Raw genomic sequence first — 144,179 nt, forward strand, 5'->3', positions numbered from 1 at the left:
TTCAACAACGAAATGTGTGATCGAATATATACTGATGTGACCATGTTCATAAATTAGTTTCTTACTTTCAATCTCTTCCTTCTGAGATCTGAGCTTAAAAGTCTTTACGATGCTGAGTTGCAGAAAAGCCAATCTTCTGAATTAATCTGAATCTCTATACAAATAATGTCTTTTCTTACCAGTTAGGTTTCAAGCCCTCTTTTTATTCTTCCACGAGACTCCTTCCCTGCTCCTTCTGGTGCTCATAGGCACTGACTGTGGATTCAAGGGTACTGGGTGCTCCCTACTGTTTTGTGCCCACTCATTCTAGGTGTAACCCACAGAGTCGGCAACATTTTCGTGTACTCACGTGACCGGAGTAGCTGTGGAGAGGTCGCCAGGCTGCCTCACTGCCCCCCACTCTGCTCTTCACCTTCTGTGTATGTTTTCTAAATTCAGTTCTGGAGCCAGTGCCAAGAATGGAGATTGTTTTGGCATGCATGTTTGCAGGCTTAGAGAACGGGATCTACTGTCTCCCCACTTCTAAAGAAATGGCTCCCAGCTTTCCATGCTAGCCTTTAGGCTAGCTGCCAGCCTCCATTTTAAAGAGCTGTACTACAATCAGAATCAGGAACAGACACCAGCAAACACAAAAAACACAGAAAATTTCTAATCTTACAAAGGGACGCACGGAACTGGGCTAGAATTTCCAGCCTTTCACTTTCCAACTTGGCTTGGATTACCCAATAGAGTGTCATCCAGTTTTCTACTAAGGCTTGTATCTAATACAGAGAGAGAGAGAGAGAGAGAGAGAGAGAGAGAGAGAGAGAGAGAGAGAGAGAGAGAGAGAGAAAGTAGGTGCTCTCAGCTCCTACCCTTGGAAACCTCAGTCTGCCAGTCTCTGCACTGTCCATGGAACTGGTGGACAAAGAGCAGGCGCCTCAGTTCTATGACAATGACAATACTAAAATGATGGCCGGGCATGGCAGCACATATCTGTAATCCTAGAGTTTAGGAGGTAGACCCAGAGAATCAGGAGATTGAGGCCAACCTGGGTTATACAGTAAGACCCTATCTCCAGAAACAAACAGACAGCCTGAAGCTGGGCCTCAATTGCAGAACATTTGTTTGGCATGTGTAAGGTCCTGGGTTCAATTCCCAGTAGGAAAATAAAGAAATATGTCTTAAGAAGCAGATTTTCTTTTTCTTTTCTCTCTCTCTTTTTTTTTTTTTGTGTGTGTGTGTGTGTGTGGGTGGCAGGGGAAGTGTTCAAGACAGGGTTTCTCTGTGTAGCCCTGACAGTCCTGGAACTCACTCTGTAAGTCAGGCTAGCCTCAAACTCAGAGAGATCTGCCTGCTTCTGCCTCCCAAGTGCCAGGGTTAAAGACTGGCGCCACCACGGCCCAGAGGATTAGCTGCTTTTCTTGCTGCTGTAACTAAATGCTTGACAAGAACTACTTAAGGGTGTATTTTGACAGTAAAGGATACAGTCCCAAATGGCTGGGAGGGCATGGCAGCAGAGTAGGGGCAGCTCACCACATCACCTCCATAATCAGGATCCACAGAGCAGATAGGAAACAGTCTGGCTGCAAAACCTCAAGACACATGCAGTGACTTGTTTCCTCCAGCAAGGCTCCACCCCACAAAATTTCACACCCTTCCAAAACAGTCCAACAGACAGACCAGCAAGGCTCACATTTTACCTTCAAGCCACAATAGGCTGCTTTCCTCTCAATCACAATGTTTGATTTAACTTCCCATGGACATTAGGAATATCTCAAATAAAGGACGGGAAAGCAGGAGTCTCCTCAGTACAACTCACTGAATGGTATCTAGAATGTCTGGTGATGATGGGAATAACTGGTTCTTATTCATTTATGGAAACATTTCAAATTAGTGACTGAGTCTAAGAGTAAAGGGAAAATGGTTTGTCTTAGTCAGTGTTCTGTTGCTGTGATGGGACACCATGACTACAACAACTCCTGGAAAAGAAAACATTTAGTCCATTTTCATCACAGCAGGGAATATGGTAGCACTCAGGAAGAGATGGTGCTGGAGAAGTAGGTGAGAGCCACGGACAGCAGGAAGAAAGAGACACTGGGACTGGCTTGTGCTTTTGAAACCCCAAAGACCACTCCCAGTGGCTAACTTCCTACAACATGGTCACATCTCCTAATCCCTCTCAAGAAGTGCCACTTCCTGATGACCAAGCATTCAGATCTATGAGCATATAGTGACCATTCTTATGCAAAGTACCACATGGTTGGTCTCATTCTTTTGAATTCTCACAGTATCAGCACTTTCAGGACCCTTAAACTTCTCACCCTGCACCAAACGTCTCCCCTCTTCCCTTTCCCAACTGTTGATCTCTTCAGATCGTCTGCTTTTCCAGGCTTCTGCTTTTCTTAGGCTTATATCCAGAACCTAAGAATTAAAAGAACCCTCAAGAAACCACATTACTTCCTATATCCCTGAGTGGGTTTCTACTCCAGCCCCCATGAATTACTCAAGATTGACTTTCTTAAGAGACTATCTTAATTAGGGTTTCTATTGCTGTGAAGAGACACCATGTCCACGACAACACTGATAAAGGAAAACATTTAATTGGAGCTGGTTTACAGTTCAAAGGTTTAGTCCATTATCATCATGGTGAGACATGGCAGTGTGCAGGCAGACATAGTGGTGGAGAAGGAGCTGAGAGTTCTACATCTTGTTCTGAAGGCAACAGGAAGTGAGCTGAGATGCTGAACATCACTTGAGCATACACGAGACTCAAAGCCCACCCCCACAGTTGCACACTTCTTGCAACAAGGCCATACCTACTCCCATAAAGCCACCTCTCCTAATAGTGCCACTCCCCATTAGTTTATGGGGCTCACTTACTTTCAAACTACCACAGGGGCTTGGAGGAGAAGTTGTACTGTTGAGAGCAGGATGTGAATTTAAAGTTGGTGGGCTTTCGCGTTGGTGAACCTCCCATTCTTTGGACCTGATAATTCCACAATGTTCATGTACTGAAACATCATGCCTCACCCCTAAGTGTATACAATTATTATGTGCCAGTTAAAATTATATCTGTATATGTTTAAAATATTGATTGACAAGGCAGACTTAAAAAAACCTGAAAAATTTTCACATGTTATTAACATTCACATTCTCAGGAAGTTTTTACTAGCTTCTAGTCTCTTGGTCTCAGGTTTCCCTCCTTAAAGGCATAGGTACTGAACTGGATGACAAAACTTTTCCAGCCCTCTAACATGCTACAACTCAAGAGCATCCATACAAGTTTTCAAAGCTAAAAAAACCATAAAACTATGGTGTGGGACAATTCTGTGTTCTGTTAATTATGTTTTAAATAAATGCTGATTGGCCAGTAGCCAGGCAGAAAGTATAGATGGGACAACCAGACAGGAAGTAGAGGCAGGGCAAGGAGAACAGGAGAATTTTGGGACGAATGAAGCCCATTCCTCCACAGTCCATGTCCAGACACCAAAGAAGGAAGTTGTGACCTTCCCTGCTGAAAAAGGTACTGAACCATGTGGCTAACACAGAGAAGAATAGTGGGCTAATGTAAGTTATGAGTTAATACGAAGCCTGAGCCAATGGGCCAGTCAGTTTATGACTTAGGTAGACCTTCTGTGTGATTCTTTGGGACCTAATGACTGTGGCAACTGGGCAGGACAGAAACCCCAACAAACAGGCCCTCATGTTACAAAATTATGTCAGCTGGAACCACCATCAACAGAGGACACTGGCTGTTTTATTTGATTGTAGAACCAACACAAAACAAATATTTATTATTTTTTGATATTCTACTGTGTGTGTGTATATGTGTATATATATATATTTACAGTAGAATATATACATATATATGTTTATGCTATGTGTACCAGGTTTTCAGCTGCTTAGCAACAATCATTAATCCACAATACTCAATGAATGCAAAAGCAAGAAAGGTATTTAAGATGCAGTAAAAGGAATAAGATAATCATGCAAGCATGTAAACAGGGTAGGGATTATTTAAAAACTTACAGTACACTTGACTGCAAGAAGATCTCTGGACAAAGAACTGTTCCAGAAGCAGATGCAAGAACTTGTCTATACCTTTGCCATCAGCAGTATTCACCCAGAGCAGAGGAAACTTGGCTGGTGAGCCTGCAGGGCACTTGAGTCGGGGGTGTGTTCATTCAGGAGACTCTGCATTTGCTAAGGGTTGTGAGGGTGAAGCTTGGTGTTCTTGCAGGTGGAATGTGAGAAGTCCTATGTAATCTGTGGGTCTCAGGATCTAAGCAAAGAGACACTAAGTAAAGACACAGTACCAGCTACATTGTCTTTAGAGTGTGGGCAGAAATTGTCAAGAGAGAAAGTTGGCCTGTCTCCACAGTTTTCAACAATAACAGAGTGGGTTATTGTTGGATATATGTTACAGGATAGTAGCAAGGAAAAATGAATACTTGGTTTCAAAGCTTTGAAGATCACGTTGTATAAACTCACAGAGATCTGCCTGCCTCTGCATTCTGAATGCTGAGATTAAAGTTGTCTTCTACCGTGCCTGGTTAGACTAACACAATTCTAAGCAATGGAAATGTGGCTGTAGACAATAAGATCAAATCCCTCCTTATTTCTGTTACAGACAAAAAGCCCTGTGACTTATTTTGCAGAAAGTAGCCTGTTTCCTTGTTGAGAAGTGGAGGGGCTTCTGTGGAAGACGCTACACGGTAGGACTTATGCATCAACTGCCCTTAAAAATAAATGAACAAAAGCAAATTTAAAGAAACAAAGCACAAGAAAAGAAGGGCATCATATCTCAGATTGCAAGTGTGCTATCAAGCTGAAGATGGGTCTGTGTGTGTGAGTGTGTGTGCACGCATGTGTGTGAGTGTTTGCTTGTGTGCATGTGCATACACCTACGTGTGTGCTGGACCCTGCCCAGTGTCTCTTACATTGAGAAACTGCACCATCCTTATGATGTAGCTCACCCGTCTGTGTGGATAAAGAAGGTTTTGTCATCAGTTTCATTTTTGCAGAGGACTTGATCAGAGGTTGCAGAGAACCTGAGCAAAATCTTTACGTATCAGCTATCCGGATGCTATTGGATCCCTGATCTTCACTACTCCAGACACGTGGAATTTTGGGGGATGAGCACATAAGCTAAGCTGGACCTGTCACAGCTCCCTGTGATATCCTTCGAAAGGCTCTTTCCTTGGGGCCATAGTCTCTGGAGCCCATGCAAGGCTCTATCTCTTGGAAGGTATCTTACTGCTCCATGGATACAGAGCCAGTGAAGCAGCTGACATTCCTGTTTGCATACCTGGGTACCCAAGAGCAAAGTCACTACGTAAAATTTCCAGCTAAATGAGGCCATAGGCTTTTCCACTGACAACTTTTGTTTCAGTTGTTTATTTCAATTTGAGTTGTTGTTGATAATAATTTTCAGATAACATTTTTTAGAATTAAAAGGACCCTATCGCGGCTCTGGGTTTGAATGTTTCCTCTTCCATCATATTACAAATCTGTGTTCACTGAAGCGTTGACGACTCCTAAAAAATTACAGCACCCTGTTTCCCTTCCAAAGCCTTCCCATAAAGGGTCCACCTTTCCTAATCCAAACACATAAAAATGACAACTTATTTTTCATATAGACATCTGGTTTTGGTCCATTTGTCTTAAGTGTTTTCCATCTCTGAAAAATCTACCTGTGTTAGTACCATTCCTGTGGGAATTATTATCACTCTGCCAGCAAGGACTGTGTCTCACAGGCACTGATAAAACAACATCTACATCTTGTAGCTTACAACAGTTCAGTACATACCGTAATACAGGCCCCATAAAACACCGGACAAATGCCTGCTGAATTGCATTTCCACAGTGATATTTCTATGGTAAGTAAACTTTTAATTTTGAAAAGGTTACATTTTTTTCCTTTTGAGAGAGAAAATAAACTAAGTCAACAGTTTGAGGAGTGAATTTATTGCTTGCAAAAGGTGTTGATTGACCAAAGTCTTCTTGGAGTCCAGCAGTAAGGTCACTTTTTTCTTTATTTTGTTTTCAAGGGTGTTATAACTCAGGTAGCAACTCAGAGAGGTCTTCCCATAAGCCATATTTACCTGGAAGTTCCCAGTAACTGACCAAAGTGGTGATCTCATTTCCAAAGTCTTTACATATCAGCTATTTGGATGCTGTTGGATCCCTGTTCTTCCATATTACAGACACACAATCGTATGGAGTACTTGAGAAAGGAATACATGTTTCCTGTCTTCCATTAAGTTATTGCCTCCAGCTCATCAATTCTTGGATCACATTAAATATACCTGATAGGCCAGTGAGACACACAGAAAGAAGCCTGATGGCCTGATTCATTCCTGGAATCCAGATAAGCGTGGAAAGCAAGAATCAACTTCACGAAGTTGTCCCAGACCTTCACAGATGTGCTAATGGTGCACATACAAAGACACATGACACTTAGACACAGAACACAAACATGTGCACACATGGACATACAAAAACACACAAGCATACCTAGAAAGACAGACACACACACACTAATAAATAAACTTTCAAAACCAAAAGTTAAAAAAGACGCGGAATTAAAAACGCTGTCAATCTCTCATCCTTTTAAGTTTTGTATTATATTTTCCATCTTTTTCTATGTTTCCTACAATAACTCTGTAGCTAGGCAGGAAAGGTAATGCCCACTTTGCAGAGGAGAGTGAGACCCAAAGAAGCCAAGGAACTTCTAACTCATACAACCATCACATGGTAAAACCCGAGGTCTTTCCTCTAATGCAGTCCTATCCCCTCCCACGTGATCCATCCACTGTGTCATCAGACTCTAGAAGATGAGCAGGAGGGCAGTGCACATGGTGTGGTGGTGAAGATCACAGACCTCTACTTAAACAGAAGCCCAAGTTCAGGTCTGGCTCTTACTCTTTGGATAGAGTAGACTTACCTCTAAGAGCAGTGGACATCCTCCCTCAGATACAAGCATCAGGATGTCAGAGACGACCTAAGACAAGTCTGAGACATGGAGGAAAGAAGCAGCTTCATGCCTGGTGGGAGCCTGAGGTGTGAGAGGGGAGAATATCACCTGCAAAAAGCGGCCAGTATGGGGTGGGCGGGGCCGAGACACAGAGTCAGGTATTTTGCCTTCTGAGGTGGGGTTGTAACACAAAGTGAACTGGAAAAGTTACAGGCATCTCTTGGTCCCTAAATGATGCACAACTGGCATGTGGAAAGCATGCAACAGGTACTTAGCAAAAAAAAAATATATTTTGGCAGTAGAAAATCTCAGGTGACATAAGGACAATTAGACCAGCTTGATGCTAGAATCCCAGCGCTGCAGTTGTCTTCCTTGGGACCGTCAGGCAGGTCCCCTCACATAAGACGTAAGAGTAAGGTGGAAGATGGTAGGGTGACTCGTGTTCCTTGTTAGGATAGACTATCATACCTTCTTGGATCACACATTTGTTTTAAAAGGCCTTATTGTGCCACCATCTTCATCACAGCTGTCTCTCTATCTGCCCTTCTGAGATGTTCTCATAAGCATCCTCCAGGGCCTCTTCCTGTTCAGAGGTTGTTCTAGATTGCTTTCTATTGCTGGGATAAATACCATAACCAAAATCATTTTGGGGGGGGAAGATAAGGTTTTATTACACACACACACACACACACACACACACACACACACACACACACACACTCCTCAGGTCATAGTCCATCACTGAGAGGAGTCAAGGCAGGAACTCAATCAGGAACAAGTGCAAGAGAAACTTGGAGGAAAACAGTTTACTGGCTTGCTCTCCCTGGCTCGCTTATCCTTCTTTTTTTAGACTCTCTAGGTTGACCTGTTTGGGGATGGTACCACCCTCACTGGGCTGTGCACTCCCAAGCCAATCATTAATTAAGAAAATGACCCACAGTCTGCCCACAGCCAATGTGATATAGGCATTTTTTTCAACTGAGATTTTCTCTTCTCGGATGACTGCAGCATGGGTCAAGCTGACAAAGCAGCAACTAACACCTGTATCCTGATGTACAATGGCGTGGATGAACTCTGATCCGGAAATGTGGCCCCAGAAGTCTACAAACGAACAGGTTGCCTGTCTTACAAAATTGTAGTGGGGCTTAGCACTAAAATGGGATGGTGCCCAATTAATCTAAAGCATTGTGTAAATGTGAGGTAAGCTGATTACGAGCCTCGAGATGCACTCATCTTTGGAAGAGGATTGAAGAGCACCGCCATGAGACAAATGTGGAGCTTGTCCCGGAGGAAGTTGAACTCTGGCGGCCCCTTGAGTGCCCCGCATGCCTGTTAATGCTCACCCCTGGTGACAACCACTTATGTAATACCTCTGATCAATAGCATCATTTCTCCCCAGCCTCTCTTTTATTAACCTCTTTGATAGATTTAATTAAAGTAATGCATTTTATGGGGAGATATGAAGCCAGGCAATTGATGACATCACTTCCTGGTTGCGGCCTCAGCTTCCCTTCCATTCACTGAAAGCAGGATGGGAATGAGAAAGGGGGTGGTGAGGCTAGTTGCTTCTGTTCAATTCATGCTGCTGTAAATCTGAAAAACAAAACAAAACAAAACCACCTTTCTGGAAACTGTCTGACAGCTCTAATATTGTCATCTTATTTTTCAGTTACACCAAGCTCAAAGCCAGGCTCCTTGTTTTGAATGTCATAAAAACGTTGGGTCTCAATGAGAACTCATAACTGTTTCATTCCTTGTTTTGTCTCACATTTTGTGAGACAAAAGGATGATCGAGTTTAAGGCAAGCATGGCAAGAGCTGGTCACAGAGTAAGCAGAACTAGTCCATTTCTAACCATTTGCTAAGCAACAGCTATTCTGTGAAATTGCAGTGTGACATGAGGCATTGAGACAAGATTGTTGAGAAAGAATCTACAAAACAGAGTACTAGAAAATCATGGGTGTCTATGTGAGTTTTACCGAGATGAGGTTCCTGTATTTTCTCTGCACACAAATTCCCCTGAGCACAGCCATTTAATCATTGCACACATATTCTACACACTAAAATACAGAACACACCCCCTGTTGGCTGGTAAAAGCAGCAAGGTTTTAATTTTGTGGCACACAAATTATGGAACATCTTGTTTGAAGGATCAATAGCCCATTGTTTTCTGAATGTCAAGACCTCATCAATTTCTTCCCTTTATGAAAGGATCTTTTTTTTTTTCAAAGATAAAATGGGAGCTGGAGAGATAGCCCAGTGGTTAAGAGCATTTGTTGCTCTTACAGAAGACCTGGGTTTGATTCCCAGCACCTCCATGGTGGTTCAAAAGCATCAGTCACTCCAGTTCTAGCGGACCTAATACCTTCTTATGGAATGTCGCACACACACGTACATGTATGAAAGAACAAACCACTAATACACATAAAATAAAATTTAAAAGTCTAAAAACAGTAATAACAAAACAGAAGCCAGCTTGCTCCCTCCTCAGGGGTGGCAAAGCTCAACTTGAAAAGCCGCGAGGGAATTCTGTGTGAGGCACACCCTCAAGCACTTCCATGTGACTTTGGAATAATCCCGGGCTCTCTGTTTTATCCACAAATGTGCTGTTGCATTTGGAATGACTACTTGATTAATGATGGAGTAATCACTGGCTAAAGAAATGCAATTTTGATGAATGCTCTGTATTTCCAGACACACTGTGCCATTCAGTGTTCCTATATTCGCCACGCATTTCCCTGACTCCACACTTCTGCTTGTACCACCCGCTCCCCTTAGGAACACCAGCCACTCTCCTGTTTCCCTTGCTCTAATTTTACCCATTTTCAAGGCCAGGGTCGATGTGTGTGTGTGTGTGTGTGTGTGTGTGTGTGTGTGTGTGCATGTGCATGTTCAGCTTTTTCTTTTCTTCACCTGAAAGGATTGTACATTATTCCTAATCTGCAGAGAGCAGGTGTTCTCTCTGTTATGACTGCAGAGTCATGTGTTTCGGTAAATGACATAGGTCCACCTTTCCTTTAAGTGTCAGCGGGTGTGCATGAGCATCTCAGTGCTTGGTACGGGACAAATATTCAATAAATGTTCTTGAGTCAATGGTGTGATGGTAAATTTCCAGTACCAGCTTGACTAATCTTGACTCAGATATCTGGTCAAATATTAATCTAGGTGTTTGTTGCAAAAGCATTTTGTAAATATAGTTAAAATCTACAATAAATTGAGTTGAAGCCAATTATTCTAGAAGAAGGCTTCCTCAAACATTTCTACCACGATGCCATGTCACTCAAGACATTTTTACATGAGCTCAGGTATACATAAGTCAAAATGGGTATACAAGTCAAACATGTATTGATAATAAATTACCAAGAAATTTACTCTAAGGCAACGCTTTAGTATCCATATAATTTTACCATTTATGAAAAATGTGAGCAAATTTACATAGTAATGAGTTGGCTGTGATTGTTGATTTCTACATGAAGAATTAACTCCTGGCTGACTATTTGATCCTGCAGGTTCTTTATCAGGGTTGGCTGATATTTTGATTTGATACTCATCAATGCTGAGAATGCTGCTTTGCATAAATAAAAAAACATAGCAGAAGTGTGTTGAGGGATATTTCAGAGACTGTTGGAAATTGTGCCTTAATCCCAAGGCAAAATTCATTTCGATATTCTTTTTATGAAACTCAAGTCAGCAATTCGGACAGCAATTTTTAAAATTAAACATTTTAGTACAACCCAATCCAAAGATACACGAATTTGACATTTACTTGCTGAAAAAATATTTAAAAGTCCTTATTTTCTATAACAAAGCCATTGTGTTCCCACGAGAGCAAATAATTGAGTGCGCACTAAAAAACACCACAATTCATAATACATGATGGTTGCAAATCTGAGTCCAGGTGTTACAGCAAGGTCTGCCTATGTTCCTGCAACTTGCAGAGGCCTTTTTTTTTTTTTTTTTTTTTTTTTTTTTTTGCCTCTGGTAGTCTCTTGCAGCCCCCTTTCTAGTTTCACAGACTACACCCAACCCCCACACATTGCATCCGAACATATGAACACAATAAACTGTGATGTGCATATGAAAGAGCAGATGAGATTTTATCTTTCCAACACGTGATATGATACAACCCAGGTCTATCCATTTCCCTGCAAGTTTTATGGTTTAATATTTTTTAAGTCAAAGAAAATCCTGTCGTAACTATCACATAGCCGTTGTTTGTTCACTTGCTGATGGACACCTAGGCGACGGTCTTAAATGTGAGCCAGGGTGTCTCGAGTGGTTTGTGTTACTAGGGCAAGCTGAGTGTAAAGTGTTTCTGTGTGCTCAGAACCAAGGCTGAAACAAAGCTGCATGAAAATCCAGGCGAACGCGATCAAAAACACCTAGCATCCCGTATGTGTTTGATTTGAACTCATTTTTGCTTGCTGCGCACTCAGAAACATTTTATTGTCAACACTTCCATGACACCCTATTTAGTTATGCAACTCCACTCAAGAGTATGGCTCACAGTATGAGAGCCCACACAATGTAGATGGGTCAAATCCAGGCAGCAGAAATGTCCCGAGGACAAAGCCTGTGGCTTGCAGAAGGGTTCTCACAGCATCAAGACTGACTTGAGCTTCTAGCCTGCCTCTGCCCCAGTAGTTCCAGACTTGCCTGCACAGCAGGTTGGACCTGTCAGGCCTCACAACCGATGAACCAATTTCTTGAAGTAAACCTCCTCATGTAGATCTGCGTTATTGGTCTGGCTTTTCTAGAGAACTCTGTAACAGAGAGAAGCTCCTGGAAAAATATATCCAGGTGGTGATTGAAATGTAATTGAGCTGGCATTACATTTTGTAAATCTGGGAAGACAAGAATCTTTGTTTTGTTCACCTTTGGGTCCTCAGGGTCAAGGAAAGACCTTGTGAATGAAACAGGCTCTGTAAGCATTTGCTGCAATGAAGAACGAATAAAAAAGCTGGATTTAGTCAGACATGATAGCCTATGGCTTTAACTTAGTACTCAGGAGGCAGAGGCAGGTGGATTTCTATGAGTTCCAGGCCAGTCTGGTCTACATAGCAAGTTCCAGGCTAGCTATGCCTACATAGATTTTGCAATAGGGTACTTATAAATTTGAAGCGTGCATTGACTGAGTGACGGATATCTGGTGTATAGGATCTCACATTATTTGGTTCTCTTGTGTCGCTACTGCTTCCAAAAGAAAACATTTCTTCTGAAATGGAGAAGGAAGGCTCCTGAGATTTCAAGACGCTCTGAAAATGGCACCATTCAGAGGATTCCTTCCTAACATCACAAATGCAGGAAACAGGCTGGGGGACAGAACACCTTCAAGTTGACCAGGAATCTCTATGGATGATGTGTGATTTCCCTCTGGATGCTGTGCATACCACTGGTTAATAAAGAAGCTGCTTTGGGCCTATTGCAGTGCAGAGTAGGGCAAGGCGGGAATTCCAAGCAGATAAGAGGAGAGACTAGGCGGAGAGATGCCATGTAGCCACTGGAGGAGATAGACACTGGAACCTTGCCAGTAGGTCACAACTTTGTAGTGATACACAGATTAATAGAGATGGGTTGATTTAAGACCTACGAGTTAGCTAGAAATATGCATAAGCTAATAGGCCAAGTAGTGATTTAATTGGTCTGAGTGGCTAGGAATGAACGAGCAGCCTATGCCGACATATGGATGTAGTTTTCATAAGCCCACCTTATCAAAGTACATTTCCTGGCAATGTAGCTGCTTTTGAGACACTCATGGCTTTGTATGCAACCCCTCATTTATGTTCGAGTAATCCAAATAAACTCATTGGTTCACCAAGTTAGAGTTGGACAGTCAGTTGGTGGTGCCCTATCTATAGTGGAGAGCGATCTCTGCTCCCCACAACCCAAAAAGTTGTACAATAGGCTCTTATTGATGTGTGTAGCAGGGAAAACAAAAACCAAAATACATAAAGCCCACAGTCGGCTCCCCGTGTTCCCACAGGCAATTCTGCTGTCCTCACATCTGCATTGGTAAGATGACAGCCATGCTGTGACTGTTGAGGATGTCTTCCTCTCTTCCTTAATATGTGTCATTTTTGTTCAGAGCTGTAGCCTTAATTTTGCATCTATTTTTGATCGTTGACAAGCTGATCCATTCAGGTATTAATTACTGTACAATGGTTTTCCTTTCTTTAAAGAAAACCAGACAACTATCAATTAGTTCCTCAGATTATTTTTTCAATTGCTCTTCTCAAAATACACAAACCACAGCCGCAATTTGCAGGACCGAGTTTCTGCCCTATCCAGTTGGTGAAGAAATAAAATAGTCTTTTAAGCTTTACTCTTAAAGAAGTCATATTTCTTTGTGCTTTGGTTGCCCTGTATTTGGTCCCAAACCACTAACCTTTGCTCTGAAATTGAGGAGCAAACATTGACAATTGCTTTGCTGTTTTGTAGCTTCTTGTAAATACTCCCTGAGTTCTTTCTTTGAATACCTTCAGATTACTCTCATTTTATGGAGCTGAAGATGTCTGAGTCTGACACACCTGCTGTGCCTTGAAGGATCCTAAGGACCCGAGGCTGCAGAATCAAGTCCCAGGGTAGAGCTGCAGAGTGGCTATCAGCAATGTACTTCCCACCCCAGCAGGAGTAAGAGGCAATTGGCCAGGATATGCCAAGGTAGGGGCCTTAATGCACTTGTTGATTCTCTTTGCTTTGGTTTCAAGCTGATTCTTTTAGAGCAAAGATCTGGAGGGCGGTGCTGCAGGGAGAGGAGTCTAACTGGAGTGAAAAGCCCTGACAAGGATAGAGGGAGGGAAATAAACAGACGAAGTGTGTTAAAAGTGCGTAGGGGCACAATATTGCTTTATCGATCTTCACATGTTAGAGATACAGTCTCGTAGTGTCATGCCCGGATGACATCTTGTTCTTTTTCATTTACGGAAGGAAAGGGAGATGTGGGGGTTCCACTCATGGAGCTAATTAATGGGTAGCACCGTGCTGGAATAAGCATTCCCGACATGCAGATCACTCTTTGTTTGAATTTACTCACTCACTGCATGTCTCCTGCCTCCTTCTGTTTTACCCTACCTCTTAAAAAATTAAGGCAAGCTTCAGTAAAATGCACAAAATCACAGTTATGGCTTGCTTTCTTCTTTTCCATGTTTTCATTCCGTTTATTGTCTCCTATTAATGTTTTCTCTCTTTCTGCATTAGACTCTGCAAGAAACATGGAGAAATACAAAGCATTTGAGAGAAGGATTTTCATTTTGTTTGTTTGTTTCTGCTTAGACAGTGCTAGGGGAGAACGCAGAATCAGAAGGCATGGTCCAGGAACTGTATTTATGACTGTGTGCAATAATGTTGTCAGAGCTAAAGGGATATCAGCAGTTCCTCAAATGCTCTCACTCCAGGTTCTGTAACTTGAAATTGAAAATGAGCTTTGGACCATCATGCAACACACCAGGTCTCAGATGAGGTGAGACAACCCTTTCTATTCACAACTACCCTGGGCATTCATTTTTGGGGTAGGAGGAAGCCAAGGCTTACAAGAAACTTGTCACAGTGAGGGATTTAGAGACAAGGGCCAGAAAACAAAACAGGTATTGCTATGATTCCCTTGTCAATGGAAGAGATCTGTTCAGCGGACTGACCACTTCTGTCAGAAAGTGAGGAAGTTAATGCGCTGAGGGAAGAAACTTTTTCCTGAGATCCTTTCTGAATACAAAATGATGTGAGAGATGTGTGTGTGTTTGTGTGTGTGATGTCTATGGCATGTTTCTGTACTACAAAATTTCTTTGATTAAGGCGAAATGGAAGAACCTATTAGAAATGAGCATTAAGAAAGCCAAAAGGAAGGAAATGTGTTTGCACATGCAGCTGTGTGCATGTATTTGTCTGTGTCTGTTTTAAATTGTGTATGTGCTTATATGCCTATATGTGTGTCTATCTCTGTGTTGCTGTGTGTGTGTGTGTGTATATATATGTCTGTGTGTGTGCATGCATTTTTATGTGTATGTAAAACCAAAAAAAAAAAAAAAAAGAAAGAAAGAAAAGAAAAGAAACAAATGAGGTTTTAGCGAAAATGAGTATGTTGTGCCTCGTGGTGTCTAGTGCTGGGCATCGTCTGTGTGGGGTGTGTCCTCTCAGGAAGGTATTCCTCCATCCCCTGAGCCTGCTGGAGAGGTAGCATCGTTCTGAAGACATGTCACAGGGTGTTCACTATTCCATCAGGCAGCACACTGTGGCAAAGCGGTTCTTATGTTTATAAATCTCTCCATTCCCTGGGCTTTGTCTCTGAAGCACACTTCTGTACTCTCTGCTCATCTCTCCGGCTTCTGACCTCTATTTACACATACACACACACACACACACACACGCACACACACATGTGTGCACACACATATTCCAAATTAGTTTCCTCTTATTTTGTTAGTCATACATAGTAGAACAAGCCACACATCCCCACTCTTCTCATGGCAGGGTACCATGCTCCACTGAGGACGCATGAGCAAACACTTAAAGGAAGGAAGCCTTGGTTTGCCACAGAGGACCTAGAACTGGGTCTCTGGGTCCTCTCATGGGCTAGAAGAGGATGTATATAACAGTGCCAGGATTTGCTGGTCATGACGCCTCCCCGGTTTTCACAGGAAGGCTAGTGGGTTAGGGACATTTGTCAAGCTTTGTCTCTTAATTGTCCCCCCACCCCAAGCCCCATATAGGAAACACAGGTTGGGGAGAAGTTGCCTGCAAGCTGACTGGAAAGCTTTCATGAGTCACCCCCATACCAACACAGCCTTTGAGAGACCCATGGCTTGGTGGGCAACTCCTCATTCATGTTCCCTGTAAGTAAGCCCAATAAACTCGTTGGTTCGATAGTCATTCTCTGACTCGTGTTATTTGGGAAGTGGAGGAGGTAGGGAAATGATGATAAACCGGAGAATGGTTAAGAGGCAGGGTGTGAGTGATGAGCGCAGGCTAGATACCAAACCCGCTTCTAGCCTGCCTCCATATGATGACATGCCACTCCACCCTCCCACGGCTACAGGCAGAGATGCCCTTCAACCACGAGCCCAAATCCACTTTTCTTTCTGTAAGTTGTTCTGTCGGGCATTCTGAGACGGTGCACAGGGTTCGTGTGCAGAGGGTCTACCCAAAGTTATTGATATTTGCTGGCAATCAATCACCCTGCCTTTCTCACCTGATGTCTAGAAACAACGTCAAGCAGGTGCCTCTAGGAGAAGGAAGAAAGGAAACTTCAGACGTATTTTTTTTTTCCTGCGTTACTGTGCCATAAATTCATTGAGCAAAAGGCCTATGCTTAGATTTTAAAGTGTTGATGGTGGAGAAGAAAGCCACTTTCACAGCGACGCAAACTTCAGAGAAGTCTTGACCCAGGTGGTACGCGTCAAATGCTGAGTGAAGGGTTTGCCTGTTCCAAACTGTGAGAGCTGACTGGTGTTTTTCTCTATGCTCAGGAGCTGCCTCCAACAGAGCCAGTGAAATTTGAAGGAAAGAACACGTATTAGGGGGCCCAAGCAGGCCACTCATTCCTTTATTTATTTTTTAGAAATCTCTCAGCATTTACTGAACACCGACTGTCTTGCACTTGAGATTCAGTAGTAGAGACTGGGAATATATTGGCGATCATATATACACAGTTACCACGCATATAAAACAGATATTAAGGGAGACACAAAAGACATCAGGCAGCTTCCATGAAGCCTGAGCAACAAGGCTGTGGTAGAAAGTATAAAGGCAATGAGAGTTGATACAGGTCTCCAAGAATGAGCGCTGAGGGAGTGTGTGTGTGTGTGTACTGTCTGTGGAGGCCAGAAGAGGGCACAGTATCACCAGGAACTGGAGTTACAGGAGGTTGTGAGTCACCTGATGTGGGTGTTGGGACTGAAATCAGGTCTTCTGCAAGAGTAGTATGCACTTTTAAAAAATACATATTATTTTTATTTTATGTGCATTGGTGTTTTGCCTGGATTTATGTCTCTGTGAGGGTGTCAGAAACCCTAAAACTAGAGTCACAGACAGTTGTGAGCTGCTATGTGGGTGCTGGGAACTGAACCCAGGTCCTCTGGAAGACCTGTCAGTGCTCTTAACCACTGAGTCATCTCTCCAGTCCCACAGACAGTATATTCTTAACTTCTGGGCTATTTTACCAGTGCCTTCGATTTTTTTAATGGCGGAATGTAATTCCATTGTCTATGTGTAGCACATTTCTATTATCCAGTCATTAGCTAATGGGTAGACATCTATGCCGAGTCTATTTCCTACCTACTGTGACTAGAATAGCAATAAACATGGGTTCAGAGGTATCTCTGTGCTAGCATAAAGCATTCTTTGCATTTATACCCCAGACCGCTATTGACGCATCATACTGTAGTTCTTTCTTTAGGCTTTTAGGAAACCTTCGCACTGACTTCCACAGTGGCTACTCCAGCTTACTTTCCCACAATGAGCAAGGGTTCCTCTTCCTTACACCACTCATCAGCATTTCCTGTGACTTAGTTTCTTCACGATCGTCATCAAAGGAGTTTGGAAAATCAAGAGATTTCACTGTTGCTGGTGGCACAGTCTTGTAATCCCAAGTACTCTGGGGATGAGGCAGGAGGATCACAAGCCTGTCTTGGGACTGAGACTATTCCTACCTTTGGGTAAGGCACCAAGTACAACTCCTTATCACATATGAGAGAGAAAGAGATGAGGGGATTATGTCGGAGTTCCTTTTTGATTACTGCTACAAAATACATGACCGAGGGAATTTATAGAAGGAAGATTTCGCAAGCCAGATGGTGGTGGTGGCGCACGCCTTTAATCTTAGCACTCGGGAGGCAGAGGCAGGTGGATCTCTGTGAGTTCGAGGCCTAGTCTACAAGAGCTAGTTCCAGGACAGGCTCCAAAGCCACAGAGAAACCCTGTCTCAAAAAAAAAAAAAAAAAAAAGAAAAGAAAAGAAAAAGAAAAAGAAAGAAAGAAAGATTTTGCTTATGGTTCCAAAGGGATAAAATCCATAATGGCAGAGATGAAAGGGTAGTAGCCAACAGGCACAGACCAAGTGCAGGAAGCTGAGAGTTCCAATCTTTAATTGAAGACATGAAGCAGAAAGAAAGAATTAAAAGTATGGCAAAGTTATATACTCTCAAAGATGGTCCCTAGTGAAGCGTGTCTTCCAGCAACGCTGCACCACCCAAGCCTCTCCACACAGTGCCGTCACTTGGGAACCAAGTGTTCAAATACCTGAGTCTATGGGGGGACATCTTCCAATACAGACCTCACGGGTTGATTTAGCTCAAGTCCTAATTATGCATCTATGATATGAAAACATAAGACAGATGATTCCAAATGTCAGTAATTACTGGTTTATTAATATTTCAGTCTCAAGTGAAGTAAGTGCATTTTACCCAAAGGCTATTTCTTCTCCTTTCTTTTTTCTTTTCCTTCCTTCTTTCCTTCCTTCCTCCTTCCCTCCCTTCCTGCCTTCCGCACCCCCCTTAATCATGGTTATGTAATTTTATGGGGACATCTCTGCCCTCTGGCAATATGGAAATACAATAATTACTTACTAAATTCGAAGCTAGTATGAAGATAGGAACAGTGCTATTTCCACACCTCATGCGAGGTTCTTTTCCTCCTCCGTGCTCTGATTTTCCTATCTGCAATATAAAGCTGGTAGATGGCCTTTACCGCCCAAGTCCCTTCTGCCATCAACATGCTTGCGATATTTGCTTTTTGTTTTTCTGTGTATCTCTGGAAATCATAAGAAACCTAGGTCATTTCTGCTTGTTAGACTTTTACTGAACATCTGCCTGACCAAGAAGGCCACATCTTGTAGCCTAGACTGCTATTTAAATCCCTGTCAGGACAGACAAACTTTGGCTAAAATTATATTCTGTTCCTTCATCATGTGGATGTGGAGCCTGCTATTTTTAATATGCACTCCACACAGTCTAGCTATTCATGGCTTAGAGTTTGCCATGAACTTTCAGAGTTGTGTTTAAAAACAAACAGCTCTAGAGGGGCAAACATAGAGATCTCTTTCTCAAGGTTCTCGTGACACCAGGAAGAAGGACAAGGTCCCTTCCCCGGTGGGAAACATGCAGCTCTTCTGGTTGCTTTGCAGCTGGAGGAACACGTGAAGAAAGCCTGCTCGAGTGTTTACTTAGATGATGGATTCTTCAGTCATGTCCACATATGATGCTCGAACAGCAATGACTCTGGTAGAAGCCATACTGTCTCCACTGTCTCCAGCCCTGTTTCTTTTCTGACATCCGATAGTAAGCAGAGGAGGTGAAAATGGAAAGCATTTAATTTAATTGACTCAAAGAGAAATCTCTTCATTTATAGCAACTTTTCTTTATAATTATTTTTCTTTTTGGATTTTCTAGACAGGGTTTCTTTGTGACAGTCCTGGCTGTCCTGGATATTGCTTTGTAGCCCGGGCTGGCCTTGAACTTACAGAGATTGCCTTCCTCTGCCTCCTCTGCTGGGATTAATGGCCTGTGCCACCACTGCCCATTTCATTGATAACAGCTCGTAAGTGATGATGGAAAGCCATAGGTGGCTGACATTGTCCTGTGTGGTTGCTCTCACCTGAACAATGATCTCTGGGACTTTGAGATCACATTCATTAATTAAAACCACAACATGGTTAGGCATAGCGATACATGCCTGCAATCTCAGCATTCAGGCGGCAGAGGCAGGAGGGTTCTGAGTTCCAGGCTAGTTTAGCCTTCACAGGAAGTTCTATGTCAACCTCACTGCATAGTTCAGGGTTAGCCAGAACAGCATAGTGAGACTTGGTCTTTAAAAAAAAAAAAAATCAAGGAAAAAAAAATAGGACCTAAGACAGGGCAGGAACTATTAAATACAGTTGTCTGGGAAAGTAATAGAGAGCTGCAGTGTAGTAGGACACAGAGGGCAAGACATCTTCCAATAGTTGCTGAGGGGTATGTCTTTATCCTCTCTCTCTCTCTCTCTCTCTCTCTCTCTCAGCTCAGAGAGATAGATATGCCATCTTAACACAGACCTGTAAGTTATTTACAATTCAGTAACATTGTCAATATAAATAGTCTGTCAATGATTCATAGGATTCTGATCCGGCACGGCAAATGCACCCCAGGAACAAGGGCAGACCCGGGCCCTACATGTCCCCCTTTTATATAAAATATATGACTAGGCCTGTCTTGGGTGGCATTGGATGTCAGACAATACCCCTTACCCGTCATGGGAAAGCATCCAGGTCAAAACATATTTCCTGTCTTAGGTTGGGGCAGCCCCCCAAAAAACTTTTCCCGTCATTGGCTCACCAGTCATCCATCACCGAGTTCAGCCAGATTTGTGCTGCAAGGTTCTCTGGGGCAATACCCTGCCATTCAAAACTACCAAGTCCAGCACTAACTTAGAATCAGAGTAATTTCCGCTGGAAAACTGATGCAAATTTCCATGACGCAAATATCACAAGAAAAGGCAGAAACAAGTGCGGAGCAATGACTTTTGTAAAGATCCTGTGGAAGGGGCTGGAGAGATAGATAGCTCAACAATTAAGAGCACTTGGTCTTGTAGAGGATCAGGGTTCAGCTCCCAGCATCCACGTGGCATCCCACAGCTATCTGGAACTCCAGTTCCAGGGGATCTGATGCCCTCTTGTGATCTCTACAGGTACCAGGCAAGAATGCAGTGCCCGGGCATGCTAGAAAACTTGACAGACAGACAGACAGACAGACAGACAGACACACACACACACACACACACACACACTCACTCACTCAAAAAGTTTTATCAACAGCAGAAGCTGATGCAGCTAATCGCTACTGAACAAATCATTCCTTATACTAAGTCCTGGTCATCCAGTCTTATTTCCCTAATTCTTAAAGCAGCCTATGACGATGTCATTATTATTATCCTATTTCACACGGGAAAGTAGGGCAGAGCCCAGACGTCCTTTCCAGGTTTTACAAGATTGTGGAGTTTTCAGGGATGAGAACTCAGGTGGGGATCACAGGCCCGGATGGAGACAAGAGAACAATTCACCTTTGTTTCTAGGAGTCAACAGGCCTCCTGAGTGTGTGAATCACATGAACACTAAAGCCACATCTGCCATCCTGTCTAGAGGACTAGGACCGGACTGCACCAGCCTTGTCGTGACAGCCCTAAGTTCCAGGGGTGTGGGGTGGGGGCGCAAGTCCTCTGGTTGATCCCTGTCCACCCACTTCCTGTCATTCCGGTCTGGCTAGCAGAGAGTGCTCAAATTCTAATAGCCAAAAGGGAGAGTTTCTCCCTTTCCAATCTTCTTTATACCCTGGGGCAGTTCATTGTTTTCCCTCTCCCCCTCCCCCCACCCCTGCATTTGGATCCCCTTCTATTTGCTCGAGCAGGTTGGCTCTCATTAAGGCACTATATGTTAAGTTGAATGAGTTGTTACCCAGGAAAACTAATTACCTAGGGCAAAGGTAAAGAGATACTTCAGTGGTTAATTGGAAGTGTCTATACGCGGCGGGATGGGCACTCTTTTCTGATTCGCTAATTTTATCATTCTCGGCAATCTAGGCGAAAAAGGACAGAGATACATTTTACATTTCCCCACCATCTAAAGGTATTAAAGTTCGTGGGCTGGAGATTAGAAACGCGCCCACAGAAACGTTCTCGCCCGGGACACCGCCCTAAGATCAGAGTAGGAAGACTCCTTTCTCCTTGGCTGCGCTGGGCAAGCCCTGCCCCTAAAGGGGGGTGGTGGTGGTGGAGAAAGAAAAGCGTCCACACCACGCGCGTCAGCTGGAGTACAGACTGGCAAGTGATCCGGGCGCGCGAACCTCTGCCATTTATTTATTATTTTTTCTTCCCACCGGGTGCGCTGTCCCTTTAAATGGGAATGCTGGTGCTGGCTCCGTAACACGGGAGCCGGCAGCTTGTTGATTTCGGCGCTGGTGAATTTCACATTGTTTCCACTTCACTTTCCTTGCCCCGGGGGAGGCTCGGCTCGGCTCTTTGGACGCCGCCGCCGCCACCGCCTTCAGCACGGCTCGGGGAGGGTAGGGGCCCCGCAGCGGCGCAGCGGGCGGGGACCGGAGACCGGGTGCCGGGGCCACACGCGCACCTCGCCGCAGTCGGGGCTCCTCCCGCGAAGGAGCGCGGCCGCCCGGAGCGCGGCGCGACGCGGGGCCCGCCCAGAAGCCAACCCTCCCGCCCACGGGCCGGGCTGCCCAGCCGCGCCGGGAGGCCGGGGCGGGGTGGGGGGCGGGGGTGGGTGCCGCGGCCGCCGCCAAGCCACCGCTCGCGCGTTTTGCATGAAGATGGCGGCTCCCACCGCCAGCAAGGCAGCCTCCTTGGGCTGCAACAACAAGCCTGCCTTCCCGGAGCTGGATTTCAGGTCTGGAGCTCGGGTGGAGGAACTGAACAAACTCATCCAGGAATTCACCAGGCACGACCAGCGGGAATACGACGACCAGAGAGCGCTGGAGATCCACACTGCCAAGGATTTCATCTTTTCCATGCTGGGTAAGGAGAGGGATGAGGCGGGCGGGGGGGTGGGGAGGAGAGGTGTGTGACTGTGCGTGTGTGCGCGCAGGTGTGATGGAGCGGGTGGGAGCCCTGATCCCCGCTCCGGCGCTTGCCCGGGATGTCACCCCTGGCTCCGCGAGGTTCTCTTTCCTTTCCACCGCCAGCCCAGCCGCCCCCCCTCCGTTCCTGCCTGCGCTCGGCGCGGGGTGCCCCTCTCCTTCTCGATTGTCCTCTCTTTTGTTGATTCCTCGACTGCGGGGCCGCCAGGCAGGTGAGGCGGCGACGGGAGACACTTCCCGGCTGAGGAAGCCCCTGAAACAGCACGGGCCGGCTGACACCGGGTCCTCTGCAAGCCTGGGCGGCCCTAGCAGCGTGAGGAGGCCGACCCGCGCCTGAGCGACAAGTTGCTTCTGTCGTGGTTGCGGCGCGGCGCTATCACGCGGAGCCCTGGGTGGCCAAACTTGTTGGGTGTTCCCAGAGTAACCCGCGGAAGTAGTCCGGGTGCCCGGAGTTGCCGCAACTTTGATTTGCAAATCGACTTCCCTTTGAAGGGGTCCGAAGTATTTCCGGTGCTTCTCCGGGTTGTTACTGAGCTTGGAATTCCTAATTCCTTGCTCGAAAATGTCCGGGCTCAGAGCTCTGGCCTCAGAGGAGCGTTGTGCCCCCTGGTCTTTGTGTATTGTCCTAATGCTGGGCAGGAGGTGCACAGACTTTCCCACTCGGAGCAGCCTTGTGTTAGAAAATTTCCCCCCACTGCATCCCTCAGTCCCTCACCTACCGGCCCTTAAAGGTAAAGAAAAATTATGGGTTCCGGGGGTACCAACCCCATCCCTGGCGTCCTGCGGTGGGATTATTGCTTTTGAGTTGTAGAATGAGCATCCGCTGCTGGGAACCTCGAGTGTAGCGCTGTCATGCAGCAGTGGTGGCCCCGTGGTTTACATTCAGCAGAACTGGACTGGAGGAGCCGTGCTCTATGAACGTTTCCACGGTCAATTTTTCAGATAGTGGTAAATGTGATTGGCAAAAGCCTTTTGGCCATAGGACGAAGTCTTTGCATTCCCTTGCGATCTAATGAGATACCAGCCTGCCTACTGTTGCTGTTTCTCTCCCGAGGAGGTCCTTTATTCCCTCCAGATTCTCTTCCTCCCTTGCCCAAGTCGAAGAGATACAGAATGAATGTGACCCACCGGTACTATGAAGAATTAGGCAAGTTGGATGGGCCATGCTAAACACGGGACTATGTTTTCCTGTTGCTGCTCACCGCGCAAGTGTATTCTAGGTATTCTGGAAGGTGAATGTGGTTGAAAAGATCTTTATTGAGGTGTTTTGACTGTTCAACTATTTAATTGAATTGTTATTTCAATTCACATGTGGTGGGAGCCAGCGTTCACAAAGGAGGTTAAACCCTTTACAAAGCTGGGGCATCCAAAACGCAAACCAGTGCTTGTCTGGAAGGCTTGGGCGCCGGGTGGGGCTGGGAGGGGACGACACACAGGATGGAACACCGAATGCCCTGGGCAGTTATTTAAGTTGCTTGATCATGGCCTTTCTCTTTGTCATTACTAACCACCGCCTGTCATTATAGCCCCCATTCCCACCCCTTCCCTAGGACCTTCACTGGAAAGAGGTGAGGGTGAATAGTCATGGATCTAGAAGAGGGAGGTGATGGGGAGGGTAAGATTAAATGCCTGGCTCAGTAGGAACTTCTGTGCAGTTCCTTCATCCGACACAGTGACTTCATAAGGTCTAAAGCCTTGTACAAAGGGTAAGTTATTCCAGCCAGGGTGCTTAATTTATGCACGTGTTTAATGTCACCAGTGGCGTCGTGCTGCAAGGGAAACAAGATTACCTTCTCTTCCTTTTCAGCCTGTTGACCTTGGAAGTGATGCGTTCTTCCCCCTGGGACTTTGGCATTTCCACCTGCAGGAGAGAGAATTCAGGAGTGTCATTTAAGCCCTGTGCCCCTCTGGATACTACCAGGCAGATGGCGGAATGAGCTCGCCTGTGTGTGGTGCTGCATTCATTTTCCAATCCCCTGGTTTCCTTTAATGAGGCTGTTCTAGACAAGTGAAGGTTTGGCGACAGCAAGGGTCCCCATGTGGATTCGCTTTTTCTAAAGCAGGTTTTCTTTTTTCCTTCTGGACTTAAGAAAGAGAAATCTCCTTTTGTACACCTTATTTCACTTGCTGAGTCCTTTATGAATATGCGGATGAGGTGTCTTAATGCCCCCAGCTTGTTAAGGTGTCACTGGGTGGGTAGCATCAGGCGTTCATTTCAGGGAGTTGTTGGGAAGGTTAGTTCTGGGCTCTGTTCTGCCTCTATCTGAGCTGCACCTGAGGATTGTTTGCAGCTTAAAAAATGTTATCTTCTCAGGATGAAACGGAAAGGTATTTGTCTAAACCCCTTTAGTGGAAATGTGGGTAATGCGTCCTCTGTAGCAGGCAGTTGTGGGCCCTGAGATGATGGCCAGGCAAGCCCCTATCTGTTACAAGCTTGTTAGCTTGGACTGAGGTCCCGGGAGCTTCCCATCTTTCCATCTAACTTGGAGGGGATTTCCTTCAGTCCAGTGAAGGAGGTGGACAGACGGCTGTAATCAGTGACCCTTCAGCAGTAGGACGCCCGGTGTCCCTCAAAGCAAGGATCTGCACAGGCTCAGCCACCCTCTGCGGGGTCACGGGAGAGTCTGGAATCTGTCCTTTGTGGAGACATTCTGGTTTCTTTGGAGGCAGGTGTTAGCTGGTATCATCAAGAGTGACTTCCATTTCTCTACACCTTCTTTTCGGAGAATGATTGCTGTTATTATCTAGTTCATGTTTGGGAGCCCACATTGTGTGAGGGGGTTGGCAGTACATTATAAACACCGTTTATGAAAATTCAGAGAAACGGCCAGAGTTCATTAATGTTTTAATAATATTTGGTATTTGCATACGGTCTCTGCTGGATCTTTGTTGCCTTCATCCTCTGGTGAGGTTGGATGGAGACTGATGGTGTTTCTGTGGAACATAACGTGCAAGGGAAGGTGTGCGGGAGAGGGAAGAGGCAGTGGTCACCCCCAGACAAGGGTTTGGTGTCTGGGTCTGGTCAAGAGAGTAGCTCTCATTTGCTGGCCACACCTTCTCAAGGCAGGAACTCCATGGGGCTTTTGAGCAGGGGCCTCGTTCCCATTTCACAGGTGAGGAAACTGACAATTTGTGGGATAAAAGGAACAAAGAAGAGCGGGTAGTAGACTTTAGTGACCGAAGACACGGGCCTCTCCTCCTAGAGTCCATTAAAACTAGGAGCATGAGATCCAGGGAGGAGGGCTTGCTTTTTGACAAATCACTTGTTTCGGGACTTCGCATCTGTGCTGAGCCGAGAGTCTTCACGTCCCGCAAGCAGCACAGGCAGCCTCTGTGAGTGGTTGCCGAAGCCCCTGGAGTTCAAGTGCTCTATTCTGCGGCAAGATCACCTATTTGAATTCTTGATTGGGAAAATCACAGGGAAGCCGTCATATTGTCTGTAGTTCCAGCCTCCTTCTGCTGTTGGCTGGCTGTGTGCTCTTCGTTTTTATGAGCTGTTATACACGGATAGCAGTAGTGCACCCTTTCTGCATGATGCTTACACGGAAAATTACTTTGGTACCTGGAAAAGAAACAGACAAGATTTTATTATCTAAAACGTGCTGTATTAGAAAAACTCAGTGAACCTCAGCTGGAATGACTCCCGCAGCCTCGCTCCAGAAAGAACCATGGAGCACAGTTTGCAGTAGCCCCGAGGATACAGGCTGTGGCCGAAGGGAGCACGGTTAACTGCATATTTGTTAAGCGTGTAGTGTGTACCTGCTCTGAAGTTAGCTCCATTGCCTAAGTCTGTCAGTTCCTGTAATCCGACAACCTTAAGGACATGTCCCGTCCGTCTGTTTTCAAGATAAAGCAGATGTCATCTTAGAGATGGAGCACAGAGGTGCAGAGAGGTCGAGTTCTTCTAAGACCATCACATACAGCTTGAGTTTAAACCGGCTGCTGTTTGCTGATCCACCCCTTAGACTCCGGTGTCTCAGTTGTAAAGGCTTTCATCCCTTTCATGTTTTGCTCAGACAACTGGACCTATATCCTGGGGAATATTCCGCTTACTGGCTTGCTCTGCGTGTAAGAGCAGGGATGAGTCTCTGCCCATTCATTGCTATCTGCTTCTTTCTGAACCTCTTTTTTTTTAAAAAAAAAAAATAATAATTTATTTTTATTTTATTTGCATTGGTATTTAACCTGTATATATGTCTTCGTGAAGGTGATCCCTTGGAATTGGAGTTACAGACAGTTGTGAGCTGCCATGGGGGTGCTGGGAATTGAACCTGGGTCTCTTGGAAGAATAGTCACAGTGCTCTTAATCACTAAGCCATCTCTCAAGCCCCCTTGTTTGTTTGTGTTTTCTTTAAAACCTACCAACACCAGCACTCGGGAGGCAGAGGCAGGCGGATCTCTGTGAGTTCGAGACCAACCTGGTCTACAAGAGCTAGTTCCAGGACAGGCTCCAAAACCACAGAGAAACCCTGTCTCGAAAAACCAAAAAAAAAAAAAAAAAAAAACCCTACCAACAGTTTCTTAAAAACCCTTAGCAGGAATCTGAGACTAAAATAGGGAGTAAAAGCTGAGAAATTCACCTGGGTCTTTCGTGACCTCCTGCCACCCCCACCCCGGCACTGTGCTCTGGCTTGTACACTCACTCTAAGAATAGGTTGCTGGCTGACCCCGGCTAGCCCAGTCAGCACCATCTGACCCCTTCAAAGTACTTCTGAGTGAGTGCTCCTGGATCTACCATATTTCCAGGCAATCTTCATACCTCCTGAGGAGGCCATTTGGAACTGGTGACTTCTGATCTATGAATGCCAATTCACCCAGCCACATCATTGCGAATGTGACTGTGTCTCACCCTCCCCCATCGCTTGGTAGCTTCCTTAGAGTTGCACTTACTACTGTATTTTTCTCTTCCAAATTCCAAGAGGATTTCTAGTTTGCTCTGTCTCTGATGACACTATATATGGTGGGCAATAGGGTCCCCATACACATTTTTCCTTGTGCTAAGTTCATTTGATTCTCAGCGGTTGGGCCCTTCATCCTCTGTGGAGGCCTGTTGGAGCCGCAGTGAGTCCTGGGTCTTGTGGCTCTAGTGTTGTTCTTGGACACTGAGCCTCTTCCTTGTTCTCACAGCCTGTTGAGCCCCTCTTGTCTAACGAAGAACTTGCCATTGAATGTTAAGTCCTTTCAATTCTCCTGGGGAGCGTTAGGAAAATTCAGACTTTCTGGTCCCATTTCAGAGCTATTGATTGAGAATCCCCAGAGATCTCCAATCTGAGGCTTCAGCACTTCTGTCTGCCTGCCTGCCTTACAGCCTGAGGCTGTGCGTTCTCCTTCTGCTAGAGCCCTTCCTAAGGGCAGTGAGTGTCATCCCACTGTCTTTGGAGACTAGATCCACGCTGCTGAGTTCAGTGAGTGGAAGACCTCAGAAAATTTTCCAAGTTTATTACCAGCATAGCTGAAATCTAACCAAGGTCAGGCCAGTACAAACCTTTGATTTCAGCCAGAACCGTATTCTCCACTCTACTGGCCTAGGACACCCAGATTCTACCTCAAGACTTCCTGCTATGTGATTTTTGGCAAGTCATTTTTGGAAAATGAGTCTCAGTTTCCGGCTACGTAAAAACATGCCAGTTGGGGTTAATAACTGTACCTACTTCCTGTACCTTCCATTTTCCTGTGTTTGATTACATCTGGTTCTGAATCCGAACTCTTTTGTGCAGCCCCAAAGAAGGGCCTTGTGGAGATCTGTTTTGTAGTCTGTGGTGTCCATGTGACCCCGTGTCTCCACACCGCTGTCGGACTTCTTTTCTGTGCATTTTCCATGGCTGAAAACACAGAGAAGTCAAAGCATTCTGCATGCCAATCACTAATAATTCCTCCCTGCACATTTTCCTAGACATCTGTGTTTATGTTTCTACCGTGCTCACACCTGTAGGTACTTAAAGGCATATGCTTTTGGATAACAGAGATCCGAATGGAATTGATGCTGTCTTTACAGGTTCGCCAACGTGGGGTCATCTACCTCACGAGGAGCCTGTGGGACGATGGTCTTGTCCCCTCTTTCACTCATTCATTTTTAGTCCAAGAGAAGATGCCGTTCTTCAACTCAGAGCTCATTCTGTGATTAGGGGTTACAGACCCCTGACATGCATGACTTTGGTGCCTCTCCTCTCCCATTTTGCACTTCTAAACATAAGACTTATGCTTCTGACTTTCCTCCTTTTCCTTGGATTGCTCTCTTTATTGGCTTCCTATCCCCGCTCCCTATCCCCGCTCCATGGAAACAGTTAATGGGGAGTCTGTGAACTTGAATGAGATGAAGGGATGTCTTCACTTTTATTAACCTCCGAGACAAAGCGTTTCCTCCCACTATAAATATAGGTGGCAGACTCTATAGTAGTATCAGTAAGTAATAGCTCGGTTTTTGTTCCTAGCAAAAATCACAGGCATTTTCATTTGCTTTCTACTCTTTTCAGTTTATTTTTATGTGCATTGGTATTTTGCGTGCATATATGTCTGTGTGAGGGTGCCAAATGCCTAGGGACTGGAGTTACAGACAGCTGTTAGCTGCCATGTGAGTGCTGGGAATTGAACCCTGGTCTTTTGAAAGAGCAGCCAGTGCTTAACCACTGAGCCATCTTTCCAACCTTTCACTTCGTAACACAATGTCGCATGTATTGCAAAAGACACCGGGCCAGTGAGATGAGTTAGTGGCTGAAGGTACTTGCCCACGAACCTGATGACCCTGGCACTCACATAGTTGAAGCCGAAAAGCAACGCCCCAAAGGTGTGCTCTGACTTCCACATCAATGCTGGGCACATGCGTGTGCGCATATACACAAAATAGATACTTGCCATAAAAATTCAAAAGACACCACTGTTGTTTCACGTAGAGGCGGCCACCTGACCTTCCATTTCGGTATGTGACCTACTCAGATTTACAAACAAAACGTGTATTTTTTTTTTTAATGCTGACTGTCTTTGAAAAACCTACATAATGTTGTTCTCTTCATTCCAATGTCCTTATCTTGCCAGGCATGAAGGGGTACACCCCTCACCCGGAACTTGGGAAGTAGGAGAACCTTGAGTTTAAGGCCAGCCTGAGTCATTGTACAGTGATTTTAAGCTGGCCTGGCCTAAACTAAGACCCTGTCTCAAACCCCACTGAACAAGCAATACTGTTCCTGTCAGGAGTTCTAGAATAGACTGGGCTGGACAAAGGATCTAGGCCACAGACCACAGACGTGGTGAAGGGTCCTAACTGGACATATTGTCTGCTCAAAGGCCACTTTAACCATGTGTCTTTCCCGTATCTCTGAGGAGAAAGAATGCCCCTCCCTGGCGTTCTAATACCTTGCTACCTCCAGCACATTCTTTTCCTGTGCTTATGTTTCTAGCATTCACTAAAAATGTGTACACAGGGCAGGCATGGTGTCTTATGCCGGTAATCCCAGTGCTTGGGAGGCTGAGGTAGGAGGATTACTGCAAGTTTGTAGCCAGCCTAGACTACATAACAAGACTCTGTTTCCAAAAAAAATAGTGTACACAGTAGGTGCCTACTAAATAAATGTAAGATAACTCAAGTTAACTCTTTATTATTTTAAGCTCTTATTGTGGTTTGGTTTTCAAAACAGGGTTTCTCTTTGTAGCAATTCTGGCTGTCCTGAAACTCACTCTGTAGACCAGGCTGGCCTTGAACTCCCAAGTGCTGGGATTAAAGGTGTTTGTCACCACTGCCCTGCTTATTTTAAGCTCTTTTTATGAGCTCTTTAGACAGGAGAGATGGTTCAGTGGTTAATAGTACTGACTGCTTGTGAAAAAGACCTGGGTTCAATTTCCAGCACACACATGGCAGCCCACAATTGCCTATAATTCTAGTTCCAGGGATCTAGCGCCCTCTTCTGGCCTCCTCAGGTACCAGGCACGCTTCCAGTGCACATGTATCTGTGTAGGCGAAATACTCGTACCTATAAAAGGTAATATCTTTAAAAAGAGGAAATGAACTCTGCTGAAAATTGTCTCATGGTTTTCTCATCTGTTAAGCCACACTTGATCATCTTTTCTGGGGCTGTGGAATCTTGGTCTTCCATTCCTTTGTGGCAGAAGAATGTAGCTGACTTTTCCTACATGAGGCATTCCTGTCTTCCTTAAGACATACCTGAAATGACCAGTGTAACCGCTGGGGACTGCCTGCCAAGAGCAGCAAACCATACCTTGTATCCTCCTGGGCATGGGTCCTTTGTTGTGGCCCTGGGTTTTTGTGCTCTGGGCATCTCCTGGACCGCCCCATCCAGGCCTGGTTTTTATACCAGTCATGGTGCCCAGTAAGGTGTTCAGCAGGTTTATCAGTCATTCTCCAGGTGGCTAGATGCTTCCTCTGGGGCTCCAATTCCAGCAATTCTTTGTTATAAGTGGAGTATTTACAGTCAACAATAATTTATCTTTGCACAGTAAGCAAAGTGTTTTATAGACTACAGTCCGCATTCGTGTATTGTGTAAATGGGGCCGGGCTGGGCCTTTGTGAGAGATTGTATAGGCAGCCGTAACCCCCATTTATGCATGGGTCATGGCGCTTCATTCAAGTTTGCAGATTTAGTTGTGGAGCAAGACTCAACCCGGCTACAGGCGTCTCTTGTTGCAGGATACTGCCAAGAAAGAACTCATGGGGCGTTTTACCCCCAGATGTCTTCCACGGGTTTCTCGGACAAGGCCAGGGATGCAGGCATCACCGTTCACCAGAGGGGTTTTTGTTTCCCCTGCCTGAGCTGAGGATATGTTGTAGACAATTTAGCTTGAGAGTGATGTATCAGTTTTAACCCCATGGCCATACATTTTCCTGATTGCTTGGCCCCGCCCAGCTTGTTCTTAAGGTCTGTGGCATTGCTTGCTGTGAGCTGAGTGGTCATCTAAGGACAGTTTATAATAATGCCCTATAATTCCTTGAGGCCCTGTCCCCAGGGAAGAGATATTTGTTTCTCATCCTTGCCAGTGCCTTTTTGTGAATTTCCCCCGTACAAGAGAACCAGAGACAGAACTGCCATACGTAAACTATGTAAGGAACTCTTACTCAATTTGGTATTTTTAGTGTTTGTTTGTCCGTCCCCCCCACCCCCGACAAGGTTTCACTGTGTAGATTGTCCTGGAACTTGCTGTGTAGACCAGGCTGGCCTCGAGCTCAAAGAGATCACCGGCCTCTGCCTCCCAATGCTGGGTATTAAAGGCCTGCACCACCATTGCTCAGCAATGTGTTTATTTTTTTTAAAATATATTTTCCTCAGTATAGAAGACTTGATTACTATTTGTGAATTAAACGAAGCCCAGAGCGCAAGCTGGTCTAGATTGTATTTATGTTTTTGTTTCTTCTAACTAGGGCTTGAATGTCTGCCACGTACACACACAGTGAGTGAATGGTACGAGGCATTCATGCCTTCATTCATGGTCGGTGTGCCAAGTGCGTGCCGGTATAGCTACCATCACGCGATTACTGTGTACGAACATGAACACGGAGTGGTGAATAAGAACAGCAAGGCCACCTCCGAGGCTTCTGTTCTCCAGAGGATGGATACTGTGATTAAAGCTTGCGAATGAATTGAGATGTGTGCCTAAGGAAAACAAGTAGCCCAGACTGTCACAACGAGGGGTAACTGGTTGGCTGCGGCGTGAGCGATCGAGAGGGCTTCCTTGAAGCACATCCACTTATAGCGCAAGGAGCCAGCTGCTGGACGCCCAGGTGGCGGTGTATTCAGGTAGACAAAGCGGCAAGTGTAAGGGGGTAGGTACAGGTGGAAGCATATTTCAGGGCTACTTAATTACCGCCAGTGTTCCCTCTGGGGAAGAATGGTTTGTGTTCAGTCTGACCTGGGCTGAAGAATGTAGTGCATTTCCTGCAGATGAAGGCTTTCCAGGCAGGACCACCCTTGGGCAGTGCTCTTGTCTTGTCCCTGGCCTTTAGGGAGAGGGGTGGAGATGAGGGGGAACAAAAAAAGTTAAGATTGCCAAACCTTTATGATCGTCTAGTATTATGATTTTGGTTTTGTTTTTTTTTTTTTTTGGTTTTTCGAGACAGGGTTTCTCTGTGGTTTGGAGCCTGTCCTGGAACTAGCTCTTGTAGACCAGGCTGGTCTCGAATTCACAGAGATCCGCCTGCCTCTGCCTCCCGAGTGCTGGGATTAAAGGCGTGCACCACCACCGCCCGGTTTAGTATTATGATTTTGGAGGTGGGAGCTTACTGTGTGGCTCAGGCGAGACTTGAACTCACTGGGTAGCCCCGCCTGCCTGTGAACCTCTGGCATCAGGATCCCCAGTGGTGAGCCTGATTGTTGGGATTACAAACTTGCACCATCATGCCCAGCAGGATGACAGATGCCAGAGAGGCCCTTTGTAGCTCTGCCGGTCTCTGATTTCACCTCCGATAACCCCCGGGGTAGAAAAAAAAAGAAATCCTGGTTGATTTGTGAACACTGCGGAGTTCAGGATGGCAGTAAGCCTTTTGTTTTCGTCGAGTCCTCTCTAGTTTACAAAGCACCGTCACATACAGTGTGCCCTCCCGACTTCCCCTCACCCCGGGAAACAGTTCTTGAACCTGCTACACCTTGGGAAGAAAGGATGACCTAGGGAATGCCAGTGCCTCGCTGAAGGTCACAGACAGCTGCAGAGGGCTGGGGGTGGGGCTATCAGACCTCAGTCCTTTGAAGAACACCCTGGTGTTCGATGCCAGCTCTGGCATGGCCTGTCTTGGAGAGTGGAAGGAAGCAGGCTTCTGCATCCCCACGAGGTGCAGAGATCTGAGGCAGAACAAAGCCCAAGCCTGTCTCTCTGTGTCTCCCCGTGTCCCCCTCCGCCACGTGCCGTGCCTGGATCTTCGTTCAACTTTTAAGCCCTTCTCCAGGCTGCTTCAAGAACAACCCTTAGAGCGGCTGCAGCTGTTCCCCTTGGCAGCTGCGCGTGCGGCTTGTGTTGTGATTAATAAAGGAACTCAACTGTTTGTTCTCGCAACTGTGCCCTCGCTTCCATGCAGGCTGTTTCTGATTTTGAGCAACACGGTCCTGCTGGCATATGGGTACAGTTCCTCGTGTTGTGGTCACCCCCAGCCATGAAGTTATTTCGTTGCTACTTCATAATTGGTAATTTTGTGATGGTTGTGAATCATAATGTAAAATATCTCATCTGCGACCCCAAGGGGTTGTGACCCACACAGGTTGAGAATCACCCATTTAGAGCTAAGCTGGTGGCCTGAAGGCCCTGGCCTAATTGGATGGTGAGGGTACATGCTGTGGCTGACTCACAATGGAACCCAGCCTTCATTGTCAGTCAGGGACCGTAGGTGTGTGTTGGGGTCCACCATTTTCTAGTGTTTGACGTCTGGGTGGTTTCAGAGCCTGAATGTGTTGTGTATTAAACTTCTGCTTTTAGCAGGGGTCCCCGGCTTCACTCCCAAGTGTAGGTGTGGGATGAAGTCTTGAATTCGCAGTTCTAACACATCTGGTGAGGTAGCTGCTGTTTCCGGGACCACACCTCCAAAGCCATGGCTTCAAGACCCAGGGTTGATAGCTTTGACATGCTTGGGGCTTTAAGGAGAAATATAAAAAATTTTAAATATTAAGAATAAAGTAACTCTTTAAAGAAATACAGTGGGGTTTGAAGCTGTAGGTCAGACAATACTGGACCGCTTAGCCAATCTCCTCTGGTCTGAATGCATGAGGGAGCCCTTGGGCTGTCTACTGAGAAGACTGAGGCCCAGAGAGGGCCCATAGTTCATTCAAGAGCATCTAGTTACATGGGGTGGGATGGGGTAATTATGACCTCATGTTTCCTCTGTGTGTGTGTGTGTATGTGTGTGTCTTAATGATTCTTCTGTGTGTATGTGTGTGTGTCATGTTTCCTCTGTATGTGTGTTTATGTGTGTGTGTCTCATGATTCCTGTCTGTATGTGTGTCTCATGTTTCCTCTGTATATGTGTGTCTCACGTTTCCTCTGTATGTGTGAGTGTGTCTCATGTTTCCTTTGTGTCTGTGTGTATGTGTTTGTGTGTGGGGGAGAGAGTATGTCTCATGTTTCCTCTCTATATGTGTGTGTCTCATGTTTCCTCTGTGTGTGTGGACATGTGTGTATGTGTGTGTGTGTTCGTCTGCCATAGCTTGCTGTCCTGCTACTTTTATTTTTAAATAGAAAAATGTAGCTATATAGCATTGGAAATGATACTCACACTAAATAGTATTTACTCTGTCCCAGGCACAATTCTAAGGATTTTATTCTTGTCCTTCATTAACTAAATTAGTATTAACTGTTCCGTGAGGAAGGCAGCAGTGACCTTATTTTGCAGATGAGAACTCAGAACAGTGATGCTAGGCATCATGGTGCCACTTGGTGGAGTGGGGATTCGGAACTGCGAAGTCTAGTTTCAAGCACAAAACAAATAAGTTATGTTAGTTAAGATTTTTGTCAACTCAAGCCGGGGTGATTTGGGAAGAAGGAACTTCAATTGAGGAAATGTCTCCCTCAGTTTGGCCTGTAGGTCTATTAATCTGTGTGCCTTATTAATATGGGAGGGCCCAGCCCACTGTAGGTGAGCCCCACCCCCACCCCCCCACCCCCGCGTGGTTCTGAGTCGTGTGAAGATGTAAGCCGAGTGAGGCCTGAGGAACAGCCATTAGTAGACAGCATTCGTCCATGGTCTCCTGTTTCGATTCCTACCTCGAGTTCCTGCCTTAGCTTTCCTCAGAGAGGGACTGTACACATCTGAGCTGAAGTAAATCCCTTCCTCCCCAAGTTACTTTTGGCCATGGTATTTATCCTAGTGACAGAAGACAAACCAGGACATAAGTACATAAATGTATACCTTCTTTCTTTCTTCTTTTCTTTTTCTGTTTATTTTTATCTTGTGTATGGGGGTTTTGCCTGCACATAGGTTTGTGTATCCTGCATTATGCCTGTAGGACCAGATTCCCTGGGACTGGAGTTATAGATAGTTGTGAGCTGCCCCGCGGATGCTGGGAATTGAACCCAGGTTCTCTGGAGGAGCAGCCATCTCTTCAGCTCCAATAGAAGGCTTCTTTTAAAAAACATTTTTTTTAATGAAAACAATTAAAGAAACCTTTCTCGTGCAAAGTGGAAGCAATTGAAAGAATCTCACTATTTAACATTCCAAAGAAAGTTGAAAATTAGAGGTCTGGATTCTCTCCCTCTTCCGTTTACCCTCATGAAACTGAGGGCCACCAAGGAGGGGCTCCATTATCTTGAGCCCAAGCTTCACTTTTTGGGTAGAGTAGAGATTAGCAGAATGTTGGGCAATAGATGAACCTGAACAAGGTGTCTGCACACAAGTCAGTTGGCACTGTGTTTGCCCCAGGGAAGACTGCCTGGCTTTGAAGTCCTTTCAGGAGGGCTCTGCTGCAAGGTAGGGGATGTTTCTCTGCTACAAAGCCTCCTCATAGTTTGAAGTTCTTTTAATTGCTGTGAGAGGCAGGATGCTCAAAAGAAAGCGTCATGGGCTGAGTGTATTTTGGTCTGTCATGTTTGCTTTGGTCTTTTTGATTGTTCCCTCTCCCTTCTTCTCTGGTTTCTTTCCCCTGAAGTGTGTCCTTTTACACCTGAGCCTTTTCCATAACTCGAATGGTTATTTTGATCTCCGAACAATCTAAATCCAGGGTAAGGAAGGCTGGCCGGTCCTCCCCGTGGTGAGGAGAGTGGGAGCTCTCTGTAGCAGAGCACGGTGCTGGTCCTGAGGTCAGTTTACCCACCGCATCACCATATAGATGAAGATGCTTAACTCGCATAGTGGACAGTGACTTATTCAAGGCCAGGCCACAGTGATGCTGAAGATGAAATCAGGGGACACTTTCCCCATCGTTTTGGGTGCTTTCGGATCAGCGACCCATCTGATCCTGGCTGTTTGCCATCCCCGCTGTGCAGCTGAGGGAATCCGTGCTTTGAAATCACTTGTTCTGGTTAGCACTGGAGACAGCTGGGCAGCATGACTTCTTCTTCCCTGCGGTCCATCATCAGGAAGCTGACTATCCCAGGCTCTGTGTGGTAGATGATGGACATACCTGGGCTGGTGACAACGTTCAGGGGCAAGCGGAAGTGAGGAGTAGTAGGCGAAGTGGAGAACAGAGCGGTCTCGCTGTTCCGGGGCTGGCACCGTTCTGTTTCTTGGCAGCCCTCAGGACCAGCATTCTTTTGACACTGTAGTTTTGTGTGTTGAATAGTCTTTTGTATGAGACCTCATCCTGTCCCCAGTTCCCCTCTATTTGAAAGTAAGAAGGTGGGCCCCAGTTAATTGATTGATTTAAGCCCTCCAGAAGTCAGCTGGGCCCCTGGCGCTGAGTAAATTAGGGCAGTTTTGTGATGCTCCCTTTCCACCCCAGTGGGTTTCACTCCAGATTTAGCACACTTAATGAGGGCGTAGATAATGTAGTCTGTCCTGGGGTGATGGGGATCCGACAGTTTTCCCAATGAAAGGCTGATGGCAGTGTACTTTTTAAAAGTTTATTTTGCAAGCAAAATTTATTAGCGTGAATTGGGTCTCGTGCAAATGAAGGAATCCGCCTCTCTACTGTTTGTGAGAGCTTTGTTAAAAAAAAAAAATACATAGCCTGCCCAGTTTTCCCATTTGTTTCAGGCCTGTGTTTGTATTATTGGCGTATGCCACCAGGCCAGTGATGGCTGTGTTGACTGTCAGCTTGACAGAATCTAGAATCACATGAGAGATGGGCCTCTCTGGGCATAACCATGCCGTATTATCTCAGTTCCATCAGCTGAGGCGGGAAAACCCATCCATGTGGGAGGTGTCATTTCCTGGTCCTGTCCTGGGCAGGATTCAGCATGGGAAGAGAGCTGAGCAGCAGCATGCATTTGCTGCTCTGTTTCTTGACCTAGGATGCAGTGTCACCCCAAGTTCCTACTTCAGTGATGTCCCCGCCATTGATCGCTAACCTGAACCGTCAGCTGGACAAGCTCTTTGTCCCATAGGTCGCTGAAGACTATTCTGTCGCAGGGAAAGAACAAGGCATGGTCCTTGGGGTGAGTCTTGGTACTGATGATGTCAGTGGGGCGGGGTTAGAATCTGCAGAGAAGCCTCATTCTGACCTGCCCCATCCCCAAATAAAAATCACCACAAAAATGTAAGTGGCCTTGAAGGGTGGCCCCTTTTGAACCAAGTATATGCTTATGGGAAAACTTCGTTAATCTTTGTCACTTTATTTCTGTGTAATTTTGTTTGGGATGGGTCTGGGTGGCCCAGACTGGCTCAAATTCCTGACGCTTGGCCTCTTTCCTCATCCTTGCCAGTGCTGGGATTACAGGTGTGTGCCGCACATGTGGCTGGACTGGGTGGGACAGGCACTTTCTGAGGTACCTTATGAGTTGCATTGTATGCTAAGGTGGAAACCCAGTACTGTTCACGATGGTACAGTTAGTGCTGCCTCCTCTAGCCTTGAATGCCACCGCACTCCTGGCTAAGGTGTCCCTGCGCTTAAGCCTCAGGTGCCTCCCTTCTCGCTCCAACCTCACCTGCCCCATGCTTCAGCCTTCCTTCCCCCTCCCCCCCCCACAGTCTCGTGTGCTATCATAGTCTAGCCTCAGCAAATGAGCTTTCCTTGAGACGTGGCACTCGGTACTCTAGCTTCACAGGTCCTAGCTGGTCTGGCCAGTTATGGATTTGTCAATATTTGTAACTGTTCTCTGGTGTTTCTTACCACCTTAGCATCTCAAAGATGGGCCTTCATATATAGTCTTTTGTTTCTGGAACACAGTTCAATGAAGATTTGAGAGGACCTCAACAAGTCTTGCTAGTGTTATTGATGATTTTGTTTTTGTTCTTGTATTTGGGCAGTTGGAAGATCATCACTGATGACCATCCACCATCTTAGGTGTTCTTACAGTAGCCCAAGATACCCTAAAGTGAGAAATCTCTTCAAATGTCAAATTGCTTAGATTATTTCCTCTGAGATATTTGGTAAATAAGAATTGTGGTGTTGATAATTTCTGCTAATGGGAATGAGGCTGACTTGGACGGTTTGGTTTCTAGCTGTGGTTTAGGCAAAATTTGTAGTTCCTTTGTTACGTTTTGTTTTCTGAGGGTAACAGTGCGGTTGTATCCATCCTTCTGTGTCTGGAGAGGAAGGCTAGAGGAACAGGAAAGTTCTATAGTGGTGCAGTGAGACAGGAGGATGTGGTCTTGGTTAGGCGGACTGAAGCCCCAAGTGACAGTGGGCAGCTGTCGTGAATGTTAGCATCTTCCTTAGGACAACTGGAGCAAGAGAGTATGGTGGTCTCCAGTGCACAGCCTGTGTTAGATGCTCAAGGCTTTGAAGGGAAAAGCCAAGTTCAGAGGCTTGCACTGAAGACTGACCATGCCTCTGTGGGTCTCACCTGAGGCACACAGAACAGAAAACCTCTTCCTCAAACCCCATTCTTCCTTCTCCCAAGCTGAGATTGTCGTGGCAGCCTGAGCACAAGAGGGCGTGGGATCTGCTTAGATCTACTGTTCTTTGTGAAAACATTTTGTCAACAAATTGTTGAGTATGCAGGGTAGAAGCCCCTCATGTCTTTTTCAGGTTTTGTCAATAAAAGAAAGCTAGGTGATTTTCCAGGAAACATAAAAAATAAATTCTTTTTCCTTTAATAGTTTCCAGGATGTTTTACAGTACAGGATTGGTCAAATGAGGCGCTTATTGGTCATTGTGTAAACCCTCCCCACGGGGGACTTACAGGATGGAGAAGTGCCTCTCCACCTCACTGAATTAATTACATGGATTAAAACCCTCTTGCCAAGGCTGGGCAGACGACTCAGCACAAACATAAAGACTGAGTTTGGATTCCCAGCACTTATGTAAGAAACCAGCTCCGTAGCACAGGCCTATCATCTCATCACTGAGGCCGAGGTCCTCCAATCCAAGGGGCTTGCTGGCTGGCCATCTTAGTCAACCCCATGAGCTCCAGGTTCAGTAAGAGAGACGCTATCTCAGAAACCAAGGTGGAGAATGATTGAGGAAGACACCCAAGGCTGTTCTCAAACCTCCACATCCACAGAAATGGGCGCTGATATTCATACATGTGTGCATGCATGAACACAAACACATGCACACCACTCGCACACCAGAATATCTAGCCTGGCTGAATTGGAGGAGTTAACATACACTGATATGTTAAATGTGATGCTTATGTTGATATTTATGCCAGCAAAGAAGAGAGGGAGGACTTAGGAGTGATCTCTGTTAGCGCTGATTGGGATGTTTTTGGGTGGGGTGGTAGGGTTCACACTCAGACTTCCTGTGATGCTCATGACCACCCTGTTCCTCTTGAGGGAGTCGAGGAACAGGTCTGTGGAGTTCATTTTCTCCTTCCACCTTTATGGGAGTTAGAGGGATTAAACTGATATTGCCAGACTTGCCCAGTACATGCCTTTCACTGCTGAACAAGTTCACCAGGCCCTCAAAGAGGATTTCTCACCAGTTTTTCTATATTGCCATTCTTAGTCCTGGTGTGCAGAACTAGGTGAGGAGAAGCCCGACATTAGTCTCTCCTTGAAGGGGTAGCTGTCATCGGAACCGAGTAGTCTCCTACTTGGGGCAAGTATTAGTTCTGTTTCTGTTGCTGTGGTTGAATAGCCCTGTGAAAACCCTTTAAGGGAGAAAGAGTTGTTTAGGCTTACAGTTCCAGGGGCATAGGAGCCATGCAACAGCCAGGGAAGGCATGGTAGTGGGAGGAGGAAGTAGCCCGATCCCACGCCATTTGCACTCAGGAAGCAGAACGTGAACAGCAAGAGGGACCAGGCTATAAAACCTCAAAGCCTACGCTCAGTGATGACTTACTCTGACAAGACTCCACCTCTTAAAGGCTCTGCATCCTTTCTAAACAGCGCCACCTGCTGGGTACTGAGGGGTCAAATACACGAGCCTGTGGGGGAGCATTTACACTCAAACCACAACAAAATGCATTTTCCTGTCACTCAGGTGGGAGGTGGAGGATGAAGTGCAGGATGTCTGAAGACAAGCTCCTTTAGGGATAGGACAAGGGTCTGGTGGGCGTGGGAAGTTTCAGTCTGTTTCAGAAATAGTCGTAGAAGCTCAAACTACATCTCAGAAAGAATTAAGACTGTATGTTTTATTCACACCACCAGTAAAAAGTTTGTAAGATTCTAGCAACATGTATTTTGTTCCAGTTACCCCCTGTCTTCCTTTCAGGGTGAGAGGGTGAAGATGTCAAAGTGAAAATAGCTGTCTACTTGTCTTCAGGAGAAGTCAGGTAGAGGGTTAAGCTGGGCAAGACAGGCCCTGCTTGAGTCCAGTTAGGAGAGAAAAGCCTGACAAGGTAGAATGGGGCTAGGGGATTTTAGGAGAAAGAACACAAGCCCTGGGGTCGGTGGGGGAAGCCTGGGCTGACCCCTGAGTAGCATCTGGTGCAGATGTTTTTTATCATGCTGAGAGATGCTAGGGATGTTTTCCAGATGTTCCCGGAAAAGCAGAGTTTTCTCGTAAAACCACTGGCTTAGATGCCAGCCAGCCACTTCCTCTCCTTAGCTCTCGGGTTCCTATCTGTAAAAGTAGGAAGCTGGGCTTTCCTTCCCACTCGGGGACTTAGGATTTTGTACCTAGTGCTTTCTGTCTGGTTAATAAGATGCTTGCTAAAGAGCTACATATGTGAAATTCCCAGTCAGCATGGAATTTTGTTGTGGTTTGGCAGGCGTGGAATCACCTTTTAATGGAATTTCTGGAAAGCAAGTTTGTGTTCTCGTTTTGAGGAAGTTGTGACATCACACATGACACACTTCCCTGACCTTCAGCATGGTGACTCAGCTCCAGGAGAGTGCAAGCCCTCATTGGGAGGCTGGTACCCTGGCCTCTGCTGCTGCTGCTTTCCCCACAGTTCTGGACCAGGCTTCAGGGCAGTGGAACTGCAGGGTGAAAGGTACCAGGAAAGCCCTGAGCAGTTTACACTGAAGGTGACAGCCAAATATTGTCGTGCAAATTAAGTAGGACACCAAATGGGAAATTCATCTTAATCTTCTTTAAATACTTAACTGCTCCTTTGCCAAGGTTCTCAGTAATACAATTTCAAAGGTTCAGAGGTGTCTAATACAATTTCCCCCCTCTGTACATAATTCTCTGCCCATTGTGTAACTCTATTAGGAACATTAGGGTAATTACAGAGCCTTTTGGATTACTGTTATATTTGCTCTGAGTCTGCCTGTGCTGGCCATATTAGCAAGCCGTGACTAAAAATTAAAGGGAATCCAGCAGATGCCTGAACTAAGATGCCCTTGTCTTTTTCTGTTGGGGATTTCTGAGTAATGGCCAGTAGCAGGGCGCAGTGTGGGTTCCCAGATCCAGTGACCTAACTAACTCCTCATCTGCCCTCAAATGGGGGTGTCATCTCAAGTCCCAGGCCCTGGTGAATGTGGAAACCTGCTGAGGGATGACAGAGGGATGGTGAGGTAGTGTACTCAGAGGTGATTGGCAGGGAGCAGGGATGGGACTCAGCACAGTTCTCAGTGTGGGCAACAAGGAGGTACTGCGCCAGCCTCCTGGTGGTCTCAGGGGTGACTCTGTTAAACAGAAGTCTCATAGATGTTTGGGCTGTGGCATGGTAGTCTGTTCAGTTCTCAATCTTGTAAAATAAATGGGGTTGTAATTTCTCATTTTGCAGACTAGCAATGAAGGTTCAGATGGCTTAGGCATGATACCTCCTGTCCAGTTGGAAGACAAGTCATTCAACCTTTTGGCTTGAGTTTACAGCTCAGGAAGTTTTTCTCATCTCTTATTCTGTGGTTTGTCGCAGAAAGGGCTCCCATCACCTCTGCAGCAACAGTAGGACCTGATGTGCCTTGAAACTTGGTCTCTTGCCAGGAGATCGGAGAGATGCTGATGCTGAAATAGAAATGTTAAGCACGGTGACCCTCATGATTCACAAGAGACTCCCAAGAACACCCAGATATTCATATGTTCAAGCCCCTTCTATAACATGGCCTAGAACTGGCCTAGAATGCCCCCCATAATGTTTTCTCCTTAGGTCACATGCAATATCTGACTCTGGAGATGGGAAGGTGGCTCAGGGACTAAGGTGCTTGCTGGACAAGTGTGAGGAGTAGCTGTCAGTCTCCCGACAGTCATGTCAGAGTGGGTGGGATGGGTGACTGGCATTCGGGACACTAGGGACGTAGAGACTGGGACCGCTAGAGCAAGGAATGCATGAACTCTGGGTAGAGTGAGAGACCTTGCCGCAGTCTGTGAGACAGAGAACAGATGAAGAACAGAGGATGGTCTACATACATGCCACATCATGTGTCTGCCCAAGCTCACACTTGTACCACTGCACTTGTAAACATACATACAAATATGTATACCCACCACACACATATCTGAAAAATAGATAATGCAGCATGAATAACGACAGTGAAGTTCAATACAGATGCAGTTTTCTGTATTTTTTTTTTTATATGTGTTGGTCTCTGTTAGTTGAATCTATGTATGCAAACCCTAAGGATACAGAGGGCCAAATGTAACTTGCCAGTGATTCCACAGTCCAAAGGACAGACCCCAGGACTTTTCTTCTTTTAATAGCAATAGAAATAGCAAAAGAATGAACATTTCTCAGTTGTAAACTAGGTGCCAGGGGCTATGTTGGTGTTGTATTAACCCTGTGTCGGGACATATTTGAAAATGTTCTGCAGCTAGGGAGTGCCTACCTTACTCCCCCTCCACAGGGATTTCACAGGGATTTGCATGTACCCCCCCCCTCCATGTGTTTCTCTCTACCTGGTGGGAAACAGCAAAAGTCAGTGTTTCTTGTGATGCTTTTTTTCTTTTCTTGCTCGTCTTCTTTTACATCTGGAATTCTAGTCCACATGTTGTGAATTGGCCATCTGTACCCCCGAATGTAGCTTGCAGATCTATCTTGTTTTGCCCTCATTATAATAAATACAAACACGTGATTGAATGTGATGGCAACATCTAAAAATTCACACGCGTATATGAAAATGTGCATTTATGGTTTATCATGAAAAATTATGGCTGAGTGGGCCTTTCTTGATATTCCAACACCAAATGACTCCCTACAGATCGAAAATGCTTTTCCTCTTTCGCACTTAATTCGAAGTCCCTAGGAGGGTTACAGAGGGTTACAGTAAGACAGAAGAATAAATAGGCTTTGGAACAGAAGAGTTTCGGTAAACGTATGCAAGGTGGAGCTGGGGCTGCCGGCTGACGAGGCAGGCTTAGTTCGGTAATTGGGTATTTGCTCTTTATGAGGTGTCTTGCTTTCTTGACATTAGCAGATGGGCATGTTAGGCATAAGCCTGTTGTGCCTGGGGAGAAGGAAGAAGTCCCTCTAACATGTCGGCACATGACTCATCAGAAATAAAAAGATGCCATGCTCCGGTCTTCTCTTGACAACATGACTTGCGTTATCCAACTTCTGGGGAGAGGAGGAAGCAGTGCTCTCCAGAGCACAGCCCCAGATCTCATGAGTTGAAGGGGCGATGTTTAAGGCCCTCTGTGCTTGAATTGCGTTTATAAGTTCCTGGAGGCATTTTGAGACCATCATCGTGTGTCTTGTTATGACAGGCTTTTGACAAGCCACTCACCCCTCCTGAGCCTTTTCTGTATACACATAATCATGTGGCTCATGCCACCTCTCTGCCTTCCTGTCCACAGGTTGGGGTGTGTGTGTGTGTGTGTAAAAATTCTTTTTGGGTAGAGGGAGCTGATGTGTGAAACACTAGAGCAGTCGCTCTCAACCTTCCTAATGCTGCGACCCTTTAGTACAGTTCCTCATGTTGTGGTGACCCCTCCAGTCATATGATTACTTCATTGCTGCTTCATAGCTGTAATTTTGCTACTGTTATGAATTGTAGTGTAAATATGTGTGATTTTCATTGGTCTTCGGTGACCCTGTGAAAGGGTTGTTCTACCCTGCAAGGTCACAACCTACAGGTTGAGAACTGTTGCACTGGATGGAGCCCACTATCAGGGTTCCTTCCTCATAGACACACTGCTGCCTTCTGTCCTCTTCCCATCCCTGCACCTTCAGACCAGGCATGTGACTAGTCAGAGCAAGGTGGGCGCACATGTGTGGAGTTCTCTAGTAGTTCAGAATGCCTGAAAGTGACAGTGTCAATCAGAAGGGACTTTCAGTGACTTCTGACTTGTCCTGTCTTTGCTGATGTCTTGCAGAGATAAGGAAATACCGAAGAACAAAGGTTTTGAGTTTGGACAGCCCTTAGTGTGAGCCCCTGCCCAGTTTTTTGTTGTCTGTTTCTGTAACCCTTAAAAACAAAGATTATTTTACTTATGTTTATGAAGTTAGGGGTGCATGTATGTCTGTGTCCCTCCTGGGGAGGCCAGACAAGGATGTCAGAACCTCTGAACTGGCAGTTAACAGCGACATGAGGGTGCAGTGAGGTGGATCCAGGCCCTCTGCATGAACGACAAGTGACCTTAATTTCCGAGCTGTTCCTCCAGCCTTGTTTCTGCAAGTCTTAAGCATTGTTGCTACGGTGCGAGCCACTGGGTACTGATGAGTCCTCAATTTAAGAACAAAAAGCAAAATAAATAAACAAATAAAAATAAAAATACAACTAAGTACTTTGTATGTACTTAAGAAACCACCTGGTGGCATTCACCTTTAGTCCAGTACTTGAGAAGTAGAGGCATCTCTACCTCTCTGTGAATTTGCAGCTTGTCTGGTTTATAATGGTGAATTCCCCACCAGCCAGGACTACATAGTGGGACTCTGTCTCAAAACAGAACACAGTGTAGAATGCCCAGAGGGATTGGTGTGGTTGGTTGTGATGGCTCTGTTGTCACCTTGACAGAATTCAGAATCCTGGGAGACCAGCCTTGAGTTGAGCACACCTGTGGGGGATTGCATTAATTGCTCTAATTGAGGTAGGAAGACCTCCCACTGTGGGCGGCACCATTCCCTGAGCAGGGACCCTGAATTCTGCAGAGTAGAGGAAGGGAGCCCAGTACTGGCCCTGTTTCTCTGCTTCTTGGCAGGGAACACAATGTGACCAACGCTAACCAAGCGCCTGGCATTATGAGCTGTAACTATGAATGGAAACAAAAAGAAACCTTTCTCCTTTAAGTAGCTTTGCCAGGGGATTTTATGCTAGCGACTGGTCAAGAAACTAAGACTCAGCAGAGTCATCAGCCGTAGGGTGTGGAGCTGATGCTTCTGTGCCGCCTTCATGGTTGGTGTGGGTGCAGAAGGTAATGTAGTGCCGGGAGCATTGTCTGTGCTCGGGGTCGAGGGGCCTTTCCTGGGACCGAGCATGCTAGCATCTTGGGTTTAGTCTTAACCAAGTTTTATGGTAGGTGAGACCAAATCAACCGATATGTAATAAAGTGATTCACCCCCTTAATCTGGGCAGGAAACTTCCTGAGGAATTTAAAGAGGAGTCGAAAGATAGCCATGACTTTCATTTTAATGAAGTCGTTGGTTCCATTTTCTCCTCTTTGTGGGTTGTTAAGCTGTTAGGAAGTAGTGGAAATGACTTCTGAAGATACAGTTTTTGATTTGGGTTGAAGGTAGTCACCATCCGTTTCCACACTCAAAACAGTTTTTGAGGTTTTATAGTAATATTTCAAATGGTCACATCCCCCTCCCACCCCTCCCCGCCTTCCCACCCCAGCTCCCCTTTGCCTTATTGGACCAGGTATTCAGAGATCTCTTCGGAGCTGTGGACTCCCATCAGCTCATCTGCACAGGAAGGATGCTCAGCATGGCTTCATGTTGTATTCTCAAAACAGACATTGTTTTTTCTTGTTGAAATACACTAGTTGCACAGGGTTCGTTCTTTCTTTCTTTCTTTCTTTCTTTCTTTCTTTCTTTCTTTCTTTCTTTCTAAATAAGAGTGCACATTTGCTTGGCATCATGGTTTCAGAGTTTGTGCCTGTGTAGTAGGACAAGAGGCCTGGAATTCAAATTATAGCTATAGGATGCCAGTGCTATAGGTTGTTTTTTTTATGTTTAAAATAGATGGCATCAGATTTTTGGTTTTTCTTTTTTGATACCAAGAAAATTATCACATAGGAAGTAAGCTCAGCTCGGGTTTACCCTGCCGTCATGTCCCATTGGGCATAAATGCCAAGCCTCTCAACTTAGAAAAGCTTAGTTTTCTTTCAGGGGTAAGTATATATTATCTGTGTGTCTGGTGTCCTGAATATCAAAGATTGATTCAACAATGATCTTCCAAAGCTAAAAGTACCAGAAAAAAAAAATATATCTTCTTAGTTGATTTCTTTTGGGATTTTCTTTGGCATCTGTGACCATAACTGGAAACAAACCATCTATATAAGAACAGGAGTGCTGTTGGCACCTTCCGTCCAGGGCCTCCTTACACCTACTCACAAGGGGCACAGGAGTATGTCAACTGTTGATGACAAGGGGGACATTTTTCCAGCAACAGTGGGGTGATGTCGGAAAAACTTAACTGTCTATTACACACAGGTGAGAGGCATTGTCTGTACGGTTAGCTGTGGCCTCAGAAACGGCCTTGGGATTTCTTGAAATCTATCCTTCACAGAGACGTTTTTGGATTTCTTCCCTTGTATTCTCTTAGGGGCTCCTTATTCACTGAACAACATTTTTGTTGCTTTCTTTTGTGAAGCTCATCATGCACTGGATGGGCATGTGTTTAGGGCCTTCGTTCTTCCAGTAGGACATCTTTGGACTGAGTTTAATCCTAGGAGGATGACTTTAGTAATCGCACGTGACAAATTCTGTAGTAGTGTAAGACTGTCATGGCTCCTGCTTTTCAGCAGGTTCACAGAAGGCTTTTAAAGTCTTTGTACTTTGAATGCGCAGTTTTCACTACCCTGTTAAATAATTGGAAAGATAGTTTGCCTTGGGTTTGAGGCATCTTGACCCAAGCCCCTGGAAGATATATACAGAGCTATATGTATCATCCTGTGAGAAAATCCAGGACCAGGGCATGTCTGTTAAATTCACCTACAGGCTGTAGCTTCAGGAAAATGCTTTCAGGGGTGATCATAATGAAGCTTACTTATTGTTCTTAAAGAATATTGTCTATTTTAAGTGAAAATTAAATGTACAATAAGAGATTCTGAGCCAGCTAGCCTCATAGAATGGGCGCTGAATTCTTTTCTCCCAGGAGCACAGCAGTGTAGGTCTTTGCATTCCAGCCGTTCCCCAATGCACTCGGCTGTGGGTTCTCACATGCTTCCTTGCCTAGCTCATGTTTCCCTTCATGCATTGCGATTACCTGTCTTTTCATCACTTGCCAGAAGGATTATCTTTACTTGCACAAATGTGTGTATGCGTGAGTGCATGCATGTGTGTGTGTGTACACAAATGAGACAGATATGTAGATCGAGATAGGTAGGTAGATAGTAGATAGGTTGATGTGTAGGGAGATTGATTGTGTATGTCCATTTAGTAAATAATAAAATGCTAAAAATCTTTACAGATTTCCTCCCTAGTAGTGTTCTCAGTGGAAACTGTTTGCTAGAGGTGGGGCTCTGTGCAAATCTTCTGGCATGCTTCTGGTCCCAGCTGGCTGTCTCTCCACGTGGGTCTGTGTGAATGCAGAGGTTGGGGACATTTCCCTGCACCTGTCCATCACTCTCGGCTTGAAGTAGCAGTGCACATCTTAGAAGAGGGACGTGATATAGTGTATAGGGATGGGGTCTCTTGTGACCATTCCTGTGCAGTGAAACTGCTGGCCCTGCACCTGAGTGAGCTCACTAAATGGGGATGTGGGGGATAAAATTGCCTGGTGATGTCTGACCAGTTTGGACTCTGTTCTGTGAGCACGTTTGGTATAAAACAAAGACATCTCTGCTCAGAAGACTGGCTAAGTCAACCTGGTGACTGTAATTCTTTAGGAGAAAAAATTGTATTTTGTGGGCTTTTTTTTTTTTAATGAGTAGAAATACTTCCAGTTTTTATTTTTTAAGGTCAGTTAAGTAGGAGTGTTCATTCTTAAATGAATCTATTTCCTCCTTCTGTGAAATCTTTTTGGTCTTATGCTGGTTTTTGTTGTTGTTGTTGTTGTTACCTTGACAAAATACTGGGTACAAACAACTTGGGGGGGGGGCAAGTGTTATTTTGTCTCACACTTTCTGAGACTTCAGCCCATGGGTAGCTTGCTCCCTGGCTGTGGGCTTGAGGCCAAGTTGAAACATGTTGCTAGGGCGTGGGGGAGAAAACTGAAGCTGTTTAGGGGCCAGAGAGCATCAGGGGCTAGGGACCAGATATATCCTCCAGAAACATGTCCCCACAGACCCACTTCTCCCTTCCCGAGTCTCTACCATCTCCCAGCAATAAAATTAGAATGTGCTTCAATCAACTAGTTCTTCCATTGGTGAAGTCAGAATCTTCACAGTTCGGTCGCTTCCCCAAAGCTTCACCAGTTCCTAGTCACGTGGTATTTAGATTCTAACTGCAAACCTTTCCTGAGATGGTTTGCTCTTTCAAACTCCTTTCCTTTCTTTTAGTCTTCTCCCAGTTTGTTAATGATTCCCAAGACTTGCCCAGGGCTCTGAACTTTGACCCTTTGGACCAAGTCTTTCCTGAAGAGTCATTATGTACTAGATTAGAAGCAGAATCTGATTAGTTAGAGAAGTTTTTATTTTTATTTAATGAGCTTAAATATAAGAGGCTGTCTCCAAAAAAAATGAATCTGATGCTAACTAGTGTCTTTCTTTTCCTCCTCCTCCTCCTCCCCCTCCTCCTCCTCCTCCTCCTCCTCCTCCTCCACCTTCTCCTCTTCTTCTTTTTTATGGTGTCCTCTGGTAGACTACCACTGAGTGAGTGGTGCTAGCTGGTCCTTAGGCAAGGGGTGGAAGATTCCTCCTTGCTGGTAGTGTCTGTGGCCACTGGTCTCTAGAGCAAACTGATTAAAGTCACTGGCTTTTCCTTTTGCAGAAGTTTGCTTGCCTTCTGGTCACTCCTCATGTGTAGTCTGCCCGCAGCTTTACTCAGGAGCTACTTAGGATACAAGTGTTTTGAGGTCAGCATTTCAACAGTTTACTGAGGTGACTCTATTTCATACTGCCCTTGGAGAAGCACTTGTCCATCACCCTGCCAGTTCTAGAACCATCAGAGGACAGCTGGTCTGAGGACTGTTAGCACCTAAAACAAAACACAAACAACAAAACAACAGTTTCATTTCTACTTAAATGCCCCAATCAACTAACTCACTGATGAAATAGAATTTTTTTTTTGTTGTCGTGCTTTTATTTAAAACCTTTTATTTTAGAGAAATGGAAACATATAAAATAGGAAGACCAATTCAGAGGTAAGCTGTGGGTCTCTGTTTATCCCTAAATTTAACTTTTCTCTGTTGAACCGAGAGTAGAATGCTTGAAGCGTTCGGGAGGCAGGTTTAGTCAGATAGTAGCATTTGCTGTGCAGTGCATCTCCAGAACACTTTGCACTTTGCACAGCTAATTCTCTAGCTATTAAGCAGCATTTCCGCCCTTCTTAAGGTGACCATAGCACAAATAGCAAGCCTTGACCAGGCTTGATGGCACATGCTTTTAGTCCCAGCGCCAAGGAGGCAGACAGGCGAATCTCTGAGTTTGAGCTTAGCCTGGTCGACAGAGTGAGTTCCACACCCGGTCTTAAAATAAAGTCACATTGATTCATGAGGAAATGCCACATTCCCCAGACTGGTGTTTATCTTAAAGCAATCAGGGCACTGAGTTCATGAGTTCAGTACCCTCCTCCTGCTGGTCCTGTTGGCACAGTGAAAAATCTGGAGATAGCGGTGACGGTGAGGGTTCTTTTGTCCTCAGAGTGCAGCACAGTAGGAGTTTGCATGAGGATTTTGTAGTCTCTGGTCTCCTCCCTTCAGCAGTCCATCTGAGAGTTCCAGAGGGGAGAGCACCGTCTACTAAATGTGAAGCCCGAGTCACTTGTTTCTTAAAATCCGTGGTTTACTTAATCATTTCATGCAGCTGCTTACCGTGAACCTTGAGTTGGATGGAGGTAACGGACATGCAGTCTCACACAAGTTCAGAAAAGCACGTTGCAGGATACTTGGCTCATCTACCTAATGAGACTGTAGTATCCGTTGTCTATGGATACACACTTGTAAAAGTACAAGAAGGTCCTGGGGAGTGCGGCTTATACCTTTCAGGATAGGAACTGCCTCAGTGAAGACAGGAGAGAGGGGGGTAGAATACTTGTATCTGTAGATTTTTTTTTTTTTTTTGATATGTGGAGGAAGTGTGGTAAACTGTCGGGGTGAATACCAGCCTGTGGGTGTGTATTTGGTATTTATGACATTATTCCTGCTATTTATGTGTGCTTGGAAATACCAGAGAAATGCTGAAATTGGTTGCTTTAATTTTATTTATGTTTTGGTGTTGTTGGGGTTCGAACTCAGGGTCTTATATTGGCTAAATACATACACTACCACTACTAGGCTTGTTATACCTCTGACCTCTTGTTTTTAACTTTGTGTTTGGAAACCTGATAGAAATCAATTTGTGTAAAAAAATTGTTTATAAACTCAAATTCTCAATATTTTTAAGAAAGGGAGAGAGACAGTGTCACACTATGTAGATCAGGCTGGTCCCAAACTTACAGAGATCCTCCTGCCTCTACCTCCCCAGTACTGGGATCAAATAGGTATGCCATCACACATGACCAAAATGTGATTAAAATTTAAAAAAAAACTACCATCTTATCACAAAAAGATCAAGACTACATAAAAACATTATGAAAATAATCTAGCTGGTGGGACTCCTGCTGAAGTTAAACTCTAAAAAATGAATTCTTCAAAGTGTGGGCATTGCCCGAGTTTGAGCCAGTCTTCTCTTACTCCCCACGTATCCTGGTCCCCTCGCCACTGTCGACGATGGAGACCAAGTGGGATGGGTTTCATTTGTACTGGAATTCATAGCTCTGCTACTTCCAGGAAAGAGTCAGTGTGGCACCGTCCCAGCTTGCTGTGGCCTTGTGTCCTTTTTGTTTTTTTTGTTTTTTGTTTTGTTTTGTTTTGTTTTGTTTTGTTTGGTTTTTCGAGACAGGGTTTCTCTGTGGCTTTGGAGCCTGTCCTGGAACTAGCTCTGTAGACCAGGCTGGTCTCGAACTCACAGAGATCCGCCTGCCTCTGCCTCCCGAGTGCTGGGATTAAAGGCGTGCGCCACCATCGCCCGGCTTATGTCCTTTAAACATCTTAGACTCATGTTTACACACACTGCATTGCCATTTGTCCGTCACATCTCCAGACAAGACCTCTGCTGAGCCATTTGAGGGGACCTGGATGTTCGGAAGATCTCCAAGCTGGGAGTCTGGGGACTTTCAAGGAACCTTTGTCTCATTAATTACCTTTCCCTTTAGGAAGTCCTTCCTTACTTCAGAGTCTGCCTGCTGTGCACGCCCCGGGGACTGATCAGTGTTCCTATTATAATAATCCGTGCCTAGAGGGTGTGATAAAGGTCACACGTGTGACATTTATTCACGTGAGTAGAACTGAAGCCAGTGCTGTGGCTGCTCTTTCTGGCCATGGGAAAGACTTGGGCGTTCAAATCCACGTGCCCATGCTGGGATGGGGAACAGAAATAATGGTAATAAGCAGTGGCGACAGAAATGATGAACTGTGTCTCGGGACCTTCACTACTGTGCTGTTGGTCCAGCATCGAGGCCTCCAGTTGTGGATGTTTTATTGTGAGCAGTGGAATGGAGCCCCCAATTGCAGTCACCTGGAATGTGCAGACAGTCCCAAGGATGCCTCCAGTCTAATCTAACCCTCACTTGTAGGATTTTATTTCTCAGCTAGAACTGTTTTTTTGTCCCCTGAATCATATTTATTGCTCTTATCTCAACTCCCAAATATTTCTAATCTTCTAAAAACATATATAATTATCTTTTAAGGGTCTGGATCGTGCCGGATGTAGCAGGAGAATTGCTTCCTGGCTGTTACCCGGCACTAAATCTTTCTGAAGCAGGTTTTACCTCTCAGGAATGGGACTGATATTTGGCCTTTTCCTATCTGAGTGATTCAGACATTTGTCTTCTCATCCAGATACTCACTGGATACTTACCAGCTTCCTTCCTTGTGGAGGGCACCATGGTGGGCACGGTGAGGAAGGCAGAGCCATGGGGAGGAGGAATGTGTATGCACACACGTGGAGAGAGACTCCATTCATTCTCTGAATTTGACTTTTACGATGACAGACTTATAAACCTGTGGATTTCTCTGTTTATCTCCACTTTCAAGCCTGTTGGAGTTCCCTGGGACTGCACAGCAGTGTGTAGCGAGGAGGCAACGAGGATTAGCATGAAATGGTGGGAAAGCTGCAGAGTGCCTGGCCTTGTAATTGACTGGTTTAAAGATAAACAGTAAACATGGATCGAAATACAGTGCAGTAATGCAGTCTTTCGTTTATTTTCCATTTGCTTGTCAATATAATTTTTTAAAAGTTACAAATGAAAAGTAAGCACACATCGAAGATTTAATTCCTTGACGGGAGACTGCTAGGAAGGAAGTAGTGAGTGGCCTGTGTAGCAGTAGGCCCTGGAACAGGGCCGATGCAGGGCTGCTTGATGTCCTGTCAGGGCAATAAAGCAACCCTGAGGGATCTTCAGCCAGGAAAGTCATACCTCTAATGAACACACACCTCCACGTCGACGCGTAACTATACAAGATCTACAGCATCAGCAGCATTTCTTGGGAGTCAGATGATGCTGGAGTCTGGCTTCTGCACAATAGGACTCCAATCTGATCTTGAAAGGGCACAGAACCTCCCTGCTGTTTTATTTTCATAAGTTGCCTAATGCATCCTGATAGCCCCTGTGTCCTTGGACTTCGTCTAGGAGCATATGTATTCATTCATTTGGAAACTTAGTTTGTGTTGTGGCAAGTGGCAAGGTAGGCACTAGAGATGTGTAATGGTGTGGAGCACAGGGCTGTCAGAGCTCTGGCACTGCTCCCTGGCATCTTTCAGGGAGTCGTGTAGGTAAATGTTCTCCCCAAGAGGGGAAGCTCCTTATGACTCACAGTCCCTTTGGATCCTATGGCTCATAAAGCCAGGAGAATGTGTAAATGTCACACCGGATGACAGCCAGCACCCAGTCCTTTGGGGACGAGGATGGAAGCTGGTTCTTTGTCTTTCCTTGACTTCTGAAGTTCCCTATTGAGCATTTTACAGGAGCATTTGCAGTTGGAGCTGGCCAATCGCGGTCAGCCAGTGCTGCCTCGTCCTCCTCCCCTTTAGCCCCCTGTGTCTGTACAGGATGAATGTGGCGGCCATGCTCCCCAATAGTCTGTGTAGGACTGATGTGTTCATTTTTCGTTGGGTCAGTTTGTAGCCTTACCTTCACCAGCTTCTGTGTAAAGACCTGGCCGAGAGGCTGCTCTTCCTCCAGAAGCCCTGGAAACTGGCAGAGGGCTCGGACTTCATGGCGGCCAGTATAATTTTCATACTACTGCAAATCCGAGCATCTAGTCAGGGTCTTTTGTGTATTCTTAGCAAGTTTAATTTCTTTATTTCCACAGTGGGCATGGTGGCAGCTGCCAGTTTTGTTAGGACTATAAAACGCTCAGCTGGAAGGAGCCTTAGGAGCCCCTCACCGTCTGTCTCCCCACAGCTAACATGGGGAAACTGAGATACAGAGCACCCATATGGGGAATCACTGGATAGAAGGCTTCTCTAGTCTAGGGGGTTTCTCACTGCCCTAACAGGTCTCACCTCCGTCTATTGCACATGCAAGTTTATATCTTTACGACTCAGGAAATGAGAAGAGCCTGCATTTCTTCCTAAATGTTTCTCTCCGATACAATAACCAATTTTCAAGTCATTTTAAGTACACATGGAAAATTTTCCTGCTTATATTTTACCTATATTAGCCTATTGCCAACAATAGGACGCTGTGTAGGGAAAGAAGAAGAGGAAGAAGAAGGGGGTAACTGGTTTTTTGGGATGATTGGTATTTATAAATTACTGTCTATAAAAAATTGTACTGGTACTGTTTCTTGTATATTGATATGTTAAATATTAAATATGAGTGTTCCTACCTCTATTTTTGTATGAGTATGCTTATAACTTTGTCCATATTGTATTGATACATCTACCATATTACATTGTACATTTCTACCTCTAATACTATGACATTGTTTACAGTTAAAGATCATTGTCTTCATATATTACACAGTTGTTTATTCTTTTAGTCTTCAAAATTAGATAGGTATTAAAAATTATATGTTTGTCATATTTATTTTTAAGTTTATCAAGTCTTTTAGTTACATAGAGATTATATTTAATATAAATAGTATGATCTTCAGCCTCTTCAAAGAGCTGTAAAAAATGGCCTTTAATCTAACCTAAAATTTCTATGCCAAAGAGACACAATTACTCCTGACAACACCACTCTACTCCCGAGAGAACGTTAAACACCAAAGACACTCCACTGGGAGCTTGTCTTCTTGGCAGAACTGGCCTTTGGGTTAAGAAAAGCCCATACCTCAACTTCTGACAAAGATACAAAATATCCCTAAGTGGATAAAACAGGATTGTCTTATCTTGCCAAGACAGGGTAGGATAGTCCTAAAAAAGTTCCTTGCCTTTAATAATGGTATGCCAGTTATGTTAGGCCTTAGCCAAAGTTGGTTAACTCAACATTACAAACGAGACTTTGGGTGATTGCCCAGGTAATCAGTTGTCTCTGTCAATTGTTACACATTTTGGATATCTCTCGATTGTTAAGTGATATTTATTCCCTTCTCAGATCTTTGACGGAGTTAAAGATTATATAATTGTAGTTACTCTCTATGTTATTTAGACTCCTTGAGATAAAATGTTTAACAAAAGTTTTGTCCTCAATATTGTTTGTTATATTTATTATTTGTTATTATTGTATATAGTTGTATTTGGTTTGGTTCTATCTTATTTAGACAAAAGGGGGAGATGTAGGGACATAGCCCCACCCATTGGGGGCGTGTTCGCCTCGGGCTAATGTTTACGGATAAATCTGCCGGGCGTGAGCCCAGCAGCCCTTTTTCTTTTGCTCCGCTTTTCCGGTACACCGCGGGAACCTGTGGTCCTGTAAGTTTATTTCCTTATTAAAGCTGTATATATCTATATAATCTGTCTGCATTCATTTGCGCCGCCACAACGCTGAACTTTTAACTCATTAGGACTTAATTTTAAACAGAGTGAAGGGTGTTCCCGTGGAATAAGGGGGTGGCTGAGTATACAGATATGCCACCAGTGTTCTCCTGGTAGGAGGACTTGGTGACGGTACAAGGTCGTGCAGACAGACAGACAATTCTGCTAGCTGTCATCTCCTTTGAGTGGGATGGGCATCTGCTGAAGAGACCTTTTGCCTTGGGCCATCCTTTTCCTGGGGGACCTACAAGTAGAGACAGTTAAAGATGAGGTAGAAGGCTTCCTTTTCTTTTTTTTTTTTTTTTTTTTCTTGCTGATTTTTTTATTAATTAATTAATTTAATTATTAAAGATTTCTGCCTCTTCCCCGCCACCACCTCCCATTCCCTCCCCCTCCCCCAATCAATTCTTCCTTCCTCCTCAGCCCAAAGAGCAAGCAGGTTTCTCTGCCCTGTGGGAGGTCCAAGGACCACCCACCTCCATCCAGGTCTATTAAGGTGAGCATCCAAACTACCTGGGCTCCCACAAAGCCATTACATGCAATAGGATCAAGAACCCATTGCCATTGTTCTTCAGTTCTCAGTAGTCCTCATTGTCCATTATGTTCAGCGAGACCGGTTTTGTCCCATGCTTTTTCAGTCCCCGGCCAGCTGGCCTTGGTGAGTTCCCGATAGAACATCCCCATTGCCTCAGTGTGTGGGTGCACCCCTCGCCGTCCTGAGTTCCTTGCTCGTGCTCACTCTCCTTCTGCTCCTCCTTTGGATCGTGAGACTTCAGTCCAGTGCTCCAATGTTGGTCTCTGTCTCTGTCTTCTTTCATCGCCTGATGAAGGTTAATATTCAGGGGGATGCTTATATGTTTTTCTTTGGGTTCACCTTCTTATTTAGCTTCTCTAGAGTCACGATTTATAGTCTCAATGTCCTTTATTTATGGCTAGAAACCAAATATGAGTGAGTACATCCCATGTTCCTCTTTTTGGGTCTGGCTTACCTCACTCAGGATAGTGTTTGGAAGGCTTCCTTTTCTGACTTTCTTCCTCCTCTTTTGGGGGAGCTCCTCTAATTTGAATATCTCCAGCCCTAGCTGAGTGTCTGTCTCTGGTCCTGGGAAACAGCCATGGAGAATTGTATTTTGTCTTTATTACCTACTGCAGTCCCCTGCTGGTGTTGCCTTGGGTACCGGTGGGATGTAGGTGCTCAGGCTTCCACATTTCTTCTCCATTCTCTCTCTTCTGGTGACAGATTTGGCATGTGAAGAATTTGGCCTAGGGCCAGGTGTCAACACTGACTGCTTTGTGGATTTACGAGGAAGTTTAGGTCTTTTTTTTTTTTTTTTTTGCTGTGGGTAGTCTTCACAGTGAAAATTGGTTTTAATTGTTTATGACATTAATCAATTAAAGATTTACTTGCTCTGGGAGTAGTGTCTCTGAATGTCGGAAGCTCCGTGTGGTTGATGAGTTAGGAATTCTACTTTTGCTTCCAATAACAGCCCTTGATGCTGCTGTTTCAGCCCCTCCACGTGATGACTGATGTCCTTCTGAGCTGCGCTCGGCACAGCGCCTCCAGTCTGGCTTTCTAGCAGAAATACTTATGCTGCTAGTGGACCAGACAGAGGCAGTAGATGGAGAGGGAGGCACGGAGGAAGAAAGGACGGCCTTTCTCAGGCCTAAGGGATGTTCGTTTTCAGTTCTACCTGCTCAAATGCCTTCCATCTTGGCCAGTACTGAGGGCAACAGTGCACCTCACCCGTCTCCATCTATTCATCCTTTGACACCTTGGTCAGGGTTGTTGGTGCTGGCCAGCTCTGGTGTTAGTGGCTTCAGCATAGGCAGTATCCCATGTACCCTGTGTCCCAGTGAGGTGTGCCTGGGCAGGGAACCTTGGAACCTTCAGTGTATAGAACAGGACATAGAAGTATTTCTATTAGATGCTTGAAAGCAAAGAGAGACTCCTGTGTCCTGCCCCCACCCCCACCCCAACTCCCAAAGCATCACTCACTTCATGACCTGCAGCCTTTCGTCTTGACCGACTGCCATACTAGAGTTCAGGGACCCGGGAGGCCTGCAGATAGAGAGCTGCTTTTGGGGGGGAGAAAGGGGAGGGTTGTTTCAAATTCTGCTGTTTAGCACAGTGTTCGCCACGTGGCCAGCATGAAACCACCAGTTGGATTTTCACAGGGAGGTCCATAGACATAACTCCTATAAACACAGACATTCAAAGCCCTCACTTAATGGAGGTTTTCAAAGCTGTGATAAATAAGTTTTTTTTTTTTTTTTTTTTTTCCCCCTCTCCTGAAAGGGCAGACTGGAGCAGAAGGTGCAGCTGAATTCGTCTGCTCTGTAGATGCCAGCAGGCGAAGCCTTGATACCAAAGCAATCACTAAGCTTTTTATTTCTTATCCAATTTTCTCACTAAGGGGAGAGAGGTCTATAAAGGCGTTCATCTGTGTCCATTTTTCAAATGACTTGGTCTGGCCACTGATTTTGCCTAGGGGAAGAGGAGTTAGAAATAGACAATATACCACAGAGTCAAAAAGCCTTTTGAAATAATTTAGTTCGCGGTCTTCATTCTGGTGTTGGAAAGAACAAGGGGAAACTGCTTGAGGCCTTTGTGTCTTGTCAGAGTCCACTGAGCCCAGGACTTTGCCCAGGACTGCTGTGTCAGGACTTCCCATGATGCATTGTTTATTTCCAGGTGCGATGTGAAGGGTGTGTGTGTGTGTGTGTGTGTGTGTGTGTGTGTGTGTGTGTGTGAGTGTGTGTGTGTGTGTATGTCCGTGTCTGTCTTAACTAGCTTTCTGTTATTGTGACCGAATGCCCAAAGTAATCAGCTGAAAGGGAAGAAAGATTTATTATCACTTGTGGGCTTAGAGCCATCAGAGGGTTCAATCCACAGCCATTTGATTTGCTGACTTGAGCCTGTGGCAAGGCATTAGAGTGGGTGGAAACACATGGGTGGTGGGGGCTCCTGTCCCCTCCTGGCATACAGGAAATAAAGTGAGACAGATAAAGGCATGTCTCCACGGCTCTATATGCTTTCTGCTAGGCCCCGTATATACAAGATTCCAGCACTTTCCCATAGTGGTACATTTTTTTATCACCCTGGCCTTGGGGATTGTGTGGCACATTTTATATCAAGTTTATAGCAGAAAGTAATTTGGGAGCCCCAACTTTTCAAGAACTTGTACCTTTGCCCGTCAATGTTTTGGCAACAAACATAAACTCCAGATCTTAGACATGGCAATTTCTGGAGAGAAAGAAGTGTAAAATGCAGGCATCAGTCTAGTTGACTTGCTGGTGGCTTGACCTGATCCTCTGTCCCCACCCCAAGTCTGAGTAGCTATGGTGTCACTTAGTGGTTAATGACTCTACTTTTTAATCAGACACATCTCAGATCTGCTAGGAGTTTGAGACAGATATCTTGAGCAAACACTGAGTCACTGTAACAGGGGACTGATTTGCACGTAGGCAATATGTAACCACACACACAGAGTGTGTTCTAGAATTCACTGAGAAGCTGCAGAGACCATGGGGTCATGTCTGTGTGAAGTCTGATGGGAAGACAATGAGCCTCCCTCCTTCCCCCGATATAGATGGCCTTTCGAATGGGTGGAGCTTAGGGAAGAGGGAGAGAGATGAACTCCCTCAGATGATCTGGTCAGGTGTTAGAGAATGTGCATGACCTTCTTCATGAAGGGCAGCGAGTTAGTCTGAAATGATTTTGGTCTTGGGATGACTATCTTGGCTTTGAAAGTTTATTCCATTTTTTATTTTTTTCAGTGAAGATTATGACCTAGATAGTTACAGATGTTCCTTTACTGATGTTTATAGCCATCTGGAATGATTGGAAAGTAATCATGCTTGCTGCAGAAGAATAGCTATGATTACATATGGGGATTTATTCCATCGCCTAAGTTAGAAAACTAAGAAAACGTGTCTAGCAGAGGCCCGTATGCAGTCCTCGGGGTCTTGGTAGCATAGTTCCTTGGTAGGGTCAGATCTTGAGCAGATCTCAGACCCTCTTCTCCTTTCTCTCTCTTTGTGGTGTCATCGGTAAGCACGCACTGACCTTTCATACAGATGTTTCTCTGGGGCCTGGTAGTCAGTGAGGACTAACCTCTTCCCCCTCAGTTTGCACTCAGACAGCATTCAGAATCTCAAGGAGTAAGTGCCAACTGCTGAGAGGACTCAGAGGGGTTCTTCATTAGTGACAGCAAAATTCCTGGCACAAGTGACCTAAGGGAGAAAGGACTGGAGAGGGTACAGCCCATCATTTGGGGAAGTCATGGCAACCGGAATGTCAAGAGCCAGCAGCCACCACACTTACATCCCGGCAGAATGGGAAGGAGAGGTGCCAGGCCATAAATAACCATTAAGGCCTCTGATCATTGGCTCTCCTCACTAGCCATACTTCCTGCCCTAAAGTCCCCACAACGTTCCCCCAAACCGCTGCTAGCTAAAAATCAAGTATTCACACACAAACATGCAGAGGACATTTTACATTCAAGCCATAGTAATCATTGACTCCAGTTTTGGGTCCTGAAGCAGAGGGAACTAGAGCCTGAAGGATTAGTGAATCCTAGAACATAGCCAGACCAACTAAAGAGACTGGAAAAAAGGACATTCTCATTAGAAGACACGGTCAAAAGCCACGGGGCCCATGGATGATGGTTTCCTGCGGTTCTTTAATTTGACTGGACATTGGGGTGCATGGGGAAGTGATACAGGAAGCAAGAGCTGTGTGCACCAACCTGGGATATGGGGCAGTACCTTGATAGCAGTGTCCACGTAAAGATTTATGCAAAAGACATATGTTTTGGGGGAAAACTGCAGCGACCGTGGTCGGGAATGGTGTGAGCACACTATCAAGGAAGACAGGGCAGGCACACGCTGCCCTAGTTCAGGAAAGAGACAGTAAGAGCTTGCAGTTCTGGAGAAAATGGAGCAGATCCAGACAATAAGTAGAAGACAAAAATGAGCAGGGCTGGTGTTTAACGTGGAGGTAAAGGAGAGGCAGGAACTCAAGATGGCGGCCAGGTTCTCTGGGCCCCAGACCACGTGGACCTGTCCTCATAAGAGAGGCATGGTTATCAAGCAACAGGTCTCAGGAGGGGAGGCAGGTTTTGAGCTGGCCATGCCTGGGGAACAGCAGGGAGTGATACCAACCCCACACCTTTCCCCATGGACTGATTGCCACTAGAGGAAGAGACCATCACACATGCATCGGACCGGTGGGGACTGGAGGCTTGGCAGGGACCTTTAGTTTACCTGTGAGGGAAAGGGGCGCAGAGAGTTGAATGACTTGCTTAGGGAAACATAGCCACTCACTGCTGGAGCCAGGACGGGGTCCCATGTCACCAGCCTCCTTGTTAGAAGGCTTAGTGGTCTCTGGTAACACGTAAGACATAAAAGCGTGTAGCCACGTGTCCTCCTCCGGGGAAGGATTGCTGACAGTCAGAATGTAGACCGTAAATCCGTGTGGGGACCGGGCCCCATTTGCATCTCATCAGGTTCCATCTGCCCCGTTTGCGCATGATTATGGCAACTTTGTTAGGCAAGTGGTTGCTTAACTCAGTGGAAAGTCTTAATTACTCTTTAATAGCGATGTTCAGTGGGAAAGTCGGCTTTAATGTTTAATCATTTGGTCGTCTCTTGAAGTTTATTTTAGTATGCTGTTTGTGTATCCATAAAGTATATGAATGTATATTTGTTAACATTTCCATTTTCGTTCCAGATTTCAGTGAAACAAAAATATTTTCTTTTTATGTATTATTGCTATATAAACAGGAAATTTAATGAAAAATTAAAAATTTACAACCCACCCACAGTTTTCCCTGTAACAACAGCCGCAGTTGATACTGACTATCCTTTCTTGACACATCCGTTTGGTAATTCTAATTTGCATTTTTACTTCCTTTTAAAAAAGATTAATTTATTTTTATTTAATGTGTATGGGTGTTGCTCTTACATGCGTGGTTGTGTACCATTGTGCATGCAGTGCCTACAGGGGCTAAAAGGGGGCATCAGATACTCTGGAACTCGAGTTAAAGCCCATTGGAAGCTGCCATATGGGTGCTGGACATGGAACCCAGGTTCTCCAAAGGGATACTCTGGACCTCACTGGAGACAGATGCACAAATTGGGAGGTTGGTGGGGGAAGCATCAGCTTCAGGGTGTCAGGGGAATTAAACTATTCCCTGATTTTATTGTGTCACCCTCTCCCCCCAAACCATGGACCTGACTAGAAGCCAATGGTTGAGTGTTCCAATATTACCCATGAGCTTTTGCTGTTAAGTTTCTGATTAGTAATGAGTTTCTCAAACCTTCCATGAGAGTTTAGTAGCCTTCTTAGCAGACAGTTTTGTCTCCAGTATGTCAGTCGGCTGTTGCCATGGTTCCCACGATTATTAATTTAAAATGATCTGTAGCTGGGTGGACGGGAGGACAGGAACTCAAGGCAGGAACATGGAGGCAGAGACAGTGGAGGAAGAATGTGCTCACTGCCTTGCTCCTCACGGTTCACTCGTTTGCCTTCCAGAACCTTTCCAGGGGTAGCACTATCCACAGTGGGCTAGGCCTTACCCAACAGTCATTTATCAATAAATGCTCCACAGATTTGACTACAGGCTGGTCTGATGGAGCTGTTTTTCTCAGTTGAGGTTTCTTCTCCTCATGTGACCTTACCTTGTGTCAAGTTGACAAAAAATTAACCAGCACTATGTTGTCAATCACCTTTGGTGTGTTGGGAAGGCACTGCCTCAGTGCTGAGGAAGAGAGAGCCTTCTGCTTCCAGAGAGCAATGTTCACGAGGGATGAAAGCTGATAGGAAGCAGAGAGAGGTGGCCGGTAACATGGAGAGCCAGCAGTCGAGAGAGTCTTCCAGTGTTACCTGTAAGTGTCCCCTGTTAAGTTTTTGATTAACCATGAGTCTCTCTAACTTCTGTGAGAGTTTAGTGGCCTTCCATTGATGGATGGTTTTGCCTCCAGTATGTCAGTCCTCTGTTGCCATGGTTCCTGTGATCATTAACTTAAAATAATCTGCAGCTGGGTGGGTGGCCCTGGCACTCGGGGTTGAGGCTACATAAAGAGACCTTTCCTGTTCAACAGCAGCAAAACAAAACACCTCCAAGTCTGAAAAAAAAAGAATTATTCCTCTCTCTCTCTCTGGGTGTGTGTGTGTGTGTGTGTGTGTGTGTGTGTGTGTGTGTGTGTGTGAGAGAGAGAGAGAGAGAGACAGACAGACAGACAGACAGACAGAGTATACCTCCTGGGAGGGTACCCTCAAGGGCCAGAAGACAGAATCAGATCCCCTTCAACTGGAATCCCTGGCAGTTATGAGCTGCTCAGAATGGGTCCTGAGAACTGAACTCTGGTCCCCTGGAGGAGCAATCTCTCTTAACCAAGGAGCCATTTCTCCAGCCCCAACCTAGTAAGCATGACTGTGTCTTTGCTCACCTCTCCCCCTCCCCAAGTCTCCACCCTTTCATTTCCCCAGTTCTGGAGTTCATTGTGTTCCTTTAGCCTGGCTGGCCTACACTTAAGTTTGTTTTGTGTCTTTGAGACAGCGTTCACGCAGTAGTTTTAGTAGCTGAGAGGATGACCTTGAGCTGATTCTCCTGTCTTGCTTGGGATTTTGCACCTTGAACACACTATCCTTCCTCCTCCATCTCTTTTTGCCTGTGATCTGCTTTCCTGGCCCCATGGGTAAGACTGAGGTTTCTTCTTTGGAGTTCTGATGTCTGGATCTGATAGTCATTTGTTACTAGGAATGTCAGCCATTTTTATAGAGAATAATCCCCGAGTACCTGTTATCCTTCTGTATCACAGCACCTGTGCAGTGCCTAGTATATGGTTAGGAGAGACATTGAACACTAAAATATGTGTTTTACAGTAATCAAGGTTTTCATTAAAAAATTATTTTTATTTTATGTGTATAGGTGTTTAGCCTGTATGCATGTTTGTATCCACATGCATGTCTATTGTCCTTGAAGGACAGATGCAGAGTTGGGTCCCCAGGGACTGGACTTACAGACAGTTGTGAGCTACTGTGTGGGACTGGGAATTGACCTTAAGTACTCTGGAAGAGCAGGAGGTGCTCTTAAACCACTGAGCTATCCCTCCAGCCCCTAAAGTTTTTATTTTTTAACCTCTACAGTAATCATTCTCAACTGTTAAGTAACCATCATTTTAAATTGTGTTTATATTTAAAATATTGGTAGCTTTTCATCATGGGTGATTGTCAGCATGGGTAGAAGATAGGCTTCATGCAGAAGGGATGGACTCAGCCCCTGCCTGCACAGACATATCTCATTTTTCATATTACTATCTGGAGCTGAGAGTTTTATGTATCTAAACAGTGATGGCCCTGAGTCCGAAGCACCAGATTTAGTTGTATGATTTATTTGGGAATGATTATTAATGACTAGTAGCATAATAGCCCTTCTGATGAACCGGTGCATCCTTGCTTTACTCTTAAGCATGATCCAACCAAACCTTGTAGATGTACAATCTGTCTCCCGCTGAAAACCGTCCTGTGCGACACTAATATCCAGGAAGGCCGCAGATTCTCTAACATCCATTAACATCCATGCTCTCCTGCAGTTCACATGCCTGGCACAGCTCCCTCCAGCAGGTGGTAGACAGTGCTCACTGGTGCCCAAAAGAGTGGGGTTTCTCTCTTTTTGATGCCAGCATCATTGTTGCTTTGGTCTGTGCAGGCTTTAATAGGCTGACTGATGGCCTCTGTTGCAAGTACCTACCCTTCCTGTGAAGCTGAGCACAGCTTCAAGTTGAAGGCCAAGTCAGCCTTACAGCGTGGAAGGACTGGTGTGAGTGTAGGCAGCAGGTGCTTTCCTGAGTGTTGTGTGTGCCTGGCAAGCCCTGTGCTGCTGAACTATACACACAGCCCTTCATTCTCTTGGGGCCCAGTCAGGAACCCCAGCTTTGATTAGCACCCGGTAGGCTCAGCCATCTAGTGGGGCTCTGACTAGTTTGCTTAGAGTCTTTTGTAAGGAGGTAGAGGTTAGAGTTACTGTTGCTTCAGATCTGAGCTGGGGGCAGCTCTAAGCTCTGGACACATTTCACTACACTGTGTTCACTCCTCCACCACCCAGCCCCAACACAGTTCCTCATTCTTCTTTCATTCTGAAATGTGGTGTATGTGTCCCAACAGGGGAGTCTGTAGCCTGGGCAGTCACTTGTTTTATTTCGCAGATACAGTTTCAGTCAGTGGCATTGTTCTTACACGTATTTCATTGGCTCTGTCAAGTCACGTGATACTTGAATGGCAGTTGACTTATGTGTCCTTTCAGCTGCATGGGCTTCTTTCTGTGTTACTGTGGGAGGGAAGAGCCTGAGGGAGCCGCACTGACAAGCCTCACGTGTGCTGATGATCCTTCCGTCCCTAGACACAGCGCAGAAGAATCTTTCATTTTAAAGACCGGAAGGTCAGGCCTTCATGTATTTTCACATTGTGTCTACAGCCCTCCCCCAGGATGCTTTTCTTTCTACTGATGATTGATTAATTAGGGCTCCTGATAACTCCTTTCCGTTAACTGGCAGCAGTACGTTTCTAGAAAACCCAACCCGAACAACCTGAGTGTATTTGGTTTGTGCCAGTGAAGTTTCCTGGGTAGAGCTGGCTTGTTCAGAGAGTCAGGGGAGGCCCAGTCCTCGGTTTCCATCCTTTCCTGGTTTTGTGCCCACTGCCTTGAATTCCGTTTCCAGAGGTTTTCTTTGCCCGCTAAGCTGCCTCTTGCCTGCTTTAAGCCTAATGGAAAGGTAGATTCTGAAGAGTTCAACAATGAAGCCGTGTGTCCATCCCTGCTAACTTGAGAACTCAGCTCCCTGGATGAGGATGGGCTAAGAGGTGGGAGTTCATGGAATGAGGGTTGGGGCTGGAAGGGTGTGGCACTCAGGATGGAATCCCTAAGACCGAGGAGGAAAGTCCTGCACATCTTCAGAGATGTCCCAGCCTGTGGTCACGTGTTCCCGTTGCTGTGGGAAGCAGCATGGCCGAAGCACACGGTAGAAGAAAGATCATGGCAGCTTGGAGATACGCGGAAGTGGAGACAGATGCGAGGGGAGAGCCGGAGGAGGGAGGTAGCATCTGGGGTTCTGGGAGCTCTTTCAGGGAGAGGCAAGCGCTTATGACCCACCTTCCTTCCGCCGCCCACTAGACCCCACCTCTTGAATTTTCCCTCATCTGCAGCTAGTGTTAGCAGCTGGGGACCAAACTGTCAACACATAAGGTTTTGGGTCGTTGAAGACTGAGATAGTAACAAAGGTCTTATTCAAGTCCCAGTGAAGTTAGTGTATAAACACTGGCTCACAACCTAGTGATTCTGAGGGTCAGGCATTTATCTAGACCCAGGGATGGACGGCCTGTAATTGCTCTCCTTGGGTGGGACTGGCCAGATGCCTCTGTCCTCCGGGGTTCCAGTCTCCCTCCTTCCCACCATCACCTTGGCCTCTCTTGAAGCTCAGCAGCCTAATTCAGGATTTCTGTATCTAGCCTCTGGGCTCTCCGAGAGGTGAATAGAATCTGCCAGTTTCTTGAGTCTGGAGCCTGGGAGCCAGCCAAGTGACACCCCCACATTACTCTGCCCCTCAGGCAGTCACAGAACCTACTCTGGTCTCAGAGCACAGAGAACATAGCCTCTCCCCTTGAAGGGAACATTTTCGGAAAATCTGTGATCTGTCACTGTTACCTGGTTGACTACGCTTCTGTTTCCTGATTAGAACCTAAGGTCCTCTGGCTAGAGCAGCCATTGGTCCAGTGTTTTGGAACCCTCCCTCTCCCCCTTCAAGAAATAAAATGAAGACAACAGTATCCAATCCTCCAGAGTTCCTGACTTCCCTTTTTGTCTGGATCTCCGAGTCACTCTTCCTCACCCTGAGTCTCATTCCAGCAGGTGAGCCAGGGTGAGCTGTTTGCTCAGACCAGTAAGATACTAGCAAAGTACTGCCTGTCAGCCTCAGGAGAGAGAGAGAGGAGAGAGAGAGAGAGAGAGAGAGAGAGAGAGAGAGAGAGAGAGAGAGAGAGAGAGAGAGAGAGGCTGTTTCCATTGCCCTTGGTGCCTCTAACTTGAGAAAAGGCTGAGACCTGCTGTTTGTTGTTTGAACGGTCTTCTCTTACCTCACGCTCCTTCCTCTGGTCACTAGGCCATGTTTGAAAGTCAGTCATTTTATAACCTGTTATGTGATGTTTTCTGGGTTTATTATTTTCTTTGGGCCGTCCGTGTGCTCACCCGCACAAAAGGGAGAGGGACGGGAAGCAACCCTCTCCATCCCCTCGTCATTTCCTCTCCCTCAGCCTTTTTTTTTCCCCACTTGGGACTTAATGTCTGTTTCTGAATGTCTGAGGCCGGAGGTAAGAGGTAGCCCGAGAGCCCAGCCATGTAGCAGGCCAATTAACTCTCCCAGAGATAACGGCTCTCTCTCCCAAGTTACCCAAGGCCTGACACGAGAACAGATTGTTTTTCTAGCCTATGTTTCACGTGACTTTGTCTCAAAAATACAGGCAGTCTTCACGGACAGGCAAAACAATTTAGTTAATCGAGAATTCATTGATGGCCTGGCCACCTGGAAAAAAAAAATTACTCTATAATTTAGAGTTAAATGTGCTTGTGTGTGCTCGTGTGTGCATGCATGCCAAGAAGTGCTGTGCTTTTACCACAGAATATCTGACAACAGGGATCAGTTAGGAGCCAGGGTCAGGGGAGAGATTTATATTCCTGTACTCTACATCAGTTCTCTCCTTAATGGGAGGAAGAGAGATTACTTCTCTTATATTTTTATTTTTAAATTGTAGCAAATTGAACAGACTGCCAGTAATGTTTTCAAAAGTTTCTTTTTAATTATGCATATTATTTGTGTATGCTTGTGTGTGTTTATGTATACCACACTCATGCAGGTTCCTTGGAGGCCAGAAGAGGGTGCAAGATGCCCCCGGAACTGGAGTTAACAGATGTGGGCCGCCTGATGTGGCTGCTGGGAATGGAACCAAGGTCCTCTGCAAGAGCAGTAAGAGCTCCTAACCCGCAAGCCAGCTCTCCAGCCCCTGTTTTCAGTAGAAGGTGGTTCTTGCTTACACTTGCACGTGGCAGTTTTAGTTTGCAGTTGGGGCTGGAGAGATGGCTAGTGATTAAGAATGTTTGTTGCTCTTTCAGAGGACCCAGGTTCAATTCCCAGCACCCACATGGTGTCTCAAAACAACCTGTAATTTCTAGCTCTAGAGTTTCTGATGCTCTCTCCTGGCAATTCTGGGCACCAGGCATGCAGGTGGTGCCTAGATATGCATGCAGGTAAAACACCCATATAAAAATAATAACAATTTAAGTTTGCAGTTGCCTTATTTAGAGATGGAGTTTTGCTGTGTATGTAGCCTAGGCTGAACGAATACCCCTTGTATGTGGGTCTTCCTTGCTATAAGTAGAAACATGTGCAACCACACTTGGTTCCACAGTTGCTTTTGATTTTAAGATTTATTTTTAATTTTTAATTTTGTGTGTGTTTGTGGTAATTGTGTGTGTGACCGTGTGTGGGTATGTGATCATGAACTTAATTATGATATTGAGGAAAAGTCCATTGGTACCCAAGGGTCAGGCTCCAAATTGATTTTATCACGATTCGTATCAGGAACTCTTTAGAAGTGGAAGACCCAGACAGCTGTATACTAAGCGAAGAAGGACAAGGCTAGAAGGGCAGGGATAGGTGTGGTGGAGAACAGACTCATGGGTCATATTTGCTCCCTGAGCTCCATCACATCTATTGTATTCCTCCAGCTTCAGCTCTTACGTGGCCCTTAAGTCGGGAGCCCAGTGCACGGTCACCATTGTCTCAGTCCTTCATGAGGTGTTCCTTACGGGAAGGCAGGCAGCTGCTGCTCTTTTTCTCTGTCTCATTCTCGGTACTGGGATGTGTTTTATTTATTTCTGCTGAGCATTTTCCTAGAAAGCCTTGTATGGGTTTCAAGGGAAACTCCGCCACTCTGGAGGGAGGATGTTGGCAGCCTGGGTTTGGAAGAGCCAACCTTGGCAGAGCTGCTGACTTGCTGTAACCTCTGAGCCTGCCCTCAGCCCCCTTGGCGCTGCTCAGCTGCCTCAGTTGCTATGGGAATGAAAGCCCGTGACATGTGAGAGTGCCCTGGAAGGCCTGGGAACTGCGTAGGGGAGAGGTTAGAGAATGACGTTTCAGATCTCTCACACTGCCAAGTGTCATACGGGGGGGGGGGGGGGCTAGACAACAGATACTTATATTTCCTAGGTCTAGGGGCTGAGAGATCCAAGGTCAGCGCACCAAGGGACTTATGTGAGGTGAAGGCCCATTTCCTGGCTCAGTGATGACCACTGTTGCTATGTTCTTTCATGCCCTAAGGGCTAGGGGCACTCTCTCCGTCTCTCTTGTTTAGGCACTAATCCCTCCATGAAGGCTCGATTCTTGTAACCTAGTCGCCTTCCCAAGGCTTCTAATGCAATACCCATTAGGATTAAATACAGGGCATTTGGTGGGGCCATGACATACACAAACCATGTCCTCCTTATCCTTACCTTCTTATGGCCTAGCACAACTTGTGAAAATATTTAGCCCCCTGTGCATGCTTAATGATGTGATGTAATGAATGAAAATGGTAAAAAACCAAACCGCTTTCTAACTTCACCTCAGATTCAAGGTTAGTGTTTGTGCTTTCCCGTTCCTGCTCAGGAAACGTTTGCCAGTCCAGGCCTTCATGTGCGTTGATTTCCCCCAGCTGCTAGAATCACTAACAAATGCTTTTTTTCCTTCACATATTTGGAATCTAGAAGTTTGAAGTCAATGAATGGCAAGCTTATTCTTCTGAAGACGTTAGATAGATTTCTTGCTTCCTTTTCTGGCCTGGTCACAGCCAGTCAGTCCGTGGTCACAACCAATCAGTTCATGGTCACAACCAGTCCAAGGTCACAGTCAGGCAGTCCATGCTCACTGACAGTCCGTGGTCTCAGACAGTCAGTCCATGCCCACAGACAGTCCGTGGTCACAGGCAGTTAGTCCATTGTCACAGTCAGTCAGTCCGTGGTCATAGTCAGTTCATGGTCACAACTAGTCCATGGTCACAGACAGTTTGTGGTTACAGTCAGTCCATGGCCACAGTGAGTTCATGGTCACAGTCAGTCCGTGGTCACAGACAGTCACGTGGCAGCTCACAGCGGTTGTTACCTCACAGCCGCATCTCCTTAGCCTTTCCTCTATCCTAACATGAACGTGGTGTGACCTTGGTGTTTCTGGCCCCTTCTATGTTCATATGTTGAAATTTCAAGCCCAATGCATCTTAAAGAGGCGCTTTGGTGATGCCTGAACCCTGAGAACTCTATTTTTGTGAGTGGAATGAGGGTCTGTATAAAAGGGACCCCAGGGAATCTGTCTTCCTTCCCATAGTGTGGAAGCCCAGCAAAAAGACACTGGTTTTGAAGCAGTGAGCCCCTCCCTAGACTGCTCTCACAAATCTGCCAGTGCCTTGGAACTGGGCTTTCCAGCTTCCAGAGCTGTAAGCAGTGCATGCCTGTTTATAAAGCATTTTGTGATTGTGTATTTTGTGATATTATTCCAGATGGACCAAGGCAATCCTCTGTGTACAACCCCCCCCCTTATGTTGCAAATCATTGGATTTTCAGCCTTCCTTAGTTTAGTATGCCTGCATCTTACATTGATTGTTTCTTTCTTTTCTTTTTTCTTTTGATCTTTCTTCCTTTTTCTCTTCTTAGCTTTCTCTTTCTCTCTCATTCTTTTTCTCTTTCTTTCTTCCTTTCTTATTTTTTTTTATTAATTAATTTATTTAATTATTAAAGATTTCTGCCTCTTCCCCGCCACCACCTCCCATTCCCTCCCCCTCCCCCAATCAAGTCTTCCTTCCTCCTCAGCCCAAAGAGCAAGCAGGTTTCTCTGCCCTGTGGGAGGTCCAAGGACCACCCACCTCCATCCAGGTCTATTAAGGTGAGCATCCAAACTACCTGGGCTCCCACAAAGCCATTACGTGCAATAGGATCAAGAACCCATTGCCATTGTTCTTCAGTTCTCAGTAGTCCTCATTGTCCATTATGTTCAGCGAGACCGGTTTTGTCCCATGCTTTTTCAGACCCCGGCCAGCTGGCCTTGGTGAGTTCCCGATAGAACATCCCCATTGCCTCAGTGTGTGGGTGCACCCCTCGCGGTCCTGAGTTCCTTGCTCGTGCTCACTCTCCTTCTGCTCCTGATTTGGATCGTGAGACTTCAGTCCAGTGCTCCAATGTTGGTCTCTGTCTCTGTCTTCTTTCATCGCCTGATGAAGGTTAATATTCAGGGGGATGCTTATATGTTTTTCTTTGGGTTCACCTTCTTATTTAGCTTCTCTAGAATCACGAATTATAGTCTCAATGTCCTTTATTTATGGCTAGAAACCAAATATGAGTGAGTACATCCCATGTTCCTCTTTTTGGGTCTGGCTTACCTCACTCAGGATAGTGTTTTCTATTTCCGTCCATTTGTATGCAAAATTCAAGAAGTCATTGTTTTTTACTGCTGAGTAGTACTCTAATATGTATATATTCCATACTTTCTTCATCCATTCTTCCATTGAAGGACATCTAGGTTGTTTCCAGGTTCTGGCTATTACAAACAATGCTGCTATGAACATAGTTGAGCATATACTTTTGTTGTATGTTTGGGCATCTCTTGGGTATATTCCCAATAGTGGTATTGCTAGGTCGAGATGTAGGTTGAACCCGACTTTCCTGAGAAACCGCCACACTCACCAACCCCGCAACTGACAAAGGTCTGATATCCAAAATATACAAAGAACTCAAGAAATTAGACCGTAAAAGGTTAATCAATCCAATTATAAAATGGGGCACTGAGCTGAACAGAGACTTTTCAACAGAAGAAGTTCAAATGGCCAAAAGACACTTAAGATCGTGCTCAACTTCCTTAGCAATCAGGGAAATGCAAATCAAAACAACATTAAGATACCATCTTACACCCGTCAGAATGGCTAAAATCAAAAACACCAATGATAGCCTCTGCTGGAGAGGTTGTGGAGAAAGGGGCACTCTCATCCATTGCTGGTGGGAATGCAAACTTGTGCAACCTTTCTTATTTTTAAAACTTAACTTTTATTGAATCTTGGTGGCTTGATCATTTCTTGATCATTCTTCCAGATGGGAGTGGGTAGAGAGGGGTTAAGGCTTGGATGCAGCTTTGTTGCTGGACACAACCACTGTACTATTTTGAAGCTGACTCCTTAACTCCCAGTCTTTCCTCCAAATAGCTACTTCATCTTTGAGAAGCATCTCTAGGGTTTCTTTCTCAGAGACAACTACACGGCAACTTTGAAAAAATTTTTGAAAAATAAAAAAAAAATGTATATTGTATCATGTAGGACTTGGGCCTGGAAATTTGACTGGTGTGTCCAGGGTCTGAAGAAAGGGCAGACACGTGCACAGACAACCTGGGGTCCGGTGGGTCATGCACACACTGATGGAGTGTGCCTTCAACTGTGCAGCCGCCTCAGCAGGTTTATTATGTGCCGTACATGGAGGAGGTAAGTAGTCTTTGTAGGTAGCAGATTAAGGCTATAACCATCTGGGAAGAGGAAACTGAAATTCTTAGGTTTTGCACACACTGGTCGATCATTTTTCAACACTTTTTCTTGCACACACTATCAGTATTTGCGCTTGGACCAGAAAAAGGCCTTCCTTGCCAATTCCAAATCAGACCCATATGGGGAATACCTTACCAGTTTCCTGTTGGTTTCGGGCCTTGGACTTTGACGTGGCCAGTTAATATCAAACAATACATATTCACTTAGGACTTTCCTTGCTCTCTACAGTCTTAGGCTTAAGTCTCCCCGCATCATTCCAGTTAGCGTGAGTATGAAATAACAGCCTTAATAACTGTCTTATTCCTTTGATGGAGAGGGGAGAGAAAATGTCGTGTTTCCGATGATGCCGCTTCCAGCCTCTTCACTATATTTCCAGTTCCACATCACCTGGAGTTTGCCTTCTTCCAGGCTCAGGAACTTCTGGCCTGCTTATGACTTGGACAAATTATTTTGCCAAGTGAGGATCACAGGTGCATGGATGTTGAGCCCTGAAGTGGGTTGTCCTTGCGATGCTTGCTCAGGTACATTTCAGAGGGGAAGCTGAAGGACGTCAAGCCGTCTGCTCCAAGTCATTTGTTTGCCCACTCAAAGTAGGAACTACATCCAGCCTTTCGGCATCTGCCCCAATGCTCTTTTCTCTGAACCATTTAGCACTTTAGAAATCATTAGCTTCTGCCATTTATTTACCAGTCTGCTTTTGTTCGCAGAATAAAGGAAGAGAAAGAAATAGAGTCGGCATTCTCGGTCTTTCTTACTAGAATATTGATTGAGTCCTCTGTCATGTCTGTGGATTTATCTCAGATGTGTCTGTGTTGCCTGGGAGATTCTGCTGCCCTCCAACCGAGGGATGTGAGTGGAGAGACTACCCTGTCCCTTTCCCCCCAAACTTTGTCCAGTCTCCCCACTTCTGCTGGGTGGTGCTTTCTGAGCTGACTCCTGGGCGGGCTGGCACCATACAAAGCCTAGCTGCGCACAGTCAGCAACTGCCTGCATACTGAAACCATGCCATCTGCTTTTAATATGCCATGCGGACTGTGTTTTCTCTCAGTTTCCGTGACCTGGAGCGGCACTCCATGCCAAGTGCTCCTAAATTGCCACAATCAATAACCTCCGGCCTTTATTTGTTATGCACAGTAATGACTTTCCTCTTTTTGAAACGTATTTGTTTCCTAGATCAGTCTTTATGATATAAAAAAAAAATGAAATGACTTAAGAAAAAGAAAAGCCTTCCACATCAGGGTGAATGTCAGTCCAGAGGTTGGTAGCATGTCTGAGCCTGAGGTGGAAAGTACTGGTTTGCTGTGCTGGGGAGCCTCTGCTGCCCTCTTGGCCTGGCAAGGCAGAGTCAAGAGTGAAAGAGAGGCAGGGTTTTGGCTCAGAGGACCGTTGTGCTGTGGGAGGAACGGCTTGGAAGGGGCAGCGCCATTCATTGGCTTCCAGGAATCATTCCAAACCTCCAGCGGACTTGCTTGCTATCAGGACTTGTATAGATTAGGGGATCCCCAGCTTGATTCTCCAGAATCTGGGATGCTCCTCCATTCCCCATTTATGCAGTCCAAGGTTCACAGAGTCTGCCAGAAGTGTTAAGCTCTGTTCTGCATTTTCTGCTTCAGTCTTATTTAAATGTCTTTTTGCAAGCAATCTTTAGCTGGTGGTTTTTAGCCCTAATTTTTTTTTCCACATTGTCCCCTCCATCTTCAATATTTCATTCCGGTTTCACCTCTCATCTATATCTGTTTTTCTTGAGTACCATCCATCAGCTAAGGATAAATGTCTTCTTGAAACTTTCTCTCTTTTTCCCTTTATTCGTTCTTTTCACCAACCTTTTTCCTCGAGTTCCTGATGTGCTTGCGGTCCTCACATTCTCCTGGGGGACGGTGTGTGTGTGTGTGTGTTTGTGTGTGTGTGTTTGTGTGTGTGTGTTGGTGTGTACATGCAGAATGTCAGATGCTAGTGCAAGGAATGTGTTGTAACTTAAAACAGTCCGGCCCAGAGGGAGGCTGGCTTGTGGTTTTTCTCAGTCTTTAATTTGTGTTTGGAAAGTGAGTTTTGTTGTCCAGGCTTGTTTTACTGCTATCCCCAGTGAGATGAAGATAGATTTATTCTTAATTGTATAGTGTTGCTCAAGAATCGATCCAGAATCCCTCTGGGACCCTGTTCTTCGTTGTGACGGTGCTGGGATCTGCTGACAGACATTGTCTGTTGAGATTAGGAGTCCTCAGAACACCCCCCAGGTATTTAACTTGACCTTAAATAAGGGGTTTTATGAATGACTCCAAAAGGTTCTTCTCCCTCTTGTGAGGCCTCCATGTGTATTCTGATCTCCCTGCCTCAGGTAGAAGCCTGTGCTTATGATTCCAGCTCACCAGTTGTTCCTCTGTCCAGACTTGGGCTCTGTGCACTATGAATAACAAATCCAGGAGTGTTGTCTTCTGCACTAAGCATCCCTGGAGAAAATCGCCAGACAGTTGTCAGCAGTAGCAAGACAGGCCTGGGGACCTCCTTGTTGCCTTGATAAGTTACAGTTGAAGATTCGTTAGGACTTCGTCATGTCATCCCTGTCTCTCTCCAGAGTTTGTCTAGTGCCTGGAAAGCAAGAGAGGTTGTATGTTAGATGATGGAAATCCCAGGGAGAAGAAAGTGAACTCTGACCTGGGGAGGCTCTCAGGGTGTCGCAGGCATGGTGTGATTTGTGAGTGCTTTGTTTGTACATGGTGTTAATCCTCAGATACCCCCAAGACTCAGATAGGACTCATAACACTCAGTTTGATTTGGTACCCTTAAGGTGGGAGACTGTAACTTGGCTATGAGGTCAAGAACATTTCTATGGTGTCCAGAAGTACAGGAAATGTCTCCTTTACCTCCTCTCTGTGGGCGGAGTTTCTTTGTGTCTCTGCAACCTGCTCCAAAATAACCATTCAGAGACTTGCTGTTAGCTATAAATGTTCAGCCGATAGCTCAGACTGGTTACTAGCTAACTCTTAGATTTTAAATTAACCCGTATTTCTTATGTACCCTCTGTCATGTGGCTGTACCTTCCTTCGTCACAGCACGTTCACCTTGCTTCTGTCCGCATCTCTAGCAGCTCCCAAGACTCCGCCCTTCTTCCTCCTAGTGTCCCTGTCTGGCAGTCAGCTCTTTTATTAAACCATTCAGAAGTCGTCTTGGCAAAGACACATCTTCACAGTGTACAGAAAGATTCGTCCTACCTTTTACATAATTTTTTGGCTTTACAAACCTTACTTTGTCAGATTTTGCTCGCTCCATTGCTAGAAGGGCCGATTTCCCCACAGGATGTCCCCCCCTCCCTTCCTGTTTGAGTGACAGATGAAGAGGAATTTCTGTCTTTGGAGGGGAGGAGTCAGGTTTGGTCATCTACCTTCCTGACCAGCAATAAGAGCCTTTTCCTCCTGTGCCTTTCACTAATGCCTGGGTTTATGCTCTTGTAACGCCTGCAAGAGGAACCAAGGCCAGAAGCTAAGCAAGAGTAACGCACAGGAAGGGTTAAGTAAAGAGTGTTTTCCTTGGGTTTTCAGCAGCTGAGCAGCCATGGGCTCCTTTTGGCTTGGGTTGGAGACACCTGTTCCGAAATCTGTGGCGGCTTCTCCTCTGGCATCTAAAGAGTTCTGCCTACTGGCTGAATGCGCCCCAACTTGATGGTGGCCCTTTAAAGCCCATCTTGCCCATAGAATTGGCAAGTTCATTTAATTGTCTGGGATTCAGATAAAAATGCTTTGTTCTTTGTTCCCACATGACATCTTTTTCTAAGTATCTCTTCTCCCAGAGATTACCCAGGCTGTTCAATTTGGACCTTAAATTGCTTCTCTTTGAGCAGGCCTTTCGGTTTATACCGTTTGATTAGACATTTAGTGCATCAGTTAGGTCTCCTGATCCAGTCAGTCACGTGACCATTTGCGTTTCCTTTTTCTTCCCTTAAGTCTCTTCCACTAACATGCTGTCCTGGCGGCTGCAAAGAAATCAATTCTTGTACTTCATTTTCTTGTCTTTTTACTCTATAGTTTGTGATCTGTTAGCATCATTATTGGCATATGTTCTACAACGATAATAATAAGCACCCCACCCCACCCCATCTCTGTGTAGCTCCTGGCCTTGAACCTGCCGTCTTCCCACCCCAGTCTGGAGTCCCACGGCTACAGTTGTGAGCCACTGTTTACTGTCCTTGTTGGCAGTGTGAATTTGCAATAGCTGCGTCTGGGAACGAGGCAGACTAAAGTCTCATGCCATAGCTAACTTTCTTTGGAGCATCAGGCAATTTAAACTCTGAGAGTTAAGAAGAATTGCATGAGTAAGGTGTTCAGTCACAAGGACAAGCTACGCCACGACAACAAACATGTTTTTCCATAGAGGCACATGACTAACAATGGCTGAAGTAAACTCACTCCTAGCTGCTACACCTGGGAGAAGCATGAAAACACATTCCAAGAAAAATTCCATGTTTTGAAAAAACCTAGGTTACAAGACTTTTTTTATTTATTTATTTTTTCCCACAAGCACTCAGAATTCTCAGACACCTCTGTTCTTGGTCTGTTTCCCGATCCACCACCACACCCAGCTTACTGTGTCTCATGTTGACCCAATTCCCACGCTTATTCCTGAGTAGAGGGACAATTGTCAGAAAAACAAAACACCTGGCCAACCTCAGCCATAACTGTCTGTGCTCGTGACTCTCCTCGGCTGAGTCTCCCGATTGCTGGGTGTTCTCTTCGCAGCCCTGTGTAGTCTGAAGGATGAAAGGACCCACTGCAGGTGTCTGACCCATGTGCCGAGGTGGCGATGGGTGTCACAAGTGGTACGGCCCCACCTCTGGGTGCAAACTCCTCCTAACTGACTTGCTTAGGTCGCTGGAAAGATGACATTATCTCTGGGCCTTTGCCTTGCTGTACAACTTCTCTGCCACATTATTTTCTGGCTTTTAAATGGACCGGTAGAGCAGGAGGCGGGGAAGGGGAGAGGTTGTGGAAAGATTTTAGTATTGAAGAATGTATTTCAGAGTCAACAGATCTAAGTTTTAATCCTGGTGCCCCACCCTTTTTTTTTTTTTTTTTTACTCTGAGACAGGAATGGGAACGTTAGTGTCCTTATTATAAAATTCTCATTTGAAAGTTTATTTTGAAGGTTAAAAAATAATAGTAACTCCCAAATGTGTGTAAATTATTTAACATAGCTGAAAAACAAACATTTGCAGGTACTGTTTCCTCTTAGAATCATTGACTCTTGAACCATTTTGTGCACTTACTGAGGAGAGCTCAGAGGGAAATCTCTGATACTGTGGTAATTGCTATTCAGCCCATCATAGGCTTTCGGGAGGGCGTGGCAGATAAGATGTGATTATGCCCACTGTGAACCTCTGACGTGTCCGATGTCACATTGTATTGAATACTACCTGAATGTAGAACAGTGCTTATCACGGGAGTGCCTGGAGTTCTACCAGCCATCCCGGAAGAGAATGCTGCTGAGCACGTGGGACCTAGTGAGAGGGCAGGGGAGCCCGGAAGCGGGTAGGTGGGTGTGGTGATGTGAAGGCCAGGCCTAAGAGGGTGGGCTTTGTTCATTATTTGTGTATTTACAATGCTGGGCCTGGGTAGAAGAGAGACCAGAGTAAATACACGGGAGATAAACCAGGTCACAGGCGATGACAATGGTCTCAGGGGAAAGAGATGAGTGAGGACTGTGTTCAGGACAGTGACAATGGGAAGGAGAAGTAGTCAAAAGAAATCAGAGATGATCTGGAGCTCCCATCCCCACCCCAAACTCTAGCAGTGGAGGAGCAATCAGAGTTGAGATTTTTCAGGTCATCATGAAGTTAGAGCTGGCAAACCCAGAGCAGTTCCCAGAGGCATCCAGACCTCTGCAGAGCCAGGGCAGTGGGCGCTGGAAGGAAAATGGCGGAAAGATTGTACAAGTCTGCCGGGGCTCGTGCTGGAACGTCTAGGCACAATTTCAGGATTTTGCTGTGTGCTTTCTTACTCACCCTGTGCCCCCCGTTCTGTCATTTTTCCTGACAAGTGGGCGTTGGCTTTTGCCTTGCTCTCCTTGGTTTTACTTTTCTGTGTGGGTAGTTTGCAGAGTCTAGAAAATGTGGAAGAAAATGTGGGAAGGAGCAATCTAATGCTTCCTCTTTCCTATCAAAAGAAACTCCTATCCTTATTTGGAAACTCTGCCTCTTTTCTTCCTCTCCTGCTTTCTCCCCCATCAAAATGTTCAGCTGAGAGAATGACCCTGAGAACACGTATGTGGGACGCGTTTCAAGGACGGCTCAGCCAAGCCCTGGGATGTATTTAAGAATTCTTTGCTCACTGCCAGTCCAAGCAAAGTAACTGTTGCTTTGTAATAAAAGCCTATTTGTTTCCGACGGCTCTCTCCGCACAGCCCTCCTTCCCGGTTCATTGAGATTCATAGCTGGAACATTGATTGCATGGTGCGGATGCCGTGCGAGCCACTGCTGTCCCTGACTGTGAACTGGGGGAGCGTGAGGGAGGTTTCTCCCCCCCCTCCGTCTTTTCTCTCCCTGAACGAGTTTGACCTTGTTCTGCTTTGATCATTCCCACTGTTGGCAGAACCTGCCTCTGACCCCAGCCACAGTGAATCAAGTGTGGGCTGGCGCTACTCCAAATGCCCGGGGGATAAAACTTTGCCCGTGTTGGCCATACGTTCCTCTGAGCTACTCTGCAGTTCAAGTCTGTTGATATTTCCTAGAAAACTTTGGCTCCACATCTGTCATTGGATACTTGATTTATTTGACATTTAGTTTGACTTACTTTGTCTTGGACACTTCAGGGCGTATTGGGAGGAGATTTGAGTATTGCCCTCTCGTCGCTCACAGGAGAATATTACCTTTGAAAACATTTCTTTCTTTATGCTAAAGGGTCAGACAGTAGTTCTAGCGTATCAACAAAAGTGCCTATTCACTGCTGTGAATACTCCACTCCTATTAGCACCACCCCTCTTCCCTCCTCCCCACAGCAGTCTTTGGCAACAACAACTGGAAGTTTCTAGTCGTCTAGGACAGAATCTGTCCATTCTGAACTTCTTGTTTAGTAGACTCATGACTCACGCCGTGCGCAGCCTTCTGTGTGTCTGCCTTCTTTTGCTTGGCCTAGGATTCCAGGTTCATCTGGTAACGGACCACATTTTCTTTATAGGAGCGGTGTTTGGAGAGTTCTCTGTGTTCATAGTCCCATGAGATTTACCTGGAGTTCATCGGTTTTCATAATTACCCTGCTTTGTAGACGCAATCGTTACCACTCTCTTGGAATAAGGGAGAAAGTGTGCAAAGGTTATACAGCTCCCAGTGGATTGACAAACTTGGTTTAACTGCAGACTGTGCTCTTTACCACCATGACCCCACAAGCCAGAGTGTACAAGCTATGTTAATATGACTCCTGGGGACAAAGTTATGGTGCTCCTTAAGGAAACCACTGTGGGGTTCCTTAGCTCAGACCTGTGATTTAGATACCCTGGTGTTGTACTGTTTTACTTGAATTGTTTTTACCACCCGTGAATTGCTGAAAATAGCTGTAGATTTAGGGCTACAGGAGTGTTGTAGAACCGGGTGGGGCTCCCACTCCTATGCGTGGTTGCTTAGCTGACTCAACACTGGGAAGGGCTGTGCCCGAGGCCAAAGGTTTCCAGACGTGTGTCCCTGGGTGGGATGAGGCAAGTAGAGACTTGAGAACAGGCAGTCTGTTCTCTGGGATATAGAGGAGTTCCACACCCATCCTAGAAAGTGCGCGGGTCATCACATATGTGATACAGCATGAATAACTGGGCGGTGTGGTTGGTGGGTGCCGAGTTTGGGACCTTTGCACCTCTGTCTGAAGAGTCCACAGGAGGATTCCCTTGCAGTCTGCATTGTAATACACCCTGCCCATGTCTCCTTGTATCTCTGTTGTTCTGTTTAGCTGTTTGGGGACATCCCAGCACTTTCAGATAGTGTTAATGTCTGCCTCTGGGAAATGGCATCTCCACACCCAGTATTTGTTTTAGTGGAATCAGAGAAGTTATTCTGTGATGCAATAGTCTGTTTGTGTCAGTTTACTTATTCATTCAGCAAATATCTAAAGAGCTGCTTTGTGCTGTGTGCATACATATGTGTGTGCGCATGTTTGTGGAGGTCAGAGGACAGCCATGGTTAGCATTCCTCATGGAGGCCTGAGGTAAGCTTGCTTGTTCATCAGGAGTCTTTGTTTCTTGGTTGCTATGTTTCTCTAGACAGGGTTTCTCACTGGCCGGATCTGAGGGATCAGGCTAAAACAGCTGGTCAGCAATCCTCCTCCCCAAGGCTGGAATTACAGGTGTGTGTCACTGTGCCGGGCTTTATCCACATATTTGAGCCCAACGCCTTGGGTTCGCAGCACAAGCACTTTCTGCACTGACTGAGCTATCTCCAGCTCTGTGCCAGGAGTTATTTTAAACACCTTAGAACAAGAGACCTTTTGTTGTCTTGAATCTCAGTCATTCTAGAAGAGGGGAAAATAAGAAGCAATAAGCATATATAAATTATGATTTACAAATAGGTCATATAATAAACATTATGAATAAAAGGAAAAATGGCAATGGGACCATAACATGGTTGGAATTTTAAAATGTTTTTTTCTTTGAAAATTTCATGCGTCTATACAATGTATGATCATATCTCCCCACCGTTACCTCCCTCTGGTCCCCCTCGTGCTTCCTACTCTAGGACCATCCCAAGTTCATGTCCTCTTTGTGTTCTTTCTTACTAACAACCCCTGGAGCCCAGTTACTGCTGCTCATATGTGTACAGGTTTGGAACCATCCGTTGAGGCGTGTGCAACCTGCCAACAACCATGTCCCCAAAGGAGAAAGACTCTCCCTCCCTCAGCAGCTATTCTTGATAAAAGTTCCCCTGGCAAGGGTGCCCCTTTCCCCATTTACACTGGAACTGTGACAGGTTTCATCTTGTGCAGGTAACCAGCGGCTGCATAAGTTGATACATACAGTCACCATGGCATGTCCAGAAATCAGCGTTTTATAGCTCTCCTCCTGCTCTCCCAGCATGTGTTCTGTCTGTCCACTCTTCACCGATGTTACCCAGCCTTGGCTGGGGAGAGGCTAATAGAGATGGCCTGGCCCCAGCTAGCACATGAAGTTAGTATAGTTACTTATACTTGTCTCTGATCAGACATCAGTCTCTGCAGTAACTGCTCCCCAAGGTAAAAGGAACCTCTCTGACCAAAACTGAGGGCAGTGCAAACAGAGGGTATAAACAGAAATATTTAGTAGGTGTTGTAATAAGAGCGGCGGGGCTGCGTCCCCGGCACCCGGCCGCCCGCATGGCTTATGCCCCAAAATAATTACACGGAAACCGTATTCTTTTGAACACTGCCTGGCCCATTAGCTCCAGTCTCTTACTGGCTAGCTCTTACATATTGATCTAAACCATTTCTAATATTCTGTGTAGCACCATGAGCTGGCTTACCAGGAAAGATCTTAACCTGCGTCTGTCTGGAGTGGGAGAATCATGGCGACTCCTGACTCGGCTTCTTTCTCCCAGCGTTCTGTTTTGTCTACTCCACCCACCTAAGGATTGGCCTATTAAATGGGCCTAAGCAGTTTCTTTATTAATTAACCAATGAAAGCAACAGATTATAAAGAAATCACTCCCACATCAAGTAGGCAGGTGGACAGCATGACCATTTAACATGACGGCAGCAGTTGGTTTACCCCATCCCTAGGGCCTGTGTTCTCCCCAACCGTAGTCTTTTGAGCAGGTTTACAGTAGTAACAGGCGTGAACTCCTCCTGTGAAACAGGTATGGTTGGTTTCCCTCATAAGTTCCGCTATTAGACCTGTGGGTCCTTCTTGCCCGACAGATTGGAATGATGGCATGCAGGGTGTAGCGGTGGGTGGGACATTGACGTCTTTCTTCCTGAGCTGTCTGCATGGCACCTTCTCACACCCTGTAAACTAGACATCAGGGAGAGTTCACTGCTGAGCCAATTGATTTCTCTGTGTCCCGCGTTGAAAGTGAGTGGTTGCGCTTCCCTCTCCCCCTCCCTGCTAGGGACTTGTAAGATAGTATTTTTCACAAAATGTCAGCACATGGCTTTGCGGAAGAGTATGAATGCATTAGGAAGCGAAGTAGGCATTTAACTGGCAGGCTGGAAGAAAAAAACGTCACTTTCCCGGGTTAAGCAGGAGCTTTGTAGCATATTTAACACTCCACCGCTCCCAAACTTGCCTACATGGAATAACCTCTCTGTTTTCACAAGTGAAATATTTGAATAACTTTACAATATGTGTGTAATGCTGGGTATGTGACCAGATGGAAGAGCACACTTCCTGGCTGACGAAAGTAAACACTTCCACCAGCGTTAAGACTGCAGCTGTAGACATGGCCATATTTCGGTCGATTTTATTTTATTTTTGAGCGTGGTAAAATTTCCAAGTTAAGCTTAAATTGAGTTTATGTTTGAATTTTCTTATGGGTATTAATTTTTCCTACCCTTTCTGGCTGGCATTTTCAAAGCTCGTGTAAGGTGAATGCAACTGTTTACATTTTTCAGATAGTTTCTCAGAAGTCATTTTTACCTCCGGTCCCCCAGGGAAAAGTACCGTGCAAACAGCTTGGGGTGTTATATGCAGTCTAAAGTAAGCTGTCAGCCAGGTTCAGGGGTTCCTATGGCTCTGAAGAATCTGGGCAGCTGTATTGACTTGGGGACTGTTGGTCCTGCAAGGACGCCACCGACTCTGGATGCTGTGGTGAATGATGTTCCGTTACTGTAGCTGTGTGTGCACTGACGACATCGCTGACACACGGCAGCTTACATAAAGGTCATTGTGTGTGTTTGTGTGTGTGTCTGCTTGTGTCTGTAGTTGGGGGGGTGACAGACACAAACACATATGCTCAGGAAATTGGTGCTGATCTCTGAGAACAGATCTTACTTTGACAAACAATCATGTGATTACTTGAAGACTTAACGAGGGTGTAGGTCCTTCTCAGCTCCCTTGAGTTAGACCAAGGAAATCTCAGAGTAGCTGCTTCTAGGGTGTTTCAAAATCCTCTGCTCCAATGTGGTGATAAGTTTTTCCCAACTAGGGTCAGTCAAGGGATTCTTAAAAATCATTTGATGAACGCCAAACAGTGATAGTGCACACTTTTAATCGTAGCATTCGGGAGGCGCAGGCAGGCGGATTTCAGTGAGTTCGAAGGCCAGCCTGGTCCGTAGAGTGATTTCCAGGATTGACACCAAAGCTACACAGAGAGATTCTGTCTTGAAAAACAAAAACAAACAAACAAACAAACAAAAAATCATTTGATGAAAGATCTTAAATTAACTGATCTTCATGGAGTATTCCCAGAGATCGGTGTACCCATGCACTCGGTTGTTAGTAAAGTATTCACAAGAATCAGTGTGCCTGTGCAGCCTGGTGTTAGTGTTCTTGGGAGTCACTGTGCTCCAGCACCCTGGCATTAGTGAGTTCGTAGGAGTCGTGCACGTGCACATTGGTGTTACAGAAGTGTTCACAGAAATCAGTGTGCCCATGTACATTGGTGTTAGTAAAGTGTTCACAAGAACCAGTGTGCCCATGCACACTGGTGTCAGTGAAATGTTCACAGGAATCAATATGTTTACCTTAGAAGAGAAAAATGTTGAGAAATCCCAAGAAAGCCCACAGCCTCAGAGTTTATGATGTGAGGAGCAGGAAGGGAAGGTAGCCCCTGACTTTATGTGTTCTACGGGCACCAATGTGTGTGCCTGTGCTCTGGGCTCTGAACACTTCATGCTCTGTAACATGGCTTTACTTAGGACAATATTGGTATGTTTCTAATAGAAAATACAGTTGCCCCAAACCGCACTTTCAGGAGACGTTATGTTGTGAATTTGGCTTAGGGATTGCAGTGGGTAACCCCATGATGGGGATGTGTGTGTGGTGATCTGTAGTTTGGACAAAGAAAAGAGGAATAGAACAGGCACTTAGATATAGAAAAAAAAAAAAAACCTGAACGCTGAAGCTGCTCGCCTCTATCATGTAATTTTTATGAAGATTTGTTGAAATAATATATATGAAATGCCTTAAGCTTCACAAGTACTCAATAAATACTGTTTTGTGTTATTACTACATCTTTGTTATTGTTGTTATATATACATGATGCATGCATAGGATGAAGACTTATGTGAATTTGTAAGAGATGCTGTGTGCGTTTTATGACATTCATAAATCACAGAATTATGCAGAAAATATGATAACGTGTAAAGCAGACGGGCTACAGGGTTGATCATCTAATCGAAATGTTAGGATGATTTGAGGGAAAGCATTGTTCTAGAGAACAAAATGGATGTGGGCTCCTATATTGCTTCTTCTTAGCCTCTGGTATACTAGAGGGACCAGGGTGGTACTTGGCGTTTCTGCCTCTATGTTGTCCTTTCTTGGAGTCCCTTCAGAGTGCTTTGTGGGAAGGCAGAGGCCTTCAAGCTCAAAGGGGTCATTAGCAGGTGAAGCAGATGCAGGATTGAAGAGGCATTGGATAGAGGTTTCATCACCTGCAGCCCTCTGTTGACAGGGGTTCACGGTGAGGTTTAGGCAAGGATACCCGGTGGCAGAAAGACATGGTCTAATTTGGTGGCGGTGATGCTGGGTCACAAGCCATCTCCTGCAGAAAATGCTTTGTGCGAGGTGGAACTGAAAGCCTCAGGATATTCAGGGTCTTGTCTGGGTTTGGAGGGTACATTGTCCTCATGACTGTAACTGATGAAAGCGGTTTAAGTTCCTGTACCCCAACTCTTAACTCAGGGAAAAAAGCCTGACTCAGCAGATAATTCATGGGAAGAGCGTGCACTAGTCACCTGATAATCCTCTCTTTACTCTTTATTATTTTTTTTTTCCGTCAACGAATGTGAAACCTCAGAGTTTACCAAGGAAATGGGATAGTGAAGACATGTTTCTTTTACATTTGAATCACCTTCGCTTAGCGATCCGCAGTGAGTCGAGGAGTGAGACCATGTTAATCACCAGTTGTACACGTGCCAAATGGCAGCGAGCGGGGCTGAGCTTTATTCTTGGCCTCCTTTGGAGGAAAAAGAGGCAGAGAGGCTGCCAGCCCTGGCTGAGAGAGAGAGATGGGAGCCTGGACAGGGACTAGTACCTTCACATCAAAGGGCCCCTGTGTCGTTTTCAGCTTCTTTTGCTTGGCTGAAGCATGGCTGTATGGGAAGGGAGAGTTTGGAATGAGCTTGAGTGCACACGGGGAAGTCACACGCAGCAAGGGTTCACCAAGGCATTTCATCTCCCACTGGATCCCCTGACCATCGAATCTGGGTTCTGTGTCGCAGAAATGTCGCCTGCATCCGCCTCCTCTCTAGGGGCTTCTCACCGGCTCTGTGGGAAGCTGTGCTTGTAGACAAAGGTACAGATGGTGCACAATGCCCTTTGAACTTTATCTGCTGATAGACTCATCAACCTGTGGAAGTGGCTGTAGGGGCTGCAGCAGAGGAGACACTGGGAGCCTGGTGTAGGACTCGGGAGGACACTCAGCATCTGAAACAGCCATGCTACCAAAGCAGGGTGGTGAGCTAGGAAGAGTAAATCACAGACTAACATTTAGGACAATGGAAACCAAGAGCATTCTCTTCAGATATCCAAACCTTTGAAGGAAGAATAAATTTGTGTATTGACGGATGCTATGTAAGGCCCCATTCTAGAGGCAGGGGCTAAGTAAATGAGAAGGCCTGGTCATGTCCCTTAGGGCTGGCTGTTTCTGGGTAGCTTTCTGGCTAAGGCCGTCGAACTAGGAAGAATAAAGTTGAACAGAAATCGAAACCGGAGCAGTAATAGCATATTTTATAATCAGCAGGTAAAATGGTGTGGCAGGAGAGGAATGGGTACCAGAGCAGAGAAGGATAGGGGCTGTAATCCATGTTGGTCTTGGGGGACTCAGTACACAAACACATATGAGTTTCAGGAAGTTCCTGGTGCATGGAGGGAGGCCTTGGCTGCTTCCAAGCCTGCACCCGGGACTGGGGGCTCTTCTCTATTGTAGATAAGAAAAGAAGTGGTCATTTCTGTTTCACAGTTGCCGAAACCAGGGTTCAACAAGGTGAAGTGATGTCTAGGCGCCATAACTGGTAACTGGCAAAGGTGGGAGGTGAATCCAGGGTTTCTATCACAGCCTGTAGCTTGAGAGTCCGACCTAGCTTTCTTGTTTGTGTGTATGTGTGCACACTTCCTTTGTTAGACCTCGCTGTTGCCCAGATAGAAATGTTTATATTTCTGTGAGTTTTATCCCATTCAGATTTTATCAGCAAATGTTCCTTCTTGCATTGCTTAAGAATCTAGGACTCTTAGTTGTTCTGTGGACCAAAACAGATGGTAATGGGAAATCTGTGTCAAGTCCTTTGTTTTAGTATAGCAGGAGGGAAAAGAAGGAAAGAAGCTAATTTTGTGTATGTGTGTGTGTGTGTGTGTGTGTCGTTTTGTCTGTCTGTCTGCATGCCAGGCTGTCTGCTTCTGTTTTGTTTCCTGAGACTGGGTCTCATTTAGCCTGAGCTGTCCTCGAATTGAATTTATAAAGATGACGTTGAAGCCTGGATCCTCTTGCTTCTATTCTCTGAGTACTAGGATCACAGGTATGAGCCTCCATGCCCAACTGTCAAGGTGGTTCTTGTCACTTACCCATCACTGGGAGGTTGATCAACCTCCTCGCAGGATTTGTCAACAGCAGTGAGGTGCTTTCCTTCCCTAGTGTGCTTTGTAGAGCTTTCAAAAGTTCTAACAGATAGACTTCTTGCAAAGCTTCGGAGGTGTGGAATGAGCCTCTGCCTGCCCGGGATTGAGTCACGCTATTCTTTTACTCAGACAAATGCTAGTCTTTATTGGATCTCCTGACTTTGTGACTTGAGTGAGCAGCTTCAACCTTCTCAGCCTCTGTTTCCCTAACTGTAAAAGGAGTGCTGCAGGTTAGACCAGATGGGCACTGGCCTTCTGTATACAGGAAAGAATGGCCACATGTGTTCTTGTACCCTGGTGGCCTAAAGCTCCTTCTAGGGCCTGGAAGCCCAGTAGCTCATTTAATCTGTGCATATTTAGTTACATGCTGAAGGATAGTGTCACCACGGGACACATTTTTTCAGTCAAATCACCGCTATCATGTATACAGCACGCTGTTCTGGTACCCAGCGCAGTGGGCTACAACTCCTTCTGAGGGCCTCTGTTAGTCAAAGACAGTGTGCCCAAGGGTAGGGCCCTTTTGTCAGTTGTCCTGTCCTGATTCCCAGAAGGGCTTTACTTGAATTAAACATGAGCAGCGGATCCCACAGCCTCTGAATCCCTGGACAGTGAGTATTTGCTGAAGAACCCCAAAGGAAGGTTCCAGGGCCCAAATGGCTTTTGATTTGCATTGGCTTTTCCCTGTCATAGGACTACTGAATGAGATTGGTACTGCCAATACCATCCTCAGGGCTCCCTGCTCCACCCGGCCACGGTTCTTCCTGACGGGGCTCTGAATCACCTACATTCTGCAGTGTATCCCCTTTTATTATTACCATGATTCGATTTTCTTTTATTAAAGATAACAGTGAGGTCTGAGCTCAGTTCTTGTGGTTAGGACCATTTATGAAGAAACAAAGTTTACGTATCTGCTGTGATTTTCTGTCTATAAAGCCCACCATATTTATGGCATTAATTTTGTAGCCCACTGCGCTGGGTACCAGAACAGCATGCTGTATACATGATAGCGGTGATTTGACTGAAAAAATGTGTCCCGTGGTGACACTATCCTTCAGCATGTAACTAAATATGCACAGATTAAATGAGCTACTGGGCTTCCAGACCTCCGGTTCGATAGGCAGCTGGGAATGGGGAGGTTGATGCTCGCTGTGTAGGTCCGGGACCATGGAATGCCTCTCACTCGTGTTATCTGCCTCTACTTGGCCCAGCTCCACTGCAGACACCTCTCTCCTGCTTACACAGGCTTCTGCTTGAATTTACTTCTGGTGTGGTGCAAGTAGCACCTGTGTGCTCCCTAGGGGCAGTCTCAGTCACCCGAGGTCACAACCCAGTCCTCTTCTTTGCTCAGGGGCCTTTCTGTATCCTCCACTGTGTGGCCTTTGTCTCTGCTTTTCTCCCCATACAGAAACGATTTTAGAAGGAAAGGTTTTATTCTAGCCCATGTTTTTATCTGTTTGTTTTTATGTGCATTGGTGTTCTGCCTGCACGTACATTTGTGTGATGGTGTCAGTTTTGGAGTTACAGATAGTTGTGAGCTGCCATGTTGGTGCTGGCAATCAAACCTGAGTCCTCTGGAAGAGCAGTCAGTGCTCTTAACCTCTGAGCCATCTCTCCAGCCCCATCCATGGTTTGAGGCCTGGCAGGTCATCACAGCAGGAAAGGGATTGCGGTGGTAGAGAGAGAGCAATTCAGTCTGTGGCAGCAGGAGTGTGGAGCGCCAACTCCTTACATCTTGACTGAACAGGGAGCAGAGAGAATGGAACAGAAATAGGGCCATGTTGTACCTATGAGCGATCTGGCCCTGGTAGCCTTCCCCAGCTCCATGCTGTGTTCAAAACCTCCCAGAACAGCATTGCTAGCTTGGGAACAAGTGTTCAAACACACGAGCCTGTGGGGGACATTTTACACTCGAAACTATAAAAAATGGGATAATATAAGTTAAGAAAGGTTGGCTAAAAGTAAGCCAAGCTAAGCCCGGGCATTTATAAGTAATAATAAGCCTCCATGTGTGATTTATTTGGGAGCTGGGTAGTGGGCTCCCTGAAAAAGCCTAAAGAGTAAAACAACTGAACACAGACCTGAGTATCCATGTCCGGTACAACACTCAGGTCTCGGAGAGGCGGCCACTGAATAGATGAACATCCTCAACTGAACAGGCAAAGGCCTTATGGTTAGAACATCATACGGCACCTCCTATCATGGAATTATTAAATGTGAATACTGCTTATCTCGATCTAGTAATGACTGGCTGCCACAATGCTAATCTCCTTAATTGTCAACAAAACTGACAGAAACACACTGTAGAAAGTAGCTTCTATCCCCAAAAAAAAAAAAAAAAAAGACCCACAGGTTTGACATCAGAAAGACTTAGGAGTGACTTACTCCGCGGCTTGCTGCGTAGCTGGGTTCTGAAGTCTTTTCCTCCTCCTCTGGCTGCTTCCTCTCACTCCTCCACCTCTCTCCTCCCAGAGCGATCCTTCCACTTATTCTCCTGCCTTCTAGCTCCGCCCATTTCTCTCTTCTGCCTCTCAGTGCCTTACAAGGCCATCAGGTGTTTTAGACAGGCACAGTAGCACAACTTCACAGAGTTAAACAAATGCAGCATAAATAGAAGTAACACCCCTTAAAATAATATTCTACAACAGGTCTACTTGTGCACGAATTTCAGCAGGCCCTTCGTCCTTCTGTGGGGATTCACCTGTCTCCTCCCCTTATGAGAAACTTTCTACTAAAACACTTGACTGATGGCTGTAGGCTTCCTACTCGGTGGTGTTGGGCTGTAAACCAAATCTCCCCAGTAAATGGTTCCAGAGACCGAGCCTTAGCCGCAGAGGGAGGAAAAGGCCTTTGCTTGACACGCAAGCACAAAGTTCTGCTGGCTGAATTTAGTGAAGGCGCTTTGGTTTCCTTTTTCCTTTTGAACAAAGTTCTTCTGGGCCCCGTGTTTGGCTTTGAAAGTGTCGGATGAGTCTGTGTTTCTAATTTCAGCCTTTCTCCTTTTTACTCTTTAAAAAGGGGGGCACCGCAGGTGGCTCTCTAAAACCCCGGCCGTGACTCTGCCTTCCTTCCCGTCATCACTTTTGTGCCTGCAGGGGACTTTGATACATGTTCTCGCGGTGCTTGTTGGGGTTTTGAAAAACTCATCAGGGCTCAAGATAACATTAAAAAGAGATTTCTCAAGAATGAGAATTTTTCTGTCTCTGTCTCCCTGCATGATTAGAGGTTTATGGAATTGGTTTTTATGCTCTTATTGTATGTGTGTATGCATGTAATGAATGTGCTTGTGGATATACATACATGTGCAGACCAGTAGAAAGGGGAAACTGGGGAGGGAATGTGATAAAGAATTGAGAATGGGCTTTTCAGATGCATTCCTGCTCCTGGGAGGTGATGGAGGTTTCCTGTGTAAAGTGAGACTTACTTTAGCCGGGCCACTCTGAGGCACGTTCTTTCCTCCAGTGATCTGGGGACGATTCCTCCTGATGCTGGAATCTTAGAACACTAGGAAGTTTTTATGTTGTGCCTGTATCTGAATGAATAATACTTGTGTATTATACCTGCATATACAAAATGGTTTTAGAAACTTCCATATTTGTTTTCAGCGCCTTCTCAGTCATACTGTCACGTTCAGTATAAACAAACATTCAGGGAGAAACTGAGGTCCATCTTAAAGCCCCATCTGATTCTCTTCACCAGGAACACCAAAGGTACATGTCTACCAGAAAGGAAACTGGGTTAGGAAGAGGGAGCTAGACCGGCAAATGTCCTGTGGATGGAACTTCCTTCCCAGATGGTCAAGTGCCGTTTCACATCCAGACAGAAGGCACACTGATCCAGAAACGTGTAAAGGACTGGAGGGATCACCTGTTTCCCGGGCCTCTTGTCCTCCTGAGAAGTGTGTTCTAACAGTAGGCTAATAATCAGAACCGTGGAGCAGTCAGCTTTGTCCAGCTCCACTGTGGATCCTCCCCTCATTGTCTCTTGGAATCCTTGTCCCATCTGCCCCACCCCCCTTTCCACTGTATCCCTCTCAAATGAGCCAAGTAGTGGTTTATTTGTGTTGGGTGGGGGGGGGGCATGTTGCTATTTTACTTTGTTCTTTGTATATAACAGACACTGAACATTATTGTATTATATATTTACAACACATTTATTACATTTATATAATATGTATATATATATATATATATATATGCAGATTCTGACTCTGCTTTCAAACGATAACCTGTTCTTCATTTAGATGAGACTTTCTGGCTTGTTTATAATGAGCAGAAGAATTGAAAGTGACAGTGTGTGACTTGGGAAAGTCAGTCCTAACAGATCGTGGGTTTCGCCTTGGTGCTCCTCGATGACTTACTCTGTGGGGAGACAGCTGTCATCCTGAGGCGAGTGAGCAAGTCACACAGAAGCCCAAAGTGAAGAACAAAGACTTCAGCCAGCAGCAGCAGGAAACTTGGCTCTTCACTCAAAGATTTGTAAATGGCTGTTTCTGCCCCAGCCAGGCCTTCAGATGACGGGGCCCCGACAGGAAATCTAGTGTAGTCTACTGAGAAAGTATGAATAAGAAATGTCTCGAGCCCGGCAGTGATGGCACACATCTTTAGTCCTAGTGCCGAGGAGACAGAGGCAGGCAGATCTCTGAGTTAGAAGCTGAGTCCATAGAGTGAGTTCCAGAACAGTCAGGACTACACAGAGAAACCTTGTCAGGAGAAAACACCCTCTCCCAATTGCCAACTCCCTGTAGCCTGATCTCCTAAAATTTCAATTTAGAGAAATTGAAAAATAAGCAATGTTTATGGTTAACAGGTCCCAAAAGTGGTGGGCTTTGTGTTGTGCAGTGGTAGGGAGCTGCCACAAGAATGACTGAATAGTGCCTTGGAATGCCTCAGTTGCTGATTGCGCTAGTGGTTCAAGGCAAGGGGTCAGTGATAGGGATTGGAATTTGTAGATACCTGCTACCACTCCGATGTTTTCTTTTAACTCTGAAAAATGTGCAGCAAAATGTGCGGCAGGCTTCTTAATTTAGATAGTAACTAAGGGATCATTTGAAACAGAGAATCAAGTCAAAGCGGCAGTAATAGGCAATGGGAACTTATTCTTGGAATAGTGTTGGGAATCACCCAGGTAAAATCCTCGGGTCTTGATCATCAAGGTTTGCTTCAGGTGTTGTTTTTTTTGTTTTGTTTTGTTTTGTTTTTTTGTTCTCTTTTGGGAGCTCTCTTCATGCTTTTCATGCCTGGGGTATTTCAGCTCAATGAACTATTTTGTTTTTGACTTTGAGCCCAATCTCCAAGACATCATCCAAGGGCTCAGCATTGAGTGTGATCATGAGTCAAGAATGGAGACAGGCTGAAATGCCAACATTCGGCTATTGCCTGATGTTATTCTGAAAAACAGGCATGTTTATGTATGAGAGTCTTTCCATGTACACGGACTTAAGAGGTTCCTTTGCATAGAAAATAACCTTGAAGGGAGTAGTAGCTATAGAGAACACTCTCAGGAGAAACCTTGTTGACCGGCTAGAATGAAGGAGCAGCGAGTCTTGTAACTTCTTTGGTTAACAAGTGAAGACAGAGTTTTCATTTTAAATGTGCTTTCAACTTGCCAATTAAATACTATCATCCTAATTTAAAGTGGGTTCTGCAAGCCTAATAACTATACTGAGTGTGACCTGGGCAAGATGAGTGTGATACATTCTGTTCCAACCAAGTGTTATCAGTGTGTGTGTTGTATGATCTGCATTTGCTTAAGGGGAAAAGGTCTAGGTGGCTAAGGTCTATGTACCTGGTGAGCTCAATGTCACCATTCTTGGATGCCAAGTAACACTGCCACCTGTGCTGGATAGCTTTTTGTCGACTTGACACAAGCTAGATCATCAGAGAGAAGGAACGTCAGTTGAAAAGATGCTCCCATAAGTTGGGGCAAGCTGTAGGCAAGCTGGAAGGGCATTTTCTTAATTAGTGATTGGTAGGGAAGGGTTTAGCCCATGGTGGGCTGATTGTCCTGGATTCAGTAAGAAAGCAGGCTGAGCAAGGTATGAACAAGCCAGCAAGCAGCACCCCTCCATGGCCTCTGCATCAGCCTCTGCCTCCAGGTTTCTGCCCTGTTTGAGTTCCTGTCCTGACTTCCTTCAGTGATGAGTAATGATGTGGAATTATAAGCCAAATAATCCTCTCCTCCCCAAGTTGCTTAGGTCATGGTGTCTCATAACAGCAGTTAGTACCCCTGATTTAGACAGTTTGGGAACATGTCGTGGCAGCTTCAGAATGGAGCCATCTGAGAAAGGAGAGACCTGGGCAAGATTGCCGAGTGTGACACATTCTTACCCAAATAGGAAGTCCCTTTTCAGTATTGTATTTATTTGTTAAGGCTGTCATAATAAAACAGACAAGGTGACATGCGTGACACAGATTTATTTCCTCAACTTTGTAGAGGCTAAAAGTGTTAAGTCAGAGCACTGGGGATGCTGGTTTACAGACAGCCTCTTTTGCACCATGTCTGCACATGGTCTTTCCTTTGTGTGTACCTGGTGTTTCGTTGTGCATAATATTCCTGTTACATGGACACAGGTCAGATTGAACTACAGCCCACCCAAGCAGTTAACGTTGACTTTAGCCATGTCGCCTGAAGTCTTTACCTTCCAATATAGCCACATTCTAAGATACTGTGAGTTAGGGCTTCAGTATGAGTTTTAGGGTGGCACAGACTACCCCCCCCCATTCCCCTTAGGTGTTAGAAGTCCTTGTGAGGCAGGGTTTAAGTCCCTGTGGCCGTGGTAAAATAAGGTAACCCCTAAGGACACTGGGTCCCTTCTTGGCTATTTTGGAAACGAGTTCCGAGATTCTCTCTGTGGGTTCCATGGTGTTAAAGTTAGAAACACAGGATGCCAACAGTGATAAAGGGGCCTTTGAATGACATCCTTATTTACTGTTAAAGAAGCTGAGGGCCAGGGATGGATTTAGCTAGGTTTATAATGAGGTTTTTTTGGATTACAACCCAGTTTCACCCACTCTAAGACAAATGAGGACAGAAAGCCAAACTCTTTGACCTCGCTGTGGCCTTAGCCCAACATCCCAGAGATGCTCCAGCATCCCAGAGATGCTCCGATATGAGCGGTATGCTATTCTTTTCAAGCTCCGAGGATGGAGCCTGTGATGAATACCTCACCAGGAATGTACTAAGAACATTGTGTAATCAAAGGCTTTTTGTCCAAAGGAGTACTTTTTAAAAAATGCTTTCTTCTTTTTGATCTCCTAAAGGAGGTTGGATTTCTCACCGTGAGTTGAGGATCAAGGCTGCTGAGTCAATTCTGTAACAGAATTGGGTTCAGCAAGAGACAGTAGCTGAAGTGATCTGTTTGTGTGTGTAATTTGGAATTAAGATGGGAAATGAGTCCTCCTGCGTCTAACCAGCTTTAGAGCTAACAGACAGTTGCCATGTTTTACAGTGCCACATCATCTTGTCACCGTTTCCTTTTGGAATCTGTGCAGCAGATGGAAGTGACTTTTCTCTAAATTGAGTGACATTTGCAGATGTGTGGTTTTAAGACGACACAGTCAGATACGAATAATGCTCTGGAAACCTGTCCCTGTGCTAGGAAGCGGCTGTCCACCCGGGTGGCCCGGCGAGGATTTCCACCCACTCCTGGGAAGAGGCCCCGTGGCATCCCGGTTGTTCTCACTCTCCTGACACAGAGCCTATCACTTCATATGAAGCCACTAAAAGACAATGACATTCTAGACTTTTCCTAACCTGAAGCCTAGGTCTGACTCTCAGCTGGCTACATGTTAGCTATAAAGTAAGTTTTCCGAATACATAAAGAAATGTATTTAGAGATTTAAAACAAGAGATATCTTTTAACATGCAAGAACAGTTAGTGGGCTTATAGTATTTGTGTTAATCATGAGATAGCGTGTTTGTACTCTAGAGCCATTCTCTCTTTCAACGGGTGAGTTATTCAACAAAACTTGAGATAGGTTTCTGTGCTGGACAGGAGGAGTGAACATTAAAAAGTATCATGGTTTCTACTCTTGGGGAATTCATATCTTAGTAAGGGGCAAATGGTTTTAGTATAATAACTTGGGTTTGAGTGCATCCTGCTTTGAGTGAATTCTCCAAAGGAAGGGCTGTGATGCTAAAGATAATGGAAGCCGACCAGAACGCCTGCTCCAGGCTTGACGGATCTCCTGAGGACCGAGTCCTGGCAAGAATGAAGGGAAAGAGTGAGTTGAATTCATTGGAGAGACTGGAGAGAGTGTGCCAGAAGACAAGGACTTCAGTCTGGGGAACAGCTCATGCAGAGAGGTGGTATGATTGATAGACGACAAGAGTCTGGGTTTTGTCTGTCTTTTTAAAAGATTTCTTTTTCTTTTTTGTTGTGGCTGGGGCAAACCATTCCTCTCTTCTGGGCTTGGGACCTTATTTATGTTATGACTGAATTTAAACCAGAGACTCTGAGTATTCTTCGATCCCTTATTTGTATAAGCTGCTTCCACACTTACCATAGACAGGGCAATACTCCAAACCTGAGATGAATGAACTGGGGCCCTTGACCAGCAGTAGAGATAAACAGATGCAGTGAACAACTGGCTCTGTGCAGTGAGTGATGTAGGCATGCAGGGAAGGATGGGATCAATCAACCTCCACGGAGGAGAGAAGTCTGGAGGGCTTTACAGAAAAATAAAATTTTCTACCAGAAGGTGAAATACAGTTAGCCCAGGCATCCTATGAAGAAGTTGTGTAATGTCTTAAAATACTCACTGGGACAACGATGGCCCTGCTCAACACTCTAAAGAGCCATTCTCTTTGTGGATATACAGTTCCAGTACCCCACGTCTCCACATGCTGCATATTGGAGGAAGTGTAGAGAGGGTTCCCCTGCTCGTGTTTGGTGGACCACCTATCAGTAAATGCTTTTCTACGGCAGGGGTCCAGCCTGGGCTGTAACTGCCCTTTATGAGATATTTAGAAGTTCAGCTCGTGAATGAGTTTCAGTTGGAAAGCTGAAGAAAACTGAGAGGTACATTAAAAACTAAGAGGAATTTTAGTGTTGTTTATTGAGAATGATGCTGCAGGCGCCTTTCTGAAGAGCCATGCTGGAGTTATTTAGTATTTACTTGTCTATTTATTTATTTTGAGCAGAGTCTGACTCTGCAGCCCAAGCTGGTCTTGAACTTGACGCAATGCTCATGCCTCAGCACTCTGAGTGCTGAAATGACAGACTGAGCTACCACACCTGGGTTAAAGATATTTTGTGTATTTTGTGTGTTCTTGTGTGCCTTCTCCAGGGGAGATGTCAGCAAAAAAAGGAGACAGTTCCACTTTCTGTTAGACGTATTCTTTAGTACGCACACCATGTGGTATTTGTAATCAGTGTGGAATAATGCCACCTGCCATAACACCACCGAGGTTTTCAGTTTGTGGCAAACTGTCCTTAGAAAGAAAGATGTGTGTGTTGTGTGTGTGTGTGTGTTGACGTCAGGTGCTTGGAGAAGTAAACATAATGAAGAAATCCCAGATGTAGGTTTCCATGACAATCTGATGCAAAGAACAAACGTCAGTGAGTGTGGTCATTATGTTGCTCAGATCTGTGTTTCAAAATCTATATGTTCACCAGACATCCGTGGGGCTCTGGTTAATACTGATCCCCCGCGCCCTTCCCAGCATTAATGCGTCAGAGCCGCTGCGGGTTCTTAACAATCGCACCAAGTGGTTTCTTGCGCTGAAACAGGTTGGAGGAGGACAAAGACTGTGGATGCTGTTTCCTTGCCCATTCTTTCCCTCTCAGCTGTGCTCCCTAGCAGCCTTTTCAAGAACAAACGGCGGCGATAATAGCATTGCAAGGGAGAAGACGGAGTCCAGCAGGGCCACTTTAATTAGCTGGCCTGGATAGCCTGGGTGCCATTTCCTTTGCTCAAATCCTGCTGCTCCGGCTGCTGCCTGGGTCTCCTTCCAGGTGCCTGCTCGTCTGTGACCGTGTTGATCGTCACGGCATCCCAGTGTGGGAAGGAAAAGGTTAATAGCTGGACTCTCTAGCTTTCAGTGTGTCTCCCCTCACATTGGTGTGACTGGAGGATTAATGATGTCTCTCATTTAAGATATTTTTACTTAGGAGACAGAGGTTCCATTAGCTGAGGTTGCTCCATTTCCAGCCGTCTGAAATGCTGCTGAGGAGGTGATATCACCAGGGGACACCACTGTGAGCCAGGGAACTCCGGATTGGCTCCACACCTTTATACTAGTTAGTCACTAGCAGTTACCCCAAACACAGTGGGTTAATAAGTGACTATTACCTCATATAAGTTCTTGGGACTTAGTGTTAAAAGGAGGCTAAGCTGGTTCTGATTTGGCATAACCTGAAAGGCCATGGTTTCAGAAAGCCGAGACTGCTGTCAATCCAACGCCAAAGGACCCACAACTGCCAAGGTAAACGTCCTCACAGCATAGCGATTGGCTTTCTGCAGTGATTCCAGGGAAGTCTCCCGCTAGCTCTTCAAGACACCTGTTTGCCACACAGACTAGTCTGGCTCACTGAGAGGTCACACGTGGCATGGTCTTCTGGAGGTGAAAGCCACTGGGGCTGGCTCGGCCTCCATTACACTGTAGCGCCTTTCCAGAGTGGTTCGTCTCCATCATACTGGCCATTTGGTCCCCTTACACCATTTCTTAAGATGAGAACTCTCCATAACTTGAGTCCTGTTATAGCAGTTCTGGAACTGTTATGACCCTGCAGGCACCAGCATCATCTGTGAAAGCAGGGCTCCTGATTTTTTCTTCGTTCAGTCATGAATGGGCCTGAGATTTGGCGTCTCTCTTGCTCTGGTTTTGTCCGTGATGTTCTCTGTGGCAAAGCAGAACCAGCAGGTAGCTCGGTCTCCAGTGCCCCTGCCTCTATGTAATTGGCAGACAGGCAAACGGTTTGGCCAGACAGAAGTCGGGCAACAGAGCCACCTCCTTCATGAAGCCAGTTAGTTGTGAAGGAGGTATGTGGCGGAGGAGAGCCCGCACATTAGGAAGGAGGCAGCTTGCTGAGCTGTGAGCCTGTCACAGGGAAGGTCAGGTTTCAGATGGGTTCTCTGAATGGAAGGGTAGTTAGCTTGCAGGGGGAGAGCTGGGAAAGGGTGGAGTGGGACCCAGAGCAGCCTTAAGATGAGATGCGCCAGTGTTCTCCTCAGATTACAGACACCTGCTGCTGGATCTGCAGTTCTCCGTTCTCAGGTCGCTACCCTCTTCCTGTTACATGCACGCACGTGCGCACACACACACAAACACACACACACATACACACTCTCACACCTTTGAAGTATTAGCAATCAGAGAAGCTCTGCACTCAGAAACTGTTTCTCTGGATAAAATTACAGCTGAAATGGTCCCATGAGAGCCGCCTACTTACTTGTTAAACCGCTTAGACAGAAGCCAGAATGCCAGCGGTGGCACCTGCTTTTCTTCTCGCCTCTGGTAAAACTTCTCTCCTGTGTGCTTAACACAGCTCTTAAAAGGAACGCACCGGGTGCCACAGCAATAGGATCATGTTGGTTTTGTTTCCCTGTATCGCCCTGTTTATCTATAAGCGTGAACACACGTGCAGCTGTACGTGCTAGAACAGTGACATCAGCAGTATGTGTGGTGAGAGGGGACTCCGGGCTTGTGAACCAGACAGAAACCATGGCGGGCTCTTCCTGCAGTGCACAGGGAGTTCTGTTCTCCTCCTGTCCAGTGTTTTGAAGGAACATGACAAGGCTGGAGAAGGCTCTTAGCACCGAATCCAGTGTCTGACTTGCATGGGCGCTTGGTGCCGTGTGGGTGGACATTGCACACTGCTCAGCATAGGGGCTCTGCTGGAGAAGATTCAGTAGAAGGGACGGTCACTTGCAGTGACATGAGTCATTGGCTGAAGCACGCTGCTGAATATTAGCCAGGTTGTATATGTCTGGTAGGAATGCAAAAATGCTACAATCGCTTTGAAAAGATAATGTAACACTTTGTTTAAAAAAAAATACACCACACACTGCAGTGCCACACCTCAAGTATTTACCCAAGAAAAGTGGAATTTCGAGCTGCAGAAGGGCCCGCACACAAACATTGACGACAGTCGGAATAGCAAGACTTTCTAAGGTGGTGCTTAGATAGATTGCCTTACTTAGTGCACACAGTGGGCCACGACTCAGCCGCAAAAAGAAGCAAGCAGGTAAGCGATGATGAATCACCAAAGTGGATAAAATGAAACGCACCATGGTAAACAGAAGGAGAAGGCGGTCACACAAGGTCACATGCTGTGCCATTCAGGCCTTGTTATTCAGTAAATCCCAAAAGTATCCCCACAAATGAGATCAGAGATTGCCTGGGACCTGAGAAGGCAGTTGAGTACAAAGGACAATAAGAAAAAAGCCCCTCCCTCCCTTCTCCCCTCTCTCTTTCCCTCCCTCTCTCTCTCCCCATGAGGAAGTAACTCAACAAAGCACCTTGTGACCAGGGACCCAGGCTTCCTGGGCCCAGTCCTGAAGTAACTGGAGCCTCAGCCTGTCCATGGCAGAGTCTAGGTGGAAACCCAAGTGTTCACTCTCGCTCCTCAGCCTGTGCTCAATGGCACAAACCAGCAGACCGGTACCCTGCCGCCGGCTGTGCGTGTCCTCATTAGAAAATGAAGCAGATTGGTTATCCAGCTCATAACCCCCAAACACAGCTTCCCACCATGGATTTGCATGTGCGCGTTGCTGTTTTGCCTTTATGTAGGCGTTGGGGGAAATAAAGCAGAGCCCTTCACGTTTGTAGTGCCTTGCAGGTGGCCGCCTGTCAGTCAGGAGAAAACTTCACACTGGCCTTTTGTAATACAAAGCACCTGAGAGTCCGCGTGAGGTAGACTTGTTATCAGGTCCTGGTTCTTCACTGCCGCCTTTGTGTCTTGGTGAGCCGTTCTACTTCTTTGTCGACAAGCGATCCATCATGATTCCTACCGTCCATCCTGTCTCACTGGGTTTCTCCAGTCTAGTGAGGGTAGATGCTGGCTTCACCACACTGGGCTCTCTGTCACATATCTTACGTTCAACTTGATATTTTTAGGATCGTGAAGGGGCATTGTCTGTCAGCAGTCACGGAACTGTCCGGAGCCATTCCTCTGCATGTAGATAGTAGCAATTGCTTATGGGTCTGTATCAACCTCAGTAATTTTGCGACTGAGTCTTATGAGAATTAAATCCTTCGCTCTACAATGGTGGCCATGTTCTAAGTAAGTCTTTTTTCACTTGAGAAAGTTTATTTTCCCTCGAGAAAATTCCTCCCGTTACACATTTGTGTGTCAGAGTGGAAAAACAACAGCTAGTTTTAATCCAGAGACAATCAGCCAAGTGTCAACTCTCAGACATACCCAGGACAATAGAATTGCTTTGGGTTTCACCTGAGCATGGATCCCTCCGTCATAGGCTCACATGTTCCGTGTGCCTTGTCCCAGTTTCTGCTCTAACCTTCACCTTCCAGTAGTAAAGTGCTCAGTTAGAGTTCTGATGTGCCCTCTCCGGCTCGTGGATCACTATTTGTCATATTTTCCTGAACTTAAAGGGTGTACTTTGAGCCTGAAGGTAAACATGCTATTTTCTAGTCTGCAGAGAATATAAGCGTCAGATCTCTGTGTGGGCAAGAACGCACACCCTGTTTTAGGTGGTAACTGTTTCCCTGCTGCCCAAGGCAGAATTACCATCCTCTCAAATAATTTTAGAGCCTGATAATTACAGAAACTGGAGTCAAGACAACTAACTGGTCATAGTGGGAGATGATAAGGACGAGATCCCAACACCAGCCCAGAACTGTTTCCCTTAGCCCCCGGCACGCTCTTCTTTTGTGTGGGTTATTTAATAAATTCATTTCACAACCCATAGAGCACAGTAGGAAACAATGCAATTACTGAACCATAGGAACACAGCTGCCAACATCTTGTTGATTCAGAATTGTCCAAACACTTCCATGAGGGGGCGGGACTGATGCGATTTGCTGGTTCAACAGTTGACATTGATAAATTGGAGTTGTGTTTCCTCTGCCTTCTGTTGGAGGTACTAATGAGCATCGAAAGGCTAGTGAAACAGAGAGGGATGGGAGACTCTCGCCTCATCTGCATACTAAGTAATTGAGCCCAGGAAACTCGACACCAGCAGGTAATAGGTGGACATATTTGAAGCCACTAATAAAAGCCAAATAAAATTCGTCTTGTGAAGTATTAATTCTACTTGCACACTGTGTGGTCTGGAGTCTTTACCCTTAGGAGAGAATATTGCTTTTCCTAGTATTCTTTCGTATGTTCTGAGAAATGTTCTTTTTATGTTAAATGGGGCACTGTGCCAAGATTCCTTGGCGTCTGGAAAATGGGCTTTAAGGTCTCTTCCAAGCTCTGTTTTTTTTTTGTTTTTTGTTTTTTTTTCTCCTTTACTTCTGTGGCATAAGAATTTGCCTGAGACAATTTGCACCCCCACACAGGCTTCTGTTTGGTACAACATTCAGCTTCTCATTCGTTCAACACGTGTGTGGTGTGCCAGAAATAAAGGAGGTGGCCATCTGGAGCATCCCCCGGGCCCTTCTCAAGAGCTGCCATTCTAGCGGAGACGGGCAGGTATCTGGGGGATGTGCTAGCAGAGCACAGGGCAGGACCAAAGCCCTCAACCAATCAGGAGCTTTTTCAGGTAGAGAGGCTAGGCCTGGGACGAACCCTGGGGAACTGTGTTGTGTGCTTCGCAGCCTTTCTGAGCTCTCTTCAGTATTAGGAAAGAGTGTGAATGTGTCCTAAAATTGCTAAGATGAGAAGATCACATGGAGAGAAAAGGGGCGATGTACAGAGGTCGGAGGAAACAAGATAAAAGGTGTAACTGCAAAGAAAATCTTCAAGATCTAATTTTGTATTTTTCTTCTTTAATAGAGGCTTTGGGCCACAAATGAGCAGAAATACCCCTTTGTAGAACCTCCTATTTCAATCAAATTGTTAAAACTGTGTAACAGGTTTTTCTGTTCTCATCCTTGTCCCGTGAGATGATTGATATCCATGGATGTGGGTTTGTGTTTTTCTCTGAGCTAATTCCTGCTGGGGTGGGGCTCACTGGGAGAGAGCAGGGCTCTACACCTCTAGGCTCCTGCCTGCCTCTAGAGGGCATTGTGCACACGGAGGTCGCGTCTTCATTTTCTGCCAGCCCCTGGTTTGTGCCTTGAGTTTCTGTCATGTTACTTGAGGTCTTCTTACGTCCTAAGCTTCCTTTAGTTATTTGACTTTTTTTTTTTTTTAAATCCAGAAAATCTTATGTTCACAAAGGCTCAAGTGTGAAGATTCATGTCGCTTTAAAAGATGAAATCTTCTTGGGATAAAGTCCCTCTGTGATCCGAGTTTATTCTCACTGTCCAAAACTCTCTATAAATCCGGATGTGTTCTGGCAAGAGATTTCTTCTCCTCTCTTTTTCTCACAAAGACAAATCCCTGCTGAACTCGAACAGAGAGTTGTCTTGGTGATCTTGTCTTTCTAGAAATGGTTGCTTGACTGTAGATGGAATGTCCTCAGGTGAAAGGAACCAGGCATATAATTTTGTTTTAATTTTTTTCATCTGCCAACGCATTCGCTTACAAACATATAATTAAAACATTTATTACATTTTATTTATTTCTTTATATGAAATATAAAGTAGTAGTTATGTTGCCCAAAATAACCTTGAATTTGGCTCAGTGATCTTCCAGCTTCAGTTTTCTAAATAGTTGGGATTATAGGACTTGGCTACCATGCCTACCTCCTGGTTTGAAAGTAAACCAGATCCATGTTTATGTGATTTTAATTAAAGTTGAATCTGTTCTAAAGAGAATTTCAAAGTAATCTTGACTTTATTTTAAATGTGTTTTGTCAAAGCCCCTGGGAAAGCTTAGGATATTCAGTTTGGAAATTCAGATATGAAATTTGACTTTAATTTTGAATGCATACTTAACAATGTGTCAGCTATGACTTCTGTCAGACCCAGACCGTTACACCCCATCATAGCTGCTGGGTGCAGACTTGCGGAAAGCAGAGGAAGGCTGGATGTGGCCATCAGTGTGATGACCACACTGCCCTGGGAAGGATTTGCATTTTCACATGTGCTGTCTTCTCAGCACCATATCAGTTGACTAGGGTATGGGAGCCCTGGCTGAAGAGTAAGAGAGGACCATAGTTTGATCTTGGCTCAGACACCAGCTATGTGACCTTTTGCCACAGACCCCATGGCCTTTGGTGTTCTCACCTGTACCTAAGATGCTCTGTGGGTGAATGGGCCTGAGGCACTCCTGCCTTCAGATTTAGCCCTTAAAAAAAGCAAAAACCGTAGAACGTACAGGGCCACCCGTAGCCACAGATAAAGGGCTGGCTCATCAGTGGTGTGCCACTCCTTCTCACGTGTTTGCTCCTCTCCTTTTCTTGACCGTTGTGTTCTCCATCACTCTGAGAGCACCTTCTACCTTTATTGTCACCAACCCTAAGCCTTTGCCTTGGCTGTTCAGTCTGTTAGGATAATATCTAGGCAGGTATTCAAATGATGCATCAAAAGATACAGCAAGAACGAAGTCCATTCTCCAGTCTTCGTCTAGATCTGAATACTCTCGCACGCTGCCAAGGCTGCTGTGTGAGCTGAGTGTGGTGTCTCACAGAATTGCAGCACTCGGAGCCGTGGCTCTCAACCTCCCAATGCTGCAACCCTTTAATAAGGTTACTTGTGTTGTGGTGTCTTCCTCCAATAATATAATACATAATAATATAATAGAAATAAAATTATTTCTTTGCTACTTCATAACTCTAATTTTGCTACTGTTAGGAATCATATTGCGACTACTGTTATGCAGGCTCTCTCATATGTGAGTCCTGTGAAAGCTCCCCCTTGGCCAAGTGTGGGTCCCCACCCCAGGAGGCCTCAACCCATAGGTTGAGAACTGCTGACTTGGAGGCTAAAGCTCTGAGTTTGAGGCTCGTCTGGGTTACACAGTGAGTTTTAGGCCAGTGTGAACTACAAACCCTGTCCAAAAAAAGAAAAAAAGAAAAAGAAAAAAGAAAGAAATACTAGGGGGCTGGAAAGACTGATGAAGAGATGGCTTAGAGGCTAAGAGCACTGGCTGTTCTTCCAGAGGTTCTGAGTTCAATTCCCAGCAACCACCTGATGTCTCACAACCATCTGTGATGAGATCTGGTGCCCTCCACGGGCTCTTCCGTGCAAATGGTGCACATACATACATGGAGCGCCACACATAACACACATAAAATAAAACAAAATAATTTTTTAAACAAAAAGTAAATGACTCCAGGATGTCCTGAACTTTCCTTTTCAACTGAAGTTAGAACTTGCTTCTGTTAGGAGCAAGGAGCTGAGGCATAGCCGCCACCCACTTCCCCCGGACCAGTACTGTTTGGTTGTTGGCACATGTAATTGTTTCTTGGTAACTTTACATGTAGAAACGTGATGGGTAATAAAGTTAAAAACCAGATCACATATTTCCGGGTAAAAGCTTCTCCGGTGGCGCCTGGGCTCACAGCGGCCACTGCTTTGCCAGTGAATAATTATAGCATATTAACCTGGATGTGGGGAGTTAGAAACTACTGTGAGGGTGGGAGAGAAAGAAGAGAGAAACTGAACAAAATCATTCACACACCTCGGTGACGGTCGGTACGCCCTGGCTGCCTCTCCCGTCCTCTGGCCTCTTAGCTGATCTCCCACCTTGATATCAGTTAATACCCAGATGCTCAGTTCTGATGCTCTAAACTCCCCTGCGAGAGGCAGGTGTTCTCTGCTGCTGTGAGAGTTAACTCCAGTTGAACACATTGGGGGGATTAAGTGGTAATTAGCATTTTAACTTCCATTTTCTTAATTGTGAACTTAATTGGTAGTGTTTCCAGGCAAAATGAGGGGGTAAAGCCAGGAAATTCAGCTAAAAGAAAAAAAATAAATAAAAATCCCGTCTGCAGGCTTAATAACCCTCCTTGCTTGCCCGTGGGTTCCCAGCGTCTTTCATTTTGAGACCCCTGGAATGTGAAAGGCTGGATTGGCTCTGCTGTCTCCCAAGACAGCAGTGGGGCTGTGAAGATGGCAGGAAGGAATGGGCGGGGCAGGTTAGAAGGTTCATGTCACTCATTGATGTGATCTGTGGGCGAGCCAGTGCTTTCTTGGGAGTCAAGACCCTTGGGTTCAAACACCCAATCCACAAGCCTGTGTCACATGAGTGAATATTTAGCCTCAAGTTTGTCCCACTTCTTCACATTAACAAAGGCATCCCGAAGACCGTAGTAATAGAAAAATACCCTTCCGGCCCTAAGTAAATAGTCATTAAGAGTTCAGGAATGGGTGGGCAGGAATATCTGGGGGTGCAGCATCGTTCAGAGAGATGTGTGTGCATTGTTATTTACAAGAAACACACTGGGAGACTTATCCTTCTTCTGGTGGATTGGTGGGCGTGGACAGCGGGTGGTGGAGTTTGACTGTGGCTCTCTCCGTATGTGCAAATGAAGCCAAAAGAGGTCCTTAAATCATGATGGGCTTTGCATGGTGGCCTTGGGCAAGATGCTGGCGGGATGCATGCTGTTATCAGACATGCACACTTTGAGCAGCAGCCATGCATCCTCAGTGCCCGAAGGATTATGCCCATTATTTTCTTTCTAACCACTCCGAAGAAACTTTCCATGTGTCCTGCCCTTGCAGCACGGGGCACCGTCTTTGAGTTTTGAATGCCTTTTGGAGAGGTCTGAAATCACTGTTTATGTACTCAGGGGTCACAGGGCCATGGGGCCGGCTCTGGTTCATACTGCATCAGTTACACACGCAGCAGCACTTAGATGACCTTGCTTTCCATTTGACAATGACTTCCCTGGCACCCTTGAAGTTTTGAGAAATTATCTGTTGGAAGTCTGAGCTTTAGTCTGTGGGTCTGACTTATACCAATACATTTTTAATAGTTACATTTTTTAAAAAAAATAGAAAATTAAACAGAATTAGTGCTAGGAAAGAAATGAAAGTGTGGATAGTTATCAGCTGCTTGAACTTTGGCAAGAGTCTTACGTTTTTTCTGTTGTTCTTGTGTGGTGTGCTTTTAAAGAAACAGAAGGGGTCACTGTCCACTTAGAGCTGGGGATATGGCTGGATGATAGAACACTTGCTTAGCATCTTCAAGACCTTAGGTTCAATCTCTAGTACCATCAAAATATAATTGATAAATGTATTTTCTAATATACTGGCAAACTGGGTAGGTTATAATATATATGAAAAGGAAATAGTTAATTAATATATTTAATATACTGCACACACTGGATAGGTTATAATATACTTATATATGAAAAGGAAATAATGTATTTATTTTAATATACTGACACACTGGGTAGGTTGTAATATACTTATATATGAAAAGGAAATAATTAATGAATTTATTTTAATATACTGACACACTGGGTAGGTTGTCATATACACAGTATCCTCCACACACGTGCACCTGCACACACAGCAGCCTCCACACACGTGCACCTGCACACGCAGTATCCTCGACACACGTGCACCTGCACACGCAGTATCCTCCACACACGTGCACCTGCACGCAATATCCTCCCCATGTGCACCTGCACACGCAGCAGCCTCCACACACACATGCACCTGCACACGCAGTATCCTCCACACACGTGCACCTGCACACGCAGCAGCCTCCACACACTCATCCACCTGCACACGCAGCAGCCTCCACACACATGCACCTGCACACACAGTATCCTCCACACACATGCACCTGCACAAGCAGTAGCTCCACACACGTGCACCTGCACACACAGCAGCCTTCACACACACATCCACCTGCACACAGAGCAGCCTCCACACACATGCACCTGCACACACAGCAGCTTCCACACAGTGCACCCACAGACCCCACACAATGCAGTTAGTTTATCCAAATCCTTCAAAGCACATAAATTTGAGGCTTGTCTGTGCTCCCCAATTCAGAACATGTGGCTGATGCCATCTACATTATCTGTTGGGCATCTTCCCTTGGCCTCTTTTCATCCTGAATCTGCAACATCCCATTAAAGGGGTTTTGCTGCAAACTGCATGCAGGTGTCAGGTTCGCCAACACAAAGCACAGTATCCTGACACATTTATCAAAGCATATCAGTAAAATCACATATGAATTATACAAAATTATGTCAAACCTTTAGGAGTTTTTCAGGAACCTTTTTGTTGGGCTTGAGCCTGTCCAACTGTAAGGAAAACTTAGGAAGTGGTGCCCTCCAGTGGAGAATGAGGAAAACGCACCCTCCCGTGGCTAGAACAAAAATTGTCAGTATTTTTTTCTGGAGGATTTCTCCCCAGGCCCTTTCCTCTCCCTTTCAAGACTTAGAATTTCAAAAGTGAGTTTTTATCTCAAAGTTGGAAGCTGTTACATTTATATGAGGGAAAAAATGGATCTGGGTGCTTTTGCCACCATCTTGGATTTCTGTATCACCATTAGACCACAGCAGGGTTTATGTCCTCCAATGACTTTTCTCAACCCTGTATGCATTTTTCTACTTATCTGCATTGAAAGGTGTCCAGTGTGAACGTGGTGCACGCCTGTATTTACTCCTTTGAGTCAGAATTCAGCTCCTGGGCTGCTGATGGCCTTGGAAATTGTAGACCTGGATGGAGCTGGACGATTCAATCCGTGGCGTCTTTGGTTTCAAGGTTGGCGCTGTAATTGTGCCGTCCCCACAGGCTATCGCTGTGCTGCCAGTCCACGCACTTGATACTCCTTGACCTATCTTCAGGGTAGAGTGTCCGCTAGTTCTCCTGGAGGACTCTCAGCGCAAGCACTCTGTGCAGGCTGACGATGGATTGGCCCCTCTCTGGCTGGTGAAGGAGATAAAGATGTGGGCAGACATAACCATCGGGAAAATCCTGGCAAAGCACATGGCTCTGTTTCCTCCTAAAGGAAAACGGACACCTGGGAAGTTAGAGGTGGGAGTGAGTTCGCAGTTGCGACAAATAAAGCGGCTTCTATTTTTCCCTGAGATTTAGTCACAGCTGTGCTTCCAAACGTCTCTCTTATATCCTCCTTTCATAATCCAGAGAGTAGCCTCTCTGCTCTCACAGTCCTGATTCTGTACAGTTAAACTTTGGTTAAAGATTGGGGGAGAAACCTCTGTATTTGACAGTTTGAAACACACATCTCCTGAAAGGTTGTGTTTCTGCCCTTTGAGGTAAAACATAGAGACGCAAAAGTTTCTCTCTCTCTCTCTCTCTCTCTCTCTCTCTCACACACACACACACACACACACACAGAGAGAGAGACAGAGAGAGAGAGACAGAGAGAGAGAGAGATAAAGCGCTCAACAGTGCCTTATGGATGTGGAGAGAAAGAGCTCTGGGTTGCCAGTCCGACACTCCGGCATTCTGCTCCCAGAACCTTTGGCTGTGTGCTCTTGCGCCCTCATCTGTACCATGGCAGTTGGTCATAATACCGGGAGTCAGATTTGGCTCCAGTAACAGACTCATCCATTCTTTATGTGGGCAATGCACGTTTGTCTTAAGCTCCACTCCCTGGAATCTGGGATCTCCAGCTTGTTGCCGGGTTAGACTACAGGAGTGCCGAAGGACCTGTGGGTACATGCTCCTCTCAGAATCATTGTTGGCGTCTAGCTGGAATGGTGGCCACAGCTCTTCATCCGTTGGAAAGCACAGTGCAGAGAAGCTAGGCTCTCATACCACTTCCCGTGTAAGCATCAGAAAGGTGGCCTTCGGGTTGGCCTTTGTCCTCATGCGGCAGATGCGGGTTTGAGATACAGCAATACATCGCCTTCTTCCAAGATGGCCTGTGCCTCTAACCTGTACCAGTGCACCTCCATCGAAGGCCTCGCTGGTTGTTTTCAGTAGTCTAACTTCCTTTGATGCAAGCATCTTCAAACTCAAACAATGAAGTATGTTTTGTTCCTGATATTGAATGTAATTATCAGGTAGCCCATTCTGTCTTGAAAAATGATTCTGTTCTTTGTTACCAGTCGGAATTCAGGCACCTTTTCCTGGGACTGCTTGCCCTGGGGCTTGTCTGGCTGTCTCCCACTTAGCTTGTAGATGTGGGCGTGCATGTCCTAGTCTGAGCGTTAGCATTCCAGCCTTATGCTGTGGAAAGTCTTGAAGCACATTGACTTCAGTTTTGTTTTTAATTTGGAGGAACTTAGGATATCATTTTGCTTAGAAACAAGTAGGGAATATTTGTATTTGAGATAAAAGTAAAGGCAGGGTATTTATTAATAAATTATATGGAAAACTGGTTAATAGCTGTTAAATATATGATTATTAACACTTAAAAGCAGCCCCCCCCCCAGGAGTGATGTGTGTTTATTTCCCTGGGTAGTAAGGACCTGTTGGCCCTCTGTATACAGTTAGTCTAGACATAACAGGAATACCATCCGTAGATGCCCACTCTCTGTTTGACCTTTGAGCCCATTGTTGTAAAACACATTGGTACCTTGGTGAGATACCCAGATGACATATCCTTCCTTCCTTCTTCTAAAATAATGAGGGGGAAGGCACATTAGTTCCAGTCTAACTGAGGCCAAAGAGCTAGGTGAGCGTGCTTGCCCTGACTTGCTGCTCAGCGTTAAGGAGCCTATGTCTTCACCTGCTAGGTGAAGAACATCTTCTTGACCTCTTAGCTCTGTGTCGATGGAGCTGCAACCCCACACTAGCCTTTTCCTTTCTCAGGTCGTAAATGTCAGTTACGAATCAGGGAGCATCTCAAACCTCAGTTCTTAGCCTTCCTAACACTGTGACCCCTTTTGTTGTGGTGACCCCCAACCATAAAATTATTTTTATTTCTATTTCATAACTGTAATCTTGCTACATAATGTGTTTTCTCGTGGTCTTAAGGCAACCCAGGCAAAAGAGTCATTTGACCTCTAAGATAAGACCCACAGATTGAGAAACCCTGATCTAGGTTATCTGAAGCTACGACATCGAGGGTGATGGTTTTAAACTGACCCCTACAGGGGCATCTCCCTCTAGTAAGTTTCTGGTGGCCTCCAGCTTTTCTTTTAGGATTTGCTGATTTGGGAGCCAGCGATACTGCTTAGTAAATGGATGGAGCATGGGTGCCACCTATTGGTGGTTACTGGGAATTCGAATATCGATCACACCGTAATCATCCAGCACTTGCTGGGACTGATGGTTGGGAATTGGTGCTTTGGAATGTCTTAGAGTGGAAGCCATCAGAGAACAAGAGGTAGTACTTCTGTGGCTTCTGACTATTCCCTAGTCCTCCCACTAACAGGCTGTGGCTTTAGACTGTTTCAAAGTCGCTCCGTTAATGGGCTTCTCGTGTCCGTCTGATGCCTTTGCTTGGGAATGTGGATGAGATACAATTTATTATGACATGTGAAAATGACAGTGTGGCTGAACAGATTGACACTGTCATTCTAGAGCGTTTTACTCACCAGTTTCATCCTCTGTAAGGACAGCTCACTCCAGGGTATATGATCTGTTCATCTGGGCAGAACTTACATTTTTAGCAGATGCATAGGTTCACAGACAGAGGGGAACCAATGGGTCACTGAATAGTTAATAATTGGCATGAGAGAAAACGGAGAGATGGAATGTGCGTTTGGAATTCGTTCACAGAATTCAGAGGAACGGGGACAGCCGACCCAAGGTGGAAGCTGCCTCCTTTGTTTCATACACACACACGCTGCAAGGCTTACTCTCCATGGTTCACTCCATACTTAAGTAGGAATGGCCCATAGCTAAGGTGTACATGAGACCCATACCTAAGGAGGATGTGAAACCCTTACCTAAGGAGGACATGAACTCCTCATGCTCTGAAAACGATCCAGAAAATCCAATGCTGACTGGTCAGCAGAATTAGATCATCCACGAGGTAGTAAATAAACAGACAAGACACTAATTAAAACATAGCGAACACACGCTTGCTGATCCGAGAGCCCAGTGACCTTTGGGGGCAGTTTTTATCAGGTCTCATCTGGTAAGGCATACAGCAGGGAGACATTCCATGTGCTAACTGGATATAACAAGGAGCTCATCACTGCTGGCCTGTATGATTGATGTTGTGGTCAGTTGGGCCTCTGAGAGGTGTCAGTTCCTTGTGGCGGTACTGGGACCAGGGCAGGAAGCAGCTGAGAAGGAAGAAAAGCTAGCCAGGTGATGGGTAAGCTGAGGAGGGTGGGAGTTACCTTCTGGACTCTCTAGGAAGCTATGAGAACTCATTCTAGAATCACAGAGATTCCCGTCCTCTCCCACATGGCGAGAGGATGCCTCCCAGGCTGTGCTCTCGGCATGGATTCCTGGACTTTCTGGTGTGGTTGGATCAGCAGGAGGCCCCAGAAGTGGGAAACTGTCACAGGGCTGGAATTGCCTGTCATGGCTGCAGAAGGACTGGGGAGCACACTGGGGACACAGCAGGGCACCAAGGTCCCCGTTCAGTTTGTCTAGTGTGACAACACTGGATGTGGTATTCTATGGACATTATCCACTAGATGTCTTGAAGTGTTCTGGGTGAAATTATATGATGCTTAGCTATTGTAGAAGAAAAATCAGATAGTAAGTGATATTGGCAAATAGAATTCTTGAAACATTCTTCACTATCGCATATGTTTGAAAATGCTCCTAAGTTGATATTAAGGTAAGGTTATTTGACTAGCCAATAGTAGTTTCAATTTTTTTTTTAAGCGTACCCCGTCCCTCCCTACTTCATGTGACCTGGAACTTAAAAGTCCACTGACCTGAGCCTCTCCTGGGCCACAGCTACACCTGGGTGCCTTTCTGATGAGCAGTGACCTCTTTGCCTAGGCAGCATGGAATATCGTATAGCAGGCTTTCCCATTCCTTACTCCTCCATCTTCTCCTAGTGTTTGTGTGGCTCAGTTTCTTTCACAGTAGAGGGGCAGTTCTGGGTAGGCTTGCTTCATCCACTCTTGTCCTGCATTAGGGTAGAAGAGCCCTCAGTTTTCCCTTGGCAATACAATTAGGACTGGAAAGCAGAACACTGTTGTTCAAGTCTCTGAGATGCTGCGTTTACTACCCAGCTCATTCTCAGCTCTCCTGATGGATGCAGCCAGCATCTGGCTTCCTTGCAAAGCCATAAGTGTTAAGCGTAGGAGACCATTTCTCTTGACCCGGCTATCCCCAGTGTCTGTGGGTGTAATACTTATGTCCCATGCATGATTAAATTAAACAAGTTTTGAGTCCTTTTCCTTCCCCACTAAGCTCAACTTTCCCATTTCAGAGTGACTAACTAGTTCACATACACACCCCAAGAGAAAGCAGTGGAAAGTGGCCTCCTGGTTCCTGTGCGGAGGTGGCTGGACTCGGCTAACTTAAGTCTGAAGGTCTCTGTGATGAGGTTTTCGACTGTGTTGCATGTGGTCTCTGACCCATCTTCCTGTTCTAACATAGTCACTTGGCACCACACTGACACTGGCTCTTTCTTCTGCTGTCTTTGCTGCTGAGGAATGAGTATTCTTCATTCTTGAACATGGCTGTGTGAAGCCAAGACTCGCGAATCTCGCCAGTAAGTTCTGAGTTACAGAAGCCGTGCTTTTTGTGTATCCTCCAAACTGAGCTCAGTGTTCCTTCGTGGGGAAAGTGCTGCTGACATGTGTTCCTGTACAAGTTTGGACTCCTGGGGTACTGGCGACTGATAACTGAGCAACCGAGCGCTAATTGCCAGCTGTGTGCTTTGTGTTTCACCATGGGTACCTTACAGACTTAGAGTCGTTATTTTGCAGTTTTAAGAAAAGTGAGCTTAGTCACACTCATGGTACACCTACAGACTTGAAACCCTCCTGCTCTCTACAGTAGCTTAGAAGTCCTTGAAAAGGCCACTGACTTTCTGAACTTCAATTTGAAAGGAAAATAATGAAATAGTGAGGCTTTTTGTTTCCTTTACCCTACTTGACTCTTTGACAACAGTACACGGTTTTATACATGTGTGCTGCCAACCCTTCTGGGAGCCGTGGTGTAATTAATGAGGCTTTAAAACTGACTGAAAGACATGATACATTGCACAAGCGGTTGTCTTCCGATTCCGAAGTCTGTCTTAGACATGGGAAAATAAAACCTTGACTCCCAAGAGTTGCTGGACTTAGCAATCAATGGCTTAGCTTTCATTGGCTCTGCTAATTTGCATGCCAGGTGTGCTTTGTTACTACCTGGTTTAGAGGACACCTCAAAGCCCGCCCGTCACTATCATAGGTGGTGAAAAGGCTATCGTTAGTCCGGGTCAAGGCTTCCAAGTCCACAGATCACAGGCGGACTGGTGAATCCAGCTTGCCTTCTGGTTGCCAAACTACCTGTCCTCCAACATGGTGCCACCCAAGGACACGTCCCTGGGCCAGCAGAAGTCTTGTTATATCCACAGGTGAGGCTACATTGTTTATTTCACTTCATCTAATCTTTTGTGTGCCTTGAATGTGCTAGAGGCTTCTGTTAGATGGCTTTAATTAGATGTTCAAAACCACTCGATGGAGTGAGTCTGGTTTGCTGTGCTTATAAGTGGTGGAAACAGGAGCACATACGAGTAAAATGAATTATGTCTGTTATATGCTTAGATACTTGGTATCAGCTCTATAATGGTGGTTTGTGTCTTTGCTTAAATAAGGAATTGGAAGCTCAGGAAGGTTAAATATCTTATCAGGCTCATCTAAATTGTAAATGACAATCCCAGGGCACCCTCCTAGGCCTCTCCTTCTGGTCCCAGCACTCATGTATATTGATCAGGGTCAAAATGGACAAAGACCAAGGAAGTTCCTTGAGGGGACATCTTTTCGGTATTCCTTCTCTTGTATATACACTACTGAATAGTCATGACCCTAGCCCTGCCTGGAGTTTTAATCAGAGTTTTAAAGTGTTAAGTGAAGCTACGGGCAATTGTCTAAGCAATTGTGCAAAATAAAACTGACGCATTAGCTTATACAATCTTATCTTAGCGGTGACTCAGAGATGGTTGGAGAGCTGGGCGGCCCCATCAGGGCCCTCTGTGTTTTCAGCATTGTTTCAGCAGTCTATTATGTATTGGGGGAATATTAATGGCATTTTCAAGGCCAGTTGGGTCCATTCTTTCTTGATAAATGTAGGTAGCTAGATATGATCTGTTGTTACTGGTCCAAGGTCACAGTAAAGCTTCCAGCAGCAAAAAACACAAAGCCAGTGCTTTGTCAGGAGAGCTGGGCTGCTTCCTTTCTGAGCCACTTTGCATTCGAGTCAAGCCAGGTCCTTGTCACGGAGAGACCAGTATGCATGTGACACTCTGACCTCTGTCGCATGTACGAGAAGAGGGCAGTGCTCTCCCTTATGTCACTGAAACCTTCAGTGAGTTATTTCTCAGAATCCTGGGTGTTTGATTTTTTTATATTCCCCTCTACCCACATACCTCCCACAGACAGGTAGGCAGTCAGACAGGCAGAAAGACAGACAGACAGAGACCCCAGACAGATGATTTTCTGAATATGAATGATAGATGCCAAAACCTACACACTGGACCATTAAGAATTCTGTAGATGGCGATGCTCTTAGAAAAAGATAGCCCCGCTCACCTCTAAGGATGCTGCTTGGGATCTCGAGTAAGCGTGACAAAGGTGTGTCTTCCTGCAGAGTAGAAGCTGTGATATCCTCACAGGCGTGTTCTCGTTGTCTGTCAGCCCAGGCCACTGTCACCCTAGGGGGTGTCTCAGAGTCACAGAGGGCTTTGTCACCGCCGTCCCACACTGTGCCCACCATTAAGAGTCACTGCTCGAAGAAGGCTCTGTTTGTTTAATTGTGTGTGTGTGTCACAGGAGTTGAAGACAAGAAAGAGGTAGCACACTTATCCCAAACCAGCAATATTCTGAGATCATACAAGATACTTATGTACCTAACCAAAGATAATGTATCTCGTGTAACTATAGTTACAAGACATTAAAACAACTGTTTAACTGTTTTCCAGCATTGTGTGTGTGTGTGTGTGTGCGTGCGTGTTTAAAGGACCCTCTACCTAGACACTGATACCACTTATCCACGTAGTATTTATTAAATGGCGGCTTTGAAGATAGGACTTGTGTCTTATGCTATGATGCTAACAGTCTAGCACTCTGTATGCGAATGATGGAGTTAATTTGGTTTCAGTTCTCTGTTTCAACAGGGGCTGTTCTGAACTGAATCACTTCCTAAAGTAGTGTGGTGTGGCAGATTTTATCCACTGGGACTTAGGGAAGTGGGCTTACCTTTCTTCTTTAACTTGATGTTCTGAAGGTGGCATGGAGCTCACACCCTAAACTTGAGGGCTCCTTGTCTGTCAAGAGTAACATTAACGTCTTCGTCAGTAGAAACTACACAGTAAGAAGAAGCCAAAGCGTAGAGCAAACCTCTATCTCCAGGAAATATTGCAGCTAAATTACAGCCATGATGTAGCAACAAAAACAATTTTATGGTTGGGATCACCACGACTGGAGGAACTGTGTTAAAGGGTTGCAACGTTGGGAAAGCTGAGAATCGCTGACCTGAAGGACTATAGGAAGATGGCCTCACTGTAGAGTTTCTTAGGAACAAATAGAAGCCAGTGCTTCTCAGGAGGGCCAACTCGGGAAAGCTGGCGCCTCCTGTGGTGCTCTGCTCTGAGGTCAGATGTGACTAACAGCAAAAGTGAATCCATTCAGAGGTGCGCTTTTTGTGTAACCAACCTCCCATCCACTGGTGCAGTGAACCTCCCACCCCCCCATCCTCTGTGTCCATGCCTAGCCCCTGGCAATCTGTCTGATGATAGCCAATACCAGCTCAGCTTGGCTTAAACATAAGCTGGACAAGTTTGCAAAGATGATTGCTGGGAGTGGATAGGGCTGGGGAGGGCTCCGGTTCGTCGTCACAGTTTTATAGAACTGCAGGCTAGCAGGCCCAAGAAGGCCAGATGGAAGTGTGGGTATCACAGGATGAATGTTACCTTAGCAAGTGAGTTCCCAGCTTCTGAGAGTATAGGAAACGAAGCCCCAAGCTCGCTCCCTGAGCTGCTGAAGTTCTGCATTTTTTGAGAGAAGCAGTGTTCAAAACCAGCCTAACTCCTGAATTCAAGAGTTTAGCCAAGCACTTTATATTGCCTCCTTAAGAAGAAAAGTTTATTTTAATTAAGTGTGGATGCAGCTGTTAGAAGTGAAGACTCCTCTGTGGCAGGCAGGACATATGCAGCTGGTAAACGCCGCTACTTCCCTAGTCCAGCAGAGGGCGAAAGGGAGTCTTAGCTTACCACACTCCCACTTCCCAACCCCTAGGGATATGTACACCAAGTGCAAGTGGCCACAGCATCTCCAGGCCAGCAGAAGGAGAAGGGAGCTTTTTAGTTAATATTTCACGCAAGTCTACTTTAGAAAAAGAAAAAAGCTGTTAGACTCCAAAGCAAAGTTCGTAACATACTTAGAAATCAGAGAGCTCAATCTGATCCTTTTATGACTAAATCCTGAGGCCAGTAGTCTTACATTACAAAAAGAGGAGGTTGTTATTAAAACACAGTAACAACTGCATTGGGGGTTTTTATCTACCTGTTGCTAATTTGGCTTTCTTCAGCCATATTGAAAGGAAGATAAAATTCCTCTGTGTGGTTTTCAGGGAAGCCTGTGCTTGCCTGGATAGGATGAGGTGTCACAATTGGGGGTCCTCAGCCTGTGCTTGCCTGGGTAGGTTGCCATGCCACAGCTGGGGGACCTCAGAAGTAACCTCTGAGATAGAGTTAGGGATATTTACTGAAGAACATTTCCAGCATCTGTACTCCTGGATGGGAGTCAGGAAGGGCAGGTAGAAGGGAAGACACAGCTCAGTCCCAGAGTGCTTTTCCTGACGTCAGCCTCCTGACTTGAGTGTGAGCAGAGGAGTCCACCTGCCACCCCAACGATGGGAAACAAAATCTTTCTGATGATTGACAGAGTGAGATTTAATAAAACCGCCAATTTTCTTCATCAGTGATTCTTGTTCTTTAAAAATTGTTAGTGTATTTATTGTACGAAACAGTGGGTTTCATTATGATCTTTCCATACAGAAACTCATAAATATATAGTATACATATATGTATACTATATATGTATGTGTGTGTGTGTGTGTATATACTCTCCTTGCTCTTCTTTTTCTTCCTTTCCCCTCTTCCTCTGACCTGTTTATTTCCAAATCATGAAGGATTTTCTTAAATGAAATTGGATTTTTGCCTGTTTATTACTTTATGCATGTGCTTGTAATGCTGGGACCCAAACCCAGGGCCTTGCCCATGCTTAGGCAAAGCCTCTCCCCCTGGGCTGCATCCCCAGCCTTCAGTTTATTACTGTTAGTAGAAATAGCACACGCCCGGGATAAAGAACCGTTGTCCCCAGTGCTGTTTCAGAACACTGCCTTGACTTACCCACAAAGTCACCATAGCCACACACACCGTGGCTTTTGTAAACTCTGAGCAGGTGCCAGGAGGAGAGGTCAGGCGATGTGCTAGTGGTAGGAACACGTTGTCCTTTGAAAGTCTCTGCAGTCACACTGAGAACTGTCCACGCTGGGGGAAGGACTGGGTGAGCGAGACTGCCTTGGCAAAACCGGAGGCTGACTTCACGTGATGGCGTCAGTGTGGAGAACAGGGACAGCGGCAGCGAGAAACACACAGGGGATGAGATGAGATGCGGTTGAGTTTTGGCGGTGCAAGGTCAAGAGGATTGGAGCGTATGGAAGCTCTCAACCTGAACAACTGAGCGTGTGGAAAGTCCCTTCCTCAAGGGGATGGCTGGGGAAGAGGAGGCCTGGGTGATGGCCAAGTGGTATTCCTGCTCATGCTGATGATGCCACAGAGCCCTTCCACCTGGGAAAGGGCAGGCCCACAGCAGTGTTGGTAGCTGGGTCTCTGCAACGCCTGAGGTCTGGTTTGGCGCCCGTGTGTTTCACGGAGGTCGGAGCTTTTCCTATTAAGGCACCTTGGCCGTGTGCTTCCTGTAATAGTCTTTTTCTCTTTTTGTTCCTAGGAATGGTGCAAAAGCTAGATCAGAAACTTCCGGTGGCTAACGAGTACCTGTTGCTCTCCGGAGGAGTCCGAGAAGGTGTGGTGGACCTGGACCTGGATGAGCTGAATGTCTATGCCCGGGGCACAGACTATGACATGGACTTTACCCTCCTGGTGCCAGCCCTTAAGCTGCATGACCGCAATCAGCCTGTGACCCTTGATATGCGCCACTCAGCCCTGTGCCACTCGTGGCTGAGCCTCCGGCTCTTTGATGAGGGGACGATCAGTAAGTGGAAAGATTGTTGCACAATCGCCGATCACATCAACGGTGCCACCAACTACTTCTTCTCTCCCACCAAAGTGGCTGACTGGTTCTATGACTCCATCAGCATTGTCCTCTCAGAGATACAAAAGAAACCCCAGCGAGGGATGCCAAAGGTGGAGAAGGTGGAAAAAAACGGGACCATCATCTCCATCATTCTGGGCGTGGGGAGCAGTCGCATGTTGTACGACATCGTCCCTGTGGTGTCCTTCAAAGGCTGGCCCGCAGTGGCCCAGAGCTGGCTTATGGAGAACCACTTCTGGGATGGGAAGATTACTGAAGAAGAGGTCATCAGTGGCTTTTACTTGGTGCCAGCTTGCTCCTACAAGGGTAAGAAGGACAATGAGTGGCGTCTGTCCTTTGCCAGGAGCGAGGTGCAGCTGAAGAAGTGCATCTCGGGTAGTCTCATGCAAGCCTACCAGGCCTGCAAAGCCATCATCATCAAACTCCTGTCAAGGCCCAAGGCTATCAGCCCCTATCACCTGCGGAGCATGATGCTCTGGGCCTGTGACCGACTCCCAGCCAGCTACCTGGCTCAGGAAGACTATGCAGCCCACTTTCTGCTGGGTCTCATTGACGACCTGCAGCACTGTCTGGTCAACAAGATGTGCCCTAATTATTTCATCCCTCAATGCAACATGCTGGAGCACCTGTCGGAGGAGACGGTCATGCTCCACGCCCGGAAGCTGTCCTCCGTGCGCTCCGATCCCGCCGAGCACCTACGCACCGCCATTGAGCACGTGAAGGCAGCCAACCGGCTGACCCTGAAGCTGCAGCGGCGGGGCAGCACCACCAGCATCCCCTCCCCGCAGTCGGATGGAGGGGACCCCAATCAGCCTGATGATCGTCTGGCCAAAAAACTGCAGCAGCTAGTGACTGAGAATCCGGGGAAGTCCATCTCGGTCTTTATTAACCCCGATGACGTCACGAGGCCCCATTTCAGAATCGACGATAAATTTTTCTGAGTGACTTGTTGACCTTTTTTTCCTTCTTCCTCTTGGTTCTAAGACTTCCGTAACGTGTAGCGTGGTTTGTGATATTGTCATTCTGTTTTTACATATCCAGCTTACATTGGATTTGTTAAGGACACGTTTTTAAGTTTCCTGGTTCTGCAGGACGGTGCAGGCTCTGAAACAGTATTATTACTATTTCATATTCTGCCTGATTTTTGCTGTTGGTTTTCTAGTTATTGTCACATGGTTTTTGTTGTTGTTGTTGTTTTTTATGATGTCATTTTTAAGGAGAACTTGAGCCATATAGACGACACTGCCCATGAATCCTCGTTCTTGCTTTCTGCCTCACACTCGGTGTGGATCTGTTGGTGGATTTGGGGGAACACATTTCCTTGTTGCATATTCGAACCCTTTCTCCACTTTTGTTCTCTTTTTGACCTTGTTCTTCTCCTGAGTTTTCACTGAGATGGGTATCTGCTAGTCCTAAGAACCTGGAGGCCCTGTGCATGCTGGCTGCGTTTCTTTCTTCGATCAGAAGAGTTTCCCGCTTCTACCGGATCGGAAACTTTCAAGAGAGAACGATGCACATTGTGTTTCCGAGCAACCTCATTGAATGTAATTGTCCTCAAATCTGCAAACATTGGAGGGAGGATTTGATAGCTTTCCAAACAGAATTAAGGTTTCCAAATGTGAGTTTTAGTGTTTGTAATTATTTGAAGCCTTATTTAAATCCTATTCAGGAGCACACCATTCTAATTGTTATTTGCACTAATGAAGTCTTCGCCATTGTCATAGCTGCAGTGTGTGTTTCAGTGTACATTAACATCCTTTCCGGAAACGTCGTCGCTTTTCATTTCGTCCAGTTCTCTGGGTCGATAGAATGAGTCTCTGCGTTTGTCTAGTTCTCCTTTAATTGTGGGTCCCGTTTTACCCTCCTTGGTAGTTCTGGTTCCTGCCTTACCGAGGGAAGTTTTTGATGCTTTATACCTGTTCACTGACTAGCTAGAGCTTGGGAAGATAATACTTGACAAAGTGGGTGTCTTTGTATTTATTTCTTTGGGGGTTCTAGAGATTTTTCTCTTCCCCTCTCCTTTTTAAAAGTCTCTTTATTTCTCCTGAGACCTTGCTGGAAACTGACAGGCAGAATTAGCCCCGAATTGAAGATACCATGCCTGTTCAGAGCAGGTTTCCCTGTAGAGCAGGAACCAGGAAATATCTAAGTGGCTGTGTTGGAATAAAGGAGTCCTATTTTCTGACTGAAACGATTTACCAGATTTAGGTGCTGTGGGGCGTTGGCCCCTGTTTTCGTGTGACCTGAAGGCAGATGGTGCCTGAGTCATTGACGGGCCTGCTGATCGAGATGGCCCATGATGTCTGCTAACAGAAAAGTCAAGCAACACGGTGGCTTTGGTCTTGAATGTCCAGACTCACAGGTTGGATTTTGGCCAGTTGGAATCAGACATATGTGGTCTTGGAGTTTTGCATGGGAATTAATGTAATATGCTTATAAATCAACAATCTCAAGTCAAACACAAAAATAAAAAAGAAACTCCTGGCCTTGGAATCCTGTTGTCATTATTGCTTTGTAATCTCAAAGTTTCTCTCCCTCTTCTCTACCTCCACGTCTTTCCTCCCATTTTCACTAAGAAGCCCCTTCTTTTTAGCCTGGAACACTAGATCTTTCAGCCTGAGCTCTGAGTGCTGGGATATCCATTATGTATCCCTACACCCAGCTTGAAATGGTTTTCGTCTTAGTAGTGGAGTAGTGGTCAGGAAGTACAGCCTCTGCCTTAGTCTTTCCTCCCATGTTCCGAGTGGTATACACTTACCTTTCACACAAATATTAAACATCCTTAAGTCTCATTAAAGAGCTGGTTCCCGGATCCAGATGTGCCTCCTGATTGGAAAAGTCAGTGAACACAAACCAACATTTCTTTAGTCTCAAACATGAAGGCGTGCCATCCAATTCCAGTTCTTCCATCCGGGGACGTACCCTGTGGAGAGCCAGGACAGAAGCCCATACTCCTCCCGGATACGGAGGAGGAAGCATTTGATTTATATTGGTACTGACAGGTATCACCCTGTCATGGCAACTGACGTCGGATAGCACTGTAGGAAATGGATCGGAAAGAATAAGTCCTCAGAACCTTGAGCCCAAAGCCTCTTCTCTTATGTGGTCTTCCTTATTAGCAGTATTTTAATCAGTTTTGAGCTAGGATCAGTTAGTTGCTATATTTAATCAAATATGTCAAGCTGAGCCGTATTGGGTGGTGTGTCCCTTTCTTTCTGGGATAGCTATGAAGGATTCATACCCTTGTATCTGTGTTTTTAGAGCTGGCATGTGCCGATTTCATTGATTCCTATCATAGTCTATTTACTTTAGCCATTCTGTTATATTGGATAGGCTCAAACAAAAGTCAGGTATACAGTTGACATGGGCAAATATAGTCGCAAATCATTGTTCTAAAGTATTGCACTGTCAGAATATATCCAGAACCAACATCTCAAGTACAGTTAGCTTCATCTTAAATGCTTTTACACACGGGCTTTCAGAATACTCATTGCAGGCATCATAAGGTTTTAGGACATTAATTCTGATGTTTTTCCCCTCTGCCACATCTAGTCATAGTGGAGATCACAGTATAGAAATTGTACACAGAAAAGAGCAAAGATCTCCGGGTGTTGGTAATCTTAGCACCCATTGTTTCATCTTCAGAATTCCTGTCCAGGCCACAAACCTGAGACTCTGAGGTCAAGAGTAAATGTATGGAATGTTGCTTAATACTGTTCCCTTAAACATATTCCATTGAGTTCCCACTGGGCTGCCTTTCTGCAGCCTGGAAGACTGCTTTATCTCATTTGTATTTCAAATAAAATGCAAAGTCCTTAAGGCTGGAGCCATACTTTTATTACATGTGGCTGATTTTGTTTTTAATTGGAGACATTTACAAGTTATTACTCAACAGGCTTTTAGCTCTTCAATGGGGCGGGGTCTTGCTTATATCAAGAGTAGATTTTTCTCTGCCTTTTGCCTCTTGAAGTGGAGGATCTACAGATGCAAGTAAAAGTTGGTTTCAGAGGTAGTGGGGCCACTCGAGTTTAAACCCTTCAAAGGCTAGTCTATTCTTAAAGTTAATAGAAAACATGGAACTACATGGCTAAGTTTGCTTTGGGGTAGAGGTTTGAGAATGGAGGAGGCATCCAGGCCTAGTGTGAGAGCCAATACTCCCATGTCACCCTGTGCACACTCAGGTATTCTTTCCTGTCACCAACGGGACATTTCTTCAGACTGACTTTGTAACACCTTCTTCTCCATTGTTGGCTATTTGGTTCAGATACTTACATTGCTGAGAGAAGTCCACCCCCCCATTTTTCAAAAATGTTCAAGTTTTTAAAATATTTTTTTTTTCGTTTTTCGAGACCGGGTTTCTCTGTGGTTTTGGAGCCTGTCCTGGAACTAGCTCTTGTAGACCAGGCTGGTCTCGAACTCACAGAGATCTGCCTGCCTCTGCCTCCCGAGTGCTGGGATTAAAGGCGTGCGCCACCACCGCCCGGCTAAGTTTGTTACATTATGTATATATGCATGTGTTTACACATGCACGTGCAGATGTCTATGGAGGCCAGAGGCATTGGTTGTCCTGGAGCTAAAGATAACAAACATGCAGTTGTGAGTCACCTGATGTGGTTGCTGGGGTCTGACCTTGTGTCTTAGGGTTTTTATTGCTATGAAGCGATACCATGACCGTGGCAACTCTTCCAAAGGAACACAATTAATTGGGTCTGGCTTACAGTTCAGAGGTTTAGTCCGCTATTGTCATGGAATGGCAGGCACAACAGGAAGAGAACAAGACCTCACTCTACTCTTCAGAAAGCAGGAAGTGCCCTTCGTCACTGAACCAGCTCTCTACCACTCTCAACGTGTAAGGTGCGCGCGTGTGTGTGTGTGTGTGTGTGTGTTACAAAATTATTAGAGTTAAAAAGAGGCCACAGAGATCAGAGACTCCCAAAAATGCCTCAACAAGAAGCAGAAACAGGTTCCTGATAGGGATGTAAGACAGATTTCATGGGAATAGGGGAGATCAGATCATTAACCCTAGTGGGGGAGCTGCTGCCGATGCTGTCAGATCCAGCCATGGGGCCAGAACTGAGCTGAGTCTCAGACTTGAGTTTAGGTTACAGAAGAGAGCTCCCAAGGAGGCTGTAAAGGTGAAAGACAGGGCTGGGTCTAATGAATTTGAGGGTGGACAAGCAGCAACTTGAATAGGCTGTATCAGTAGTGGCGGCTGAGCAGAGCTGAAGCTGGGACAGATGGGAGATCTGTGAGCCCCTTGAAGCACATACCAACTGTTGACAGATCAGTTGGGTCCTTCACCATCACGGGGTGGAGTGTTTTTAGAGGTCTGGATGAAAGAGGTGGAGCCTTTTTTTTTGGTCTGGTGTTTTCAATACTTTCTCAGGCCTGGTTTCACTGACAAAATTTTAATGTGCCCGTGCACCCTTCCCTCGAGTGCTACTGTGAGAAGTTTAGAGTTGTACTGCTTTCACTCTTAAAAATGTTTTCTATGGCAATGGATTCTTGATCCTATTGCACGTAATGGCTTTGTGGGAGCCCAGGTAGTTTGGATGCTCACCTTAATAGACCTGGATGGAGGTGGGTGGTCCTTGGACCTCCCACAGGGCAGAGAAACCTGCTTGCTCTTTGGGCTGAGGAGGAAGGAAGACTTGATTGGGGGAGGGGGAGGGAATGGGAGGTGGTGGCGGGGAAGAGGCAGAAATCTTTAATAATTAAATAAATTAATTAATAAAAAAATAAAATAAAATAAAAATGTTTTCTTCCATCCTGTGACTCTTGGGTGGTGATGGAGGGTGTTTGTGTATTGATGGTGCAGAGTTGCCCTGCCTCTGCATATGCACTTAAAATGGAGCCACCTAGGGCAAGGCACAAGCTGATCAAGCAGCATTTTACACCATATTGTAGAGTAGCACAGCCCAACAGCCAGTCACCTGGAAGGATGATGGTCTAGCTGTTTGGCATTCTTGCATACCCTCAGTGTGCTCACTATTAAGGAACTGAAAGACTGTATACTCCCCATAGCAAGTTAGAGGGCAGCTTTTTCTGTATGAGGCCCTTTTTTTTTTTTTTTGAGACAACTAGAACTACACATCAAAGGACCCATTATTACACAGAGACCCTTAAAGACATAATTCATCTAACTTGGGACAGCATCCCAGATAAGCACTTGTTATCTGGGTTACCACCTCTCTGCCTAGGATCCATGGCCTTTTAATGGGGCATTAGTAAGGATTCAGTTTCCTTTGATATCAACTCTATCACATAATTAAGGAAAAGAGGGTTAAATGTGAGAGCATAAAATAAACCATAAGATTTCATTTTGCTTTCATGTCTGTAAAACAGGATTTGAGATTCTATTTTCCTCCTCACTGGCTTTTACTAGCTAGCTTAAATTGTCTCAGTCTCCAAAAAAAAAAAATCTCAATTTTAGATCTATAAACCCACTTCTTTAAAATCTTTAAGTCTTCATGTTCCCAGCACATTTTTAAAAAATTAAGAATCTCATTAAGTTGCAGCAATATGTCCAGTGGGCAGCACAGGCACCTCCAGCACAGCTGTTATGGAAGTTCTTTGTAGATAAAAGTTTCTGCCCTGCCAGGTCCCACAGCCATTCAGTCCCAAAGAAACACTCAGAGGCTTATGTTAATTATAACCTGCTTGATTATTAGCTCAGGCTTATTAATTATCTCTTACAACTTAACCCATTATTCTTTGTCTATGTTTAGCCACATGGCTTGTTACCTTTTTTCAATGAGGCATTCTCATCTTGCTTGCTCTGCATCTGGCTGGTAACTGACTCTGCAATTCTGCTTCCCAGAATTCTCCTAGTCTTTCTGCCTGGCTACTGGCCAATCAGGGTTGTATTAAGCCAACACAAGTGACAAATCTTTACAGTGTACAGTGCATTCTCTCACAGAAGTTCTTGTCTGATCCTTTGCACTCATGAGCCTGTTTCATCATCACAAAATCTGAACACTGTACATCTCAATATCAAATCAAGTTAGGTAGCTTGTTCAAACTTACAGAGAATTAAGGATGTGGAAGAGTCAGGGTTTAGACCCATTTGTCTGTTTCATGAATTTAAAAGTTTTGGGGCCAAGGAGAAGGCTCAGTACTTAAGAGCATGTTCTACTCTTATAGAGGACCAGAGTTCAGTGTCTGCTACCAACATTGGGCAGTTCATGACTGCCGGTAATGCCAGCTCTAGGGAATCAGTACCTCTGGCTGCCTCAGGTATCTTCACTGTGAACACATAACCACCCTTCCCCACACATAGACATAACTAAAAATAATAAATATTTCTAAAAAGAAATTTAAAACTTCCTATGTATGATGTCTCTGGGGTTTTAATCTAGTCTTACTATTTAGCACACACTTGCTTAATATAATTCATAGGGACCTGACTTTGGATAGCATAAGTCTTGGGCAAACTTTCAGAGTGTTTTGGGTCTCTGGAGAAATGTATCACTGAATGATCCAAGGAAAAGAAAAATAACCACTTGCATGAAACTTTTGGTTGATGGGGGCGGGGGAAATGGTCAAAGTGACTCTATAGTCAGTGTAGACAAAGGAAGTGAAATAAAAAAGGTTACTATCAACAAAGCATTACTCCTTTCAAGATGTAAGGGGACAAGTGTTTTTGAAGAAAAGGTGTAGGTGAGGGTCTTAGTTGCATTTAAGGATTCAGTACAGCTGGAGGCAGGCAGCAACTTGATATAAAAATGAAAGACGTGAATATACCACCTTGCAGTCTTAAAATGGCGTATTTATCATAAGGCTTAAAAATAGGATGCTTAACAAATTTCAAGCATTTATTGAAAACATTGAGAGACACTTCATCCTCTAAATTCTTTGCCTCTACACTCTATAATCTATGTTTTTATTCATAGCTTTAAGAATTAAAGATTGTGAGATACAGTTGCAATGGCAGCATAAGTGCCTGGTCCTCCGGAGAGCTGGCCTTCCTTGTGGTGACCATTGCTAGCTTGCAAAACAGAATTTTGTTTTTAACTTTTGTTCTTTGATCCTCCACACAGCTTTTCTTGGAAAATTTATGAAAATACTTGTTGTGTGAACCAAACTTGTCCTTGCTTAAGGGATTAAAATGCAGAGACTTCCCAGTTCACTTTGGAAAGTAAAATTGAACAACATCAGATCCTTTGTGGTTGATGGGCAGATACTTCCAAAATATTTTTTTACATTTTTCTGACTAGAGCTCTGAGAATGGGAAGCTTTAGAAAAAGGAGAGTTCTTCAGTAGCTGGGAAGGTCAGGAAGACGGCCCTGTGCACACTACAGTGCAGATGAGCTGGGCCACCTGGAGCACCGGTTGTCCCTTCATCTGCTATACGGCGTTGAGGCACTCACTTGCATTGGAAACCCGAGGGGTGAGATTTGTGGACCTTTAAAAATCCCCTTCCCATGGGTAACTTTTGGCTGCAGAGGGAAACCTGTCACCTGGATGGAAGGTGGACACAGAGAAGATTAAACAATAGCAGTCTATGTAGGGCTGATTGGTGGAATTTGCAGACTCGGGCCATGGGCTCTAGGTGAATTGAGAAGGATGCATGTGGCAGGCATCCCTTGGATAGAATCTAGCAACGAGCAGACCTTGCTCCAGCCTTTGCTCTTTGGTGGCATATGGTCTAGAGAGCTTCCCCAGAGTCAGGCTCATTGTCACAGGTACAAGTAGATCTCTCTTTATTTTCCACCTAGCTGTTTGTGACATTTTAAATTCATTGCTTACAAAAGGATTCTTTTGCTGGAAAATTGAAGGCTTTGCAGCTCTGGAATGATTAAAATAAAGCTAATGCATTGATCTTGACTAATCCACACATCACTTTTGTTGAGTTCTATATAGGAATTCTAAAAGAAAAAAGCGAGTCACCTTTGGGATCATGTGACAGTAGCTAGATTATATATATAATTGACTTAAATTTGATCTTTACATCCCATGTGCTCACCTTGCGGTGGAGACCTTTGGGGACAATGTCTCCCATCAAAACCCTGTGACTCTGACAGGATCACAGCGTGAGTCCAGCCAGGACAAACCTTCCTCTGGGTCACACTCACCTTCTGGCCTTCTCCTCTATGCTAATGTCTTCGGGAGGAAACCTACAAAGTGTGGCAGAGGAATAGAGAGCTGGGCAGGTCTGAGAATGACTCCCTCGTCTTTATAAGCATGATCTCAGCCTAGATGACTCTTGAATTGGGCCCCAGTTGCCCACTACTTCCTTATATCTGTGCCCGGTCTCAATTTTCATAGTATTTTTAGGTAATAGCCATATGGGACATGGGTGAATTAAGAGGTCCCTCTCAAATCTGTCCATGAAATTGCCTGTTTCCTTTTTCCTCATAACCTACAATCTTTTGATAGATCTCACACCCTCACGTTTCAGCTTCTTCATTCTTTCACACACTCCCAAAAACCACCACCGCCCCCCCCCCCCTCAGTTTCCCATGACCTCTTAGAAAAATTTGTCTTCTAAGCATGCCCATTATCCCGCCAAAATTATCTTGACAAGCCCTCTGGAGTTTAGATAAGAAAACTACCGGTGCTGGGGTTTTCAATGCATTACAGACTGTGTTTTCACCCTCTCGGTCCTACTGCTTCCAATTGCCCTTCTGCGGCAGCCCGTGCCATCAGCAATCAATCACCTGTCCGGAAGGGCAAGCCAACACTGAAGGGAATGTCTGAATTTCCTCCTTCCATTGGTGGTTCCCAATATGTGGGTTGCGATCCCCTTTGAGGCTGACTGACCCCTTTCACTGGGGTCACACCAGCTAGTTACAGTACGATTCATAACAGCAGAGAAATTGCAGTTATGAAGTAGCAACAACATCATTTTATGATTTGGGTTCACCGCAATGTGAGGAACTGTATTAACAGGTCACAGCAGTAGGGAGGTTGAGCCACTTAAACCACGGGCCTAAGTGGTTCTCCGAACAGAATGCCTTGGAAGGAAACGATTCAAAAAGAGTCCGTGTAGTTGACACATACAGTCTGTGCCAGGCTTGAATGGATTTCCCACAAGACTTAAAGGGATTGGAGCCTTGTGGAAAGGGGTGAGAAGATGGGGGAAGAAATCAGTCCTGAGAAATAGACCACCACACAGCCGTCTTTAGCCACGCATTCCTAAAGGTGGTGTGTCGCTAGATTATTTCAACAAAATGAGAGCCTTTGTTCTGTCTGTGTGTTCCAGAGCACTTCATAATCGAAAGCGGCCATCTACCCCTGTCTAGCGATGGAACTCGCTTGCCACTTTGTCTCTAATCCAGCTTGGCTCATGGATGTTTCAGTGTGTCCCTTTTCAGTCCTGAGGGACAGTGTCCCCCACGGTGTGCTGCCAGTGTCCTTTGGTTCAGTGAAGCACTGCATGTATTTGCCTTACGGAAGAGCATAGGAACTCTCCGAGAAGAGCCACATTACTTTCAATGACTATTAAAAAGCATGCATGGAAATGGGTTTTAAAGATATTTATTCTAGCCAGGAGAGATGGCGCTAGCATATAATCCCAATCGCTCTGGAGGCTGATGCAGGAGGACCAGAAGTCCACGGCCATTCTAGGTTACCGAATGGGTAACTTGTTTCCGAGTAAAAAGTGAAAAGAGACCTTGGGAGGAGGCTCAGCAGCAGTGTGCTTGCCTGGTAGGTAGGAGGGCCCTAGCATGCAAATGCCAAGTCAGTATACTGGAGAATGAGGAGTGTGCTAATCCTTCAATACTGTTATTCACTTGACAAATATTTGGAGCACCTAGTTCGAAAAACCCTGAGAGTCTTAAAGGAGAGAACTGGTTTCCAGTCTCCTGGAGGTGGAAAACAAACATTAGTCCTAGATGCTCGAATAAAAAATTAGAAGTTTTGTGAACGTTTCATAACTTGAAGGACACATATCAGTTGACACTGTAATGCCAACTTAGGGTATCTCCTGTTTGCTGCAGCTGAGGTTTTGAGTCAAGCATCTCTTCACCGTGAATGATGGCTCTGTGTATTTATTGCGCTCTCTGCAGTTTCTCCTGCCTGGACGACCACATGTCAGTGGTAGAATCCTGCACATCTTACATGTATTTGAAAAAAAAGTATCTGCAGGCACCGTCAGCTGCCCTCTGGGGATACAGCTGCCGATAGATAGCTGAAAGCTGCTGTAGTCAAGCATCCTGACTTACCTTCTCTTTCCTTAGGGTAGAGCGGTTTCAGCTACGTGTCTAGCCGAGCCATCAGTGAACACATGCCTAGCAAATGCTTGTTGGATTGCATTTGTGAATGTTGAAATACCACTGAGCCTTTCTATAGATCCCCATTCATCATATTTATGCTTAGAGCTGCCCAAACGATTGACAGCAGCTAATCAAGCAACAGTTTATTACCTATATAGAATTATTTATCTATATTCATCAAGAAGTAGCTTTTCAGGAAGCGAGGTGGCAAATTTAGTGGCTAAGGTGCTTGCCACACAAACATGAGAACCTGAGTATGAATTCTCAAGTCCCACATAATGCTGGGTGTGGTAGCACATGTCTATAATCCTTGTGTTCCTGTGACAAGACGTGCGACAGAGAAAGGGGAATCTCTAAAAGCTCGTAGGTCACCTAACATGGGGCATGCAGCTGGGAACAAGAGATCCTGTTTCAAATGAGGTAGGAGGTGAGGTGTTCTCTGGCCTCCTTGTGTACATGATGGCATATGTGCACTCTCACACATACAAGTGCATGCCTATCATATATATGGATATACACACACACGTATGCACATCCATATATATATATATACACACCCATCACACAAATACACATACACACAAATGTACTCACACACAACACATATAAAGTTTAAGTACAGATGTAGTGTTTTCTTCAAGGAACATAAAGAATATAAGAGGAGGTATTAATTATGAATTTTGAAATATAGTAAATAGCAAAAGAACTATTTTGAAAAGTTCAAATGGAAAATCAGTAACAGTTATTATCAAAGTTGAACTTAGCATTGGGCTTAGATATGTAGAAAAGGCTTTAGAGGCTAATGTGGCTGAACTGTAAAGATGGTTAGGAAAGATTTGTACAATGAAAGGGGATGTTATAGGGGCATGGAGGAGTGATGGGGATGGGATAGGAAATGGAGGTATACTCATCCTTTTTTTCTTTTGGTTTTTTGAGACAGGGTTTCTCTGTAGTTTTGGAGCTTGTCCTAGAACTCATTCTGTAGGCCAGACTGGCCTCGAACTCACAGAGATCCACCTGCCTTTGCCTTCTGAGTGCTGGGATTAAAGGCGTGCGCCACCACCGCGTGGTGGTATGCTCATCTTTTACAGGTGGAGGTCTGAAGAATAATGTCTCAGCAGCAGTACCAGCTTCATAAATACAGCCTGGGCAGCGTGTGGAGATGGAATCTCCCTTAGCTTAGCTTATAATGAATGGGACATTTATAAAGCAGTTTGGCTGTACTTGAGTTGTTTGTTGTCACTGAAATGACAGTTCTGTTGAGTCAGATGCACATGTGAGAGCTATTTTGCTGTATTATTTTTGATGAGGTTCATTAAAAAATTCACATCTATAGAAAATGTTAATTTCCAAAGCCATTCAAGGTCTAATAATAGTTGCAGAGGGCAATTCTCATTCAGAAAATTTTCTTAGCCTATGTCAAAACATTACATAAATGAGGACATTTTTCCAGTTACTATCTTATCAGTCTTCTGTGTGATTGTGAAGTTAAGAACATCCACTACAGTCTGCGACAGGAGAATCATAAGTGCAAAACCAGCCTAAGCAATTTAGTGATACTCTGTCTCAAAATAATTACAGTACAACACAGCACTACTCAATACAACACAACTCAATACAAAACAGCACAGTGCAACTTAATGCAACACAACTCAATACAAAACAACAGTGCAACTCAATACAACACAACACAACTCAACACAAAACACAGTGCAACTCAATACAACACAACACAACTCAACACAAAACACAGTGCAACTCAATACAACACAACTCAATACAAAACAACAGTGCAACTCAATACAACACAACACAACTTAATACAAAACAGCACAACTCAACACAACACAAATCAACACAACACAACTCAATACAACACAGCTCAACTCAATACAAACAACACAGTGCAACTCAATATAGAGCAGCACAACTCAACACAACGCAAATCAACACAACTTAACACAACTCAGTACAATACAACACAACCAACACAGCCTTTCATTTACAATACAATGATGGGACAGAGAAATGGAACAGTGGATAAAGTGCTGACATGCAAGTATCCATGCAAAAGCTATGCCTGGTAGCTTGTCTCTGTAGCTTGTACGTGTAACCTTAGAGCTGGGGGATCAAAACTAGATATAGGAGAATCCTTGAGGCTTGCTGGCTGGCAAGTGTAGAGGAAAGGGTGAGTTCTTGGGTTAGTGAGAGGCTGTTTCACAAGAGAAAGTTGAGCACAGTGGAAGAACACACATGAAGTTTACTCTGGCCCCTACAAGTTCATGCATAGGTAAGTGCACCTCCGTACATGCATGCATGCACCTACACACACACACACATACACACATTATACACATGTACACATACATACTATATATACCACACACACACATACACACAACGCCACCATAACACCATGCACATACTTACAAATACTACACATGCCCATATACACACACTATCAGTCATTGCACATTTGGGCAGAATCTACCTCAGATGGCACAGATAGAATTTTCCTCAAGAGCTTTGAAAATTCCCACTTTAGTGAGTGTGCGCACACCTGCAGAGTCACACGACCGTCAGTTCCTCAAATCCACAGCTGGACAGTGTTGGTAGCACTTGTCCACTTTTCAGCAGCTGTGCTGATTTTATTTTATTTGTCAGCTCTCACAAGGATAGGCCTGGGAAGAGGGAATGTCAGTGAAGGAATTGCCTCCATCATATTGGCTTGTCGTTCTGTCTTTGGGAGTCTCTTCTTGATGGTTAATTAAAGTGTGAGGGTCCAGCCCACTGTGAGTAGTACCATTCCTAGCCAGATAGGTCTGCAATGTAAAAGAAAGGCAGCTGAGCAAGACAGGGAGAGCAAACCAGTAAGCAGGGTTCCTCCTGGTTTCTGCTCCAGCTCCCACCTTCAGTCTCTGCCCAGGCTCCTGTCAGTGATGAACTAAGTTACTTTTAGTCATGGTGTTTACCACAGCCGTAGGAAGCAAATTAGAAAAAACAGTCAAGAACAGAAGCTTAAAACATTTATTGAAATCGATCATAGATTTTGCTCCAGGTACCATTTAAAAAGTTTTTATGTTTTTACCACTTCCCATGTGTTTTGGTTTTCTTTAACCTTAAAATTCTGTATTAGAGCATGTTAGGTAATGGGAATTCCTTCTCCCCAGTGTGTTTCTCTCTATTTTCACATCATAGCATACATAATTATGTCTGCCATTAAATTCTCCAGGTAAGAGAAAGGGTGATATTTGTTTCAATATATGTAATTTTTTTATTTGAGGAGGGTTTTGTTTTGTATCAGTTTTTATTTTCTGAGACTTTGGTATTTATTATGTATCATACTTTATTCCCATTGCCAAGCTTTTATTTTTGTTCTTTCTTTAAATTATTTTTTTCTTAATTTCTTAGTATTGTGTTTTATATCAAAATCAAAGCATGTCTGCTGCTGTGTGTGACTTACTTATACTCACACTGCACTCAGATTTGTGCAAGTCTGTTGATAACAGAGGCACAATCAGACTGATATGGATGGTCATGTTCCTTCAGCTTCTTGCTGTCTGCTGCAATTCACCTGTCCTTCTATGGTTTTTTAGACCCTGACACCACTGAAGGTTAGTAGCCAGCTCTTTTACAGAATGCTGCTTCATTTGGTCTAGTTGATATTTTTCTGCAGGTCTGTTTTTCTGAAAGTCTGTTGTTGGCTTCTGCATCTTATTCACCACAAACCTAGTATCTACATTGACTTTTTAAAAAGTAATTGCACTGTTTAGATTTTCTCACCTAAGATTTTGTTCATCTCTCTCTATTGGGAGGCTTACTTTCCTTCCCTGCCTGTTTGGTAATGAGCTATTTTCAAAGTGTGTAACTGCCCTGCTCTTCATTACCCTCTCAGTTCCTCCATGCATTATTTCAGGATGGATTTAATGAAGGCCGTGACCCTTCTTTAGTTTGGTGATCAAGTACTTCCCATTGTGTGCAGTGGGGTTCCTCAAAGATAGCTTCTGTGTTCTCTTGAGCTGACTCTTGCTCCTCTTCCAGAATTTTTTACTTTCAAGCATAAGATGTCTCCGGTCCACATTGTGAGATCAAGAGCCATTACTCTCATCGAGAGAATTTGACTTCTAAAATTCAATTATGGCATTAAGCAGTCTTCTTGTGATCATACTCTCAAAGAAAAACGACTTCCCCTCCCTTGGTAATCATGAACGGCAAATAGCTTCTCCAATAGGGTTCATGTGAGGTCATGGGTCCTGTAGCCATGTCTCGTCTAGAAGATAGAATTTCATACACATAGGAATTGTGTAGCTCTCACATTCTTTCCTCCTCATATTTGATAAGGTTCTGGAAGCCTCGGATAGAGGAGGTTGAAAGAGATGGCTCATCTGTGGTTGAGCCCTGAGAGTCACTTGTTGTCAGTGCTTTGAATGAATCTCTGCACTAGCCACTACCCTGTGCACAATGAAGCATCTCTGACTACGGATAATAGATACACAAATGAGTAGGATAAATATAAAGATTTAGAAGGCATTTTGACAACAAGACCATCTATCAAAACAACACTACCTTCCCACTAAAGCCAGCCCATAACCTTATCCATAGATTTTTACTGCATTTTCAGTACCAGGAATGAAATCTCTCTTACGGAGTAGGCTGGAAACACAATCAGAAAGTGACTGGTTACTTCCTTATCAATCATGCCACTATTGTACCAGGGGCCACTGTTGTTATTTCCATCACATCTGGGGCCCCAGAGCCACCAGCATTCAGGCAGAATCTTAGTCACCCAAGGCGTTAGCATTTCTGAGTTCCATGGCTGCACATGTGCCATCAGCATTCAGGCAAACTGCCAAGTCACCCTATGGCCTTATGCCCTAAGTAATCTATGTGCAATGTGGTCACATAATCTATGCATGAGGTGGCTATGAAAGATCCTATGCACACGTGCTAAACAGCCTTTAAAAGGCAGATGTGACAAGAACTAGTTCCAGGACAGGCTCCAAAGCTACAGCGAAACCCTATATCAAACAAACAAACAAACAAACAAAAAAGTCAGACATGCCTGCTCCACCTTCTCTTACCACGTTGCTTTCAGACCTGTGCACCCCTCTCTTTCTTTCCCTTTCCCTTCTCTTTGTTAATAAAACTCTTGAAGTGGGTTTTGTTGTATATCTTGTGGTCCATTCTCACTCATGGTTATATCATGCCCATCTTCCTTGGTAGGTCGGTAATTCTGCGTGCAAGAAACAGTGCTTGCTGAGACCACCGGTTTCTATTGTTCTCCAGAAGCTTGCAAAGAACCTTGCTGTGTACAACTATAAGATACAATAAAAAATATTTTAAGGTCCATTTTAACAGTTTTTCTTGTAATTTATAATTTGTAGTGTTAAATTTTATTACCACCTGTAGTGGCATTTCAAATGTATTTTAATAAATAACGACTGTCTGAAGATCTCAGTGTAAAACAGTCCCACTGGTCAGGTTTACAGACCAGGATATGGTAACACACCTTTAAACCCAGCAGTCACAGTGACACACACCTTTAATCTCAGCAGTCAAAGTCAAAGTGACACACACCTTTAATCCCAGTATCTACAGGGACATGCACCTTTAATCCCAGCAGTCACAGTGACACACACCTTTAATCCCAGCAGTCACAGTGACACACACCTTTAATCCCGGTGGTGCATGTCTTTAATCTCAGCCCTAGAGAGGAAAATAAAATGGGGGATTGTGGGAGAGACAGCTCTCAGACACACAGTTTCCTTTTGAGATTCCAGGAGGCAGGATCACCCTTTCCAACTGAGGTCGAGGTAAGAGCCAGTGGCTGGCTGCTTTGCTTTTCAGATCTTCAGACTGAACCCCAATTCTGACCCTGAGTTTTTGTTAATCATGCGCCAGCCACCCTCCCTTTATTTTGTGCCCCTCTTTTAAAGCTGCCTGTTAGAACTCCTTACTGGAAGGCAGGGCAGGTACGATGACTCGGCATCTTTCTGAGCTTCAGAACTCAGTGACATTTTATTGGTCTCACCACTAAAACCTGGTTAGCCAGGACAGACCCACGGAGCTGCTTCTCCGAGGCTGCCTCGTGACTTCAAAAAGCCCTTCCCAGTGATCCTCATGCTCCGAGGCTTTTGTGGTCAGTTGCTCCTACTTGACAGTCGACTGGCCGTACTTTTTTCTTCCCTTTTACCAGACTTGGCAGCTCTTCTTTGTATACGCACGACTTTGGGTCATGGCGTTGCCTACCTTCGTCAGAGGGAGTATTTTTAGTCTTCTCACATGTCCTTTGTTGCTGTTGCCCTGCTGACCACCCAAAGGACAACGGAGTGACTAGGAATGGGTCATCCTTCTGTCTGTACCTCCTCTGGTACCCGCGGTGTCTCTGCATAAACAGAGTCACTGATGCTTTTGCTGAAGCCTACCTGTCTTTTCATGGATGATTACTGATTTTGTAGCTACTTTATCGTTTTTTTTTCTCCCAGTACTTATTATGTCTGTCTTTCCCCCACTGGTGTATAGTGTTAACACTCTGAGGGAGACATCATATAGCTCAACGCACTCTTCCCTCTGCTTTGTCTCAGTTTGTTTATGGAGTAGTAGTTAGTTATTGTATTTTGAATATATATACATTTTAGTATATGAAGAAACTTATTAGGCCATTGCTTTATTTCTGTAAACCTCATCTTGACTACCCTAGATATTTAAAAGTCTACTTTTTCAAATGAATTAATTGATATATTTATATCTCTTGGTCCTTCCCAGAAACATGGAGCAGCTCTCCTCTCCGTCAGGATTTCAGTAAAATTTTCCATTTTCCTTCACAGTTTTTATCACTGCAAATGTAGCTTTCGTTCTCTTTCTATTATGCATTCTTTGCTAGTTATGACAGCTGTGGAGAGGCGTGTAATAGGGTGTAAGTCCGGCCTTGTGAAATTAATTGGATGGACATTAAAAATTCATTTTCAAAGCTTTAAATATTAAGAATGATCTGTTCCTTGAATACTTACAGAAATTTTCATTAGAGCCAACAAGACGAATGCCATGCTGTAGGAGGGCTGCATTAGAATTTTTAGAGGCGGTTTTAAATAGATTTTTAAGGAATCAGAGAGACAAAACCATCTCCTTGCTTCAGTCATTTAATAAGCATTTTACGACAGCACGGGGCGCTGCTAATGTGGAGAGCTGGTCTTCGCTTCGCAGCTTCTCGGGAACTTATTTTAACTGGTTAACTTGGCAAATACGCTTGCCTAAACGATGAAAGTGGTGAAGTAAGCCAGGTTTAAGCTCTTTTGACAAACTTTCCTTTGAGCTAGAAACCACTAATCCTGGTGGGCTGGATGCTGTAATCTTCAAATGGATCATTAATTAGCTTTATATGTGAGTCTCCAACATAGTTTCTAAATAATCATTTTTTCAATCTTCCTCCCCACCCAGTCGACCCCAGGAACTTATGCAGTATCTCTAACAGCGGTAGGTATGGGAGGTAGCATGTGGTTAGTGTGTGGATGGCCCGCTCTGACTCCCTGCTTGCACCATGCATGTTCTTTACATTTGACAGGTTACATTTCTAGAAGGTAGAACCCCACACAAATCACACTCACGGCTGTCTTCTGGTTATATGTAACATGAAGTCACAGTTATTTTTCATTGCTTCTCAGACTATTCAGGTTTATACACAAAGCAAAAGTTGTTTGTTCCCTCTGCAGTTGTCGAAATTGGGATTGTCATGCTGTCTTTCCTGAGAAGCAAACCATTCAGAAAGCAAGCAGGGGGACTAGAGAGATGGCTTTAGCAGTTAAGAGCACCTCCTCTTCAAGAGGGCCTGGGTTCAATTCCCAGCACCGACAGGCAGCCTCTAACTCCAGTTCCAGGGGTCTGGCTCCCTCACACAGATGTACACACAGGCAAGATACCAATGTACATAAAATTAAAATATGCACATACATTGCTGATGTACTTATTGCCTATATATTGTATATAGTATTGTTCTTATTGTATATAGTTTTTCTTATATTAGTTATAGCCTTCTTTTTTATTTTAGACAAAAAGGGGAAATATAGTGATATTTCATTTATGTTTTAATAAATAAAGCTTAATATATATATATTTAATTAACAAATGTGGTGTGTGTGTGTGTGTGTGTAAACCATTCTGAAACAAGCACAAAGTGTGACCCTGCGGCTTACCTTTAACATTTCTGTGCAAAAGTATGCTTGAATTTCACTGCCTGGGCATGGAAGCAGGTTATGGCCAGTAGGTTGCTCTCAGTTGTGTGTTTTAAGTGTCTCTACTCTGAGTCTTCCCTTTCTGGTCTCTTAAGGATGTGTTTTACTAAGTAGACATTCTTGCTTCTATTTTAATATAAAGTACACACATCTTTTCACTCCATTTGGAAATGGCTTCCTGAACTCATAGTTGAAACCAATCTTTTACATATATTACCTTGTAAAAGCACCATGATGTTTTTACAAGCTTGGCAGCTGTGGTCCATCTGGGAACATTAGGGCTGTTTGTAGCCTTAGCCTATTTCAACAGTTCTTTATGGCTAAAAATAAAGCTGCCATGTACATTTTGTACATGCATTTCTTGGACATATGCACTTGCTCCTCTTTGGTGTATATCTAGAAATAGAATGTGTGAGTCAGTGTATACTAAATAGTCCCAAACAGTGATCTTTAGTGTGGCACTGATTTATGCTCTGCCAGTGACAAATGAGACCTCTGCTTGTTCTATAACCTCATCACGTTGTATGGCTTTTCCATCCATCCATCCATCCATCCATCCATCCATCCATCCATCCATCCATCCGTGTGTGTGCATAGGTGTTTGAGCTCACGCATCTGCCACAGATGTGTGTGGAGGTCAGAGGTAAACTTGAAAGAGACAAGTCTCTCCTTCCATGATGAGGATTTCAAGGATTAAACTCAAGGTCATCAAATTTGGCTGGCAGCTAGTTCACTCACCAATAACTGATCTCAGTGCCCTGTTTTTTGTTTTAAACATTGTTTTGGTAGATAATTTGATAGTATGATTCTATTGATGAAGACATCACATCCTTTCATCCCAGGACATGTAGAAATCAAACTGATAGTGTTCTGGAAGTTTTTTCCTTGCTGGCTAGCAATCATGGTGTTGGAAGATGGGATGCAGGCTCTGTGGGGGCGAGAACAATACACCCTTACTCATCTGTGAGTCCTGTGAGCCACAGTGATGATCAGCCTGCCAAGACATGCCTATTGGTGCAAAGGTATCATGGGAGTAACCAATTGCTTTTTGATAGGATTTAAGGTCCTTTCCAAGAACCACCGACTGGGGAAATGGAATAACCCAATGCTATTATTTTGCTAAATGGACATAGTATCAAACTGCCTTCTAAATACTTGTCTTTTTAACCCATAGATTAGTGCAGCTCTCAGCCCTCATAGAAAAACTCCCCCCCCTCCAGTGGATAGCAGTTGCTACAGAGATTCAAATCTGATTAACATGCAGAGAATAAGTGACTGTGGAGTTCTCAGTCCTAACAATATCTGTCTCACATGTCCCCTGCCAAGGCTGAGGGAATGTCATGGAAGAGGCTGTGGGAAGAACATGAGAGGTTGAGTTTGTGAGGACTGCTTTAACTCCTAGGACGTTACAGGGTGATTGCACTCTCAAACTCTCAGAAGCTGTAGTTGCTTGTACAAGATCTGAAAAAGATATGACCAGTCAGGGTTTCTGAATTGGAGGAAGAGTAAGTGCTTCTTATTTCTTTGTTTCTACATGCAGTTCCTCTGTACTGCATGGGTACTTTTGAAAACTAAATGATCACGTGTACACACACACAAACACACACAGGCAAACACACAAATAGATACACACACTCAAATACACAAACATGCGAACAGACCCACAGTTACACACAAACAATCACACTGGCAGACATACACACAGACAGACACAGAGACAGGCATACATACACACAAATACACACACATGCAGACAGACACACAGTTACACGCAAGCAATCATTCTGGCAGATATATACACAGACACAGAGACAGACAGACATACACATACATACACATACCCACACACTTTATTACGTATGTGATTGGTTTTTCTCTCCATGTACTTTCCAGGCTTAGTCACTGTGGCACTGTGGTTTTAACATAACCCACCAAGTTTAGTGAGTGCTACCAGTGTTTGTATGGGTGTGGGACAATTCTCTAAAGCCCAGGGCAATCCACCAGAGACCACAACCTAAAGAATGACTCTCCCTCCCCTAGAATCCTTTTACTGTCAATAGTTCCTCAGTTAGGATTGGGATTCTGTGAACTACTCCCTCTAGGGGAAAGCCCTGTTTTAAATATTGAAAGAAAACAAAACAAAACAAAAACTAAGGCTTGAACTCTGGACATATACCCCATCCTAAAATGTCCTTGGCTTTTCTAGGTTTTCTTTCATTTTCATGTAAGTTTTTAGAATTGATTGCTGATTCTCAAACACACACAAAACTTACTTGAAACGATCTAACATCATTTATCACCACATATAAAAGTTGCCTTGAATTGGTTGGGATTTGTGTGCTAAGACTTTAAAGTAATTTGAGAAGAATATTTAATAATCTGTGAAAGACTTGCAATTAAACATTGTATTTTTCCAATCTACAGACATGATGTTGTCCCTCATTTGCAAGACCTTAGATTTCTGGCACTTAGAATTGCAGTTTGAAGTTAAGTTAGAGAGTAAATTGATTAGATTTTGTCAGCTTGACACAAGCTAGAGTCATCTGGGAGGAGGAAAATCTCATTTGGGGCTTTTTTTCCATTGGCCTTTGGGATATTTATGGACACCTTTTGTTAATTTCTATTTGATAGAAAAGGAGCCCACCCACTATGGTCGATGGCATCTCTAAGCAGGTGTGATTGAGTTGTGTAAGAGAAGTGTCTGAGCAAGCCAGAGGAGGCAAGGCAGTATACAAGATTTCTTCATGGCCTCTGCTTCAGTTCCTGCCTCCAGGTTCCTGCCTTGAGTTCCTGTCCTGCCTTCCCTTGATGATGGCTTTTGCCTGTGTGCTGAAATAAACCCTCCCTTCCCCAAGTTGACTTGGGCTAGTGTTTACTCATGGCAGTGGAAAGTAAACTACTAAGATAAATTTGTTAGAGTTATTTTTGTACTAAAATCTTGTGACACTATAAATAACATTTTAAATTTAATTGTCAAATTGTGATTTTAGTTTTCAGTTCAACTTACTATTTTGAGCTGGGTATGGTGGTGCATGCCTTTAATGCCAGCACTCAGGAAAATGAGGCAAGCAGATCTCTACGGTTCAAAGCCAGTCTGGTCTACAGAGCAAGTTCCAAGCAAGTCAGGGCTACATAGTAAAACCATGTCTCAAAACAAAAAACTTTCTAATTTTGAGCACCTTAAAATACAGTTCTCTTGATGGGCGGTGGTGGCGCACGCCTTTTATCCCAGCACTTGGGAGGCAGAGGCAGGTGGATCTCTGTGAGTTCGAGTCCTACCTGGTTTACAAGAGCTAGTTCCAGGATAGGCCCAAAGCTACAGAGAAACCCTGTCTCGAAAAACAAAGCACCAAAACAAAATAAATAGATAAATCAAATACAGTTTTCTCTGAGATAGTTTCTACTTTCCAATCTTTCTTAGGTTCCATCCACATTTAGCTCACCGTTTTCTTTTCCCGTCTTTGCCTTTGTCGTGGGTTTTAAATTTTCTTACTTGAACTCTTCTTTTATATCTGAACATGTGTATGTGGCTACTTTGAATTCACATGGGACTGTTGGTTACAGCTTCCTCTGTCTTGTGCTTGTCTGCGTGATGCTTTTCACTTCTGCGCCTGCTGATTCTTTTTTCATGTCTCTCCCCAACCCCGGGCTTTGTTAGTGCTGTGCCAATCTGTTTATCTTTAAATGTAATAACCGATTTTTGTTGCCAACTTGATTGGATTAAGAGAAACCTAGGACATTAAGGAGGGACAGTTTGATTGTGAAGGATTTTCCAGGGAGGAGTGGGAACCATCCTATGAGCTGTGGCTCCAGGCTGGAAGAGAAGCAAAAGGAGAGAGGAGGAGCAGAGAGCTCACATTCCCCTTCAGGTCCCAGAGATGTGAGCCAGCAGCCTCTCACTTGACTACCAAGGCCACACACTGCAACTTCTGCCATGCTATGTTTTGCCTTCAGATGGCCTGTCATCCCACGCTATGACACATGGTAAACCCTCCTGAAAATGGCTTTTTATCAGGGATACGATCACGGCAATAAGAAGACTAATGAACCTGTTTGCTTAGGAGTTGTTTTTTTTATACATGACAAGGGGTTGTATGAAGGATGTATGTGGGTTATCTCGGAGTGAACAAAGTGTCTTATTCCAAATGTGCTCCCTTCCATCACTTCAGTGTAGCTTTATTAATATCTGACACCCTTTGGGGCAGGACATGCATTAGCATCACTTCTAAATTTGTGACATTCTTGTTTGAGTAAAACATAATCTTAGATCTGACCTATGATTTAAGAACATTCTTTCCCTATATACAGTCTCTTCAGTGAACGCCACCTACACTAATTCAAAATTTAGATGACATCAAACTTTGGGTTGAATTTTCTTTCTTCATTTTGGAATGTTAGCATTACAAACCGGCTTCTCCGAGGCTTTATTGGGAATCTCTGGCATAAAAATGTCTCTACTTTATATATAGTCTGCGGCTTCTGTTTTTCTATAATACATATTGGAACATATTTATTTAAATCATATAGCTCCAGTGATAGTAATACTCAAGGCCTTTGCAGCAACAGACCCTTTCGGTACAGAACATTAGAATTCTCTATAGGTGTTGTCTAGCGGGGAATATTATGAAAGAGTCAAGCGGCTATTAAACATCTATATAACTTCATCATGACTGTCTGTGCTAAGATAAAAAGCACAAGTTTAGAAAGACAAAAGACTAATTTATATCTTATGTAATTTCAGTTGTATTTCTTCTGGGATCAAGCGTTATTTTGAAAACACACATGATTAGCCAGAAAGGAACTAGCCAGAGAGTGACAAAGAGCAATATGAACTTACTGCAACACTCTGCAGTCCACAAGTGTGAGACTATCTCCGTACACAGGGAGTGTTTCAGCCTTGAGGATTAACCTGCTGTTATAACTATCTCCTACAACAGCTTCCAGAGACAAGAATCACTCTGTTTTTCCAGACCCAGACCCTTGGAGGTTTCCTAGATGATACAATAGAACAAAGCCTGCTGGATTTGCCCACAGTCCTCTAGGAGGCAGCAGAGTAGCAGTCGATATCCTGCTTACTGAGTTTGAAGGCATTTTGGGGTCCTGGATACTCCAATCCTAGGTGAAAATCGGATGGCAGAGTGGAAAGGGGTCAAGATCAAGAAAATACAAAAATGCAAACTTTGTGTTCTGGAGACTGAATTGCAGCTTTGCCAGGAAGATCGAGATTTAAGGCAAATGAACAGAAATTTTTCTTTTCATCCCTCTATCTTTTCCCTTTCTTCTTACCTTCCTTTCTTTCCTTTCTCTCTCTCCCTCTCCTTATCGTCCCCCTCTCTGTTTTTCTTTTTGAGATAGTGATTCTCTGTGAAGCCTTGACTCTCCTGGAACTCTGTAGACAAACCTGGTCTCGAACCCACAAATCTGCCTGCTTCTGCTTCCCCAGGGCTGGAATTAAAGGCGTGCACACTACTCCAGACTAGGAACACTTAACTCTTTCATCAAATAATTACTTCTTACCTGATGTGGGCAGACACTTGAGGAGCATCTAATGAGAAGTTATCTGCTCAATGGGCAAATTAAGACATAGAAACAAATGGCACTGTGTTTGGTAAATGCAGAAGGTGCTGTGGGAATACAGGAGGCGGGAGGGTGGGAAGTGGCCCTGAGGTCAGCTGCAATTTGTAGTGACTTTGTATCCTGGTTTCTACACAGAGCTGTAATGGAAGAAAGGGGGAGGCTCCAGTACATGCTGCCCTTCAGTTGAGCTCCTTCCTTCCCTCCCTCCCTCCCTCCCTCCCTCCCTCCCTCCCTCCCTCCCTCCCTCCTTCCTTCCTTCCTTCCTTCCTTCCTTCCTTCCTTCCTTCCTTCCTGTGTTGTCTCTGTGTGAGTGTCTCTCTCTCTCTCCAGCTTTTTGAGACAAGGTCTCTCTCACTGAACCCAGAGGTCACCAATTGACTGGCCTACAAAGAACTCTCCACCTTGGCATTGAGAAAAACGACAAGGAGAAGCCATTCTAAATTTTCTTTTGAGAATTTCACACATGAGTACTGTATTTACATCTTGTCTATTCTTCCCTATCCTTATATACATACATATGTATATATTACTGCGATTTCACTGTCATACATAGAAGACTTTCTCACAGCAGGTGTCTTGGCTCTCTGGATCTATACTCTTTCTGCTCTGTCTTCTGAGATGTTCCCCAGCCATGGGTGTGGAGGTTGTATTGTAGATGTGCCAATAGGGCCTGGGCACCACAATCACTTGTAGTCTTCATTTTGACCAATTGTGATTCTCGGCCACATGAAAAAGCTTCTTATACGAGAGGTGAGAACTGCACTTATCTGTGTGCAGAAGGGTAAGCATTTAGAATGCAGTCAGAAACTGTATTTATTTAGGAAAGTGGAAATAATAGGTTCTCTTCTAGTGTCTATGGTCTCTCCAGCCACTGGCACTCGGTTAGTGGTAGGCACAACCCCTCCCTGCCCTTTTTGAGTGGGTCTTAAGTCCATTAGACGTCTGTGGTTACCTCTGTTATATATGCCACTTT

General features: G+C 45.1%; 1 protein-coding gene across 1 annotated transcript; it reads left to right on the forward strand.

The window, feature by feature from the left end:
* The first annotated feature begins 21,722 nt into the window (after positions 1-21,722).
* Positions 21,723-120,667, forward strand: Mb21d2 (Mab-21 domain containing 2). Its single transcript, XM_057766083.1, has 2 exons — positions 21,723-22,442; positions 117,859-120,667. Exons 1-2 carry the CDS (start codon positions 22,232-22,234, stop codon positions 119,121-119,123), a joined length of 1,476 nt encoding a protein of 491 aa, XP_057622066.1. The 5' UTR covers positions 21,723-22,231; the 3' UTR covers positions 119,124-120,667.
* The last annotated feature ends 23,512 nt before the right edge of the window (positions 120,668-144,179 follow it).

The sequence above is a fragment of the Chionomys nivalis genome, chromosome 3 (genome assembly GCF_950005125.1).
Source record: "Chionomys nivalis chromosome 3, mChiNiv1.1, whole genome shotgun sequence".
Classification (NCBI taxonomy): domain Eukaryota; kingdom Metazoa; phylum Chordata; class Mammalia; order Rodentia; family Cricetidae; genus Chionomys; species Chionomys nivalis.

Excerpts from the sequence above, each read along its gene's own strand:
- Mb21d2 (XM_057766083.1), top strand. The coding sequence starts at position 22,232 with ATGAAGATGGCGGCTCCCACCGCCAGCAAGGCAGCCTCCTTGGGCTGC. Across the intron at positions 22,443-117,858 it reads TTTCATCTTTTCCATGCTGG|GAATGGTGCAAAAGCTAGAT; the intron begins GTAAGGAGAGGG and ends TTTTGTTCCTAG.